The sequence below is a fragment of the Prunus avium genome, chromosome 6 (genome assembly GCF_965620075.1).
Source record: "Prunus avium chromosome 6, drPruAviu1.hap1.1, whole genome shotgun sequence".
NCBI classification, from domain to species: domain Eukaryota; kingdom Viridiplantae; phylum Streptophyta; class Magnoliopsida; order Rosales; family Rosaceae; genus Prunus; species Prunus avium.
This window is the reverse complement of record NC_142289.1, coordinates 36,226,964-36,344,270: the sequence shown is the minus strand read 5'-3', so window position 1 is coordinate 36,344,270 and position 117,307 is coordinate 36,226,964. Positions and strand designations below refer to the sequence as shown.

Sequence of the window (117,307 nt, the reverse complement as noted above, 5' to 3'; positions counted from 1 at the left end):
ACGACTGGTCACATTGCACCTTGCGACCAGTTGCTTTACATAGTTTCTCTAAGTTTCTCCTCGGCTTTAAGCAACTAGTTTTCTAGCCACACAGACCGGTCGTTTCCAACAGTCTTCGCGAATTTCCTTCTCGACACAAAGCGACCGGTCGACACTTAACTAAGACCAGTTGACACTTAACTTGCGACATGTCATTTCTCACTGCTCCACGACTCTAATACTACATCAACGGCGAGCCAACTTCAACATTACTTACCATAAAACCTTGACTATTGTTGAATATGTGTAGCTAACACTGGTGAATCATGAATCACTGCGGCTATATTCACCAGTTATTGTGGTGTCAAAAAAGGCTTCCAAAGGGTGTCAATGTTTGGACGACGATGGCGACACTACACACCGTTCCAGAAATATGGGGTCCAGATGCCTACAAGTTCAACCCAGATAGGTTTGCAATTGGGAACAAGTGCTTCCTAGCTTCCACACTTGTACATCCCATTTGGGGTTGAGCCAAAAGTTTATCTTGTTAATGTTGGCTTACCTAAGATGCGGAAGGAATAAAGGAAGCAATCAGTCAAAGAGCTGCAGAAGAGTTGATTAGGTTTTGGAGCTCGAGCAGAAGCTGCAGGCGCTTGAGCGGTAGAACAGTGCTTTTTCACCCAGACACTGGCGCTTGAGCGGCAGAGCGAGAATTCATGCTCCAACCCAGGTGCTCGAGCGGTCGCAAGGCTCTCGAGAGGACGACGCGAATCCTTGGCATTTTAGGATAGTTTTTCCTAGGGTTTTGTGGAGTTTTATATTTCCTATTCCTTGTATGATTATACTTAAGTCCTATGGTCTATAATTAGGCACTTTAGTGTTAGGTTTTGATAACATGAGAATCAAAGGGCATCAAATTGGGTTTGAGCCAAGGGTGAGAGAAAAGAGAGCTAGGGTTTGTGAGAGAGCAAGATGGTTCTTCATTGTAACCAAAGTGGTTATTTCATACCAGTGAATTTTTCAGGGATCACCGGAGAGGACGCAGGTACACTGCCGAACCTCTATAAATTCTTGTATTTTTTGTGTGTGCTTACTTTTCAATTCATGTGTGTGATTTATCTTTGTATGGCTTATGTGTGATAGTTGCGTAGTCCATCAACGATAAGGTCTTGGAGTGTTTGAACACAACAAGTGGTATCAGAACCAGGTTGCGGTGGGTATTGGTTTATGCCTAAGTGCTCTTATAACTTTAAGAGCAGCAATGTGTTGAAGATGGCCAGTGATAAGGAGAAAGGAGATAGCTCCCAGACAAAATCACCACATGTATCGAGTACGAAGGTCCAGTTGAAGCCATTCACTGGCAACGAGAACTTCACTCTTTGGCAAAATAGGATGAAGCACGTCCTTAAGACGAAGTGTTGTGTAATGCGATAGAAGATACCGTGAAAAAGACATGGGATAAACTAGAAGAGATGTTTGCGTCAAAATTATTGTCCAACAAGCTTTTTTTCAAGGAAGAGCGTCACTGTTTAAATATGGAGAAGGGCACAAGCATGATGGAGCACATGAGGGCCTTTAATAGGTGTATTGCGAACTTGCAAAAAATGGATGAGATTTATGAATTGGAAGACAAGGTTGTGATGATGTTGACATCTTTGCCTCTGTCCTATAAACACTTTCACACGAAGCTTATGTTCGGCAATGAAACTTTGATGTATGAAGAAGTGATGAAAGACATCCTGACACATCACAGAATGGTTCAACATTCTGGAGATAGCTCCTAATGTGAAGGTCTTATGGTGAAGGCCGGAAGCAAGAAGAGCAATAGGGGAAGATCAAAATCCAAGGTGAAAGATGGTTGATTTGAGTGTAGGTCAAAAGATCATTGGAAGAAGAATTGTCATACATGGAGAAAGAAGAGAAACAAAGGGAAGAAGCCATAGTCACAAAGGATAGCGATGGTGATGGTGAGCTTGTATTTACTGATAGCATTGTTACTACTGATGCACTTGCTATCTCTTTGAGGGTTTCATCTTCTAATTGGATTTTGGATTCTGGATGCTCATATCATGTGTGTTCAAATAATTCTTGGTTTGAGACGTATGAGGTGGATAATGGCGACGAAATTTTGATGGGGGACGGCTTGGTTTATAGAGTCGAAGGAACATGTACAATTAAGGTGAATATGCATGACGTCGTGGTTAGGACATTGGGTATGGTTAGGTACATACCAAAGTTGAAGAAGAATCTCATCTCCCTCGGTACTTTCGACAAGAATGGCTATTCCTACACAGCCATAGGAGGGAAGCTCATAATCTCAAAAGGTTCACTTGTGGTTATGAAGGGAGAGATTCAACTTAACTGCCTATATTGAGTATGTGGTACAACAGTGACTGGTGAAGCAACTATATCTACCAAGAATGACTCAGAGGATGATACTCAGCTTTGGCATTTAAGGTTAAGGCGTATGAGTGAGCGAGCCATGCAATAGTTGCACAAACGGAAGCTTCTAAAGGGAGTGCTGTCACGCCCCAACCCACGGATTTACGTAACCTTGGATTAAGACGTGATTCACACCTTAATTATAGAATTTAATAAAAACTATAACTAAAATGTGAAGAAACATTTAAATAAATAAAGTAAATATTTCACATAGAATATTCGAAACAACAACATCTGAAATCTTGAAACAGTTACATTATTTTACAATCCAAAACCACTAAAGAGTTTACTAAAAGGGTAACTCATTATTTATCCACAAGCTATGTACACAGTACACTTTTATAAATATGCCAAAATCATCACAAGCTTTAGATTTCAGGTTCGGTACCTGCAAAATCTATTAGAGGGTGAGCGAAACCACAGCTCAGTAGGGACATAAACCTTTTTACATGAAATTGATATAATTAAATTAGGTGACAAATAATCACACATCCAAATAGCACATTATTAATAATAATAATGCATGAATGCACTTCAACTAATCCCGTTAATTCATATAACTGGACAAGCAGACCTGCACATCCCATACCATGCTTATACCACTTGGTCCCGAATGCCCATTTATATGAACTAACACCCATTTCAACCATCCCATAATTCCCCTTTTGTTAGTCATCTTGCCTAACTCCCTTTCGCCAGTCCCGAATCACCCAATAAAAACCATGTGCACAGTGGGATCCTTGAGACCTGGTACATGCCAAGAGTTAGACTCAACTACACAAAAGACTATATCCATTACCCTCTTTTCCATCATTATTATCTCCAACCAACATCTCCAACTAATTTCCATGACATGATATAATTATGCATTTCACATATCCATATATCCCACAACAATGTAGCTATTCAAAATATCACCAATGTACCAACATTGTTCTACCAATCAAGAACACAAAAATATTCCAAGAATAACATTCAATTATAACAAGAATATTAATCAAATAATCATACCACGCATAATATATTGTTCACAAAATTTAATTAAATCAATCTCTGCAAAAGGCCCCCAAGAAACCCTACCTCGTTTCCAAAGCTAACTCCAAGTTAAGAAAACACACAAGCTATGACCTCTAATTCCTCCTGAGATTTTGATCACCACTTGCTTTCTCTTGTTTTCTTTCCTCTCTTCTATCTCACTCTCTTCGTTTCAATTTATTTTCTTTTGTCAAGCACAACTATGTCTGAAAACAAATAGTTATGACCCTATTTATACTAAGGAGATGGCGGCAACTCTCCTAAGCTTTCATTGGCTGCATGTTGGCTTGCTTGAACTATAGATAACTATCTCTACAATTACAACAGCTCATGGATATCTATTTCTACAATTACAACAGCTCAAGGTAAAGTTTGCTTAGTCTCAAAGACACTTGTGAGCCTTAGTGTGCTGCAAGTAAGTGTAAATATCTTAAGTTAATTCTTTAATATGCAAGGAAAAGTAAAGTTGCCAACTACAATTGAACATATATATGCAACCATTTATAATTATTCAAGGAAACGTTATAGCAAACTATTTATAGTAAACCAAATGAACATATATTTACTAAATATAAATAATTATTAGAATAGTATTGTAAACGTAAAATAATTCATATATATATATATATATATATATATATATATATATATATACTAAGTACAATTATTTATTTAGAGTAGTATTGTAAAAACAATATATATATATATATATATATATATATATATATATTTAATGTTTAATCTTCTTTAAAAACTTTTTAAGAATATAGATTCTCACAAGTGCAAAGTTGCAAACTTGAGTTCTGTAAATATTGTACCATGGGGAAGCAGTCGAATATGGCATTCAATCAACAAGACAAAGAGAATAGGAGCATGGGAGTGCTTGATTTTATTCACTCAGATATGTGGGGCCCCACACCGGTTAAATCATTGGGTGGAGTTCGCTACTACATCGCATTCTTGGATACTTTTTATAGAAAGGTTTGGGTCCATTTCATGAAGGAGAAATTTGAGGTCGTCACCAAATTCAAGGAGTGGAAGGTAGAAATAGAGAATCTTACAAGAAGGAAGATCAAGATCCTAAGAATTGACAATGAAGAAAAATATAAAGATAGCAAATTTTTGGAGTTTTGCAAGAGCGAGGGTGTCAAGAGACATTTTACAATGAAGAAGACTTCCTAGCAAAACAAAGCTATGGAGAGGATGAATAGAACTCTCATGGAGTGTGAGAGGTGCATACGGATTCATGTTAGCTTGCCCAAGACGTTTTGGGCGGAGGCAGTTAATTTGGTTAATTGGTCGCTATCGAAGTATTTTGATTTCAAGTGTGCGGAAGAGGTATGGTCTAATAAATATGTGGATTTTTATATTTTAAAAGTATTTGGATGCAATGCCTATGCTCTCATACCTAGTGATGAGAGAACTAAGTTGAAACTGAAGTTTCTTGAGTGCATATTCCTCCGCTTTGATAGCGGTGTGAAGACTTTCAAGCCTTGGGATCCAGTGAACCTGAAGAAAATACTCAGTAGAGATGTACTGTTTGATGAGAAGACCATACATATGATCAAAGTCAAGAAACCGGAGGTGGAGGAGAATATTGTAGGAGTGAAGACAACCGTTAGTATTTCGCCAATGAGAGTGTTCGGGGATACTCTAAGAATGCAGCCAATTGAAGATGTTTATGAGTTGGTGGACTCCGACACTGAGGTGGAGGAACTTAGACAACAACAACAAACTCAAGATGAAAAAGAAGAAGCTCAAGATCATGTGGAGCCACCATCTATAGCTACGTCCAGGCCTAAAAGAGCCATCAAACCTCCACAACAGTTTGGATGGGAGACGAACGATGTTCACTATGATCTAAACATGAGTGAAGGAGATTGAACCATGTTCCAAGAAACAGTTAAGAGTTCGAAGTGGGAAAGCTGGTGCTATGATGGATGAGATAGAATCTTTACATCGAAACTTCGTTTGGGAGTTGGTTCCTAAACCTAAAGATCGGAAGGTGATCGGCTGCAAGTGGGTGTATAGAAAGAAGGAATGGATACATGAGAAAGAGCCAACTAAATTCAAAGCTCATCTAGTGGCCAAGGGGTACCTACAAAAGGAATGAGTTGATTATGATGAGATCTTTTCCCCGTTTGTAAATCATACTTCTATACAGTTGTTGCTCTCCATAGTGGCACAATGGGACATGGAGGTGGAGCAAATGGATATGAAGATCGCGTTCCTCCATGGAGACCTAGAGGAAGACATCTACATGAGTCAACCTCAAGGGTTCGTTGAAGCAAAGAAAGGAAATCTGGTTTGTAGATTGAAAAAGTCATTGTATGGGCTTGAGCATCTCTATGACCATGGTACAAGCGCTTTGAGACCTATATGCTGCGGATTTGGTATAAAAGATGTGAATCGGATTGTTGTCTGTACTCTCATCTGTTCAAAGATGGGAAGATCATCTTGTTGCTACTATATGTGGATGATATGCTAATTGCATGTCAAGATATGTCAAATGTTTGAGAGTTGAAGATTTTACTTGGGAAGGAGTTTGACATGAAGGATCTTGAGAGATAAGGAGATAAGGAGAGACCGAGATGTCGGCAAGTTGTGTGACTATAACAAGGCAAGTACATATATGTGGTACTTGAGAGATTCAACATGTTGGATTGCAAGCCCATGTCCACTCCTTTGGTAAAGCACTTTAGATTAAGTGCCCAGAAGAGTCTTTCCAGTGACAAAGAGAATGATGAAATGAGTAAGGTTCCGTATGCAAGCGCTTTAGGGTGTCTCATGTACGCAATGGTTTGCACACGCCCCGACTTAGCTCAAGTTGTGAGTGTGGTTTCAAGATACATGGCAAATCCGGGTAAACAACACTGGAATGTGGTGAAGTGGAATTTCCAGTATTTGAAGGGCACTAAGAAGTTTTGGATCTTATTTGAAAGACAACAAGGAAAGGCATGTATGCCGGGTTATGTGGATTCAGATTATGCGGGAGACTTAGACAAGAAGAAATCTACTACGGGGTATGTTTTCACTTGTGGTGGAGGACCGATTAGTTGGATAGCAGTGTTATAATTAGTTTGTGCCTTGTCTACTACCGAAGCAGAGTATATGGTGTTAACGGAGGCTTCTAAGGAAGCAATATGGTTGAAAAGATTGGCGAAAGATTTCGGGATAACCCAAGACTTGATGGTGATTCAAAGTGACAATCAAAGTGCTATATGCTTAGTGAAGAATCAAGTGTTTCATGGAAGGTCTAAGCATATTGATGTATGGTACCACCAGATAAGGGATTGGGTGAACGATGGGGACATTGCAATAGAGAAGGTTTATACAGATGAGAACGCTTCAGATTACTTGACCAACCAGTCACAACTGAGAAGTTCAGACATTGTTTGAGCTTGCTCAATCTTGTTGCATGCTAAAGATTGAAGTGGAGCTCTTATAAAATTACTAGAATAGTTTCCAAGAGGTTTGAAGAGGTTCTAGGGGTTGATGATTTTCACAAGGTGTTTAAGGCTCGCCAAGGTGGAGATTGTTGATGTTGGCTCATTTAAAAGATGCGGAAGGAAAATAGAAAGCGATCAGTCAAAGAGCTACAGAAGAGTTGACTAGGTTCTGGAGCTCGAGCGGAAACTACAATCCCTTGAGCGGCAAAGCAAGAATTCATGCTCCGACTGTTGCATTCCTAAAAGGACACAAATTAATGTGCAAACAACCAATTAAAAATACCCGCAAGTGCACGAATCTATCGAAGTATAGATTGTGTAAGTACGGGGTCGATCCCACGAAGAACTTGTCGGTTACCTATAAGTTCTAATTCGAGTACAAAGAGAACACTTAACTAACACACCACAATGCACAAATGCAAATTTGAAACTAAAAGAAATGTAAAAGAAACGTAAAAGAAACAAACAAAACAAAAAAAGAAATGTGCTGTGAACAGTGAAAAGCGACCGGTCGTTAGTTAAGAGCGACCGGTCGTTTTTGGTCTGGCGACCGGTCGTTAGGTAAAAGCGACCGGTCGTTTTTGGGCAGAGTCGAAACTCAAATTTTGACGTGAAAAGTGACCGGTCGTCAGGTGAAAGCGACCGGTCGTTTTTGCACAGAGTCGAATTCTCTGTTTTTCAGTTCCGACCTCTGTCCAATGTTTTGCCTATAACTTTCCAACCGTACGTCCAAAATTCACGTTCTTTATACGGTTGGATTCAGCACAGAAAATGAAAGAACACAACGTGGACCAAAAGTCCAAAACAATTACGGAAACAGATAAAATTTAGTAACAAAGACACATAACGTGTCAAACACGCAACTCACACACACATTTTTGGGGGGGGGGGGGGGGTTTTGATTTGTTTGAAGTGACCTATTTCTATTGCATGAAAGTAAATGGACTTTGAAAATTAATGAGAATGGCAGAGATGAATTATCAAAGAGTGAAATCAAAATGTAACAAACACTAGGGTTTCGGAATCCACCCTAAACAATTCTACCTATGTTCATAAATACTCAAGTGATGAACTCTAAACGTGTTGATGAAGATGTTCACAATCAAGACCAGTACGAGTGACTCAAGACGCATTGATTCTCTCTAATGTACGTAAAGTGCAGTACGAGTGCTACAATACTTGTGCCTTCCCTATAATCGAATCTAGGTGTGCTTAGTACTTTGATTCAATTACAAGAAAAACCCATTAAGTTCAAAGAGAATATGAACATCACAAGAACCCTAATAGCATGGTGTTTACATTAGGTATTCAAGAAACCAATTTCACATGGATGATTCTTACTTCATCCATTTATTGCTTAGGATAACATGAAGATACACATAATCCCAACAATCTCAAGAAGCATGCTTTCAAAGATGGCCAACCAAGGAAAAACACACATCAAGAATAGATTAATTTGGTGAATTGGAATTCATCAACAATATCTAGAAATTCATACACTCAAGCATCAAAACAATAAGGTAATCATGTTTAGGGCTTCAACCTAAGCCCTAGCTATGGAGTTTAGTTGCTCATACTCATTCCAAATACAAACTCAAAATAAAATTAGAAAGAGTTTACAGATTTTGAGAAAATGATGAAAGCTTCAAGGTCATCAATGGTGGAAGCTTTCTTCTCCACTTAGCTTGGCTGCACCTTGGCCTTCTCCAAGCTCCAAGCTCTCCAAAATCTGCTCTCCTCTGTGTAATCTCTTTAATGACTTCCTTTCCCACGTTCAAAAGGCTCTCCAACTTCATATTGCAATTCCCTTTTGCTTCCCTCTCTCCTCCTTTCCAGCTTTTACTTTTAGTATTCTAATGCAAAGTCTTCACCCATTGTCTTCTTGTCCCCTTGCAAATGATGAAGCCTTGTCCTCACAAAGATGCCAAATACTTCAGAAAATATCTCATCTACTAAGTTAAATTCTTGTTACCAAGTGTTATGGTAACAAGAATAATCAAGATGACACAATGGGGGTAAAAGCTGGCCAATTCCGGATTTCCAGAGCTGTGGTAACATGCTGGATTGGTTGGATAGGCAATACTTGTCCAATGGAGCTCAAATTTGGATATGTTGTAGTTAACATCCATTGAAACAAGTCTCATGAAGATCATGACCTCATCCGAGCACCAGAGCATGTTGATCCCAGGCCAAGAAGTTGACCTACGAAAATGAACAAAAACAGAATTTATAACCAATAATGCACTTTTAGCTCATTTTCATTCTAACCAAGGTAAAATCTAAGAAAACGCAAAAAGGAAGTAAAAAGCTATAAAATGTCAAGAACTAACTCAAAATAGTGGGTGAATAACATGAAAAATCATGTGTAAAAATGAACCGAACACCGACCCAAGCGCTTGAGTGGACAGCGCGAATCCTTGGCATTTTAAGATAGTTTTTCTTAGGGTTTTGGGGAGTTTTATGTTTGTTATTCCTTGTATGATTGTACTAAAGTCCTATGGTCTATAAATAGGCACTTTAGCACTAGGTTTTGATAACGTGAGAATCAAAGGACATCAAATTGGGTTTGAACCAAGGGTGAGAGAAAAAAGAGCTAGGGTTTGTGAGAGAGGTAGGGGGTTCTTCATTGTAACCAAAGGGGTTCTTTCATTCTAGTGAATTTTTCGGGGATCACCGGAGAGGACGTAGGCACACCGCCGAACCTCTACAAATTCTTGTGTTTTTTGTGTGTGTTTACTTTTCGATTCATGTGTGCTTTATTTTTGCGAGGCTTGTGTGTGATAGTTGTGTAGTCCATCAATGACAAGGTCTTGGAGTGTTTATGCACAACATGTCTTGAATAGAACTTGGCCATGGTTGAGCTCAAGGTTCTCATAGCTCTCATAGTCTCCAACTTCTCTTTTTCACTTTCTCCCAATTATAACCATGGACCTACTCTTAGATTGGTTGTGGAGCCAGAGCATTGAGTCGATCTCCTAATGAGGAAGTTGTGAGCTGTTGTTCCCTTTGTATCATTTTCTGAAAAATAATAGATAGAGAGGTTATTTTTAGGTATTATTAACTTCTTGTGACAAATTGGTATTTTTAGTTTGTTCAACTTGTTTATGCATGTATTTTTTGCATTGCTTGTTCCAATTTGGCATGCTTAATTTGCAATCCTTGTAATTATCTATTGAAGTTGAATAATTCTTCTTTCTTTTCGGCATCTATTGCTATGTCACTTATATTAGAGAATAAAAAAACCTACAATACCCCTCAATTTCCTATCCTTGTGAACATTTCTAAGTTGCCTGCTTTGGGCATTACAATACCATTGAGTCAGAGGAATTGTAGATAATTTTATCAATAGTGGTGAGAGTATGACTGATAGGCTAGCATGTGGTCTAGCACAGTGCTGACTTTGAGATTAGGCTTATTATGTAGGCTAAATCTAGACCAATCAAAGAAATCAGCTTGCTATGGACAAGAAATCAGTTGGCTGCAAGAAGAAAGAACAGAGAGATGGAGCAGACAGAGAGAGAAGAAAGAAAAGAAGAAGAGAGGAAGAAGAAAAAAGAATAAAGAAAGAGAGAGAGAAGAGGAAAAAAGAATAATAAAAAATGGGAGGGAGAGATTAAACAAACAGAGAGAGAGAGAGAAGAGGAAATATAATAAAAAAAGAGACAGAGGGAGATATGTGTTGTCATGAGATGTGTTTTTATTTTATCGGGTGCACTGCCCAACAAAAGGTGATGTTTTTTTTTTTTTTTACTTCAATTCCTTCTAAATATTTGTTCTTTTTTTCTTTCTTTTTTGCCCTTTAATCCCTTCCAAATCTGTCAACCATATTATCAATAATTCCAAAAAAAATTATGTTTCAAATGTCGTATAATAACAAAAATTTCTAAATATGATGAAGAAAATATACTAAAAAAAGAGTGCTTATAAAAAAAAAATTATTTGTAACAAACAAGGGTAGTGGCGAAGCCTGAATTTCATGTGTGTGAGGGTCTCTCACAAAACATAAACAATAAAAACTTCAAACTCACAAGACATACCAAAACATCAAAAATCATATTATCTATTCATTACAATCATAATTGTCCTCTACGAGTTTTCATATTTTGAAATGGTTGCGTAACTACCTTATCATCTATATTATTAAAAATGTCTCTCTCAATACATACAACCAAGCAATCATTCATCCATAAATTGAAAGACCTATTAAAATCAATAGAACAAAAAAAAAAAATCAAATTTCACAAACTAAGAAAAACCATAGGTACAGAGAAAATAGTTATTAAAAAATAAGAGAACTATAAACCTTTTGGGAAAGGAAAGGAAAGTGGCGTAAGCCTCTTTCTTTTTTTCTTTTTTTTGGTTCTAAAAAAGTGGTGTAAGCTTGGAGGAAAGGAAAGCAAGATTTGGTTGGTGGGTAGGGCCCATGTGCTAAAATAAACACAGTAATTAATCTATATATATAGCAAAATGCAGAGAATGGTAAAACATTCAAAATACCATAAAATGTCACTGGTTAATGCAAGTATTAAGAATTGAAACTATTAATTAAATGAGGATAATATGGTAAATTCACACTTTTTTATATTTAAAAAATTAAAATCAAATAATGGATCCTATTTTTATGGAACACAACTACCCATTATTTTTTTTAATAAAAAAAAGCATCTCGCAAGCCAGAAGCGCGTGCGAAGATGTTAGTATATATTAAAGCGCGTGCAAAAATGCTAATATAGATTATAGCAATACATAGTACATTTTAAAAGAAAAAATAAAGGTCAACTATCCCCACATGCCTCCGGCTCCTGAACAAGGGTTTATAATTTATCCCAAAAAAAAAGGGAGTTGATTTTCCCACTCCCATTTTCTCCACTTACACTCCCTTTTGTTTTAAAATATTTTTTAATCAATTTTGTTTTTTTTAGTTTTTTCTCATTCCTATTATACCCTTACCTACATTAATTTATTTTTACTTCACTTTTATATTATTATTATCTTTTAAAACTTAATTTACTTACACCCCATTTTCAATGGATGGATGAATTCTTTAAAATTATTATTTTAAAAACAAACAAAATATTTTCCCCAGCAACAGCCCCCTCTCTCTCCCCCTCTCTTCGTCAACCCCCTACTCCTCCTCCCATCTCAACCCAACCCCACACAGCCACCCACCCACCGATAGCCATCGCTGCCCCAACGCACCCATAACCACAAACGACCTTACAGCCCCAAACGCCCGATAGCCAAGCCACACTCAAACCCCAAAACTCTTTTTAAAAAAACCCCGGATCTAGATTTGGTGGTTGAAGAAAGAGGGGGAAAGAGAGGGATAGAAAAGGTATAAAGATCTTAGCTATAGCTACCAGTATATAGATGATTGATGTTATTGGATTTTGGTTATGTTTCTGGAGGAGAAGCTAACAAAAAGTGAGGAAGGAAATAAAAAAGGTCCTTCGAACCTTTGCCATTGGAGCTTCTGTGTTGGCTTTTTAGACCTTCACGAATCACAGGGCAATAAACAGTTGATTTGCTGGGCTTGGTTTTTTTGGTCGAAGAAAGAGGGGAAACAGAGATGGGGAGAGAGAAGACGGAAGGGTGGGTGTGTAGGAGAGAAGATAACCAGAGGGTGGGTGGGTTTGGGATATATTTTTTTCGGTTTAAAAAAATTCTTTTTAAGGAATTCTTTATTATTATTTTTCACACATCAGCATCTCTCCAAAGTGCTCACTTGCCACGTCATCAAGGATAAAATAGGAAAGAGGAAGAACAAAAAAGAGCAAAATTAATTAAAAAGTATTAAAAAACAAAAGGGAGTGTAAGTGAAGAAAAAGGGAGTTGGAAAATCAGCTCCCAAAAAAAATTAGCCTATCTCTACAAATATTCCTGGTCCGCCATTGATGACTGATAATTTTATGTCATCATCACATGCAGTGGCGGATCCACATAGGGGGCAAGGGGGGTCAATTGACCCCCGCAAGCTCAGAATCCTCCATAGGAGCTGAAGAACTTGACCCTGCAAATGCCCAAAATGTGTTTGATGAAATGCCCCAAAGAGAGGAGCAGCCATAGCCAGGAGCTACGCAGCGCGCGCAAGGCCAGAACTTTTTTTTTTTTTTTGTTCCTGACATCAAAACGACGTCGTTCCACTTAAGTGGTTTTTTTTTTTTTTTTGGGTTTCTGTCGTCAAAACGACGTCGTTCCATTTAAGTGAATTTTTTTTTTTAAACCTGGCCAAAACGACGTCGTTTTGGCTCAGATTTAACGAAAAATAAAAATAAAAAACTTGCAGCAGCCCAGCAGATCGATAAAACAGATTGGGGAATGGGTTTTTCACTCATTCCTCTCATTCAAACCCTAAATCCCCAACCCCAACCCCTAATTCTACTCAACTTTCACTAAATCTGAAGGCCTCTCCACGTGAATCATCCTCCGGCGCCGGCGTTCCCCTCATCAAGTGGTGGCAGCAAACCCCAAATTCAATTAGCTTTGAAATTTGCTCTCAAAATTGAAAGTATGTTATCCTATTTCATAATCTTTTTATGCTTTGATAAGATTGATTAATATGTATATGTTGATTAGTTTGAATGAATTAGAGTTTTTAATTAATTATATGTTAGTTTGTATGATTTAATTAGTTTGTATGTTTTAATATGATGGATTTTATCCCTCAAATTGAAATTATGTTATCCTATTTTGTAATCTTTTATTATGCTTTAATTGATTAATAAAGATTATTGTACATTTTTGTTGTTGTTGATTGTATTTGTTAGAAGTTTTTTATTATTTTGGTTAGTTAGAAAAAATCTTGGCAATTTAGATTATTAATTAGTTTCTATATTTTTTGCATATAAAGTTATGGAACGATACTTTAAGAGAAAGTTCTCATCAACTACTTCTAGTTCGGATAATGTGGGTAGTTCGAACTCAAGAGATGTGGGTATTTCAAGAGATGTGGGTAGTTCAAAAGAAAGTGAGTTGCAAGATCTTATGAATAATCTTCCTGCAGATCCTGGACTTCGACCTCAAATGTTAGATTATGATCCTAACATTCGAGACGAAGTTCGAAGAGCATATCTACAAAAGGGTCCTTGTCAACCTAAGAATCACATATTTCCACAAATTGATCTTTCAGGGTATGATCGACGTTTTAATGTCAAGTGGTTTGATGAGTTTGGCTGGTTGGAGTACAGTATAAGTAAAGATGCTGCATTTTGCTTTTATTGTTATCTCTTCAAATCCAATTTCAAAATTGGTCAAGGGTGTAGCGATGCCTTCACAGAGATGGGTTTCAGAAATTGGAAGAAGAAAGAAAGAATTAGGAATCATATTGGAGGTGTTGGAAGTGTTCATAATCAATCTAGACAATATTGTATAGATCTTATGAATCAGAAGCAACACATCCAAACAGTTTTGGGCAAGCAATCAGACCAAGCTCGTATTGATTATCGTATTTGCTTGACAGCTTCTCTTGATTGTGTGAGATTTTTGTTGAAGCAAGGTCTTCCTTTTCGTGGCGATGATGAGAGTGACACTTCAAACAACAGGGGGAATTATTTGGAGCTCTTACAATTTCTTGCTGATCATGATGAGAAAGTTAAGGCGGTTGTGTTAGAAAATGCTCCAGGGAATCTCAAGCTAATAGCTCCAACAATTCAAAAAGATTTGGTGAATGCTTGTGCCACTGAAACTATTAAGAAAATCATTAAGGATATGGATGGTGCCTTCTTTTCTTTATTGGTTGATGAATCGCGTGATGTGTCAATAAAAGAACAAATGGCAGTGGTGTTTCGTTGTTGCCTTCTTTACTTGTTTATATTGAGAAAGATGTGTTTATTTGTATTGATAATGACTCTATAATGCAATGTTTTCAGAATATGAAAACCCGTCGTTGACAATTGTAATGTGGTTTTTTCTATTAATTAAGAATTATAATATTATTGTTTTATTTTATTTTTTTGTTCTATTTTGTATAGAATTTTTTAACCTTTTAGACGTTGACCCCTGCAAACAAAATTCCTAGATCCGCCACTGATCACATGGCTATTTTGTGTGAATCCCTTGGCTTCCTATCCCCATCTGACAACCTAGTGTTGTTTAAATTTCAACAGCCGCAGATTTTTTATGCAAAATATTAGTTAATAATGAAGCTTAAAGACATGTGAAAAGGACATAAGATATGTCCCTTACCAGAATTTGTCCAGCAAATTTGCAACAAGCGCGACAAGTCCAATTGTTGGTCATCTGAAATTTAGTCGCACCTTTGAGTATTGTATGAATAACGGTGAGAGTACGATTGGTAGAAGAAAAGGATGTTGCAGGGTGGTTTATTGTAGCACGGGGTTTGCCAATCTTGACCATTGTACTTAAATATAAAGCTAGAAACTATGTAAGTTGTTTGTAGCTCAAGCGGTTAAGAAAAGTTATCCTTACACCCGAATTTCTAAGTTTGACTCCCGTCTCTCAATATCGTTTGTATAAAAAAATTAATTAGCTAGAAACTATGCCGAACAGTAATTAGTATTGGTAGAAGAAAAGGATGTTGCAGGGTGGTTTATTGTAGCACGGGGTTTGCCAATCTTGACCATTGTACTAAAATATAAAGCTAGAAACTATGTAAGTTGTTTGTAGCTCAAGCGGTTAAGAAAAGTTATCCTTACACCCGAATTTCTAAGTTTGACTCCCGTCCCTCAATATCGTTTGTATAAAAAAATTAATTAGCTAGAAACTATGCCGAACAGTAATTAGTATTGGTAGAAGAAAAGGATGTTGCAGGGTGGTTTATTGTAGCACGGGGTTTGCCAATCTTGACCATTGTACTAAAATATAAAGCTAGAAACTATGTAAGTTGTTTGTAGCTCAAGCGGTTAAGAAAAGTTATCCTTACACCCGAATTTCTAAGTTTGACTCCCGTCCCTCAATATCGTTTGTATAAAAAAATTAATTAGCTAGAAACTATGCCGAACAGTAATTAGTATTGCTAAGTTGTACTTCCCACATATATGCCATCAGATTTACACAACTCCAATTTTCCAAGACAATGACATTTTTTACATACAAGAAACACGAAGTTGGTCTACTTTCTATTTCCCCACATCGGTTGCCGATCACTATGAGTGAGGGTGCAGTAACGACTGAATTTCTAGGGTTTTTTTTTTTTGGGGGAAGTCATGGTTTAAGTTGAATTTTTTTTGGCTGGATGATTTTGTTTTTGTTTTTGGAACAGTCCATATAATTAAAAAATATAAGATAGCAGATGACATGGGTTGTCATGCCATATGCCACATGTGTTGGTAAATAAGTTGTTACGCATAGCATTGTTGTTTTGGTATGTGTGTTGTAGGCCATTTTAAATTTTTTATATAAAAAAAATATTCACAAAAAAGTTAACTAAGGTTAACACTAGGATTTAAAACTGAAGTATGGCTGGCTGTGGTTGGTTGCTTTCTTGAGCGAGTGGCATATGCGGCCAGCAAATCAAAACAACTATGCACAGGTTTTGATGGACTGGCTGACGTAGTTTAGAGGACATGTAGAAAAGTCACTTGGCACAATTTCCCCTTGAAAAGATTTGTTTACTGATTAAAGTCCAACTAGTGCCAAAACAGAAACGCATATAATGTTAAGAAATTGAGAGGCGACACTAGAAGAAAAAATCCAAGGATAAAGACTGAAGATAACACCCGGCTTATGTCAGAAGAAAATGAAAGAGAGGACTATTCTTTGTGCATGCATGTACAGTAGTATTCAACAAAATTCTAACTAAATAAGAAATAATTAGGAAATAAATATCAAATTATAATATAACTATACATATATAAACGTGTAAGTAACTAAATAAAGACTCAACAACATATGATTCTTAAGCTCTCTCTAGTTCTCGGGAATTCATTGAAAATGAAAATTATAACTTACTAAGGTACTCAAACAGTGGAATAATATATTTTTATTTATTTATTACCATCTGATCTTTATTGTACATTTTCATATGGACTCTTGGATTTTGGTGAATACAGGAGAAAATGAAAGCCGACAGTGAGAAATACGAAAATAATTTGGAGAAGGCGGCGAAATTGAATGAGTGCGGCACTTTTATTTTTTGACTTTTCTTTTGTTCTGACGTGGTTGATAGAAAAAGAAAAAGGAGGTCGGAAGGAAAAAGATGAAATGAATGCACGTTTCTTCAATGAGTATGAGAGAGAACACTCAAAAAAATAATAAAGAAGATAACGTTCAATGCCATCTGCAAGAGGAGAATTTGCAGTAGTCAAACTTTTACTTCTCAAAGGAACACGTGGATAGCTCTAGAGGGCAACTTTGATCACAGTCGCCTTTCAGCTACTGTGAATAGTAAAACTCGTATATAAATATCCATGAAGAGTCTGCAAAATTTGAAAATCATCAACAACAAAAGCTGAACTCTCTCACTTTCAGAGGGTTTTTTTTTCCCTTCTTCCTTTCTTCCTTTCTAATGGAGCTTCTTCAAGTTGATGCGAAAATGTTGATGTCCCTTGTTCTGCTAGGGTTTATAGGATTGTTGGTGCGCTTGTACAATGGGCTTGTGTCGAAGCCGAAGAAGCTGAGGTCCCTGCTAACCAAGCAAGGCATTAGCGGACCCCCGGCTACTATTCTTCTGGGAAACATTATGGAGATAAAGAATTCTCGAGGCTCCAGCAATGTTTTCAAGGAGGGTGAAGCTCCCACCACGCATAATTGTGCTGCTCTGCTCTTTCCATTTTTTGAGAAGTGGAGGAAGCAATATGGTATATGCACATACCAATATTTATACATTTGGTTCCTCATCACATATATTGTTATTAATGTTCATTTTAATACTACGTATATGTTGTCTATTTATATCATTGTCTTGCAATAGTTGTGTTTATTATTTGTATCTTTTTAATATTTGCAAGAGCTCTTTGTGGGATTATGTTCTTGTATTGCACTTTCATTAATGAAATTGATGAATTGCTATTATTTTCAGTGAGTCTTGTAATTTACTTCTACTAAATAAATAAGTTACTTGCAGGTGAAGTGTTTGTGTTTGCACTTGGCAACACACAGATATTATATGCGAACCAACCAGACGCAGTGAGGGAGATTACAACATGCACGTCTTTAGACTTGGGAAAACCTACTTATCAATATAAAGAGCGCGGCCCTTTGCTTGGTCAAGGTATTTTGACCTCAAATGGCGCCTCATGGGCCCACCAACGCAAAGTCATTGCTCCTGAACTATACATGGAGAAAGTTAAGGTATGTATTTTGTATCGATATTGTGGATAGTATGTTTTAATATTGACATATTATGGATAATGATATTCACATCTTGATATCATATCGACAATCCGTTCTTGAATAAACAACGGATGTCATGTTTAGAGAAGATTTTATCTGTATATTACTATATAATTTATAGCAAATGGTGCCAAGAATTGTTGTGATTGCAACTATGGTAAATCTTGCAGGGAATGATCAACTTAATTACAGAGTCAACAACTACTCTGATAAATTCATGGAACAGTAGGATTGAGGCAGAGGGAGGAGTTGCCGACATAAAAATTGACAGCTACATAAGAAGTTTCTCTGGTGATGTAATCTCAAGAGCTTGTTTTGGAAGCAACTACTCCAAAGGGGAAGAGATATTTCAGAAACTAAGAAATCTCCAGGAGGCTATGTCCAAGAAAATCTTTTTGACTGGAGTTCCTGGAATGAGGTACTTTATACTCACAATTGGGGCTTAAGGTTTTCTTACATAAATTCACGACCAAACAGCTAAAATTGGAGAAAATTAGGGTAGAGACTTTGGCACTCTAATAGAGAAAGTGTAGGCAATGCAAACAACTAATTTTTTTCTTTCTCATTTTCCACTTGAAAGTGAAATATATGGTCAATAAATGTGTTACATATAGCTCCCTACAATCTTATAGTTAATTGCTATAATATATTGTTGCAGACACCTTCCCACGAAGAGCAACAGGGAAGCTTGGGCATTAGAAAAGGAGGCTAGCACTTTGATCCTGCAAGTAGTGAAGGAAAGACAAGCAGCAGGATATGAGAAAGACCTCTTGCAAATGATTCTTGAGGGTGCTCGAAACACTGATCTCAGCCCAGAAGCAACAGACCGCTTCATTGTTGATAATTGCAAGAACATTTACTTGGCCGGCTATGAAACCACAGCGGTTTCAGCCACTTGGTGCCTCATGTTGTTGGCTTCAAATCAAAAATGGCAAGAACGTGTCAGGGCAGAGGTCCTTCAAATTTGCCAAGGCCAAATTCCTGATAACGAAATGGTTCGCAAGATGAAACAGGTATACATTTTTACACCATTGAAGAATTTAAGATATAAGAGTAACTATCCTTCTATATATTGTTGTGAATTGGCATCGTCATTAGGTGTCGGGAGGGAAAACATGACAGAAAACAAGAAGTGTCCGTCAAAAGACACCATTAAAACACTTCTCATCTTCCTTCATGTTTTCACTCTCGAACTTCATCACAACATCCAATGATGAGCCAATTCACAACAAATATGTGGAAGATTATGTGATTTATGTTAAAAACTCCGAGTCCAAATGTCATAAATCTGGACTAGTAATATTCTTTTGTCAAATATATCAAACTACGAATATAGAGCAACTTACAATCTAACAACATGATATATTTAGTTTGCCGAACAGTCTAACAATGGTAGAAAATATCAGTTAATGAACATAAAAACTTGACTATTGTTGAATGTGTGCAGCTAACAATGGTGATTCAAGAATCACTGCGGCTATATCCACCAGTTACTGTGGTGTCAAGGGAGGCTTTCAAGGACATGAAATTTGGGGACATAAATGTTCCAAAGGGTTTCAATGTTTGGACCACAGTAGTGACACTGCACACTGATCCAGAAATATGGGGCCCAGATGCCTACGAATTCAACCCAGATAGGTTTGCAAATGGGATCACAGGTGCTTGCAAGCTTCCCCACTTGTACATGCCATTTGGGGTTGGACCAAGAGTGTGTCTTGGGCAGAACTTGGCCATGGTTGAGCTCAAGGTTCTCCTAGCCCTCATAGTCTCCAACTTCTCCTTCTCGCTTTCTCCCAAGTACAAATATGGACCGGCTCTTAGATTGGTTGTGGAGCCAGAGCATGGAGTTGATCTCCTAGTGACGAAGCTGTGAGCTGTTTTATTAGATTGGATCTTTTTCAACTATAAACTTTCTTGTAACAAAACAGAGTAAGGGTTAGCTTCCTGGCTGTCTGTAGTTTACAAGTATGTTCACTTATTTAAGCCTATAGTATATAAAGTTGCTTGTTCTAATAATGCATCTTTAATATTTCATCATTTTCACTCCTTGTATGGTTTATCGAAAGTGAATGATACCACCGATTAGTTCTTGATTGCTTTGGTAGTTTTTGTTTTTCCAAATGTCTGAATAAGTTTCAAGTTCAAATACTCATGAAAAAAATATATATATAAAAAGTAAATTCTTCTTTAATTTTTCACACATATCAGACATCTTCATTTTTAGTTCTTTGTGTATTATAGTCTTCAGTGACGAAGATAGAGTCTAAATATTAGGGGAGCCAATAGCTGAAAAAGATATGAAAATACATACAGATTTCAAGTTTTGTATAAAAACTTCAATGGAGTTCATGAGAATTGGGGGGGCCACAGCCACCTCTAGCCTGTGTGTGGCTCTGCTCTGATAGTTGTACTTAGGTAATTTGTAAAAATATTTTTATTTTCCGTACACTTCTCAATTATACGGAAAAATACAAGCTCTTGTGAAAGTAAACGTATTATTCGCCTACTTTAAACAAAATATTACACTTTTTTTTTTCTGAACAATTTGCAATAATGCATGTTTTATTAGTCTATTTTATCCGTATTTCTCACATACTACAAATTTTTATTATTTAAAAAAACTTAATAAATAATATAGAGTGGGCCAAGTTTTCAGCCCAATGATTATAGAAAGCAGGATGGCCTTTTCCATAGGGTGTGTCTGATTGGTTGGGCTTTGTTTCTCTTTTCAATGACGATTTGGTCTCTCTTGTTTCCAAGTACAGGCGCAACCTCCTCTTCCATCATTTTCATCTTCTAATTATACAAAAGAACAAAATCGTAAAAATAAATAAATATTAAATACAAAGCTAGAGAGCAAGGGCAGTCAAAAGCAGGGCCGGCCCTTGGCCAGGGCAACCAGGGCCACTGCCCGGGCCCACGATTGAGAAGGGCACAAAAAAAAAATTTATATTTGCTTATATATATATGTATATGATCAGACAAAAAAATTTATATGTATATGCAAAATAAAATTATAAGTGCTCATAAAAAAATAAAATAACTAAAAGTAATGGGTATGGCTAAATTATATTGCCCATTTGTTCAACTGGTGTACAGATTACCTTATTTCCATTTTTAACATTGAAGTAAATGTCTTTGTCCTTTTCCTTTTATTTATTTTTATATTACTCCATTTACTTAAGTTTACAATGTAAATAAGGAAGTACCCCCCATTTGGATTCAAATAAAAATACTAGAAAATCAAATTCCCACCAAATAAAAATATGAAAAATCGGTTTTAGTGCAAAATACGATTTATGCTAAAAATGATGGCTCATTAAGTCAATATATACTTCATACTAAAATCCCATAAAATCAAGTTTTCTTATTTGATGTGTAAGGAATAAAAGCCGCCAAAAATTATCTTGAGAAAATGATTATTCCGAAAAACCATTTTTCATACTTAGTCAATATTGCACCTCCGCTAAAAAAATTCAGGGTCCACCAATGGTGGTAGGCATAAGAATTCTCTCTCTCTCTCTCTCTCTCTCTCTCTCTCTCTCTCTCTCTCTCTCTCTCACCCAAAGCACGCATCTCCTCCCTGGGTTTCTCTAAACAATTATTTGCTTATTAGGCTTTTGGTTTTTGTCTCAAATGGTGAGGAAGGCCATTTCAATCGATTCTCATACTTGCAAATTGCAATACACTAGTTAATGAGTTTTGTCAAATTGGGTCGGTAATTATTTAGAATGGGTTATGGTTAATTTGGTTTGATGGGGATTAGGTGTCTTGAGAGCTAGCTGGGCGGGTGGGTGTTGTTGGGCTTGTGATAGATGGTGATTGCTAGGTGGCTGGTGGTGTTTGGGTGGTGGCTTGTTTGGTGCGGCCTGGGAAGGAAGTGATGAAGTTTTTAATATTTTTTTAATATTCTTAAATAATTTTTTAAAATTGTTAACATCCACGCTGGATTTACACTTAAGATGAGTTACATAAATCCTTATAAGTTATTTTACAAAAAGATAAACTTGTCTTTAAAATTTTAAAGATATGGTGGGTGGGAAAATATGACAAGATGATGGAAATAGCAGCACTCAATTAATTATTTGATTAAAAAAATAATAATTTATGAATAAAGGGCACACTCTTAGAGTTTTGCCCTGGGCTTTCAATCACCCAGGGCCGGCCCTGGTCAAAAGGCAGTCAAAAGTAGGGAGATTCTCCAATAAGGGGGTTACTTCTAATCTCGATTATTAAATTGCATCTAAGAGACTACCAACAAATTTAATGAATGTAATCAAATGGTCAAGATTAGAAGTGTGTAACCAATCCTTAACATAAAATACTTATTCGAGAATCTCTCATCCAATAAGTATTTTATGTTAAAAGTATTGGTTACATACTTCTAATATTGACCGTTGGATTCCATTCATTAAATGTGTTGGCAGTATCTTAGATGCAATTCAACGGCTGAGATTAAAAGTATGTAACCAATCTTAAGACGGACATAAACTTTAACGCTACGCTAGCTTCTTCTTCAACCCCTCCAAATTCAACTGAGTCTCCTCTTGTCTGCCGTTGTTTTCTGAAACTTTTAGTTCATAAAAGCTTTAGATATAAACAAAAATGGCAAACAAATCTTTGCAAAAATGGAGAAGCGTTGTTGCCAGGCTTGGAGAAGAGTCAAAAGAAAGAGACGAACATGGAGAAGTGACTTTGAAGTTTGAAGGAGAGAGAAAACAATGGGGTACATGAAATGAAACGTGGGAAAGTGTAGGAATCCGAGCTACCATGGAAGTCCATGTGAGTTTCTTCTCTGGAAATTGCTTGCAAAATTATCAACTGTGGTTATTCTTTTAGACTTGCAGTTGACCTGGAGATGATCCTGGTACTAATTTTCAACATCATATATTCAGTGTCCAATGAATTTCTAGAATTTATTTATCATTTATTACTGGGGGTACAAAACCCCAAAAATAATGAACAAGAAAAAACGTTGTCCAAACATTTTTTTCTTTCTATTTTATCTTTTTTGTATAAAATTAAGATTATGCACATGGTGTTGGAAAAATTGGCTCACTTAAAAGAGATGCATGTTTTGGAGGACACGCAACCTGTTGCCGGGTAGGCTCGACCAGTTGTTTCGAAGTAGAGTGGAAGACTTGAAAAACACCAGAAAGCGACCGGTCGCCCTCGTTTTCAAGCCTAAATGCACACCAGTGAACCTGCTTCAAAGTGATCGGTTGCACCTTCCCAGCGACCGGTCGCTTCAGTCGTGCAATTTTCATTTTCCACGCATTTTAAAGACTCTTTTTCATGTGCTATGTTCTCTACCAAATTGCAAGGACCACCTAAGTCATTTATGAGTTCTAGGGAGGTTGGCAATCTGCTGGGAGAGCTGGGATAGCACTTATGGTTGTTTGTTGACTTGTTTTAAAGGCTTCCTACTCTTTGGTTCTAGAAAAGGTGGTTGAAATTAAGTGGGGTGTAGCCTTTGCCGTCTATGTAGGGTGGCTGAAGGTTGAATGTGCAGCAAGAGGAAGCTTCCTCCTACGTTCAAAGGCATATATATATCTATACCAACACTCGCTTAGCCTTACCTCTTGTTGCTTTTCATGTTCAATTAATTTTAATTACTAGAAAAGAATGGTTAGAGGATATTGAATACTACTCTTTTAGAACATTAAAAAAAAAAAAAGATTGATTTTGGTTAGTATGAAGGATGCATTTTTTTCTTTTCTATTTTTTCTTTTTTGTATAAAAGATTATGCACATGGCTTCCTAAGCAGGGACATATCCAGAATTTTAAAATGAGGTGGGCTAAATTTAGGTACTAAGTAAATAGAAAACTCAACAATACCATATGATTTCATTGATAACAAAAAAAAACATACAGGAAGAACAATAAAATCTTACAAATCCTATTTGATAATTCATAACTCATAAACTGAAACTGATGCCCCAATTACAAATCTTAATTGATAATTCATAAGTTTCAATTGCAAATCCTAATTGATACTTCATAAACTCCAAAAAAATCCTAAAATTAAAGCATCAAGAAATTGAGAAAAGCTTACATGACGAATATAGGAACTTGGTTCACTTGAATTAAGTCTTGAAGGTGAGTGCAGCAGCAACAAGAGCGTTTTTTTTTTCTCTACATGCAAGGGTAAGGGGGTGCTCCTTCTTTTTTTTCTTTTTTTCTTTTTTCTACGTGCTGTGTGTGAGTTATTTTCTCTTTTTTTTTCTTTTGCTGTTCTGTGTGTGAGTTTTCCTCCCCACCCTACATGCTGTGTGAGGATAACTAGATGAGGTTTGGTTATTTAAATTGGGTGAGCTAGGATTTTAATTTTTTGGCTGGAAAAGAGAAGCCACCTGGGCTATAGCCCAGGTTTGCCAAACTAAAGGTCCGTCCCTGCCTAAGTCCTAGGACTGGCTTCCACGACCTGCTCACTATATAAATTAACTCTCCTTGATATTTCTTGTTCAGGTTGAAGACCAGGAACAAGAAAAATAAGCACTAGAGGGATTGAACTAGTCTAACTTTGAAGCACTGAGAATCAATGGAGATCCTCCAAGTGTTGATGTCTCTTGCGTTGCTTGGGTTTATAGGGTTGTTTGTACGTCTGTACAATGGCCTTGTGGTGAAGCCAAAGAGGCTCCGATCACTGCTAACCAAGCAAGGCATCAGCGGACCCCCGCCTACTCTTCTTCTGGGAAATATTTTAGAGATAAGGAAGGCTCGAGGCTCCAGCAACATTGCCAAGGCTCCCACCAGTGAACCCCCAACCATCCACAACTATGCTGCTGTTGTCTTGCCATTTTTTGATAAGTGGAGGAAGCAATACGGTATATTATTACATTTATCATCCTCATCCTTTATATCATCATATATAGGTGTTAATGTTTTCTGTGAAATATTCCGCATTGTTATGGATATTAAAAAATGTCACTTGGGGAGGAAATACAATTGGGCAAAGCCCTTGGCCTGCAAAAGATTGAATTACTTTTTTCCTTTTCTGTGACTTCAATTTGTTTCTACTAAAATGTAGTGGGAATTATCTGCAGGTGACGTATTTGTGTTTGCACTTGGCAACACACAAATATTATATGTGAACCAACCAGACGCAGTGCGGGACATCGCAACATGCACGTCCTTGGACTTGGGGAAGCCTACTTCTCAACATGAAGAGCTCGGCCCTTTGCTTGGTCAAGGTATTTTAACCTCAAATGGTGCCTCATGGGCCCATCAGCACCAAGTCATTGCTCCTGAACTATACATGGAAAAAGTTAAGGTATTCATATATCAAATATTCTTCGTGGAGGACGTCCGTTATTGTTAAAAGGAGGAATTTGTTGTATCATATTGTTGATAGTGTATTAATAACATATTGGTACGTTTTGATACTGACATGTTACCAGTAATGATATTGATATCTTACCATATGGGCAATCCATTCTTTAATAAAGAATGTAGGTCCTGTCCTGTCCAAAGAAATCTGATTTATATTTCATAGCAAATAGCACCAAAAGTTGTTGCCTTTGTTTTGATTGCAACTGTGGTAAATCCTGCAGGGAATGATCAACTTAATTACAGATTCTACAAGTACTCTGATAAATTCGTGGAACGGTAGAATTGAGGCAGAGGGAGGAGTTGCTGACATAAAAATTGACAGCTACATGAGACGTTTCTCTGGTGATGTTATCTCAAGAGCTTGTTTTGGAAGCAACTATTCCAAAGGGGAAGAGATATTTCAGAAACTTAGATATCTCCAGGAGGCTATGTCAACGCCTATTTGACTGGAGTTCCTGGACTGAGGTACCATATACTCACAATTGGAGCTCAAGGTTTTCTTACGTAAATTCATGTCCAAGCAACTAAAATTGGATAAAACTAGGATAGCGACATTGACACACTCTAATGGGAGCTCCAAAAGTTAAATTGGGAGTATTAAAATTACTATCCTGAAACTATTTGTATCAGAATCATGTTCATTGCGGCGGATCAGATCTTGTCCGCCAGGAAAACTTACATGAAACCATCGTATACACTTTCTCCCTCTGTATCTCTCATCGTGTTGTTGAGAGAGGGAGAGAGAGAGAGAGAGAGAGAGAGAGAAGGTAGACAACGAGAATAACAAACACAACGAGAATAACAAAGTTTTTTCTCCTTTTCCACCTGTACAAGTATATAAATGAGCACATGTAATTCCGCAGAATCCCAGTTAATTTCTATGGTTATATTGTTGCAAACACCTTCCCACAAAGAGCAATAGGGAAGCTTGGGCATTAGAAAAGGAGGTTAGCACTTTGATCCTGCAAGTAGTGCAGGAAAGGCAGGCAGCAGGATATGAGAAAGACCTCTTGCAAATGATTCTTGAGGGTGCTCAAAACAGTGACCTCAGCCCAGAAGCAAGAGACCGTTTCATTGTTGATAATTGCAAGAACATTTACTTGGCCGGCAACGAAACCACAGCAACTTCAGCCACTTGGTGCCTCATGCTGTTGGCTTCAAATCAAGAATGGCAAGAACGTGTCAGAGCAGAGGCCCTTCAAATTTGCGAAGGCCGCATTCCTGATGCCGAAATGGTTCACAAGATGAAACAGGTACAGATTTTTACAGCAATGAAAAATTTAAGATGTAGGTTTGAAGAGTAACTACTTGACTATCTATTGTCCATATTGTTCTGAATTCTCTTGTCATTGAGTGTCTGGATGAAGAAGTGTTTTGACAACACAGTCAAAAGTTGCTCAAGTACATGTTCAGAGCTATTAACAGTGTCTTTTGACAGTGCTGTCAAGACACTTTTTTCTCGTTTTCCTTCCTGTTTTTTCCCCCAAAATTCATCAGTGTAGAGAAATAACTAGGGTTTAGAGAAGAATAAGAAGTAGAATAGAAAGAACACCCCACGATGAGTATTCTGGTTGTATTGGATTTCTTTTATATGCTATACAGTTGACTTTGTACATGAGTATAAACAGAGTAAATTATACAAACGGTAAAACATAAAATAGGCAGTTCCAAGATTATAGGGATTGATTGAGATAATGAAGCAATCACACTTGAATGGCTACAGACTGCCGTGACTTGTGGGGAGTGCCTTGCATATTCATTGGCTGATGGGTAGGATGCTCTTCACGCTCCCTCAAGCGAAAGGGAACAAAGTGGAGGTTGAGCTTGGTAGCAAGTTGAGTAAACCGTTCGCGAGACAAGCTTTTGGTGAAGAGATCGGCAAGTTGAGAAGCAGAGGGAACATAGTGCGTCTGAAGAACACCTTGGGAAATTAACTCGCGAACAAAATGATAGTCGATTTCAATATGGCGGGTACGAGCATGGAAGACAGGATTCGCTGCCATGTGGAGAGCAGATATGTTGTCGACGAAGATACATGGAGGCGAACGTAGAGGAATACCCAACTCACGAAACAAGTAGCCAAACCAACGAAGCTCAGCTGCAGTGGTAGCAAGTGCGCGATACTCGGCTTCAGAGCTTGAGCGGGATACGGTAGATTGTTTCTTAGCGGTCCAAGTGAGGAGATTAGGACCAAGGAAAACACATGCCCCTGTAGTAGAGCGGCGGTCATCAATGGAGCCGGCCCAATCAGAGTCGGAGAAGGCTCGCAAAGTGAGGTCAGCAGAAGCACGAAAGAGAAGGCCATGCTCAAGAGTGCCCTTAATGTAGCGATAGATCCTTTTAACAGCTTGGAGGTGAGTGGAACATGGATGATGCATGAATTGGCACACTTGATTCACGGCAAAAACGATATCGGGACGAGATAGAGTGAGGTACTGGAGGCCCCCAACCATGCTACGATACAGTGTGGGGTCAGAGATCGGATCACCATCATTTGCAGAGAGTCTGGTGGAGGAGAGCAGTGGTGTGGGACTTGGTTTACATGCTGCCATATTAAATTTGGTGAGAAGGTCAGATGCATAGCGAGCTTGAGAGATTGATAGAGAGCCATTGGTGCGACAAACTTCCATGCCAAGAAAAAAATTGAGCTCGCCCAGCCTGCGACTATCAAAGGTTGAACATAAATCATCAATGAATTTGTTAACTGCAGGAAGAGTACTACCTGTTACAATTAAGTCATCAACATACACAAGGACATAAAGAGTATGAGAGGTTGTATGACGAATAAAAAGTGAAGCATCAGATTGACTATGGAAGAATCCTTGATGAATTAAAAAAGAATGAAGTCGATGAAACCATGCACGGGGGGCCTGTTTAAGGCCATAGAGTGCCTTGTGGAGTTTGCAGACATATTTGGAGCGAAGAGGGTCAGCAAAACCTGGGGGCTGCTTCATATAAACCTCCTCCTGTAAGATGCCATTCAGAAAGGCATTACGAACATCAAGTTGTTGCAAGGGCCAATTCCTGGAAAGAGCAATAGTTAAGATAGTGCGAATAGTAGCTGGCTTGACAACAGGACTAAATGTTTCATCATAGTCAAGGCCCTCCATTTGATTAAAGCCCTTGGCAACTAAGCGTGCCTTGTGTCTTTCAATAGTGCCATCGGCTTTTCGCTTGACTTTGAAAACCCATTTACAGCCCACGACGTTCATGGTTGGTGTAGGAGGAACGAGGGACCAAGTTTGGTTCTTCATAAGGGCTGTATATTCTTCGTGCATCGCTGCCTGCCAGTGAGGGAATTTAGAGGCTTGAGTATAACTTGTAGGCTCAATTGAGAGAGGATCCGTAAGAGTTGCAGTTAAGGCATGGGGAAGAGGATGGCGTGTGGAGTTGTAGACAAGATTATGAAGGCTGCGGAACCCACGTGGTGGTGGTGTAGTGGCTGGAGTTGTCGGAGATGACTCGATTTCTATTGAAGGAGGGGAAGTGCTTGCAGATTGATGAAGAGGATGGTCGGATGGAGATGAAGACAGAGTAGAGAGCGGAAGAGGTGTTGCTGGTGGTGAGAGCTGGTTGTCCGTAGCAAGGTTAGAAGGAGGTGGAGTAGTTGGGGGAGCTGGAGATAAAGGAACATGAGGAGGCTCCAATAACGTGGGTGCAAGAGGTATTGACCTGGAATCATGAGAGGACTTGGATAGAATATTAGTGTAAGAAAAATCAGATTCATCAAAAGTAACATTCCTTGAAATATACACTCGCCTAGAGATTGGTTCAAAGCACTTGTACCCCTTGTAGTGATTGTCATACCCGAGAAAAATACACTTAATAGACTTGGAGGAAAGTTTATGCTTGTTGTATGGCACTAAGTGTGGAAAACATGTACAACCAAAAGACTTGAGAAACCGGTAGTCAGGTGGGCGTTGGAACAACTTCTCATAGGGTGAAACTTGACCAAGTTGTGTAGTTGGTAACCTGTTGATAAGAAAGACAGCAGTGGAAAAAGCTTCGAGCCAAAAACTCGAAGGTAAGTGTGATTGGGACAACAGGCAAAGTCCCATTTCAACAATATGTCTATGCTTACGCTCAACAATTCCATTTTGTTCTGGTGTGTAAGGGCATGAAATGTGATGTGTGATGCCGTGTTCATGAAGAAAATTAAGGAATAAACGATTAGTGAATTCCCCACCACCATCAATTTGTATGGTTTTAATAGAATGGTTGTGTTGTTTTTCCACCAATCTTTTAAAGAAGACAAACGTTGTAAGCACATCGGATTTCTTTGCTAAAGGATAAAACCACACAAATCGAGTGTATTCATCAACAATAGATAAATAATAACGATAACCAAAATTTGAGGAGACTGGGGCTGGTCCCCATAAATCTAGATGAAGTACTGCAAGGGGTTCATGAGCATAAAAAGTACGATTGGAAAAGGGAAGTCTACATGATTTTCCCAAAGGGCAAATATGACAAGCCTTATGAGAATCAACCTTACCACTAACAGGCAAGTGAAATTTATTAAGTAAAATACGAAAAACATCATGAGACGGATGGCCAAGTCTTGTATGCCAAATATCTTGGGTAGTCCTTTCACCATAAAAGACTAGCTTCCCTGAGATTGTAGGATCTGCTTGAATATGGTACAAGTCGCCAGAGCTACTGCCAGTGAGTAATGTCCTCCCCGTCATATTGTCCTTTACATGAAAACCATTAGCATGCATCTCAAAATAGCAATTATTATCCTTAGAAAAACGGTGTATAGACAATAGATTCTTTCGGATAGCGGGAACACATAGAACATTAGTAAGTTTCAAAGGACCAATATTAGTTTGACCAATATGACTTATTGAGAGACGAGTGCCATTACCTACAATAATGGAATCATTACCTGTATATGGCTTCACAAAGGGGAGTTGAGAAGGACTGGACACCATATGATGGGTTGCCCCGGAGTCAACACACCAACTTGTGTTAGTAGGAACAGATGGTGAAGGGATATTGGAGGTGTTGGACTCTGCCATGTAGGCGTAATTACCACGATCAGGACATACACGTGAAGTGTGGCCTTGCCGGTTGCACATCTGACAGGTTTCTTGAAACTGAAAAGGAGGTTGATATGGTGGTGTTGGGAGCAGTGGTGGACGTCCATCATGTGAAGGCATTGATGATCTAGTATCTGTTAGAAATTGAGGACGACGGTGATCACGACTATTTTGCCAGCCGTTGTCGCGAGTGAAGGTCCCGCCATTATGGTAGTTGGAATTCCAGTTAGGAGAACGACCTGAATTTCTTCCATTATGCCAACCGCGACCTCGACCTCGTCCTCTTCCAAAGTTTTGAGACCGGGTTTGAGAATGGGTGTGGTGAGTGGTGCCTTGGGCTCGGTTCTGAGTGGCCTGATCATTGGTACTGCGATCAGAGGTGAGTGCTACACTTTGTGATAAGGAGAGGGAAGACATCCTCTTCAGCAACTGTTCTTCCTGTATTAACAAATCATAAAATTCATCAAAGGTTAGAGAGGGTCGAAGATGAAGGGAGGTAGTAAATTCTTTGTATTCATGGCCTAGGCCATCGAGTATATAATCAATAAGTTCGCCATCAGAAATTAAGGTGCCAGCCGCAGTGACAGAATCAAAGAGAGACTTGGCGTGGATCAAATAATCAGCAACTGACTTTTCTGGATCCTTTTTGAGGGTGCATATCTGATCTCGCAGGGTACGAATATAAGTTTTGGACAGGGGTGACAGTCGTTTCTCAAGCAGCGTCCATGCCTCATATGCTGTAGAACATGGAATCAGAAGGGTCTTAATAGAAGATGAAGCCGTGGCCTTGATCCAACTTAAGACTAGTTTGTCTTTTGAATAGGCTGGATTGAGAGAACCATCGGGAAGTTTCTTCTGAGGATGGGTTTCTGTCTTAATCACATCTTCCAGATCATGTAATTCTAGTACATCTTCAAACTGAGATTTCCAACAGAGAAAATTATTACGATCCATTGGTGTTGTAAACAAGTGAGCGATATTGAAAGAAGTTGGAATAGAAGATGGTGTGGTGGTCATGGTATTTTGAAAAGTAGTCTGAGAGACAGAAGAAGAGTTTATAGGAGAGAGAGAGTTTGTCATTAGGATCGAAAAGGGGTTGCTAGCCTCTGCGAGGCTCTGATACCATGTAGAGAAATAACTAGGGTTTAGAGAAGAATAAGAAGTAGAATAGAAAGAACACCCCACGATGAGTATTCTGGTTGTATTGGATTTCTTTTATATGCTATACAGTTGACTTTGTACATGAGTATAAACAGAGTAAATTATACAAACGGTAAAACATAAAATAGGCAGTTCCAAGATTATAGGGATTGATTGAGATAATGAAGCAATCACACTTGAATGGCTACAGACTGCCGTGACTTGTGGGGAGTGCCTTGCATATTCATTGGCTGATGGGTAGGATGCTCTTCAATCAGGACACCCAATGGCGAGCCAATTCACAACAAATATGTGGAAGATTATGTGATGATATAGCATTTTTCATGTTTAGAAGTACTTTCATACGTATTAATATCAGTTAATTACCACAAAAACTTAACTAGTGTTGACTGTGTGTAGCTAACAATGGTGATTCAAGAATCAATGCTGCTATATTCACCAGTTGCTATTGTGACAAGGGAGGCTTACAAGGACATGAAATTTGGGGACATAAATGTTCCTAAGGGGTGTGAATATTTGGACGACGTTGGTGACACTGCACACTGATCCAGAAATATGGGGTCCAGATGCCTACAAGTTCAACCCAGATAGGTTTGCAAATGGGGTCAAAGGTGCTTGCAAGCTTCCCCACTTGTACATGCCATTTGGGGTTGGGCCAAGAGTGTGTCTTGGACAGAACTTGGCCATGGTTGAGCTCAAGGTTCTCCTAGCCCTCATAGTCTCCAACTTCTCCTTCTCACTTTCTCCCAATTACAAATATGGACCTGCTCTTAGATTGGTTGTGGAGCCAGAGAATGGAGTTGATCTCCTAGTGAGGAAGCTGTGAGCTGTTTTATTAGATTGGATCTTTTTTAACTATAAACTTTCTTGTAACAAAACAGAGTAAGGGTTAGCTTCCTGGCTGTCTGTAGTTTACAAGTTTGTTAACTTGTTTAAGCCTATAGCATATAAAGTTACTTGTTCTAATAATGCATCTTTAATATTTCATCATTTTCACTCCTTGTATGGTTTATTGAAAGTGAATGATATCAGCAATTAGTTCTTGATTTGTTGGGTGGTTTTTGTTTTTCCAAATGTGTGAATGTGTTTCAAGTTTGAATACTCATAAACAGATAAAATAACAATAATATTGAATTCATACTTCTTTAGTTTTTTTCGGTCAGTTTACAACATAAGAAATTGGACATGTGCATGAGTTTGCAACCCTTAGTAATTCGAGTATACACATAATGATGGATCCAGGAATCTTACCTCATATGGTTATAGTGTAAAAATTCCAAAAAAAATTTAAGATGAAAATAACATTGGAGAAGATAGGGGTTAAAGGTTTGGGGGGGGAGATTGGGGATTTAGAGTTTTTTTTTTTTGGTCGAAAATATCTTCATTCCAAAACGGAGGGGGAAGAAAACTCTAATACAAGCAAGCGGAATAAAAGGCGAGATAGCCAACACCAAGGCACATGCCAGCTTGGTGAAACAGGCTACACTTGGAAACATAAAACAACTCAAAGAAACTAACAAAAGCTTGAAGGTCTAAGAGAAAAGAATTGGGGTTTTGGAATGGCTGGGAACGGGTGGGAGGGATTTTAGAGTGGCTATTGATTGTATTTTTTTTTTTTTCAAGATCTGGACCAAAACAGCGTCGTTTTGGCCAAGTCATTTTAAAAAAATTCTCTTGGTGAAAATGACATCGCTTTGCACAGGGTGGTTAAATAATTTTTTTTTTAAAATAACCACATTGCGCTTCTTTTTCTTCCTTGCGCAACTCCCTTCCTTGAGGGCAACAATCATGTAGTTGGAGGGCGTTTCATGGGGTCGCATAGTCAACTCAAGTGGACCTCCAAGCTTAATTCCATGGAGTTCATAGGGTCATTTGACCCCAATGACCCCACTATGGGGTCCATCCCTGTATATACATACATAGGTATTTTTTGGTGAGATAGAGCATCCTTTTTAATAATGATGTGGCCTCTCTACTTTCAAATTACAACACCAACCTCTTCTTTTAAAAATTAGAGTGAGAAGGGTATTTTAGTCATTTAGGCAGAAATTTTTACATCACATGTGTGGCATGTGACTTGATTTAATGGAAATGTTTAACGGAATTAGACGTAGGTGGTAAATCTCAACACTTTACATAGTTTAAATTAAAATTTTAGGGGTAATCTCGCACATGCCTAAAAGTTTATGTGATATTTATGCAAATTTTCCCTTTTTTTACCCCAAAACCAAAATTTTAACGGACTTGTAAAATTTAAACGACCTGTCGCATTTTCCCTCGAGACGATTCAATCAGACAGCAAAAACGTGAGAACTGAGGACGACATTGGACCGGCATGTCGTTTGAAAAATTGAACGCCGGACATTCTATATTGTGTTGTCGTCTCCGTACCCTCTGCTCTTCTCCCTCCCAAATTCCCAACCCAGTTTCCATTTTCAGCCAATTCCGAAGGTTCATCGATGAAATTAATTAATTAATTAATACTAAATTAAGAGAGAGAGAGAGAGAGAGAGAGAGATATATATATATATATATATATATATGGAAGCGGTGGCGGAAGGGCTGTGGGGGCTGGCGGACTACCAGGAGCAGAGAGGCGAGATCGGGAAGGCGGTGAAGTGCTTGGAAGCCATATGCCAGAGCGACGTGTCGTTTTTCCCCATCGTCGAAGTCAAGACTCGTCTTCGCATCGCCACTCTGCTTCTCAAGCACTCGCACAACGTCAACCACGCCAAGTCTCACCTGGAGCGCGCTCAGCTGCTCCTCAAATCCATCCCTTCCTGCTTCGACTTGAAGTGCAGAGCCTACAGTCTCCTCAGCCAGTGCTACCACCTCGTCGGCGCCATCCCTCCTCAGAAGCAGGTCCTCCACAAAGCCCTCGAGCTCTCTGCTTCTGCTGGCCACGAGTATGTAGTAGCTGTATTTTTCTACAATTTGCCTGCAATTTATGCTTAATGTTCATTTCTTCTTGTTGTTGCTGTCGTTCGAGTTTTTTCAGCTTCAAATCTCATGTTGCCGTTGTGATTTTCGTTGTTTTTGTTGAAGAATTACAGTCAAGTTATGGTCTTGCAACTTCAATTCTCAGCTTGCCAATGCTCTGATCATTGAAGGAGATTACCGGAGTTCCATCTCCGCCTTGGAGGCCGGTTTTGCTTGCGCAACTGAAATCTGTTATCCTGAGTTACAGGTAGTTAACTTACCTGGATTTGGCAAGATAACATAACTTGTAGGCTCATTTCGTAGCTTAATTTACTCGTTTTGTTTTAGATGTTCTTTGCAACTTGTATGCTACATGTGCATTTAATGCAATGGGATGATGAGAATACTGTTCAGCTAGCTGTTACCAAATGCGATGAGGTCTGGGAGTCATTAGACCCACAGAAAGTATGTATGCTTCTTCATTAGTTTTCAACATCGATTCTTCTAAGTTTTAGTTTTCAGCGATACTAAATTTTTCTTTTTTTGGTTTTACTTTTACCCTGTTCTTGCTTTCTCCCATATAGAGACAACAATGCCTTGGTTTACTCTTCTATAATGAACTGCTGCACATATTTTATCGACTCCGGATCTGTGACTACAAGAATGCTACACCTCATGTGGAAAGATTGGATGCTGCTATGAAGGCTGATTTGCAGCAAATGCAGCATGTACAGCAGCTGGCAAAGGAACTTGATGCCATAAATCAGAGTCTCTCCCGGTCTGATCTGCATCACAGGGAGGTGTCAGCCTTGTCTGAAAAACAAGCTCGGCTTCAACACCAGCTGTCTAGTCTTTCTACATGGAGTTCAACTGCGAAGGGATCTCTGGAACCAGCTTATTTTGGAAATATGAAACGAACGTACGGAGATAAGCTTGAGCTAGCACCACCTCCTATTGATGGGGAATGGCTACCAAAAAGTGCTGTCTATGCTCTTGTTGATCTGATGATGGTTGCGTCAGGTCGTCCAAAAGGAAATTTTAAGGAGTGTGCGAAGCGAATTCAATCTGGAATGCTTACCATCCAAGGTTGATTTTCATTCTGAATTTTTCCTTATTGGCCAGAGTGGGGGATGATTAAGTTGTGTCATGTCATGCTTTGGATCAATCCTGGATTGTTATGGTTTTTAATCTCTTTGTTTCTTTTCAGAGGAGCTTGTGAAGCTTGGAATAACTGATGGTGTGAGAGGTGAGTTCAATTTTTGAGATGCCTATAATAACATGGTTTCACTGGCTTTATTGTTGGCCATACCATTATTAATGCAACCTTTCTTAAATTTTTTTCAAGCAGAAGTGAATTTGCAGCACTCCGCAATCTGGATGGCTGGTGTGTATTTAATGCTACTTATGCAGTTCCTTGAAAACAAAGTGGCAATGGAGTTGACACGATCTGAATTTGTAGAAGCACAAGAGGTAGGTGGCATGTCTCAGTATGGTGCATTTCTAGGTTCTTGTATAATGATATATATATATATATATATATATATATATCAGATCTGTTAAAGATGGCAGTCTTATATGCCCTATGGTAGGTATACTTAAGTTTATTTTTAACTCAAGTTGACTACATGTAATGAGTATACTCAAATCAATATACTTGTGTGTTGCAGGCATTGGTACAGATGAAAAATTGGTTTATGCGCTTCCCAACAATTTTACAGACATGTGAGAGCATCATCGAAATGCTCAGGGGGCAGTATGCTCATTCTGTTGGCTGTTATAATGAGGCAGCTTTCCATTATGTTGAAGCTGCAAAGGTAAACTTTTCTTGAATTGCATTATCCATTTAGAAGAGATGCTATATGAGCCAAAAAAAATTGAAGGTTCATGATGAGGGAGCAATGAGCTAATTAATTTGTGTACACCACCTTGTATATGAGATTTTATTCTGTTTAGCAAAGGGTAAAATAAAAATGAAGGCATATGGATATAATTTCCCATGGCATCTAAACTAAGTGTTACTTTTTTTTAATAAGCAGCTCACAGAGAGCAAATCCATGCAAGCTATTTACCAAATTTATGCAGCTGTCTCCTACATCTGCATTGGGGATTCTGAATCATCTACACAGGTAAAGGTTTCCTGTAATTACAATTCTGTTGAGTTTATATGTGATTGTAATTTAGTATTTGATTGCACACGTACTTTTATTTGTTTTTCCATTGGATTATTTCCCATCACTGAATAGAAGTTTGGATGCAGGCACTTGACTTGATTGGACCAGTTTACAGAATGATGGACTCATTTGTTGGAGTTAGAGAGAAAACCACTGCCCTTTTTGCCTATGGTCTTTTATTGATGAAGCAACAAGATCTACAGGAAGCAAGGTAGATGCTCAAGTCCCTTATCATCTGCTGCGTTGGTAGTATATATTTATGATTGTTGTTTCAAAGTCAAAGAAATTTTGGCATTGTACTGCAGTATGGAGATAAATTTATCTATTGTGTTTTCTTAGTCATTTAGAACGAGTCCATTTCAATTTTCTTTCCTTTTTAATAATGGATAATATTTGCGAGTGACGTATCAAATTTTTCTCAAGCTCTGTACATAGAAAATTAATTTACTCTTTGAAATGCCATGGATGAAAAGTGCACTAACTCTCCTTATAACATGACCTTTGAAAATCCTTTAAATTGTTAAGTGATTAATTTTGGTTGCCTTATTGTACTTTCACATTTGTTTGCCCTACATATTCATCCATCTGCACAATGACAAGAGCACAAACTAATAAGATTGATACTGAGGTATCCAGGCTCTGCTTCTTCATTAATTTTGTTTCAGTCTTGGAGGTATGCTGGGAAGAACCTGTAAATAAACTTATACCTGATCATGTCAGTTGATATAGTACCAGCATATTTTCCATTATGAATTCTCTCTCTCTCTCTCTCTCTCTCTCTCTCTCTCTCTCTCTCTCTCTCTCTTTCCTAATATCTCGGTTTGGTGTAGAAATCGACTCGCCAAAGGTTTGCAATTGACGCATACTTATTTGGGGAACCTTCAGCTTGTTTCCCAGTATTTGACAATCCTTGGGAGTTTGGCACTAGCTCTTCATGACCCCGGACAGGCCAGAGAGATCTTGAGATCATCCTTAACATTGGCAAAGAAGCTTTCTGATATCCCAGCACAGATATGGGTGCTCTCTGTTATGACAGGTATGTATATATTCCTTTTGGGTTCTGCTCAGTATCTAGAACTGGCAATCTGGTTTCTCTGTAAGTGGAACAGAGAGCCCTACCACACTGTCGGTTGAGACATGCACTAACTGGGACTGATAAAATCTATGCTTCTTTTGGACAAGCACTGTTATAACTTATAGGATGTTTTCTAATATTTAAACTTTTCACTTCTTGATACTTGTACATATTATAAAACATGGCAGTCCCATGATCGCATTCTGCATTTATGTTTACCTGAGTTTAGGAACAAATTTTGTTGTTGGAATCACCAAATTTTTTTTTTAAAATTTACATTTCAAGTATCATTTTAGGTCATCCCTCTGCATGTTAGTAAAGTATGTTGGATTTCATCATTTAACTGACTCGATTGAGTAGATTTTAACTGGAATCTTCATTCCATTGGATTTATTCTGCTGATATGTGCTATGTTTCTGGTAGCTTTGTATAAAGAGTTAGGCGAAAGGGGACATGAATTGGAGAATCTTGAGTTTCAGAAGAGAAGGGAGGATGATCTGCAAAAGAGACTTGTAGATGCACATTCATCCATTCACCATATTGAACTAGTGAGGGCAACACATCTCTTTGTTTTAGCATTGTGATAAAATATAATAAAATAAAATAAATTGCTTGACATACCTAAACAATGATAAGTGTTTTGATATGAGGCACTCACTGATTATTTTTCTTGTACGTGTAACTTGCAGATTGACAAAGTAAAGGTTGAAGTCCAGCAATTTCATGAGGTCGACATCAATCGTGCAACCATGGGCCCATCCATGAGTGCCAATCTTGACATACCAGAATCAGTTGGTCTGTCTGCCCAGTTACCTGCTCCTTCATCATCAAGGCTAGTAGATTTAGACATGGGAAGACGTGGGAAGAGGAAAGTTTAGATTCTGACTTGTACAGTTCCGCATCCCTCTGTATTTCCTCTTTTAGGAAAAATGAGAGACTATAGCTTAGAGGAGATTGAAGTTGAGCTTTTCATATCTATGTACAGTGTACTGTGATGTAGGTTAACTCCAGCAAGAAAGGGTATCTTTAGCATTGGTACGAGGGATGTTGTATAATTTTTTGAATATAATTTATCAAGCAAACTTTACCATATTTACATGCCATAGTGAAATGCAACACAGATGCTTGTTTGGTTCTGGACATATTGGTCGTATGTCATGCAATTGATTTGATTACATGGTCAAAATTGTCAGTAGCATGAAAGTGGATAGATTACAATTTTTAGATGAAATTATTATGTACTTCGACATGTGATCAGGAAAACAATGGTGATAGCGAAAACTGTAGAGTATTTCTTGCTCCATGGATTTGCTTCCACAGTGAAATAAAGCTCAAATGTCTTCAAATTCAGGATGAGAGTAACTTGAACTCATCTGCTGTGTCTTTGCTACTGTTCTCATCCCTCATTAGCAGTTAATCCCGAAATTTCTTTGAGTGGCTTCCATACAAATTTCCTCCTGAAAATACATTGGTTTTCCGACATTATTGCAAGTATGATCTCTGCTATACAAATGTAGGCATGAAGAAACAGGATTGAAAGTTTCCTGGCTACCTAAAAATCCAGGAAAAGAAAAAGACATTTGAAAATACCAGTTTCCGCATTCGGCAATGACCCTGACCTTGGGCCGGAGTGTGGGAAGCAGAGCAAGAAACTGCAGCTCTGCCTTTGAAAGAACCTGTGCACAAAAGTACATGGGGCAACATTGGTTTGATTTAAATTCCTATTTTGCTTCCTCTTTGATCGTACGGGTCTCAAAGAATAAATAAATTTAAGTGTATAGTTTACTTCAGCACCTTGGCTTCAATAATCCAGACCACAAGGCCTTTGGCCTTTGGAGGCAGGGCAGCAAGCCTGTAATCAACCTCTGGTGGAAAGTACCATCTTGATATGGGCTGCTTCCCTAGATGAGGCTACTTTCCAACAATACATTTGAGTAAGAAGAACACAACAAAATGGAAAATTTCCTCTACAATTTTGGGTGTAGATGGACAATACGATAACATGTCAGATATATCTCAACTCACCGGGCAAACGGGATGGACCTTGGTGAGGGTGGTCTCAGGATCACCGAGGCCTCGGGCACTAAGGTCCAGGAAATAGTAACCCTGGTATCTCAGGCGGTTAAGATAGCGGCCCTCGTAGCCTCCCTCATGGGGAGAGTAGATAGCCAGGGCCTTGTGCTCCTCCACGTCCGAAAGCCAACGGCCGAGATCAAATCTCACCAAGTCTCCTCCTATGAAGTCCTCTATACTTCTCCCACTGCACCTTATCATCCCAACACGCTTGGATACTTTACCATGTCTTCCACTCAAACCCATCATAAGCATCATGTTTCTGTTTCCCTTGAGCTCATTGTTTATGGTGCAGCTGTTTCTTGGCGGTGGCTGCTTATGCTGGAGATTGGCCGAGACTGGTAGAATTGTTCCATGCTTGAAGCAGTTTGCAGCTGCCATTCTGTTTGTTGCCTTTTATGTTGCAGGTTTCTTTCTAACTTGAAAGAAAGATAGTGAGGGTGGGAGATGATGCCATTAGCGGGAACGAAATGGGAAATTAGATAGAGGTTGTGAAAAAGCAATGCCAATACAAAATATGCTGGGAGTTGTATGGTGGACAAACAAGATAAGAAATCTGAAAACTCTTTCTCCAACTAAAATGTATGGTGCTTTTATTTGCGGAAAACAACAAAGTTCTTAACACATCTTAATAACTATAGCCTTGTTTTGATACCTTTTTTTATTTTTATTTAAAAAGTTTCTTAGTTTTAAGAACAAAATGAAAACTTTTAATATCTATTTTGGAAATATGATGTGTGTGTTGAGTAAAATTTTCATTTTCAAAGTAAAATATGTATATAGAGAATAAGAAAAATGCTAAGCACAATCGTTTATATGCGCTACACACAGAGAAAATTAGTTAATGTAAACAGATAATTTTATAAATCTCATATATCCATTTTATTGATGCTTTTTTTTTTGGTTTCTCAAGGTAAACCAAGGCATGGCCCAAGCTTAATCCTCTGAGGTACTATCGGGCGCACATGCAGGGACCTCTCCCAAGTAAGTTTTCTGCATCCACAAGGGCTCAAACCCGAGACCACTTGCTTAAGCGATCAGAGCCCCTTCCACTCTTACCAACCTTCATTGGTATTTTATTTAGGGTTCAGGGTTATTTACGCTTTTCAAATTCCTATATACCCTTGATTCATTGAATAAGGTCAACTAAGGCAAGCACTATTTGAAAAGCAATTGAAATGTGTTGAACAAGAAATTTGAGGGCAAATAAATTGAACATATATAACATAATGAATTGTAACACGAACGGGGTTTGTACCCCAAAACTTGAACCCTCCCAAACATAACTTCAAGCGAGCAAGGCAAATGCTAGTACTATACTCTCTGTTCTGAAATTATGAAATAATATTTAACACAGATCGACTTTTCGCCCCCTTTCCCTTCCCTCTGTCCTCGTACATCCTTCCCTCCCAGTATAAAACCCACAAAATTTGAAGTTGCTGAATTAGGGTTTTCAGTCTTCGTATGAACTAGTTCATTGGGCCGAAGAAGAAGAAGAAGAAAGAAGAATGCTGGGTCCTACCGCATCGAAGTGGTACAGAGCCAGCGGGCTTCTCTTCCAACTTAGACCCCATCGCAGCTTCAAAGCAAATTCCTTTAGCACCAGAACCGCCTTCCATGGAAACCCAATTCTCCTTCCAAAAACTTTGACTTCGAACAGCGTGCTTCCAACATTAAGACTCCCTTTCCATGTCAACGCTTTCCTCTCCGATGCCTCATCAGCTCCTGCCCCGCCAGATGGCCGCTCGTGGTTCTCTACATCGCCGGACCTGAGAAATCCAACTCCTCCAGTTTCTAAGGGAACTTCCGTCGAACAGATTACGAACGTTAAGATCTTCCGAACTCTCGCAAGTTACTTGTGGATGAAAGATAACTATGAATTCCGTATCAGGGTCATTGCGGCCTTGGGCTTCTTGGTTGGGGCTAAGGTTCTCAATGTTCAAGTGCCTTTCCTCTTCAAGCTTGCTGTGGATTGGTTGAGCTCAGCTACTGGCAATGCTACCGCACTTGCTTCTTTCACTGCCGCCAATTCAACCCAGTTGGCTCTTTTTGCAACTCCTGTTTCGGTTTTAATTGGATATGGGCTTGCACGCACGGGTGCTTCTGCTTTCAACGGTACTACGCATGAAGTAATTGCTTGCTCATACCATTCCTTTGGATATTCATGCTTCAATAACATGTTCATGTATTGAAATTCGGAATTGGGTTCTTGCCCATTTCTAAAGTTCTTCAAAATTGTATTGTGCAGAATTACGGACTGCTGTGTTTTCTAAAGTAGCACTGCGAACAATCCGATCAGTGTCTAGGAAGGTATGGCACTCCCAAAATGTCTTTTATCGAATATCCAAGCCGCATAAACACCTTAACCATGTTCTAAGTCATATTGCAAATTCTTCTTGGTTTCATATTGAACATGCTTGTTAATCTCTAAGAAAAAAAGATGCCTTATGTCCTAAAATCTTCTTTGTGACATATGCAATTTAAACTTTTGCAGGTCTTCTCTCATTTGCATGACCTTGATCTTCGGTATCATCTTAGGTATTCATATATATTCCTTTCCATGTTTGTTTAGAATGTATTTATTAGTTGCAGACGACGTGCCAGTATGTTGTGGCTTCTTAACATGCTTGAATACATGATTTTGTTGTCATTTGGGGAGATATTAGTTTACAATAAAAGCCTTTTCAATATAGTTGATTTTGAGCTATTAGTTGCACTCTAACTTTTGCATTATCATGTGGCTAATGTAATTTCAGTCGAGAAACCGGCGCACTAAATAGGATAATTGACCGTGGTAGCCGTGCAATAAATTTTATTCTGTCGTCTATGGTGTTCAATGTTGTGCCCACCATTTTAGAGGTATGGATCTGTACCTTAGATTATTGTTGAGCTATTTTGATGTGTGTAAAGACACTGGCTGGACTTAGTAATGTAGTGCGAAGCAAGGTCGAGGGTTCCATCTTGCTTTTGTTTCTTGTTACTAAACAAATTTAACAGATTTGACATGTGCCTTTCCAGATATCTATGGTTTCAGGTATACTGGCTTACAAATTTGGAGCACCTTTTGCATGGATCACTTCACTATCAGTTGCTGCATATGTGGCATTTACATTGACTGTCACACAGGTATCGTGTCTCTTGCCAATTCTTTGTTTATAGTTTCTTAGGAATGACTTGTTAAAAAAAATAAAGGTGTCTGAATCATACTAGTTAATCATTTTGATCCATTTCAATTTTTTTTAGCTATATATTTACCCGTTTATTAAGCTGCTGATAGTTTTTGTGTTGCGAATTTTGAATTAATGATTTCCTTGTCTTAACAGTGGAGGACTAAGTTTAGGAAGGCCATGAATAAGGCTGATAATGATGCTAGTACAAGGGCAATTGATTCACTTATTAATTACGAGGTAAGGTGATGTACTTTGTATATCTTCTACTCACTTTATGCAAAATTTGATGCCTTCCATCTCCATTATTCAAATTATTTTTCTCTCGTTTCATCATCTGATGCTGTTGTATTTATACAGACTGTAAAATATTTCAATAACGAAGCTTATGAAGCCAGTAAATATGATGAGTACTTAAAGAGTAAGTTGTTTTGGTCTTATCACAGTTTATAGTTTGTTAATCCTGAACTAATACATTGTTCTGGAAACTAATATGAATTAAACCCACTAGTTCGTGATACACAAACTTGTAAAAGCTTCTATTATCTTGCTGATAAATTATCATGCCACGTTTGGTGCTCGCATGTGCATACTCTATAGTGCTGAAACATGTATTTCCGGGACATTTGGATCAAGACCAATTTCCAATTTAGGTTGGGTTGTGTTTCAGATGATTTTACATGTGCATATGTATGTATCTGTCATATAACATCCACGCCAAATGCACGTTCGGGTCATTCAGGTCAAATGCACGTTCGGGTCATTCAGGTCAAATGCACGTTCGGGTCATTCGGGTCAATGCACGTTCTGGTCATTTGGGTCAAATGCATACAGCATGTATTTGTGTGTGTTGAGAGAGAGGAAGGAGAGGTCAGACCTTCATATCATACAAAATGTTCATTGTGGGGCTTTACTCTCTGTCTTCCAGTGAAATTGTTCAAGACTATGAATTAACTTCAATTATTTTGAAGTTAAAAAAAAATTTATTGTGTTCTTTGCTTAATAATTTAGAATGGCTTTTCTTGCCATATGTGGTCAAAGAAATAGGTGATAATTACTTTAGTTTTTTTCATTGTTTTGAAAATTAATGATCATTGGGCACAAAAAAAAAGGGGTCTTATACTTCAGCTAGAGGAGTGACTGGTTGGTTCACCGAACAAGAACTGAATTTGACTTGTGCACAAGCTATTTTGAAACTTTTCATTCTAATTTTTTAAAATTATTTTACTTTTTTTATTTATCATAGCATGATTGAAAACATTATTTTCAATTGTATAAATATGTATTTATATGCAATGATACTAGAGACAACAATTGATGTGGCAACTTCTTATTTGCGGTGAATAATTAAGTTCCAAGGTGGACCCAGATAGAAAACAAATGAAATACTGCTACGTCAGTTAGTGTTCAAAAGTTGGTGTCTTTGGTATCAGTCAGCCTTAATTCTCCCTTCTGTTTCATGCATTTATGAGTTTGCATGGTAACCTCAGGTGGCCTTCCACCAAACCAACTTTTATTTTACTTTATGGAATGTCCTGTGTGTGGTAGTTCTTCGTGTGGTATTGGATTTGTATGTTTCTCCTTGAAATATTTTTTTGTTAGTTTGACATTGATAATTGTGGTTTTTACATCAGAAGGTTATTTTCATTGTTTCTTAATGGTGCTTCTGTTGCTTGTGATTATTCTATCTTTCAGGGTATGAAGATGCTGCCTTAAAAACACAACGCAGTCTTGCTTTTCTGAACTTCGGCCAAAATATTATATTTAGCACGGCTCTATCAACTGCTATGGTGCTGTGTTCAAATGGTATTATGAGTGGCAATATGACAGTTGGTGATTTGGTAATTTGCCTTGGGATTCTCATGTTTTGAAGTCTTTTTGAAAAAATCCTGTTTGCAAAGTGACTCACTGATAGTCATACAAATTATGGTTGAACCCAATATACAGGTCATGGTGAATGGGCTTCTATTCCAGCTATCGCTTCCACTCAATTTCCTCGGTAGTGTTTATCGTGAGACTATACAGAGTCTTGTTGACATGAAATCTCTGTTTCAGTTACTGGAGGTAAATATAGGAACTTCACAGTTTTCTTGCAATCTGGTTTTCAGTGATGTGTGCGTCTTGTTATATTTATTTTCAAATTACACTGACCTCTTTTACATGGCTTGAATCAAGGGACTAATATTGGACCACGCGATAATTCTATTCACTTTTTCACTGTCACAAAATCTATGCTTTTTTGTTGTAATGGACAAAATCTATTATCTATTTATTTTTGAACCTCTTTAATGAAGAAACAAGGACATACGCACTCTACTCTTAATTTATTTACATTTTGGTTTGTAGTTATAAAACTTTTAAGGTTGATATAGTTTTGTCATGCAAGCTATTTTGATGGTGGTTTTTCATAATACATTGTTGAATTGGCCTTTTCTTTATCTGCTTTTACTTTATTTGTTGTTATTTATCATAGGAAAGGGCCGAAATTGGTGACAAAGATGATGCAAAGCATCTGAAATTAAGTGGGGGGAGCATTCAATATGACAACGTACATTTCAGGTGGTTGATGCTTCTCTTGCTGTCCTTATAGTGTTAATGGAGCATTTCAAGACCATTGATTTTTTATATAAAAAGCTCTTAATTTTCTGAAATCAAATGCTATTTTGTGTCAATAGCATGGGAGAGGCTGAGAGTCAGAAGACTTGTTTCTTTTGCTATTTAGGGTCTTTAAGGAAAAAAAACCTCGCTGAAGAAGAAGACTTAAATTTGGCGGGCCAAGGTGAAGGCTTTGCTTGCCTCCCCTTCTGAGGCGGCCTTCCTCTCTCTGGCTGTTCTATCATTAATATATCATCTAGTACTTTTATAGTAGTCTGTAGCTAGCATGATGTTAAAAAAACGTTTTTTTGGACTATAGATGTGATCCATATGTGGCAAATTTAAATTAACATTTATCAAATGTGATATTATTTTTACTGTGTAATTTATGTAATCCATTGCTGATGCACTACATCCGTTTTCTGTTTGTACAGTTATCTGACAGAAAGAAAGATTCTTGATGGGATATCATTTGTTGTACCTGCTGGGAAGAGTGTGGCTATTGTTGGAACCAGCGGAAGTGGTAAGGCTTGTCAGGATTTCCTCTTTGTGTCTTGGCGTCTTCCCTTGATTCAAAATTCCTTTCCTTTTTAAATTCATTTATTGTTTGACATGAAATACCAGATATTAATGTTTTTTGGGCGCTGTTGTGGAGACATGGTTCTACCACAGTTCTGGTGTTTTTGCTTAATGTTAGTCTGGAAGTTATTAGGATAAGCAAGTGATGCCCATGCATATCTAATTGTTTTTATTTTTTGTATTAATTATTATTAGTATTGCATGATGCAGCATATCTGTTCTTTATTCAATATTCTTGGATCATCATGAATATATTGAATTGGCATCTGTTTGCAGGCAAGTCAACCATTCTCAGATTGCTCTTCAGGTTTTTTGACACACATTCTGGAAGTGTAAGACAACTGATCCTGTTTTTTGTAATTATCTATTGGTACAATACGGGCTTAATTTATAAAGCATGTAGCTATCTTAGCGTTGGAGTCTAATCTTGATGGTTCTAGTCATGAGTGGTAATCACCTAACAGGTTTTGCCTTGCTTATTGCATCATTGCTGAAAATCTTTGTGCTGGTTGCAATTTCTAATCAGTTAGACAAACTTTATGATGGTGAAAGTATAATAGGTGACTTTCTGTCGATCTACTCATCAGCTTAAAACATGTCTGAAGTTAATATAAATTTTAATCTGCAATATTCCTGAAAAATAATGAGGGCAAGCGAGTTGACCGTTGAGAAGAAAAAGTTGTTATGCCCCATTCAACCTCCTCTAGGATGCAATTTCATAATGCGGGCATAATAATTAGTTTGTTAACTCCAATTTTCTTGTTTTTCTTAATATACTTAATTGTTATGAACCGAAAATCAGTCTGTATTCCCAGCACCACCACCAGGAACAATTTAATAAAAACCCATAGCTTACCATTATATTATGTTTGTAGTTTACACTTCACATGGACATTCTTCCTATTGAAGATCATAATTTTTGTCATTCACAGATAAAGATAGATGGTCAAGATATTCGGGATCTGACACTTGAGAGTGTACGGAAGTCTATTGGCGTTGTGCCCCAAGATACAGTAAGTTTAAGTAAATTTTGTTTTGTTTCTCGTTTTAGTTGGTGCTACTGCAAACTGAGAGGTTGCCTTTTGGGATCTTGTTGGTCGTAAATAGTAACATCTTGATAAGGAAATAACTTGTGCTTCATTGGCAGGTACTTTTCAATGACACAATATTTCATAACATTCATTATGGTCGTCTTTCAGCAACAAAAGAAGAGGTATGCGATAGACTAGTATTGCGCACTGTTGATTCTACTATGCTATTTTCTTGGCCTAATGGTTATTCTGTTTAGGTGTATGATGCTGCTCGTCGTGCAGCAATACATGACACTATCATGAAATTCCCTGACAGGTATTCTACTGTTGTGGGGGAACGAGGGCTCAAGGTGAGAAGACTGAATATGCTATTTACTAAGTAATTTGTTTGCTTTAATAGTGGGCTAAACATCCCTCTTTAAGAGCTAGGCTGGGTTGGGGTACTGCATGTATTAAATTGTTGCACATCTACCTCCTGCAAAGTCAGTTCTTTGTACTGTCTTTTTTAAATTATTTGTAATGATCAACCGTGTAACATGCTGACCGAAGAAAAAGGGGAAAAAAGGAATTGCAACTGTTTGTCAATTTTCTTCGGTGGACTATTGAATTCTGAAGAGTATGATGATAATTCTGTGCAGTTAAGTGGTGGTGAGAAACAGCGCGTGGCACTGGCTCGTGCATTCTTGAAAGCACCTCCAATTCTGTAACCGTTCTCATCTTTCCTCCGTCATTTTTTTTCTATTTGTTCATGCTGTCTGCGATTTTGTATCTGTGGATAATTTCAAAGTTATCCTTGACTTGCTAATGAATTAAATCTTTTAGGAGAAAGTAGGCCACAGCAATCGAATATATCCTGAGCATTTTATGATTATTATTTTTTATTTGACACCCACAGGTTATGTGATGAAGCTACAAGTGCACTAGATAGCACCACGGAAGCGGAAATATTAAATGCATTGAAGTCCTTGGCAACTAATCGAACTTCAATTTTCATTGCCCATAGGCTAACCACTGCAATGCAGTGCGATGAGGTAACATTCTTCCACCCCTGTGTTTCTTCTCCTTCATTTTTTAATGTTTTTCTATGTCAACTTACCACCTCTGTTTTTTACCTGAACATCTATTGCTTTCTAATTCATTCTTTGGCTCAGTTTATGCACAAAGAGTGTTGTATGAGTTTCTATTTGGTGAAATCAACAAACTCTCTTCTACCATATACATACCTTTTCATTCGTAGATACCAAATGCATTGAGAGAGCAATTTCTGCCATCTATTGAACTCTGAGTTATTAAATCTCTTGTAGTATTGACTAACCCTTATCAAAGCCTTTGATGTTCTACCCATATCCTACTATTCCTTTATCTTTTCCTATTCCTTTTATTATGTTGCAATATCTTACTCTGTGTCTTGCCAAATCAATTCTCAGATAATAGTTCTGGAGAACGGGAAAGTAGTTGAGCAGGGGCCCCATGATGTTCTCTTGTCTAAGGCGGGGAGATATGCACAGCTCTGGGGACAGCAAAATAACACAATTGATGCACTTGATTCCAGCGTCAAATTGGGGGCGTGAATGTTGTTCCCATTCCTCCATCACTCTCTCCCTCCAAAAATAAGAAAGAGTGGCTTAAGAAGTTGCTTTTCTGTCTGCCTTCCGGTATTCTATTAGCCACCTTGGATATTGAATTATACGTTTATCAATGCACTTTGGAGTAAGCAATGTTCTCAGTTGCGCTTGAAAGATTGATAAATGGCATGTGTTTTTTGCCATAAGATCCTTGTATGATCCTCACTTGACTAATCTCAGTTCCCTTTCATATGTCTTTAAGTTCCAAGGACGTGCTTCTGTGATGAGGTAGGTACTGGTTGATTACTCAAACAAGAATGTGATGCTTGTAGGCCAGTTTGGTACTGGCTGTACCTTCTGATAAATTGTACAGAAGCCACCTTAGCTTTGAGAAGCATGCTCTTTGTTACTGGGGCAGCCTACAAACAGCGGAAGCAATTGTGTAAAGTAGCTTACTGATAGCAGAAGCAGCTTCTTAACTATCTGCTGCTGCATAGGATTGAATGCAATTCTTCCCTTTTATGCATCAATGTAGGAAGGATTGAAGAAACTTTTTTGTTCTATGTTTTAGTCAAGCAGGACATCTTCTCAATTGTATCACTTATGCACTATTTGTATCCAATGCAATTGGTTTTGTGCTTTCAGTTCCATTTATTCATGCACAATTTGTAAATCAGAGAGTTTTGGTAATTTATGTTTATAAACTTCTACCTTTCTGCGCAAACTGTGCCGAGCATTGTGTGTATTTATTGTTCTTTATTGTGGTTATGGAGTAGAATGTAATTTAGCTTACATGTACTTTTATCGTATCGAAAACGACATTGCCATGCATTAGCATCGTGCCAAATCTGGCGTAACAAATGCATGTTGAACAAATTGGGAAGTTACTGGCACTTATAAATGGAGAATTTGATCACCGTACAGTTGTCACAATGCTCGTTGCATGTAACGCTAACCCGAGCACCTAACCCGGTCACCGACAAGAGTACCTGGCTTATAAATTTATCTGTGGAAAGACTCTTGATCCCTTGACTCTGAGAGTGTGCCTTGAATGTATGTTAGTACTTGATGAAGACCCTTGAAATGGAGATGTTATGAGGATTTTGCCAGTTTTGAAAGAGTTGTAGGGTATTGAGCTGCTTTCAATTTTCCCTTTTTGACAAGAGGAAGTGTTCATTTGGTATTTTACTGTACTCTCTCATTTGCTTCTACCAGAAGTGCTGCTTTATCTGCTTATTAGACATCTATTCTTTGCTCAAATCTACCTTCCATATAGGATCTGTGTCCATAACTGCAATTTTACTATGTTTTTGAACAATTTTCTTTCGAGTTTCTAAGGTCCCTCTGGCAAGCTTTCCTGTCCATGTCATTCTTTTATTTTAATTACAGTGATTTTTGTTTTTCATGGAACACCCAAAAAATAGAACTCAAAATACAAAAATTACGTCTGCCATCAAACGGAAAAGGGGGGAACTAACGGAGATTTTGCAATCCTAATAGTGGCACGCTTCTGCAAACACAACGTGTTAGATCAATTCAAAGTCTCTTGTGAATTGACAGAATATGACCGATCCCTACCATATGGTCTACGTAGGCTTATCATAGTCATTACCCTTCTGCATGTGGTGTTAACATAAAATGGAAATGTGGTTTGGCCCATTTTTGCTTGATGGAAAAGATAGAAATATGGTCACCTTGCAAATCTTCTTTCTTGCCTTCTTTTTGTGGTAATTCTAGCAAAGTAAGTAAGAGGCATCAGAGATGAGCTGTAAATTTGCTGGTGCTGATGTGGGTGCAGCCGTTACAATGTATTTGCAGAATTACCAAAATTGAGTCTTTTGTTTTCCGCCCCATCCCCCCAAAGGGTCAAAACAATGGTCAATAGTAAGTCCTGTATGATGTCCTTATTTTATTTCTACTCAATTAGACGTTTATAAGCAGAGTGGTTTTAGTTCTAACTTCACTTCAGGTAAGCTATTTTTCTCGTGTTCTTTCTTTCTTTCTTTTCTATGGAGTAATTTTTAATGGCAGTAACATGGAAAGTAAAACTTGCTACAAAAGCTGATATGGTAATAGTAGCAGAAAATTATAAACATGGGTTGATATTACAGGGGTGTATAAAATGTGGGAGGGAAGTGAAGTAGTTGGAGGGAGAAGGAAGAGTGCCCGAATATCGGCATTGAATGAGGTGAAGAGGAACAATGAATTCTCCAAATCCGGTGACAACGTCGTTGGAGAGAATGGTCAGAATCAGGCTCATGTTACAGCAAGAGCAGCAGCTTCTGCTGCCAAGAGAGGCCGCAAGCGCAAAAGACTTAAAGATGTTGGCCTATCATCTCAACAGGTCCCTCTGTCCCTGCCTTGCTCTTACATGTATATATGTGTGTGTGCACGTGCATATATAAATTGGACCTCTAGTTTATCTTGGGATGCTGATTTGAGCTTCAGGGTTCTTACCATAACTTGCAGCTTCAGTGTTTGATGCTTTTTTTTTTCATTTTGAATTGCATGCAGGATGGTGAAGACCAAGAACAAGAAGACAATTCGATCATGAACGGTGAGCCTGTTCTTGTTATATAACATAGATGTTAACTGAAGTCAAGTGATTTTAACACCCTAATCATTTAGATTTCTGAATGTGGTAACTTAGTTATTGTTCATATTAATTAGATGAAGCAGAAAATCTGTCATCTGATGAGCAAGTGCCACAAAAACGCATATTTGAGTTCATCCTTGATACGCTGCAAAGGTTTGAGTGCGTTTTTCTTTTCATTTTTCCTTTAATCATAAGTTAATCAATTTCATTGTCTGAATTACTAGCTAGAAAATTATTTTAAGGACGTGTATTATTTACGTGATATATGGTTTTTTATCCTAATCATTCTGCTTTACATAGGAGAGACGTATTTGGTATATTTGCACAGCCTGTTGACCCTCAACAGGTTAGTTCTATATTCTGGTTTCTAATCTTTTTTTGTTACAGATGTTCTGCTTCCTTTCTGATTAAAAAACAATGATCTGTTTCTTGCTTTCTAAGGTGAGGTCCTATTACTCAATTATCAAAGAGCCAATGGATTTTGGCACCATGAGGGCAAAACTACATGAAGGAATGTACAACAACTTGGAAGAATTTGAGGTTCACTCCCATATAAACACTTTTCCTCCTTGCTCTCTTATTCTTTCTTCTTCTTGTTATTGCATTCAGGAGAAGGAAAAAATTATCATCTCTTTTGTGTTTAAATTGCACCAAGTTTTATTTGTAAGTGGTGAAACTATGTGCAGGCAGATATGTTAATGAGAGAAGTGAGGAAGGACAGAAAATTTATTGAAATTTTGATATTATGTTGTAGAACATTTTATGAAGTATTAACTGATTTTTCATTCCTTTGAATTAACAGCATGATGCGATTCTGGTATCCAAAAATGCAAAGCACTTCAACTCATCAGCTACCGTATATCACTTCCAGGTGGGCTCATTTATTTGACATGATGATACAAGAGTACATGCATATCAATTGTTATCTATCTTAGTTTTCTTTGTGAATGCTAACATAATGCTTTCCAGGCTCAGCGCTTACAAGAACTAGCTGACGAGCTTTTCAGGGATCTGAAAACAGATCCTGAACGTTTTCTGTTAGAAAACTCGCTGAAAAGAAGATGCCCTGATAGGAAGCCCCAGAGTGAAGCCAGAGGTTTATGCAGAAAGCATGCTACGCCAGGCAGTGTCAAAAGAAGAAAAACAGATTCGAACCCTGGTAAAGGGGAAAAAACACACTAAGTTGCAACATTGTTCTTCTGAAGGCTTACCTCTTCTTGCCATAGATGTTATCATTGAACTTACTGCTATAGTTTATCAACTCTTGATTGGATGATAACTAGAACAGCATACTTGGAAGATATTTGGAAGAGTTTCCATCATCAGCCATGCATGGATTGAAAAGGAAGCTAACTTGGTTCATTTTCCCTTGCTTTGCACAGGATTGAGAGATAGTAGGAATTCAAATTTAGTCGAAACTCAGCAGCGTCAAACTTATTGGAGGCCTTCCAATGACGATGAATCTTTATTCTCAACTGTCTACAATGCCCCCAAATCACTTTTTCATGTAAGTTACCATACATCCTGCTTACACGAGAACTTGGTCTAACAGATGTTAAATACCATGATATAACCTCACCTGCATAAGGATGCACAGCATGTTAGTTGCTCACCAACAAAGATTTTGTGTAACTTATTCACTGATATGTTTCATATGCAAAGAAAAACAGACTTTTACTTGGCCTGCACTTTGTTCCATAACCGGAAGAGTGTGGCAGCTTGTTCTGTATCCTACCTCTTTCTCTGCTTGTGTTAACTGTTATGGAAGGTGCTTTTGCTGCCAATCTTATATACATCAAATCAGGGATAGCATTTATTAAATGGTTATGGAACTTTATAAAAGTGTTTGAAAATCAAAATTGGCCCACCAATCTGAGTATAGTATGCTTGAACTTTGAGATTATTTACTTCTGAAGTTTATGAGAAGGAGGTTATGTATGATAGGTTCAAACAATAATTTTTGCCAAACTTGTGTATAAGTTGAGATATATAACTAGATTGCTTCTTGACATTGTAGATTGATGCTGGTTTTGGATATAGAGAAAGTCTCATGCGGTTTATTAAAGATTTGGGGCCAACAGCTCAAATGGTTGCCCAGAGGAAGTTAGAAAGTCTTATTGAAGCTCCAAATTGCCAGTCTCAGACAACCCCTCCAGTCCAGACCCCATATTATCCGGCTTCCACCCTATCTGCCCCAGGGGTACCTGGTCATCCTGCTGTTGTTAATACCAGCCAAACGACTCAAATGCAACATAATTCCCTATATAACTTCCCAAGGGATGCTAATGTTTCATATTTTCATGGTGATGCTTCTGCACGAAGATATGCCCCGGCCAGAGCTGGCATATGTATCAATGAGGGTGCTTACAAGGGAAATATGATTGTTCCTGGCACATCCAGATTAGGCACGGAGAGCAATCTCAATGACCCAAAAGGGAAAATGATTCTTCAGGTAGCCGAGGGAAAAGACACTTATAACAAAGCTTTGCATGAACAGATGGCCATTGATATTAACAAAAACATGAACATCCCTGGTCTTACCACTGGCATAGGACTTCAGGGAAGTAACATGGAAGGCAGAGCTCCTCAAAATCAAAACAGCAAGGTTCGGTTAGAATCGCATATTCGTGTCGTTAGAGATTTGAGTAGTCCTGGGACCTCAAACAACAGCATAAAGTTTAGGACTGTGGATATGTTAGCCAAACCTAACAACCTAGGAATCCAGCTGCTTCAGCAAGCTCAGTTGTCTATAACTGCATATCACTCCAATCAGTCAAGGCTGCTAGAGATAATGTCTAGAAGCAACACCTATTTGAGGCCATCATCTTACATGCCTTCACCAGCTCCAAAGTTGTCAAGTTTGAGTCAGGCACAAACTTCCTTTAATGATTTTGGCTCAAAACTGAATAACAATTATGCAGCTAGCTCAGCACAGGCAGGTCATCTTTCTCAACTAAATAACTATGCAGCAAGCTCAGCACAGGCAGGTCAGCTATCTTCACTGAATAACTATGTAGCTAACTCTGCACAGGCAGGTCAGCTGGCTCAATGGAACCATCCCGGTACAGCGCGAAGTATGCAAGAAATCGGTAGTTTTCCAAGTATGAAAGTGAAGCTTGGTGAGGATCACGGGCCATTGGCAAATGGTATGTTTATGAGGAAAGAACAAGAGCTTGTGTCATCAGCTCAGGGAATAATGAAGCCCCCATTGTACAATGAAATTGGCACCCATGAAAGAGCTACAACTCATCAATGGTACCAAAAGGAGCCTACTTCTCCATCTTTTATATCTTTGCTGGAGGACTCTCAGCAGCCTAACTTGGCTCTGCAGCTGTGAGTTGAACTTAGAGAAGTGGACTGGTTCTGTGTGTTCTCTTTTTTTACATGTCTGTGCTTCTATGTTATTATCTGCCCTTGTACCAGTTGAGAGACAATTTTAATTATGTTTTCATGTTAATGTACTATGTCTTCATTTCTGTTCATCTATGTATGCTCCCTTTTGGACTTCATTTAAAAACCAAGGAAAATAAAGAAAAAGAGAAAAAAAAAATTCAGAAAAGGGTTGTAGGGTTTTACTTTTATTCTTTTTTGGTTGGAGCATTTGGTTATGAGTTTTCATAATGCAGCAGCAGCAGCAGCAGCATCAAAAGACTCATCAGTTGTTAAAAGAGGGCAAGTGAAAAGCAGACAAAAAGCACTTATTCCTAGTGAAAGCCACTTCTCGCCTGAAGATGACTGGCTCCTTCCCTCAATCTTATACATAATAATTTTATATCAAGGGTCGTGTACTGTTCTAAGCAGATACTTAACCGTCCAATGACAAAAACCAAGTGCACACATTAATGATTAAACAACACAAGCCCAAGGTATCTGAGATTCCTCAAGTGCATTCAAATTTTAGGTTAACTTATTCAACTGGTGGTACTTTTCTCCACAGATCTAGATAACATGTCAACATGATATGATATGGCAAACTCACAGCCACCTCTTTAGTGGGGGAATTTCATTGTAGAGGAGGGACCAGTGTGCCATATATCTATCATTTTCACTCACCAGGGGTTTATAACTTTTGAGGGCAGGACCACCTCCATCTTAATTCACATGTCAATGACTCAATATCTTAATTCTCTCTCTCTCTCTCTCTCTCTCTCTCTCTCTCTCATCTACAAGCTCTTGGGAGATATTATAAGAAATATAAAACAAAAAAGTATATAAACATTTGTACACTTGCAGCGTGGTGCGCTAAGGGTTGGAATTGTTTGTCCTTGACATACATTGGCGCTTCATTTCTTTACACTTTAATCTTTCGGAGTCGATACGAGTTTAAGCTTTCGGGTCCAATAGCAGTCATCAAGCATAAAATCATGCATCGTTTCAGTTCTCATAAAATATACGAGCTTACCCAGATAAAACCCTGGACTAATTAATTCCATTAACATAACAAATGCAAGGGTTCTTCTCTTGCAGATTTGAGGCAGCATCATTCTATTGAACTTGACCTTTTTTTTTATTGGTAATGTGGCATATTCCCTCCTTGCCTATCTTGTAAATGAACTAGGTAGATGTGGGCAGTTGGACTTCCAAAGAAGCCCTAATAAGCCCTAATAAGAAAAGCAAAATAAGACCAGTTGTCGTCTAGTAGGGTTTTCACCCATTACAGCATTAGCAATTACACAGATTTCTTAGAATGACATCAACGCAAAATAAAATAGAGAGGATCAGACAACATGGCAACACCCCCCCATATGGAAGAAGAATATTAATTAACCTCACCTTAATAAAGTAATCAAACACCATAACACAGGCTCATTACTCGACAAATACAATTAAAAATCTACTTCAAGCGTACTTCCAATATCTTTTTTTGTGTACTTCCATTATCGACACCCAATGAACTGCTTATTTTAATTCACTTCAGATCTTCATACACACACGTACAGATCATATAACCATACCAAAAAAAAAAAACCAAGTGGGGGGTTTTGAGCTCCATAAAATAGAAGCAAATAACTTCTCATAATCTTTTAAAGAATCAGATCTTTTTATCTCAAATACAAGTGATAATCTAAACAATGAAGAAGAGGATTCGAACATTGGTGCAAGAGGATAATCCCACTGCCCTAATGCCCTAACCAACTAATCTCACCTCTTGCCTAACTCATATTGAAAGAGAATCAGATTTTTGCTGAGACATTATGCCACAAAAGTAAAAAGGAGAGACTGTGGGGTTGTTTAAGTAATTATACGGTGTGTGATACATATGATGTATGTAGAGGGTTCACGAATGCCAAGGAAGCATGAAGGGTGGGTAGAAATAGACATGGCATGTATAGTCTATATATAGATAGATAGGTAGCTCCAAGTTCCAACCTCTGGTTCTGAGAGACCGAGACTGATCTGAGACTGCGTTTTTAGCCCCACTTGAGTACACAGACGTAGACATGAGGCCAAAACGCACGGGCTACTTAATTATCAATGCATGCCACAAAATCTGCTTCTAATTATATCCACTTCCCAAACATGGCCAAACCAATAAAGACAACCAACCACAGCCTCCATGTTTCTCACTCAATTTTCCCCAACCATAAACATAAAAGCACTTTCACTTTATTGTTTTTCTAGTGCGACCTCACTTTGTACGTTCTCTTTTAATTCTCTAGTTTTTACTAAAATTAACAATCTCTAAAACCCCACACCAGAAAAACTTGTATGATTACAGTCTGCCATGTGGAAAATTTATCACGCGTGACATACCGTGATAAGTCGAGGATAGCATAATAGTGTTATCCCTATTTCATGTAAGTGTCTCTCCCTCTCCTAAAACACAGATCACAATCATTTTGCTCAGTGAAGGAAATAATTGTTCCCTCTCCAGCTAATTTCATGAGCTCATCATCATCTTTTCCCTTCCCCTTTATTTCCTGGTACCGGCCAAAATAGATATATATACACAATAAAAATGGTACAGTTTGTTGCCAAACTTCAACTAAAATCCAGTTTGGTGCCCTGCAAAGAAATTAATATATAAAAAAGCAACCCAAATAGATGTTTTAAGGTAGATTCAAAACAATCAAAACGATGGTTCAACTTCGACCCTTCAGTCAGCAACAATAGAAAAGGCAGCACAATCTACTTCACTCATTAATGTATAAGAAACAAAAGATGACTCGGGGAAAATACATATTACTCACGAAAACATAATTAATAGAAATAGCAAGGTATTTAATGGCAAATATAACAAAGAAGACAATAAAAGGGAGCTCCCTTCAGTCCAAGCACAGAGAAGAAAAGGATGAAATTTATCTCCCGCATCATTCACACATTCGCAGTAGAAACATCAACCCCCTTTTCTACTGTGTTTGAATGAATGAGTCGGCAGCTAATCCAAACCCTTTGCCCTTCCATGAGTGGACTGAAGAAAGCTCACTTAAATCATCTCTAAGAATACATAATAAACGTTATTCTATTCTAATGATATCGATGCTCCATCGGCATCAAACCATAATTCAATGAAGAATTGGAACTAAACATCGCATATGCTAATTCAGAAGGGGGAAACAACAAAGGCCAAAATATCATTAAGGTTTCCTTTACTCAATTTGATGTCTAAAGAAAATGATAAAAAGCAAAGGACAAATAAAATACTGTGATCATATGGTATTGATTAGTGCTTGCTTGGTTTGAATTTATGTTCAAACATATTAAATTGAAAATTATTACTGAAATTTTATAGCATTATTCTTGAAAGCAGAAATACTCAAATCGATCTAAAATTCTAAATAGATTATAGCATATTCAAGGGAAATTTTGAAAATGGATGCCAAAATAAAATGTAGCCTATATATTATTGACATAATCATGAATTAATAACTTTACTCTATAGAGTCCTGATATACAGCTCCCTTAATCCATCTGATCTTACCGCCGGTAATAACATATGTACTAATGGGGACATTCTGATACGTACTCCCATAAAGGTGTAGAAATTTTACAAATTACCAGAAATTTGCATCAATTCCGATTGTCCATGACTTGTAAGTCCAAGACTCCAAGACTGGAATTCTCTCCTTCTCTTTTGTTTCCACTTACACATAAGAACCAAACCACAGATAATTTATAAAAGTGAGAAACTCCTTTCCTTTCTATTCATTTCGCCATCGGTAATTAAAGTAACACTTGTTATTTTTCTTTTATAGCCAAAGGAACATATATTATACATAGCGTTAGAAAACCATGATCTCAAAGTAAATTATAATTTATTGCATGAACCCTAACCCTAAGTAAAAGAAAACCCATTACAAACCACAGACTCAGAACCACCCAAGAACATCACATCATCATATATTCATCCCCTATGAATTACTCTTCCTGACCCCAAAAAAAAAAAACTATAAATAAAGATGGTCTAATAGCTTGCATAAAAATGTCGAAGCCGCTACCATCACAATTCAAAATTAGTAAAAGATGGTAGGTTTTAAGCAGCCATCATAAGTGTTTGGCTGTCAAAGGCCTCAAATTAGGGACCTTTTTTAGAGATTGCAGAGGGAACAAGGTGATAATGGCACATGTGACAAAGGACCAACTTCTGAAAAAACGAAGCAAATTAACACATATATCATGTGGGCATGGAATGAGAGACAGTCTAAAAGACTTTGAGACTTACTAATAATAGAACCTCCATCGAAACGTCCTTACAACTTCAGGGAAAAGTAAATCCGTGCTTCAACCATGATCAGCAGCCGCACTGTGAAGTTTGTGATTATGTATTAAAAGAAAGAAACCAAAAATATAGACAAAACCCAGAAAGAATTAAATAAGATTTATAAAAATAATGAAATAAAATTAAGAGAAATGAAAGAGTGATGCAAAAATCAAGAAGGGTTTGTGTTAAAAGGAGTAGGAGAGAAAAAAGGGGGAGAAGGGAGAGGAAGTGTCGCTGTCTTTCGTGAGAATCAGAGAAGGGAAAGCGATATATTGAAGGATCTCTCTATCTCTGATCTCTCTACACAAATCTGGCAAAGCACTGGTGTTTGTTGTTACTATATACCAAAAGAAAGCAATAAAGTTTCAAAAATAAAAAAAGAAATGGGCTTTTCTTTTCTTTTCTTTTCTTTTTCAGGATAGCTTTTGATACTTATGACCATAATGAATGTGTATTTACTATTTAGTATTTACTCATTCAACATGGACAAACTACAATACAAGGCTAAGGCTCTCTCTCTCTCTCTCTCTCTCTCTCTCCCTCCATCTCCAGCTATATCATCAGAGACAGAGAGACTCAGAGAGAGATGCTTATGCCACTGATATGTACAGCTCACCCTCTCCACTACTGTTTAGAGAAGAAATAGGTGGTGGGGTTTCTTTGACCATAGTTTTGCTTCTCTCTCACTCACTCACTCTCTATCTCTCTATCTCTCTATCTCTCTACTGTGCTGCACTAGTATCTAGGTCTATATCTTCTGAGTATTTGTAGGGAGATGTACGCTATATATAGGGTTTGAGGTCACAGATGAGTCTGGCGGAGAAAGTCAGGGTCTCATACTCATTGAGTCGTTCCGAATATTGAATGACATAACTACCCCTAACCCCCTAACCCCCTAATCCCCTAACCCTTTACACTTTGCATACGATGTAGGCCCAAGAAGCAGAAATTGAACAATTCAATATTTTGTTACCAAAAAAAAAAACAATTCAATATTTGCTTTTATGCAACCATAGACTGTTTGTTACACCAATGGCATAAATATTTAGCTTCTGATCTTGTCATCTGTGGGATCATGGTTTGTTTTTCTTTCAATAAATTATTGGTGGTTGATATGTTCTTTTTCAGGCTTACTGTTTGTACATCATCCAATTAATAATTATATTTTATGTACAAAGAATGAGACATATTACTGTTGTAATGAATCAAATTCATTCAGCTCTATTTTTTGGTTCACTTGATCTATAACAAGACTCAAATTTGTTTAAACTGGATCAATGGAGCTCAAGCAACCATAAGCTACCAAAACAAATGCTTCGCTATGTATTGATTCTTTCGAGCTTTATCTGTTTTTTATTGTTATGAATTTGCAATTTTAATTGGGATGCCCATGTCAGAAAGTTTCTTCAATCTCACGTGATCGTTAGTGAAGGAGCACAAGATTGTCTTAATTTTGATGTTAGATTTTTCTATAATTATAATGGCCATTTTATGGCTAGTTTGTATTAGTCATTTGTGACTAGTGACTTTTTTGGCAAAATTATGAATTCAATCCTAAAATTTATCAACAAAAGAAAACACAAATGCTTGGCCAACTTGGTTGGTTTATATACCATCAATTTCATCAAGACAATATAGCGAAAACGGTTGTAGAGGGTTTTTTGGGAGAGAAGAGGCTAGGGTTTGTGATGGTGTCTCGGGTGTTTGATCTTTGCTCTTCAAAACATTTAATTTTACTTTGGAAAAACAAGACATATCTTGAAAATGTTAAAAAACATGCATTGTTATTTTCGGATAATAAATACATAGACAATTTTTTGTATTTTCGTTCTTTTCCATAACAGTTCATTAATTGAATTGAAGAGTTTGTTGGGGTATAAATTATTAAAGTAGCAAATAAAACTTTTCAAATTGTCATATAGGTCAACAAAATTTAATTTGAAGTGTTTAGTTTGCTACTACTATTGGAGACTCATGAGCAACATTGCTTAGATATGATATTTCACTAAGAAGGTGTTGCTCATAATTATTATAACGCAATATCATACTAATTTTGTGCAAAAAATCAATAACAAATGTAATGTTAAAAGTTGGAAGATGTCCAAGTTCGAATCTCTAACAAGTATGATTGTTACACCGAACTAAATTTCTACTTTAGAGTGAGTCGAGAGCTCAATTATATTAAATTTCATTAAGAGCACTTATCAACATTTCTTTGATACTTCAGAATAATGTATTTCAGACTTAAAAGCATACAATTAGAATAGTGAAATTTTGCTATATTCGCTGGAGAATAATTTCCAAGGCAAACAAGTAAGCATAATCATGTGTGGTTATGTCTTGACGTGCATGAGTATACCAACACAATGTTTCAAAGTTTGAACAACCATTGATTCCCAATTGCTTCTTTTCTTGTAGTTTACACCAAAATAATGGAGCTTGCCACCGCCGTCAGAGCCACCCCATGTTTGTTTGTCTAGCAAAAGGGTGGCCAACTCAGCCTCTCTCTACCTACCATTTTCAAATTTCATTCACACCCTTCCAACACAGAGCCGTGCATATTCAAAGTACTCATAATTATTATTGCAATTTTCCCTTTATTTCAATTTTCAAAGCTTATATTATTATGTACAATGACCATTATATAACGCACATGCAATATTTTAAATATTTGAAAATTGAACCTTTTTTTGTACATGTAACATATTCCTCGACAATAATATTGATTGGCCTGATTTTGCTTTTAAATGTTCCCTTCCCTCAATTCTCAGCAGAAGAAAACGTGTATAGCCTTTCTCTTAAACTTCAATTAGTCACTAAATTTATTTAAAGGATATTATTTGTCTCTTTACCAATAAGGAGGTACTCTTCCTTCCTGCGAATTACAGATTGACACATATTCAAAAATAATTCATTCAAAATACACACACAAAAATTATGCACACATGTCACACTACTATTGGTAGAAATGTAAGAGCTACTACTTACCTGGTAAGGAGGGAAGTATTTTCCTTATTTAAATACTAAAGCAAAAGCAAACCAAAAAAAAAATAAAGTGGATTTCAAAACCATGAAAATGAGTGTTTGCCAAGTCTAGTGTTAGCATTGATTCGTAGAAAATTAAAGGAAAAAAGCTAATTTTCATGGGTATATTTATGTGCTAAGTACATAGGCAGTATTCATCATTGGATGGGCTTTAAAAGCATTGAGTGATTGGAGTATCCACCAATCCAACACGATGAATACTGCCTATATACTTAGTACAATAGTGTACCCAAGAAAATAGGAAAAAAGGGTTACATTTGGCAAATTCCTTATTTAACGTGGAGCCCAACTCCTTTTTAACTGGATCAAGATTTCTATAGTGAGAGCCTTATATATGGCTCTTAGGTGAGACTCTATCTCTTAGCCGTCAGATCAAATTGGTTAGCCGTTGGATCAAATTGGTTAGCCTAAACCAACGGTTAAAAGATAAGACCTCACCTAAGGGTAGGGTTGACAATTTTCCCACAGGTAAGGGTCTTCATAGAGATTCGACCCTAATGCCGGGTATGAAGGATAAAAAAATAGTTATGAGGACGGGTTAGGGGAATTTTTCGAGTATGGTATTCGGGGAAGGGCGGGGATGATTTTTTAATCCCAAACCTGAACCCTCCCCGTTTAGAATATATACATATATGTAATTTATTTTAACATATAATTATATTATTAAGATGTATGATGGTGGTGCTACTTCTATACTGATGATCATGTCTTGAACATGTAGTTATGACATGTATTAATTTTTTTTAACTGGTCTAGATTTTTAGTTAATAAAAATGAAATTAATACATATCTTGTGCTAATAATGTTTTTTTTCCTCTCGTTTAACAAAGTAGCTTTTTATTTTTACTTTTTCATAATGGAGCGAGTCGGGGAACCTGTTCCCCAATGAAGGCGGGGATGGGGAATCCCCGATTTGAAGATTGCAGATATGAAGGCAAGGATTGGGAAAAAATGCGTAATGAGGATGGTGATGGCATACCCACCCTTGATTTGACCCATTGTCATCCCTATCTAAGAGCCATATATAAGGCCCTCGCTATAGAATGACTCTTAAGTATGATGGAAGAGCTTAATTTATTGGGCATGTTGGGCTTATCTGCTCTTGCTCTATGGGGTTGATGTCCAAAATTGGAGTAATTTTTGAGTGTTCCGGGTACACCACGTGGCTGGTGTACCATCCAATAGACGGAGGACATATGGAATATTTCCAATACAGCCCGCCACATGTCATAAAAAGAAATGCAATAAGTTGGACAATAATTCCACATGTCCTATGTTTATTGGATGGTACACCATTCACGTGGTGTACCCGGAACATATAAAAATTTCTCCCAAAACTGTTCTCTAATAATGATGATAATCAACATGAAAATGGATATGTAGTCCCCCTAACCACTCTCAAAACATCATTGGATACAAATGGGTGTATTGAGTAAAATATAAGGTTGATGGCTCTCTTGATCGTTTCATGTCACGTCTTGTGGTAAGAGGTATTCCATCAACAATCCAGAATCGATTAATCTAAAACCTTTAGCCCCGTTGTAAAATCCATCACCATTAGAATCATCTTATCACTTGTTGTCTAATATGATTGGTCCATCACTCAATTAGATGTCTCCAATATCTTCTTCCATGGCACCATCCGCGAAGAAGTCTACATGCCCCAACCTCCCGATTTCATTGATTCCTCAAAACTTCTTTCTGTGTAAACTTCAAAAAAACCTTATCGTCTCAAACAAGTTCTAGAGGCTTGTTACGAGGAATTGTATCACCGTCTCATTAGGTCTAATTTTTTTTTTTTTTTTTTGGTCAAGAGGTCTAATTAGTCTTTCACCTTCTCTAGTCTCCCACATATTGTCAAAATTTAATCCAACCAACTGGGGGCAAAATTTGCCATAAAAAACATTGACAATGGGATAAAATTTTGGTGTTGAGTCTGAAAAAAGGATTGTTGGATTTCAATAAAAATGTTAATTTGGAAAAGGAAATGTGGTTTTTGTCAATTCTACTACAAAGAAAGCCCAAACCCAAAAAGCTTGGCAGAAGAAGCTCTAGGCCCAAATCAAAAGAGCAATCTTATTTTTAGTAAGAAAAACAGTAACTCTGCATCAAAGGAAAGTGGGCGTTGACGACGCGGAGACACAAGAACACAAGCCAAGCAAAGCCAGAAGGCGAATTCAGAAGAAGGGCTGATTCGGTTGAAGGTGTGAGGATCTTCTTCTCTGTGACTGCACCAGGGTTTGCCAATTTAGGGCTTTCCTCGTCGGGGCTCTTCAATTTTCCTTCTGTGCAGTCGCAGAGACTCTGTTTGTGAAAACAAAATACAAAAAACAAAAAACAAGAAAGAGGGCAAAAAGATCGAATTTTGAATGAGAGCGAGTGCCATAAATTCTTGTGGGTATTAGGGTTTTTCAATTCAATTTAGCAGAGAAAAGAGGAGATTGTTGGAAATGGCTTACAGGAGGAGGCAGCAGGTGCCATCATCTTCGTCATCAACATCAAGCCCAAGCTTTCGATTTGAAGAAGAAGAAGAAGAAAAATCTCGGTACCCACTGCCTCCGCCGCAGTCCGATGATTCGCTTGCGGCCAAAGCTATTCGAGCCTCTTCGGCACACCGCGACTCTTCTCTCTCCTCTGCTTATGCCGCTCGCGGTGCTCAGCCTGCTGTCAACTCCTCGTCACCTTCCCGATTTTCCAACCCCCCCACCACCACAACCACTGCGTCGTCTTCTCCCTCACAGGTCTAGGAATTCACATGCTTTATGCTGTTTTCATTCGTGAATTGGCTTCTGTGTTGCATCTGATGTGGTTTGATTCTACCCATTTCTTGCTTTCGCTGCTACTTGCAAGCTCCAATGCCTTTTTATCTGTTGTGTTTTGTAGCCACATCAGTATACATCAATAAAAAACTTGAATGAATCCAAACATGGGTTTTGGGGTGTACTTGCTAGAAAAGCCAAAGCCATTCTCGACGACGACGAGGATAATGCAGCTGAAAATTATGATTCTCCTGGAAGAACAAGGGTGGACATGCCTTCTACACCAACAAGGGGTAAGGTGAGATAATCTTCTTCATCATATCTTATAGTAGCTTGGCATTTTCCAAAGACGTGCAGTTGCTGCTTTATTGTTAATTCATCATTTAGTTGTGTATCTGCGGACTTTTAGTATCTAATGACTAAGTTGTATATCTACCAACTATTTGCAGCAGTATCGTGATCCAAACCAACATGTTGAGAGCCGTGGAAGGACAGACAATCCGACGTTACAGAAGGGGTTGGGTGCATTCACATCATCCCTTAGTTATATTAGTGGAACCATTGGGACTGCGTTGGAGGTAGGCATTGCACAAGCTATATTAAAGTGAATTTTGAGCTTTAAATGGTTTTCCCAGGCTGTGAAAAGTAATCCCACTATTTTGCCTACTGTTTCATTCTATTTTCTGAAACATAGTAACTTGTCCGTGTGTAATACATAAGGCTAATATGAATGGAACAATTACTCTGTGTGTGTGTGTTTGTTTCTGCACAAATTCATTGACTTTATGTTTAGCTGTATCCTTACTCTCGAATCAATTCAATAAATTGGTACTTACTATTTGATCATTTATGCACTGTTTGTGTTTCACCTTGACAGGAAGGTCGTACGATTGTTGAGAACCGGACTGCAGACATCATTCAAGAAACTCGTAAGCATATCAAGAAAAAGGCCAGTGGTTCTGCACAGAATCAGGCCCAAAAACCTCAGACGCAAGCTGACCTCGAACTTCAATTGAAGGCATCTCGCGACGTAAGGTGGCAACTTTTGTGTCACTGGTTGATATAATAGAAGTTATATGCTTGCAGCTGGAATATGAATAATGTTGAGATGTTGGAATATTTTAATTAATTTCCTCCTTATCATGCATGAAATCTGTTGAGTCTGGTATAGCCCTCTTTGTACAAATAATTAACACTTAATAGAATGAAAAGTTTTGGATGACTTTGATGCTCCATAATCTATAACCTTGCTATTGGGTTCACGTGTAGCATAATTGTTTGATGCTTACAGTTCACTTGTATAGTAAGATGCATGATTTGCCTTTTGTTTGCACTACAGGTTGCAATGGCAATGGCTGCCAAAGCAAAACTTCTTCTTCGGGAGTTGAAGACTGTCAAAGCAGATTTTGCTTTTGCAAAGGAGCGATGTGCTCAGCTGGAGGAAGAAAACAAAATCCTTCGAGAGAATCGTGAAAGGGGAGACAGCCCTGAAGATGATGATTTGGTATCAGTTTTTTTCTTTCTTCATTAGTAGTGTTTTTTGGTTTATTATCTTTCACATTGGCTTCTTCTTTTGAGACTTGAAATTATGTTTGGTTTACAATTTACCAACTTCCTTTCCCATGTTATATATTTAAAGACCTTATGAATAGTTTGAGCAGGACAAGAACCTCCTTGATACATTTCAATGCTTATGTGTAATGTCCTTTTCTATATGCATAATGACATTAGGTGCAATGTCTCTGATGCGAATATTTCCCTTTCAGATACGGCTGCAATTGGAAACACTTTTGGCAGAAAAAGCAAGATTGGCCCATGAAAATTCAGTTTACGCACGTGAAAATCGCTTCCTAAGGGAGGTTGTCGAATATCACCAGCTTACCATGCAGGATGTTGTATACTTGGATGAGGGAACTGAAGAAGTCACTGAAGTTTATCCCATTAAGGTACCTTCTAGTTTCTAGTTGAACTCCTGTCTCCATTACACTAACTATATCCGCTGTCATCTGCACTGCTTTTAGGCCGACTTTGACATAACTGTTCATTGACTCAGGTCATCCCTTCTTATTCTTCACCAGCATCAGAAGTCCAGGGAGTTTCCCAAAATTCTTCCCAATGAAGCTCTTCTATCCCCCTTTTGATGGCAACTGGAGATGTTTCTCTTTGATTGGCAAGGGGATATAATCTATACTTTCAACAAAGGCTTGAAGTTGTAGCAATATTATTTGTTGTTTGTAATATACTTTTTGCCATTTATTATCAGTCCTTCCAATTTGCTTGGCTGATATGTGTAGTTCATGTCCCATGAGCTTTAAAAAGCTTGTTAACCTACAATGATAATTTATTTTGTGCTTGGGATTCAAAAATTTTAAAAAAAAAAATTATGCATTTTGATAAATTGGCTTGTGGGTTCACACATGACACATGAAACATGGATGTTGGCAGTTTTTGTGTATTTGTAGACCAAAGCCTATTGAGAAGGGCAACTTATTCCAACAGGCTTGAATTCGAACGGAATTGAACAGACAGCCTGATCCCCCTTCTCATGTTTTATATTGCCTAAAAATTGAATGCTCTTTTGAACTCTGAGTTTCATCACATGAAATGTAAGGCTTTGGTCCTTTTGGTTTTGGACTAACAAGCCAAATGCTATCTATGATGTATTAAACACTACTGCCTGCTCTTGTGACATTTTACCGAAGCATTAATATCCACCAGAATCTAAAGCATGGCCGCCATATATGTCATTTTCAAGTTTTATTCATAACCTTGGTTATTGGTTATTACCCTGATGGTATGCCTTCAAACCACCTGTCCATAATCATCCAACGGATATGCTAAGCTAATGTCACATGTCCAGGTACGACTAACGTTAGCATAATTCTTTCGCTTTTAACATGCATAATCCAAATTTTCCTTTTTCCCGTATGATGTTTTTGTACATTTTGTTGTTAAGCTGTCAATTTAAACACATTCAAATATGAGAGTTTATAATTTCAGTAGTTAAGACAAAGACTTGAATCTACCACCTATTTTATTTTTTATAATCATAATCTAATATCACTTTAGTTTAAACTCATGGACATTCCCACCATCAATGATTCAGAATGAGATTGATAGTTAGGAAGGAAGCATAGCAAATTGTTTAAAAATAGAATATTTCCATATATAGTTAATACCTTCCTAATGCCAATTAAGCAACAACTTAAAGACAGATGTAATGTCCAAAGCTTGTGGACAGCTCCTAGCTAGCCATACATAGAAAATTTCATTCGGCGGCCTTCTTATGCATCCAAATAATTAATATATTAATTAACATAACCACAATTTTTTATTTTCCAAAAACACATTGATTATTTATTTAAAATTTTCTTCTTAAAAATACATGGTTGAAAATGAAGCATAGGATTCCTCTAAGGTCTAAGGTGTGTGCTAGAAAAAGTACATGGCACAGCACGTTTAGCCGGAGACAACAATGTGGGGATCAAAACAGACCATGTCACCCTTTGGGAGCCTCCATAAATTATTAAAATCATGCCCATCTTGCAATGCAAAACCCTTTGCTCCATTTCTAATATTTTATTTATTAATTATTATGTAACTATACAAAGTTTATTTGTCTTTGTGTATTAGTTAGTTATACCAAACACAGCTCATTATACCATTCACAATCAGTATACGAACTATATGGTTATTTTCGACCGTTGATGCATGAGAAATGTATAAAAAAGATTATGTATCAACGTTGCGTTGCGTGTAAGATTGTATTTGATATTTATTAATATTAATATTTGTACTCCATGAATGAGAAAAGGAATTTCGCCATTGTGTAGAGCCTTGGTCAAACTAGTTGCCATCAAAATCACATAGTATGACCTCAAGTTTCCAAATACCAAGTTGTGGTTTAAACAGAAACCGACCTTATATTCCGAGAAGATGAAGACAACTTAACACTCCCATCCTCAGATTAAGACTATATTGGAATGTCATTATAACTCATAAGGGACCTAATTCAAATAAATAAATAAAAATCAAATTGTTCTTTATCGTCACTTACATGTAGTCGATTGAGAACCGAAAATAAATACTCTTAACCGTTTGAGCTACAAATTCTTTACAATAATTGATAGATAATTACCGATTATGAAAAATTAAATTTCAACTCTTAATTTTTAAAGAAATAGTAAAAGAAAATTTTTAAATTAAAAAATTGAAAGTTAAATTAGATGTAGGGGTGTTTAGACTAAATGATGCGAATATTCAAAGAATGAAGAGGAGAGAGAGCCCCACACCCTGAAAGAGCGTGGTCTCATTTCACAACTCACATGCTGGATCCGGGCCCACCCTGCGGCCACTGGGTCCCATGTCCGATGACATCTCCACAGCATCTGATTGGAGCACCACTCCACGCGCTCACTCAGCGTGTGTCGTCATTCGCGGTGCTCCTCCTGTCAGTCTCGGTGTGAGGTGTCAATCTTAAAATCTTACAGCAACGACAGAGAAGGAAAGAGCGAGAGAGAGGAGAGAGAGAGGGTCTCAAAATCTGAATGGAATGGCGTCCGCATCGCCTCTCTCTCTAGCTACAGCAGCAAGCAAAGGCAAAGCAAGACGCCATTAAAACCCTCTCAATTCTAAACCCCACCACCTCTGCCCACCATTACTTTTGCTCCTACCCAGCACAGTTCAAGCCTCACCACATCCCATTTACTAGTTTCTTTACCCTTTTGAGCTCTTTCCTCAGAGACCTCCATTGGAATTCAATGTCAGGTTCTTATGCTCAGAATTTCTCACCGGCAAGAGCGCTCTCTCCACACCTAAGAACCCCGCCCGATGTGGATAGCCAGTACTTGACTGAGCTGTTGGCCGAGCACCAAAAGCTTGGACCTTTCGCGCAGGTCGTCCCCATATGTGGCCGACTCTTGAATCAAGGTTTCTCTTTTGCCCATGTTTGTTTTTGGACCAAGTCCTTTTTTCTGTGTTATGATTGTGATTTGGATTTGCTTTTGGGTGTTTTTAGGGCCCAAAGTTAAAATCTTTCTGCTTTTTTCTATGAACCCAATTGAGAATTCTGCATCTTAATAGCTGTCTGCTGTTCATTTCTGTATATGGGTGTTGGGTAATTGATGAATTATGAAAGCCATGGAAAGAAAGATCAGAATTTGTTGATACAGGAGAAAAGAATGTAGATTTCTCTGCCTTGCTTTGCTAGGATGTTTATTTGGTCCTTGAATTACTTATTATGAGCATGCTCTGCCCACCTTTGGTGGTTCAAAGTAGTCTTTCACACAACCTCCTCATCAAGGAGTGGGATGGAGATTAATGCTTTTGGATAAAATGGAACTTCTTTTTCCTCACAATATTGGAGTTGACTTGCATGTTCTATGTGTTTTGTTCTTTTTCATCTGCTTTCATCACTAATCTCTCCATTTCATCTGTGTTCTACTTGTCATATTGATTTCTTAAACTTTGCCAAGAAACTGATTCAATGCTCTATATTCTTGTTTCATTATATGATATATTGAGGAAGGGAAATGCTAAAGTTTGATTCTCTTCTATTTTTTGATAGAGATAATACGGGTTTCTGGAATGATGCCCAACCAAGGGTTTAGTGACTTTGACAGAATGCAACGTGGAAGCCCTAGCCCCATTGGTTCAGACATAATGCCAAACTATAGAGGGTCAGGCCTGGGTGGCTGGAACGGCCGACCTCACGATGTAAGTACTTGAAATCATGTTCTCTCTTATGTAACACCCTTAGTTTGCATCTCCGGTCTTCCATTTTTCATTATCTATAGCACAGTAGTGTATTGATTATTTTTCTTGCTGTCCCTTTTCTAATTTGTTTAAACTGTGTATGCCTAAATGAATTTCCCGCTAGATTTGTTGTATCTTGTATGTATGTATGTGCCTACCTGCTTAATTGGTATGCAAAGCATGGACGTCTGAAAAACTAGTTTAAATAATTGTACATGGCAATGTGGAACTGAACAAGAGGAAAGCATAATCAGGTCCTGAGAGATACTGACTAGTATTCTACTGACGTGGAAGACTTGGATCTTGCCTGAAGTGGGGTCAGAATGTGTAATGCAGTATTGGGAGTTTGGAAGTTGATTATGGTGGTCTTCTATCCACAGGTTGAGAGACAGTATTGCTTACTTTTTGTGGACTTGAAGACTGCCAAAACACTCTTATGTATCAGCCTACGACATGGTTTCTTTCTGGGTCAGTTATCCACTGACTTTTTCCAAATTCATCTATTTCCATTAGGTGGCTTTCTCAACTGTGAATTCATTTTGATCCAGGACATAGTCAAAGTGTGATTAAGGCAGGGGTGTCCGTAAATCCACTGGCTTCATATACCCTTAAATCCATTATTATATGGTAAATAGTGGAAGTTTCAGCTTTATAATATGGTTGAAGTTTATTAATTGATTTTATATACTTCGAAGCTATTTTATGTTAGTTGACAAGCTTGGATACCCCACTACGTTGAATGTTGTGTATTTTGATCTTTTTCTACGTTTATTTTATGTGGAATAGGCTACAGTTCCCCTATCTCTTTCTCAGTTTATCTTTTTATCATTATGTTTATGCTCCATTAATTCATTTTTTTCCACTTGGTATAGTTTCAATAGTTTGCCTTTGGTTGCATAATTGTAACAGAGATTAGGTGGTCCACAAGGGATGAATATGGAGTGGCAAGTCGCACCATCAAGCCCAAGTTCCTACATTGTGAAGAGGATATTGCGCTTGGATATTCCAGTAGATAGCTTTCCAAATGTAAGCCATGCATATCACTTGAGAGTGCGTTATGTGAGATTGCTATCGTAAATTCTAACTTTTAGATTTAATGATTAAAAAGAACCAAGTGTTAGTGTGCAGAGGCACACACACACAGTTATTCTTTAATAAGGTTCTTAAAATAAGTACATGTGCCTCAATGCATCTGATTTCAGCCTTCACATATGATCTAACGAACAACTGAGAAATAAGTCCTTATTAAAGGATCTCTCTCTGTCTCTTTCTCTCTCTCTCTGTCTCTTTCTCTCTCTCTCTCTCTCTCTCGCACTTTTTGTGATACTAAAGCTTCTATTTTTGTAGTTCAATTTTGTGGGCCGGCTTCTGGGTCCTAGAGGCAATTCACTAAAGAGGGTGGAAGCTTCTACAGGTTGTCGAGTATACATAAGAGGAAAATGTTCAATAAGAGATATTGACAAGGTAGAATTATTCTCAGTGTGTTGTGTGCTTTAAATAAGAAGTTTTCATGATTTTAAATCAAGTTCTTTTTTCTTGTTCTGTTTTCATTTATACTGTATGTTTTATGTCTCTTGACATATATTTCTTGCTTTCCCGCTCTCAAGGAGGAATCTTTGAGAGGAAGACCAGGTTATGAACATCTGAATGATCCACTGCACATTATAATTGAGGCTGAATTACCTGCTAATATTGTTGATATGCGGTTGAGACAGGCAAAACAAATCATAGAAGAACTTCTCAAACCTATGGTATATTTTCTGATTCATCCCTTTGGATTTTCAATACAAATATTGTTGCCTTTCCACTACAATGTATCATTATTCACAAGTACATATCACATGAATAATGAAACTGATTTTACCTTCCCTCAACATACAATATTTACTGGTTCAAAATAAATAGTATTGTATGAGGTTGCCCTTGATTCACATAAATAATGAATCTTGATTTTCATTTCAGGACGAGTCACAAGACCACTACAAGAGGGAACAGTTGAGAGAACTAGCTATGCTAAAATCCAATCTAAGAGAAGAGAGTCCTCAACCATATGGTAGTGTCTCTCCTTTCACTTCAAGTGGGATGAAGCGTGCCAAAACTGGTCTGTAACGGTTCATTTGACTCGTCTTCTCATTGGTTCTTCCTCCTGTACAACGCTTGAACTTTTTTGCCATCGAATGCTTCTCGGTGTATTTCAATCCTGTCTGCAAAGGAGGACGCGTTATGGACCTGTTTGGTGAGATCAATGCAGGGTTTTCTTCCATGACATTAAGATATACAGATGAACGGAGATATTCTTTTGTTATAGTTTTTTGTGGTTGTAGTTGATTGTGATTGTAGAAGTAGAAAAATTATGGCATATAAGTTATTCTTTATTTTGCTGAACAAGTATCCTGCTATTAACTTGACATTGTCTAAAACTCTGAAGTGGGAATATGCATCGATTGTTTAATATGTTTTACATTTGTGGGTGAATTCAGTTCTTTAAATGAGCTGTTTATCATGCTCCTTGGTAAACATTAACCCGTCTTGCAATAGACACCGTTTCTATGTCCACATAGGTGAATGAAATTTGACTTTGGAGTTGGGGATGGTAGAGAGGGAACCAATCAGTTGGAAATGTGATAAAAACGTTGCAAACATTTTCTTCGATAAGTAAACAAACACGGTGAATATTCACATGGGAAAAACCAACCTAGAGTTGTAGCTAAAGGTAAACCAACATTTTTCTTTTATGACAAGTGAACCAATAAGTAAACCAACATTTTTCTTTTATGACAATCAAAAAATTCTTCTAAAAGAGTTCGGCAAAAAAAAAAAAAAAAAAAAAAATCTTAAAAGTGCTTTTGGCTTTGGGACATAAAAACTTTTTATAGCACATATCAGGTGTTTTTTGAAATAAGCGGCGTTGTCGAAAGGGAGTAAGAATTAAATGCCCAAGTCAACTACCGGCTCCATACATTTTTTTGTCCATCTTTTAACAGGCATTTTCGAGGACTAGCCCGCTTCCATAGAAGAATTCCTTGCACACTTTCAATATACTTATAATAAAGTACTTATGAGCAAAAGTGTTTTTTATAAAGTGTTTATTAGATTAAAGTAGTTTAGAATATCGCTTTGTAAAACAAACAAAAAAATAGAGTTCAAAACTATTATGTCTCTGTGCACCCGGAGTTCTTTGTTTATTTTCCTCACCTCGCCTATATAAAAAGTCATGGAGCTTTGAGAGATGCGTGTATGACTGGGTTTGGAGAGCGAACCGAAACCATGGGTTTAACTAAATAAATGGGCTTGAAAACGGTCTTAGGCCCAAATTTGGAGAAAATAGAGTTATTTGGGTGTGGCCCAGTGGGCTTTGATATATAAGAATTATATTGCATAAGGTAAGTATTTCATTTGCTCATTTCAACTAATAAGCTGAGACCAAAAACCAAAGGGAAGTTGAGAAGTTTCTGGAGAAGGGAAAAATGGGGAAGCAGCCGGTGAGGATGAAGGCAGTGGTGTACGCGCTGTCGCCGTTTCAGCAGAAAGTGATGCCTGGTCTCTGGAAAGATCTGCCGACGAAGATCCACCACAAGATCTCCGAGAACTGGATCAGCGCCACCCTCCTCCTCGGCCCACTCGTCGGCGTCTACTCGTAAGCTCTCCTTCTTCTTCTTCGAATCTTCCTTTTTTTCGTTGATTTTTATATTCATATGAGGTAATTGATCGAATTTGCTGGATTTACAGTAAAAACTAAATTTGAAAGCTTTTTCTTTTTGCCACAAAAAATTGTCAATCCCCATTTCACCAATCGCATTCTCTCTCTAAGTTTTCCCAAGATATGATATTAGGGTTCAAGGGCTTCACTTTCACAGCCATACCGAAATAATTATTTGTTTAGATTGTAGCTGAGGAATTCGGACGAAAAACTGGGAAAAAGAAGGTGGCAGCTTTTGATTTTTAATTATTTTTTTTCACCGATGCATGCAGTCTGTATTTTTATTGGATTTTATTACAAGTCGTCGAGTACATATTTTTTGTTCTTGGTTTTTCATAATCAGTTGATTGTGTGTGTGTGTGTGTGTGTGTGGCCTAAAATCTTTTCACACTATTTCATCAAATTCTAGCAAACATTAGCATATGATGTAAATAAATGAACTTAGCTAAGTTGTGTATAAGGCACAAATAAATGGGATTCTTTGTTTTGATTAGGCATCTTGTTCGTCAGTAATATATTTGTTTCAACATTGCAATGTCAGACCAATCTGTAATTGCCCTCTTCTTCGTTTCTGTCATCATCGATTTTACTTATTATTTGCTGTCTAAGTCCCCTTTCCTATTCTTCTTCCCTATGCCCCCAAAAATGTTTTGATTAAATAGACCATATTTTTTTGTTCTTGTGCTCAATTCTGAAATGCATGCAGGTATGTTCAGAACTACCAGGAAAAGGAGAAGTTGGAGCACAGGTACTGAAGCTATGCATTCAGTCAATAGCTGTTGAAATTGCCAGAAGAACTGTAGTTTTTCTTGTTTCTCATGCAAATAAGTTTGAGTATTTTTTTTGGTTATTGGTTAAACTTGTACTTCAATGTTGAGCTTTGCTACTGGGAATTCCAGTGTATGTCTTGACTTGTACTCGTTAAATTGACAATTTTTTGGGGGTATTTCTAGATTTTGGTGCCAAATTAATAGAATAATGCTTATGGCTTATGTGCCTGCAACACAATACATATCTAATGAGAATTGAGATGTTGACATTATTGTTTGCCATTTCTTTGTTACACTCTCGATTGTGAATTCGCTTTTCATTCCTCCTTTGGTTGGTTATTGCTTTTGCTTTTCCATTCCTTTAGGCCTTCTTGTCTTTGCGCTTGCTCCCCCCCGCCTGTACAGGTTAGGCCCCCCACCCCCCTCTTGGGCTTGCTCTGCCTTTGGGCTTTTATGAAGTACTCTCCCTGACCCAAAAAAAGAAAGAAAAAAGAAAGCCATTGACCATTGTGATGCAATATGGATGAAGCTGTGATCTAACTATGGCTATTTACGAAAAATCTAGAATTTGCCAAAATCAGGGTTGGTAAGTACTCCAACTACAAGGCCTTATAGCTTAAGTAGTTAAGAACATTTACCCATGCATTCTAGATTTTTAGTTCAATTTCCATTCTTCTAATATCGTTTGCATTTTTTAAAAAAATTTAAAAAAATTGTGGTCTACTGAAGGCTGAAGCAAAGCTTCTTACTCACTTCCTCATCGAAGAAAAAGTGTCGAGATAAATTCTAAATACGTAATCATTTGTAAATCACGCAGAAGACCAGAAGACAAATCCAAATTAGATTTGGGTTTGGGCTTCATTTTATGGTTGGGGCCGAAGTAAGAACAAAAGTAAAATAAAAAAAGGAGAGAAGAAAGGTAACAAACAATTAATCAAAACGACGTCGTCAGCCATAGTTAATTTGAAATTCAAACGGCGCACTTTCTTACCTTGTTCAATGCACACCAGGGTTCAACTTCATACTGCTCACCTTGTCCGTTAGGCTGCGCAATAACTCAACACCTCACTCTCTCTGGTTTTCTGAAACGGCGACGTTCTCACTCGATCAATCGGATCTTGCTTTTTCGTTGTTGGGTCAATCCGATTCCAAGCGAAAAATGGTAGCTGCTGTCGACTCATTCACCGCCAACACTTACGAAGAGGCTCGCAACCAACGCCTTGAAGAAAACAAAAGGAAGTTCCAGGTCTGTGTCTGCAATCCCATTCATATCTTCTTCTTCTTCATTTCCAAAAATCAAAAAACTTTTCTTCCTTGAACTCTCATTTGCTGCATAATTTTGGCTGATGAAGGATTTGGGAATTTCAAACATTTCGAAGACTTTGACCCACTTGACTGCTTCTCCGAACAAGTCCCAGGTTAAAGAAAAATCTAGACTTGTTTCCATCTTCTCATTTTCCTATATTGTTGTGGGTTTTCATTTCAATACTTGAAAAAATTTAGAAAGTTCGTATCTTTATGGTGGTACCGTGCTACAGCAACGTGTTTCAAGACCCAAGGCAAAAAATACCTGTTTTGATTTAGAGCCAAGACGGTCTTCCCGTCAACGCAACCCAATCCAATCGTATCGTGATGATGTAAGTGATGCACTCACAACTGGTCTATGTGTGATAAGCAAGTTTTGATTTTGAACCATCAACATCAATTTATGGGAAAAAGAATGAATGGATTTTTGCTTCCCATTGCAGGTTGACATAGGCCTGCCAACTTTGAGGAAAGGGTCAAGGAAAACTTCATCTTCATGGGGAAGGTAGGATAGCTTTTTGGCTGTTGAATTCATGTTGCTTTATTGCATCAATTATTTAGCTGTTTTGGTAGTAATTTTGTGAAACTTTCAGCTACCTTGCAAGGCCTATAGAGGAAGTCAGAGCTGCTTCTTATGAAGAAAGGAGTGCTGCTTTTAAAGCTGCAGAGAAGCTTCAAGAGAATCTACAGACTGAGAATCCATCTTTTGTCAAATCGATGGTTCGGTCTCATGTTTATAGCTGTTTCTGGTTGGTAAGTTGCAACAAAAAAACTTTGTTTTTAAGTACTGTCGTCATTACTTATTAGTGGTTTCGTTTCAATTTCAAGGGGCTTCCTTCAAAATTTTGCGAGGATCATCTCTCAAAAACGGGGTCGGAAATGGTACTAGAGGATGAAGATGGCAATGAGTATGATGCTGTCTACATTGGCAAGAGAGCTGGGCTTAGTGGGGGCTGGAGAGGGTTTGCTTTGGAACACAAGTTGGATGATGGTGATGCGCTTGTGTTTGAACTGACTGAACCCGCAAGATTTAAGGTACGCTTAAATATATATTAAACAAAATTGATCTTGCAAGAGCTTGCCCTCTTATTAAAATCAACTGATTTCTACATATAAACTACCGCTCGATCGATGTAAGCATATCTAAATCTAGGAATGAAACATTTGAGGAATTAGACACTTCAAATATGTTCTTAGGTAGTTCATGCATAGTACCATTCCATTATATGTTGAGGCTTAGGCTTGAACTGTGTAGTAATTAGACACTTCAAAACATATTCTTATCACAGTTTTCTTTTCTTTTTTGGACAAAATTCTTATCACAGTTTAATCATAAACTTTCAAGCTCTGATGATTAGATTATCGTTTATTTATTTTTTCAGTTTATGCCCGTTTTAAGTCATCAAATGCATCATTATCTGATGGGGCTTAGGCTTGATTTGAGAATGTATGCTTTCTATATACTTATCTGGACTTCTTTGAAAGGCCAAATATTGAACTAGTAGTTGTCACGACGGCAGATCTACATAGTTAAGGCATACCCCATGCCGAGTCTAGAAAGTTTCAAAAACAATGTGGACAAAGAAGAGATTACCAGTGCTGAAAAGACATCAAAGGCAGCCATGAAGACTGAACCAGAATCAAATCAGAAACGAAGGTCAAAGAGAGGTATTGTGCCTGAGATGGATGAGTCTCAAACTTCCCCAGAGTCAGAACCAAATCAGAAACGAAGGTCGAAGAGAGGTACTGTGCCTGCAATGGTTGACACAAAAACTTCCCCAGACTCGGAATCGATTCAGAAACGAAGGTCAGAGAGAGGTGTTGTGCTCGTGATGGAAAACTCAAAAACTTCCCCAGTCTTGGAACCAAATCAGAGACGAAGGTCAAAGAGAGGTATGGTGCCTGAGATGGATGACACAAAAACTTCCCCAGACTCAGAACCAAATCAGAAACGAAGGTCAAAGAGAGGTACTGTGCCTACAATGGTTGACACAAAAACTTCCCCAGACTCGGAATCAATTCAGAAACGAAGGTCAGAGAGAGTTGTTGTGCCTATGATGGAAGACTCAAAAACTACCCCTGTCTTGGAACTAAATCAGAGACGAAGGTCAAAGAGAGGTATGGTGCCTGTAATGGATGACACAAAAGCTTCCCCAGACTCAGAATTGAAACAGAAACAAAAGTCAAAGAGAGGTATCGTGCCCGAAATGGATGACACAAAAACTTCTCCAAAGGTTCTGCCAGATAGCCCCAAAGGTCAAGAAATCGAACAGGAAGTCAGCCCGATGAAGAAGAATGAAGTTGCTCCTAAACAAATTAGAAAGAAAGCTAAAGCAAACAGAGTTCGTAGCACAGAAAATCCAGAAGGTTGTGAAGTACAGGAAGCAAGCACAGAAAGTCCAGAAGGTTGTCTAGTCAAACAGGAAGCAAGCACAGCTGAGACGGATAGTAGAGTTGTTAAAGATGAGAAGGAATGCGTAGCTAGGAAACCCAGAAAGAAAGTTGTAAAGGAAAGGCTTTTCCGAAAGAGAGCATAGCGGTAGAAGGCTTCATAACTTGTTTGACATCCCAGCCTTCGGTTTACGAAACAATGACGGACTTCAAAATCTGTTCGCAGTGTACTTACTCCATTTCTTCATGTTTTTAACTTTTTAACTTTTTGAAATAGCCTTGACAAAACTTGAGAATTAATACGGAATGCAAGGAGGCAATCCATGACGGTTCAATTAAATTGTTCAATTTCAAAGTGAAAACACCAGCACTATGGTCTAGGGGGAATATTTCTGTTACATGTGTTACGAGTGGTTACCGGTTGTTAAATCGGAAACCTAGATTTACTGTTAACACCATTAAAACTATAACATTAAAAACTCTATCCAGCAAAAGATCTGTACCCAGTTATTCAAGTACTTCCATTGCATGAGAAGCTATAAATTTATTGTTGATATACATATATCATTTTACCAGATATGAACATCAATAGAGACTCACAACATAATAAGCCAATTCATGCAAAGTAACAGCATTCTGATAACATTAACGATAACCAAAAACTTTAATAAAAATATCGAATACACAACTCCAACAGAAGTTTGCCCAAAATTCTAAAATCTTAAACAAAAGCTTTCAGGAAACATTTCCAAAAACGTACATAATCTAGTCAACAGAAATCAAAACAGAAATGTAGTATGGATTTCGCTAACACAATTTCTAATGGAAGTTGTGTAACATGAATCAGTTCACAGCAGCATCAATGAATGCTCCTCCAGGACGGCGCAAAGCCAAAGATCCATGGCATCCCAAAAGCTGCAAGAACCAACATAAATCATTAGTTCTTGGCATTGTCAAATGAAATCAAATTAAGGAACTAAAAATTATAATAAAAATAATAATTTGTTAGAAATAAACAAACCTTGGCATTGACACCATCAGGAACAATACGATGCTCTGCCTTCAACCTGACATAGTCAGCTCGGCTGAACTTGGTAAAGCCCCTGAAAAAGTAACACATCCACAAAGTTTCAGTATAATATGGATTAATTTTAATTCTACTTATGACAAAAAGTTTCTTCAACAGAACCCATGATATACAACAAAAATGCAATCAAAATCAAAAATTCGATTTTGGGTTTCAAGTCAGAGAGTGCAAAACCCATAACCCATAAGCATAAAATAAGAAACAAACTCAGAAATGAAAAGAGTTCGAACATACCATTTCCTGCTCTCAATGATCTTTTGACGACCAGGGAACTTGAACTTGGCACGGCGGAGAGCTTCATGAGCATGGTTCTTGTTGCTGTCTTTGCAACGAACAGAGAGAAGCACCTGACCAATATCAACCCTAGCGCAAGTACCCAAGGGCTTCCCAAAAGCACCTCTCATACCAGTCTGAAGCCTATCGGCTCCGGCACAAGAAAGCATCTTGTTGATCCTGAGAACATGGAAGGGGTGAACCCTAACTCGCAAATGAAAGGTGTCCTTTCCGGCGAACTTGGCCATGTACTTGTTGCAGGCGATACGAGCGGCCTCGAGAGCTTCACTCGAAACGTTTTCTTTCTCCCAAGAAACGAGGTGGATGCAGAAGGGAAATTCATCCACGCCCTTCTTCTTCATACCCACATCATAGATTCGGATCTTAGGGTCCGGAACACCACGGCAGAAACGGGATTTCGGGTAGGGTTTGTTCTTGATCTGGCGATAGCACCTGGCTGGCCTTCGTCCCATGGCGACTGATTTCGGCTGCCCAAACCCCAATTCTCGAAATGAAGAGGGTAGGAGATTGAGGGGAGGCGTTTGTGATTTATATATATAGTCCGATTTTCTGAAGCCCTAAGGCGATTGTCATCTGTCGGCTTCTGCGTATGGGCTTACGTCATGTGCCCATGGGTCGGCTGGTCCATGGACTTGGCCCAAATCAGTGTTTTGGGTTGCTTCTTGGACCCGACTCATGTTATCTAGGACTTCAATTTAACCCAAAAATAATGCATAGGTTTCGGGTCAAACTGTACCATCATCCAATTTGTCATGGTGGGCCATACCTTCTATGCACCACAAAAATGCCATAGATTGTAAAGGGTTTATAATTCAAGTGGTTAAGAGCAGTTATCTATGCACATGACACGAAATCTTATGTTCGAATCCTCCTCTTCTATATTTTTAAAATATTATATTTAGAGAGTATAGACATGAGGCTATACCTTTAAAATATTCCATTTTTGGAGTATAGCCGAGTGGCTTTTAAAATATTCTATTTATAGAGGCTATACTCTTTAAATATATGCCCCAATAATAAAAATATGGATTTCACTATAGGCTTATCTTTTGAGGTGCCCTTTATGAAAATAACACATCAAAAATCCACACTCCTAGATATTTATAAACAAAGCACTATAATGGTTTGGTAAGTAAGTATGGTTAACATTTGAGAGTTGGGATAATATGCATGGCTATAGGCTCGGCTTTGAACTTGGATTTGATTCATTGGGAGTGGTCTAATATGGCAACGTTTGCTGGGATATATATCACCAGACCAAATTTCATTGGGAGAGGTTTAAAAAAAAAAAATTAATATGAACTAAGTATGTTTAGGTTAATTAATTTTTTAAAATTTTATTTTTAGTAATTAAATAATATCTTTGCCTTATTTAATTAGTTAAATTAGTAATTATTTTTTAATTATTTTTTCTTTAGTAAATAATTAGAATTAAATATTTTAAATTTACTTCATGAATTATATTACTTAAATAGTAGTTAAATTTTTCTATTTTTTTGTTTAATATAATATTTAAATAATTATTATTCACTAAGGGTCTGTTTGGTACACCTCCTTGGATTGGACTGGATTGGACTAGCTTAAATAACACCCTTAACCCACGTTTGGTGCAGCGCTTCTTTAAATTAAATGAGACTATACAATCCGGGCAACCGAAAAACGCTTCGTTCGTTTGCACAAAATAGAGAGCTCCGTGGAGGTGCCGCTAAATAACGAAGTCATTGTTTTAGACGATCGAGTCTGCCATTATCCAATGTTGCTCTACTCTTCTCTTTTCTCTTCAACACTGCTCTGTCTCTCCTCTCTGGTTCTCCTCTTCCGTTTTGCAACATGGGGATTTTGGGCGTTTCAACCGAGAGAACGGCAGGAGGGACGACACAGGTAGAGGGACACAACGAAGAGGAAAATGAAAGAGATATCAAATGAGAGCAATAAATAGGGTTTTTGGACCTCGATTTTTGAATTGTGTGAGAGAGAGAGAGAGAGCGAGAGAGAGAGAGAGAGAGAGAGAGAGAGAGAGAGAGAGAGAGAGAGAACGACGACGACTACGACGAGGGAGATCGACTCAGAGAAATTGAGAGAGCAACACAGAGAAAGAGTTTGAAAGGAGAGAAATGGAGAGGGCAGAGAAAGACGAGAGGGGGAGTTCGAGAGAAATGTATCAATTATGATCAAAGAAAATAGGAGAAGGTATTGAGAGGAACAAGAGGGAGTCTGAAAAAAGAAAAAAAAGAAAAAAAGTGAGGGAGCGTGAAAAAATTGGGAGGGAGCGTGAAAAAGTTGAACAGCTGTTTAGGAAGGAGAGAGGAGAGAGAACACGTTGAGGGACTCATTCTAGTACAACCGTTTCAATTACAATTGCTTTTCACGAAGTCGTTGGATTATATCCAACGGTGTTCTCATATAAGGTTCTCATATAGCTGTTCTCACTAGATCCTGACCCATTGGCATCTGTCAGCTTCTGCGGATGGGCTTACGTCATGTGCCCTTGGGTCGGCTGGTCCATGGACTTGGCCCAAATCAGTGTTTTGGGTTGCTTCTTGGACCCGACTCATATTATCTAGGGCTTATTTAACCCAAAAACAATGCATAGGTTTCGGGTCAAACTTTACCGTCTTCCAATTCATCATGGTGGGCCATACCTTTTATGCACCACAAAAATGTCATCAAACAAGCCTTGTAAAGGATTTGTAGCTCAAGTGATTAAAAACAGTTATCCATGCACATGACACGAAGTCTTGTGTTCCAATCCTCTTCTTCTAATATCACTTGTATCAAACAAAGAAAAAACGAGTCTTATGTTTAAATATGGCTACGTGCATAAATCGTCCATGTGTGATACAGTAAAAATTTCTCACTTTTACAACATAGTATCAATAGATATCCACTAATATTATAACATATAGGAGTCATACAATGTGACCATAATTCAGTACCACCCTATAACTCTCGCGGGACTAGGGAAGGAGATAAAAGAAAAAGTATATAAGAAAGTTTTGAGAGGATTGAAAAGGAAAAAACATTACCTGTATTGCTGGGATTTTGAACAAAGTAAATATTTTCAGTTTATACTTGAGAAAATGCATAATTCTCCACTAAATTTTCTTCTACTCTATAAGAAAGAAATTTCAATTTCTAAAATGAACTGCTCACTTATTGCTGGGATCTAGAATAAATTCATTCATGGACTTTTCCAGTACAAAATGTTTGCCATGGAATGATTGAAGGGCTAAGAAAAGCACCAAAGTGCAAATCAAATCAACAAAAGCAAAGAAGACGGAGAGTTATTTTGGCCTGAGTCCTTGATTGTTTTGATTGTTAAAGTTTACTAGTTTTACAACAAAAGGATCAAAACAACATGTACTCCTAAGACTCCTCTACCCCTCCCTCATCTTTACAAAATCAGCTGTAATAAGAAAGGCTGTACAAATACAAAAATGTCAATTGAATTTTGAATTTTCCAGAATAATATAACAACTCCGGGAGGCTATAGTTCTCCCTAGGGTTCCTATCTTGGCGTGATTGTCGGCACAACCCCGCTAACAAGGTCACTGCCGGAGACATCTGAAGAGACATAAGGATGCTTTACTGCGTTGGATGAGGATGGTGGAGTCATTACCTTTCCACCACTATTACTCATCACTGATTCTGTTGTTCTGCTGTCTGACTCTGGCATCATAAACCATATATTTTCAAGTTCTCGAACAACCTCTGCCATCGACGGTCTCGCATCTGTCTCGTCTTGGCAACACTTGAGAGCCAAACTCAGAAACTTTTCCACACACTCGGAAGGATAAGAGCCCATTCTTCCATCAATTACTGAGAAGATCATACCAGATTGGAATGCAATATTTACCTGAAGTGCAAGAAAACTTGTAACTTTAAAATGAACATCAAAATCGGTGTAGCTAGTCTATTAAATGGATCAAATAACGTGAACTACAAGTTAAAGTGGTCTAAAGTGATTAAAAAGGAATCTATGTTGTTACATACAAAGCACAGAATTATGGTAGACATATATGCTTATTCAAAACACACCCCCGTAAGGTTCGAGGAGTTACCTCTCGAACAATGTTTTTGCCGTGTGAGATTGGCTGCATCCCTGTTAAGAGCTCCAGAAACACAACACCAAGGCTATAAACATCACTCTTGTCTGTTAGTTTATGAGTTAAGAAGTACTCTGGATCAAGGTAACCCTGCAAAATCAATTCAAAGAATAAGAGCAGTCTATCACCTTCCCTATCATCCTCAGCAGTGACTAATTTGCATTGCTTGAAATTAGGTAAGTAGAATCTTTCTGAGTCTTACCGGTGTCCCCTTCACTACTGTGGATATATGAGCAGGCACAGCCCCTTCAAGATCTGGAACTGGAGCAAGTCGGGAAAGTCCAAAATCAGCAACCTTTGCAATAAACTTCGAGTCCAACAGTATATTGCTTGCCTTGATGTCTCGATGAAATATCGGAGGGTTGGCTTCAGTATGGAGGTACAGGATGCCCTTGGATGATCCCAGGGCAATTCTCAATCTCATTTCAAAACCCAGCGGTTCTTTAGACCTAACTGTGACACAAGTATTAATTATATGTTATAGCTTGTCGAATGGCATGTTCAATTTAGAATTCCTTATCTTGTTAAAATCAAAACCAAAATCCCTATTGTAAATTCTTAGCCAAACATTTACGAATATTAAATTACTGCCCGGTAAGAGATGAAGTAAGAACCAAAGACAGTGAAGAGAAGAATATTAGGTTTACCAGAAAGGTGATCCCTTAGAGTGCCATTGGACATGAACTCATAAACCAACATCTGCATGCACAAAAAAAATACACGTCAAGCTTTTCCCAAATGAAAATTGATGGTTCCTACATAACAAAAAGGAGCAAGAAGAGGAACTAACGTGCCGAATAATTCTCATGTGAAATGAAATATTTTTTTTAAAAACAAAGATGCATGTAAAGTTTTTGGCGCATTTTGAAAATGAATAGAGCCTTAACTTGAGGAGTAAACTGATCAAGAGTAAAGAAAAACAATATATGCTCCTCCATCATCAAGTGCCTCCATCTCGTATGTTCTGCTTCTTGATTGACTTTGATTTCTTTCTTCTTTTTTCCATTATTGAACAAGTACTATACATGGTATGATTTTATGGATTTCATTTTCCTGGCTCTTCTATAGCTTTCCAAAATATTTTGTTTACATAGCATCCATTTCCTATGTAAAAGGAAATTACTTCCTGATGCAGTTTATTATTGATCAAGTTATGGATGAAATTTGAGAGACAAACAAACACGCAGATAATTTATGCTTTTTTTCATTTGGCGGAAGAAATCTTCTGAAGAAAATGTAGCAGAATTACATTCAGAAAGGATAAGCAAAAGTACCTGTTCTCCTTCTTCATCACAATACCCAACTAAGGATACTAGGTTCCTGTGATGTAAGGGTGATAATAATTCTATTTCTGTTAGGAACTCCTTCTCACCCTGTAATGATCCCTCTTGTGCACGTTTTATGGCCACAACAGTGCCATCAGCCAGGATGCCTTTATAAACCTTTCCATAACCTCCTTGGCCAACTTGTGCAGAGCTGTTAAAATTGTTTGTAGCCGTGGCCATTTCTCCATAAGAGAAAGACTTGACACCATCAATTTTTACGGAGCTCTTGGATGCTGCATATAAATAGAGGCACAATGTTAAAAATTAAATTAAATAGAGAAAGACTACCCAATCTTGTTACAATTTAATGAAATAAAGATCCTTATTTGGGTTCATACTTCCAATTTTTTACGGATTTGAGTAAAATTCTAGGAGACGAGAACGATATCAACTAAACATAAGAAAAAATTTACGCATGTCCTTTCCTATAGACATTCAGGTGTGGCATCTAAAGATTCAAAAATCATAGATTAGTCCAGCCACTGGAACCAAATGACAGAATTGAGGTATCAATCAGCGGTCAGCTTCAAAGTGGCTTCTCTCAAGAATTTCATGGGGCACTTGGGGCTTCTCAGGATTCCTAAATCTTGGGAGAAGCATTATGGCAATGATCATTTATATAAGTAACCTTTCTCCTTATGTTAGTAAGATACTCACTATGACGTCTTCTTGAAATTGTGTGGTGGTCCCTCAGATGCTTTCTCAATATAAGAAGAGAAACAATTGCAGATAATGTAACGGCGCCAGCAATAGTCCCTAATATTATGCCAGCCAAAGCACCCTTGCTTAGACCAGACTTTGAAGAGGTTGCAACCACTGTGACATCAATAAGAGCAATGAGATCAACAAATCAAAATTATCAATCAATTTCATATCATAGATACATGAATGAAAAGAGGTATATTGACTGGTGATAGTAGGCCTCCTAGAACCATGTTTTTATAAATCAGAAGTAAAGCACTCAAATTGTTCAACCAGCTAAAGGATATATACATATTAATTGATCTGCAGTTTAATAAGCATTAACACTGACAAAGCTGTACAGGAAAAAAAATGACATAAATAATAAGGTTTATGAGACAAACCATTCTTATAAGGATCCAGTAGAATGAAGTTGATAAGTTCATAAGGTCCAAATACAGTACTGTCAGGAATATTCCATGCTGTGAACATGCCCATGATTCTTTGAACTTCACTTTTATTGAAAGTATGGGAACTATTGTCATTAACATATACAGGAAAAAGCTTCAGATACATTCTCAGTCGAGGTCCCTTTTCCCATACAAATGAAGTAAGGTCCAGCTGATCAAGAGATAAGTTCAGACCAGTAGTAATATACTCCTCAAATGTACTTTTGTATGGACGAAAATCTGAGAATCCAGGACTTTTCAACCGATATTCAACAGGTAGAGGAACAGCGCAGAAACAAACTACAGGAAGATATTCGTAAGGGGGTGGACATGCTTGACTCATACAGCTAGCGGTGGAGTTAGTTGAATCCTGACTGCTATTTTTGTCATCACTTTCGGATCCACAGAACTTATTAAGGTTGGCACTTGAGCAAACCGGATTTCCCCGAAGCCTGAACAATAATAGTCAAGAGTGAAAGTTCGATGAAGCATTTCATAACTTGCACTTATGTATTTAAAATAGAAACAAAGTTCAGAAGCAAACCAGACAGTGACATTTAGCGGAACTTCAGTACTGCCAGATATATTTGTAAGGTGATTGTTCTGCAACTCCCTACAATATCAGAAGCCACGCTCCACCTCTTAACAAATTTTCAAAAGATGCTATAAAACTTAAATTCAAGCAAGGGCAAGGTTAAAGTACACTCTTTGACCACCAAAGGAAATGGAATCAATCTTTATAAACACAAACTAGTTAATTCTAGAGAGTGTAAATTCACACGTGCAACATGCACACACACACACACACACATTCACTCTTAACCAACAGAAATAAAAAATTTCTCACTCCAGTTCTTACAAGATCAGTCTCCCTGTTGCGTTGAGTGTCCTATTTTGCCAAAGGGTTGCTGGAACAGAACCATCTAGTGAATTGTTCGCTATAGACCTGCCATGAGGAATAAATTCTCACTTTATTTCATAACATAGTTTTTATTATTGGCACTGCTATAACATTTAATAGCATCATAAGTAAAATAACTTAAGATTCTTACTATTGACAAAATAAGATAGATGGAAGCTCGAATTTTAGCTAAATATCGATTAGTCAACAATGTCACTGAATCATCAAAATGAAGCAAAACAAGGAAAGAGCAGTTTAAAATTGCTCACAATTTTTGAAGATGAGGAAGACCCGAAAAGTTGGCAGGAATTGTTCCAGTAAGATTGTTGTTGGATAAATTGCTGCAGAAATGGTTCATATTAAATATTAAAAATCCATATAATCCTTTAAGAATTTAGTATATGATTCTCCAAAGCTCAACAAAGCTTTCTAGAGGAAAATTTATAAAATGATACTAAATGCCAAAAAAGAATGCATATGGCATATCATTTGCAAGATAGAGTCTTACATAGTCGTGATTTCATCAGAAAGTTTACCCGAAGGTAAGGATCCATTTAGCTGATTTGAACTTAGGTCTCTGAAAATTTGTATGAATAAGATAATAAATTAATTAAGATACTGTCCAAATATAGTGCATATTATATTCTACTGATGATTAAAAGAGGCAGCAAATCACTACAAGAAATGGGGTATGAAGTGAAACCCCTTGAATGAACTTACATATAACCAAGGTTTGGTATCCTACTCAAATCAGGGATAGGCCCTTGTAAGCTGCAGTTCCTCAGACTCCTGAAAGAAACAACCAAAACACAAAGATACTCAATATTGACATGATTCATCATGCTAAATAGTTAGAGCATATTTCTTGATTGTCATTCCAAACAACCAGGGTAGATCACCTAATGTGATATAAACATCAGACAACAACAGGACAATCATTTAGATTCCTTAATTTATGAAAAATACTAATTGACTCTATGTTCCTATAACTCAGTCATGCCACCCAATAGGTCGAGCAACTTTATGTCCGCTTTTACTACTGGTCATACTTATGTTCCCTGTGCAAAGGTTGGAAATTTGGGTTTCCCAAGAAAACTACAATTATCTCTGTTTCTTACTATTCCTACACTAATATATTTAAAGGAAAGTAATCCCAAATCTTTCAGGGATTACATCTGAATCTGATGTATAAATAAACAGAGATGCAAGCACTTAGGTACACACTTTTACCTTTAAACCTACTTACAGACATAGGATCAGAAGGAGCACTTACAACTTCAACAGTTTAGACATCTTGCTATAAGAATCTGGAATCGTAGTCCCGTCAAAGTTGTTGTTGTCAAGTTGACTGCAAAACATAGAAGATGATAGGGATAAGAAACTTGGCATGGGATTATATCCCTAATATTATGTTGTAGAAAGGAAATTCTAGAGAATTATTCACCAACAATACAGAAATTCAAGAAAGGAAAGGAACATATCAAAAAATTAAAGGTAAGGATAGACTATAGAAACACAATTAAAGCAAGGACTATGTCCCAAAATTACAAGTAAGAGAGCATACAGTATTAATAAGTTTGGCAGCTCGGAGAACTCCGGCGGAAGATACCCAGATAAGTTGTTGTTGTCAAGCAGGCTGCATAGAGTCAGATGCATTTATTTAACAAAGGATGGCCATACAGAAACACAATTGAAGAAGGTAAAATGATACTGATGGACCAATATGAATATTCTGATTGGACTCATTCTGTGCAAATAAAGGCCACAAAAAAGGAAAGAATATAGCCAGTATCCTACTTACAAGTGGACAAGACTCGGTAATCTTGAAAGCTCATGTGGAATTTGCCCACTAATTGAATTGTTGTTCATGTGACTGCTCAAAAGGGAAAAAAGAAAACATAAGAAAGTGAGAAGTATAACAAACACAAGATAATATTACACTTTTTAAGCTAAAGCAGCACAAGAAAGACCCTCACAAGTGCTTTGTCTTGTTTAAATATGCAAATGATTTAGGTAATGATCCTGAAATATGGTTCTGGTCAATTTGTATTCTGTCCAAGTTCGGAAGATAACCAAGCTCATCAGGCAAGGGACCTGATAATTGGTTTCCATTCAGGAGCCTGTAAACACAAAATATTAGATGTAGAATGAAAAGTTAAGCCATTTAGCAATAACAAGTTATCTAAAATTGAGGAATTAATACTTTGATTAATTTATTCAAATTTGGGAGTACCTCACAACGTGCAAAACTTATATAATAGTTGAAGTCTAAAACTAATGCGTGCTTTCCAATGGTATTAACATAAAACATTACCATGGGATGACAATGTAGACTCAGTGATCCAATCTACCCAAATATTGCCAAAAAGTCAAAACAGCTTAACTTACAAGAGTTCCAAGGATGTAATGTTGCCTATCTCCTTTGGTATACTTCCAGTTATATCATTCCACATAAAATCCCTATAGCAGAATGGATGGAATATGCGTCAGAGGAAAGAGAAATCATTCACCATCACATTAGGCAAGAGAGTAACAGATTTTCCAGAGTATTGAGTGAAGATTGTCCAAGAATTTAAAATCAGACTATAGATTCTTTTCCCTTTTATTAGTGTAAAGCTTCTTTCAAGGTAAATTGCGCCTTACAATATTTTCATAAAAGAAAAGCGGCCAAGCTCTGGTGATAAACTTCCTGACAGATTCATATTTAGTAGTTGCCTGCAGTAAAGAAGGAAAACATGTCATTATAGACCAGTTTACTCGAAGTTTAAAAGTTTAACATGTTTTGAGTGATAACAACACATACTTTTCATGTAATGCAAGACATTCAGCACTACTTAATTCTGTAAACCTTAGATGGCTAGTGATTGATTTTCCGAACGAAAGAAAGATAAAATTGACAGCTTTTTTTTTAATTTCGTTAAGATATGTCTACGAAGTTCATAATTGGATAACCCATGTCCCATGACTTCTTCCATAGTAAAAGGCTAAAAGGACCATGACCCCATCTCGTAAATAGTAAACTGAAAAAACGCACTTGGAACCTGAGAGATGGAAATAAAATCTCTCCACAAACGGGGGAAAGAAGGAAACAAGAAAACCAAAAGAAAGAGGATATCTCCATTCAGTCACTGATGCTACAAGGTACAGACAAGAATCAGAAAGATTGAATCATACAATTCTTGAACATGAAGATAGCCATCAGGTAATGATGTGTTGTAGCACAAAACTCCTGTCCAGTTGGCAGTACATGGGTCTCCTCGATTCCAATTGCTCAGATTCTTGTTGGGATCAACCAAACTTCCCTTGATGGCCTGCAACGCCGTCACTGTAAATTAACACAAACGATAATCATTACTTGATTAACACAACCAAATAAATTAAAATTAAAAAAGACCAACTATAAGGATATACAAATCATAAACAAGGCAATGTCAAAAATCATTCTATATATCACAAATGAGTCAAAATCACAAAATCATTCTTGGAGTGCATGTATTTACTGGAACTGGACATAGACATCAATCCCTCTAGAAGAAAGAAAACTTGAAACAGGTCACTTCATTTGTCAATTGAAGTTACTGTGTAAGCACATAAGGCAACTCAGACTCCTGATTGGAAAAAATTATACAACGCACTCACACCATAATAACTGTACTCAAGCATTCCCTATAATAGAATTTCTGAAGAAATCTGCTGGGGAGCTTAGAAATTCAAAGCTTCACAAAACATAAGCAAAATCACCTTCCGCAGGGTGAGTAATATCAGAGTTTTGTGCTAAGGCTCGTAGCGAAAACCAGCACAAGCACGTGGCGAAAACAGCTGCATATGTCCAAACTCTTGACTGATACATCCCGAGACTGTAAAAATCACTAGAATTCTTATTCACCCTTTATAGCACAAGGGTAGAAATTCATGCAGAATTCGAATAGTCCTCCTGGTAGCACCAAGCACAAAGTTTGAAAATTGAATTAGAGGGCAAACCCAAAAGATGGAAATGGTGTGTTTAACGAAGGAAACAAAGGGAAAGCACAGCTTCAACACTATAAATGAACAGAATTTTCAAGTCCTCAAACAAATCAATACCAAAGCAACAAGCTCCAACCACTTCAAACCAAAATATGAAAATTCATATGGCAGACAGCTTGAGATGAAATAAAGAAACCCAATTGCCAGCAACTCATACAAGAATAAGTTGACTAAGAACAAAGAAATTAGGAGATATTCATACTTTGGACAAATTGAAATCTTGAAACTTAAAAAGAATGATGCAAAAAAAAGAGATAAGCTTGGGTTGAAACTTGAATTTGAATATACCAACTATGAGAAGATTTATAACAAGAAAGATTAAAAAAAATGGACCTTGCGCTTGGGTTTGGTATTTTTCTGACCAGGTCGCCATAACTAATGCTGCATAGATGACTGATGTTGATGATGATTTCACCCATCCTTTTCTTTTGCTCTGTTTTTAATTTTACAATTTGGAATTAAATTTGTATATAAAAATATATAACCGAAAAGGAGTTCTGGTGTTGGGTTTGGCTGTATTGACTTTTAGTCTTCGAGGGTAGGCTGTTGTTGAGAGAGTTTGTAATTGTTGAGCGGAGGCATTCACCAAGACAATAAACTGATGACGTTTGAGCGGGAGAGAGAGAGGTTTTGTGTCCATTTAATATTTTTCTGATAGAGCTGAATTAAAAGCATTACTTTTTTCTTTTTCTTTTTCTTTTTTTTATGTCGGTGGTTCCAGGTTGTTTTCATAAACACATTGAATTTTAAATTGTGATGAAGTATTTCCTTCATTTTCCGCTACAATGGAAGAGAATCGAACTCTTTCAAAAAAATACTTATAAAATACAGTATTTATTTACAAACTTGTATTTCATACATAATTTGTCCACATCGCAATGAGTGTTACCGGTTATAGCCGATCAACCGGCAGTCACATTCTTAGTCGTCGGGCAATTTTGATTCCGTATTGGACACGCGTATTTGAAGGAGAAGGAGAAGGAGAAAGAAATGAGAAATGGGAAATGAGAGATGAGAGAGAAAGGAATACAAAATATAATATGTTTTCAAATACAACTACAAAATTAAACTGTTATTTAATTTACTAAAGATATTGGTTAAACACTTGGACTTTAATTACTAATAGTGCAAGCATCAATCAAATATATGGCGGCAAGTGGGAACACGTATTATCCGTCAACCAGCATGCTTCGTCATGCCATGTGTATTGAATTCAAACGCCAGAACCGAAAGCGAAGGCCAGGGGTACAGGAAGTCAAATACATAATTTCAGGGCCAATTATATAATTATGGATGACATGAATTTAAATTTGTACCCATCAAGTTTGGTTGTATTGTAATTTTGGCCAACACCATCAGCATTTTCAATAACTACATCAATGAACTGAAAGATATAAAATTACAAACAAAAGCATCAAAGCTGAGCAGAGCACTGTTCAATTTAATAGATTTGGATTTTGGACTTCAACTTACAGATAATTACAAGGAGATAGAGTTAAATGGAACTCTCCTAGCTTTAAACAAGGAATATTAACATCTGATTCTCAATGTTTACCTAATCATTTGACTGTTGTGCAACTTGTTGAATGCAAACAAGCAAACCATAAATGCATATACTCATGTTTTTTCTTGCAAGCGATAGTTTAAATTACCCTATAAGGAGGATGATTCAAACTTTCGTGCAAAGAAACGACCTGATAAATTTGTCTAACACGCATCTGCTATTTTCCCCAGTTTTTGTTTATAGTTTCAACCACTACCTTCTTCTTAATAATTACTTTATCCTCTAAGGTCACCCTTGAATCGAGTTTAAATTTCAACCTTATGTGATTAGGTGTAGCTATCAAATTATTATTATTATTTTGACTTCCGTGGCCGGCTTTTACATATGAGAAGAAGAGAATGACTTGGATTTGGAGCCACAAAATATAGCCTGTCAATTTGGGGTTAAGCTCATTGGGCTGGTTCGATTATTTGGGTGGGCTGGGCTGACCCATATGCATGGTGGGTAAGGCTCATTTTACAACTTTTTTTCTTTTTTTTTTTGGCTGGTAAAATTCTTTATTATAAGAGTATACATAGGATAGGACGAAAACATCCAAAAATCAACGTGAAAATCAGAAACAATAGCTCGGCATAATCTTAAAAAAATGTTACGGCCTGAACTAATCACGAGAAAACTAAAGAAAAAGATAAAAGAAGACTATTGCATGCCCAAAACTGTACAACTATTTAAACATTTATTAGGTTGCTAAAACTAATTGGGAGGCTGGCAAATTGCACTTTTAGCACCAAGGACCTACCTTTCTAATAATAGACATGGTGACTATGATATTTTGTTTCTTTTTGGAAAAATTAAATAAATAAATAAAAACTAGAAAAGTAGGTTTAAATAGTCCACAAATTTGGTTCAGCAATATGCATCACCAAGAAAGGAGGGACCAACCTCTCTCTTGGTTTTGCCACCACAAGTTGCAGCTAATTAATTTTTTTTGGGTGAAAACCAAGGTATCCCCCGCGCGATTGCGGGGACTAACCTTCGAGGTACTGTCGGGCGCAAAGCGGGGACCTCTCCCAACAAAGTCTGCTATATTCGCAAGCGCCTGGGATCGAACCCAGGACCTCTTGTTTAAAGGATCCAAGCCCCTTCCACTTGGACCAACTCCTGTTGGTAGCTAATTAATTTGCAAATCCCACAACACATGCCAAACCAAACCATCATCTTCAATAGTCACTTCAATTTTTGGAGTATCCGTCCATATGCATTGTTTGCTCACCCGGCAAAAGCTCCTTTGCATACTCATTCATACGATGCGCTTTTTAAAGTTTTTAGATATCATTCATAGTATCTATCTTTTTGGGATAAACAAGAAAATCTTCACTAGAATCACTTTCACATGTACAAGATTTTATGATACACTTTGAATCCATTATGTAACAACAAAAGCATAGGTATGTATGAAGTGAATAATGAGTGTTTTAATGCTCACGAGTGTTTGATTGAACACGTAATGTACGTTTATTATGCAATTTTTCTTTCATTTTTTTGTCAATCGTTGGGAGGGGGAGGGGGTAATATACATAGGGTGGGATTTTGAAAGATACCGTCTCATGTGGCTCGAACTCAGGTGACAATTACAGGTACGGGGGAAAGTTGCTGCCCAACCACTACGGTTAAACCCCATTGTCGTCTACTATGCAATTTTTCATTGAGTACAAAATTTCAAGGTGAACCTGAATTTATCTCACCATGTGCAAACTTTAAGATAATCTTTAACTTTCATGTACATGCATGCAATCACTCACAAAGTCACATGTATCAAGCAAAATAAAATATCTTTACATCTAATATTCGGAAGGGTTATTCGTAGCAATGGTCCCTCAACTATACTCGAAGTTACATTTTGGTCACTCAACTCAAATATTAGTTGCATAGATCACTCAATTGGGTGTTGTGTTGCACTATTAGTCCCAACCGTCAAGTCTGTGACTTTTTCTGTTTAAAATGATGACGTGACAAGCATCTCTTAGATTATTGATGGGCAAATGTGACTTTTTAGTTAGGATTATTTGTAGCAATGATCCCTCAACTATAATCGGAGTTACATTTTGGTCACTCAACTCCAAAAATAGTTACAGAGGTCACTCAATTAGGTGTTATGTTGCACTATTAGTCTCTGCAGTTAGAGAGACTTGACGATATGGACTAACAGTGCAACACAACACCCAATTGAGTGACATCTGCAACTAATATTTGAGTTGAGTGACCAAAATGTAACTCCGAGTATAGTTTAGGGACCATTGCTACAAATAACCCTATTCGAAACAAAATGTATGAACCTAAAGAGCTCACACTTCTATAAGGGGTCGTTTGATTTGGCGAACTGTTATGGACTGGACTAAATCCTGGGATTGGCTTGGATTGGCTTAAGCTGAATTAAGTACTGACTTACGTTTGGTGCTACATCGGACTAAAAAGCTGAATTGTAAAAATAGTGAAGACCTATGTTTGGTGTTGTGTTGGACTAACAAAAAATAATTCTAATATTTAAATTTAATTAGGGATTCTGACATTTTTTAAAGGCTAAAATTCTAATATTTTTTTTAAAACAATAATATGTGAGCTATTTTCAAGTGCATTTTTGCTATTTATGTTCTAAAAATAATTAAAACAATAATTAAATTATAATGTAAAAAACATAGATAATAACATCTTAGTAGATATATACAATTAATAAATAAAATTTAAGCTAAAATAATAAAATATTTGAAATTAAAAAATTAAAGACAACCACAAATATCTTCTCTCCCTTCATCTCTCCGTCACCTTACCAATGATCCTCTTCAAACCCATTTTCCTAACCCCCCCAAACCCATTTGCCGAATTCCCCAAACCACACAGCTCAGGCCATGTTTTCCATAAACACAATCATGACTCTTCTCTCCCTATCACCCCACTTTGCCCCTAATTAAAGCCATCGGATTCTGACCCACATCAACAAAACAAACAAGATGGGGATGATGGTGATGATGATGGGGTCCTATTGGATTGCCCACAGTTGGATGAGGCAATGAAAGAGGGAAATCCAACATCCAATAATTGGGGAAGAAACATTTCCAAAGGTGACTGACCCACCATTAATCCTCTTTTATTTTCAAGAATCCAAATTCTTCATCCCTTGAATTTTTCCCAAACTATGTCACTCTCTCAAAAATGTCAACACCCAAAGGTGCAATTGGAGATTTGAGAGATTGAGAGTGTGCTGCTTTGGATGGTTGATTGAGAAATTGAAGTTGGATGAGAATTTGAGTTTGGGTGTTTTGTTTTTCCGACTAAAGACGGCCAAGGCACCACCTGTACATGTGTGTGTTTTGTTTTTCCGACTAATAGATAGTATCTTGTTACAAGTAAAATTAAAAGAAACATTAACGTATATAACATTGATAAGTATTCTTTTTTTCCTAATGTGAAGATTTCGAAATTTGTTTATTAATGTGTATAACATTGCTTGTAAAAATCAGCAAACGTATGCTTTTCTCATCTCCCACTGCTTTAGGATGAAAGCAGTCAAATTTTTTGTTAAAGAAAAAAAAAATAGCACTTTAGTGTAGGTGTTTCATATGGTTCTATCAAAAACCGAAGGGAATGCCACGTGTTTATCTAGCATTGGTAGTTATAGTTCTTGTGGGAGCCCAACTCGTTATCCTGCCTGTCCTACTCACGCCCAACATGTCAGCTGTCCAGCGTGTAGGGGCTCGGTTGTACAAATTAGACTGCATGATGACGTGGCGCCAAGCAGACCAGTGCTTTAGTGAACCCGAAAGCTGGACGAGTCCTAGGCACCACTAGTTTGAGTGGTAGAGACATCCCCTGAGCCCGGACCATTACTTCCGGTCCCCAAATCCAATTTTACGTCCCATCCTATCATAATACTATTCAAACGTTGTCGTTGACGACTTGAACTGACATACGGAAGCCCGTTTGAGATTGTTTTTACAGACGCGTTCTCTAATAAGTATTTAAATTAATGATTAGTTATAAAATTATAATACCGATTATTGAATTGCATCTAAGAGACTTATAATATAATATTTCTTTTTTCTTTGTTTTTTAATAACGCGGTTTAATTTATTCTCCTATATGTAATGGGGTCAAGCATTTATCTACATAATATATACGAGGATGTTGAATTCGTACGTGCAACTATTTATTGTATTCTTAATTAATTATATTATACGTACGTGGAATGCAACTAGCCATGCAAAGTGCAAAATGATCATATAAATGTTGTTCAAATTTTAAGCACGTTATGATTGCACATTAACTTTTGTGTATGGAAGTTTTCTATCGTTCTATAATCTGGATTTATCCTTAATTAGATGAATAAATAAAATGCCAACTGCATGGACAAGCATCAAATTTCCAAAACTAAAGAGGCTTAACAGCTTGACAAGCTGGAAACTAAGGGTGTTCAAGATCCAATAATTCAGGTTTAATTGATTCAATTGGGTTTCTAATTTCTAAAATCAACATGATTTAGATCAGATGATAGATTTACTTGTGAGAATTCAATCGAAACGAATTTAGTCAGTTTCATACTTTTTTTTAATGTTATAATTAATAAGTATTTAAAATTGAAAATCCATCAAATGTGTATTTGCTAAATTTTATAGATTTAGAACCGACCAACACATGAACATGAACATAAAATTGAGGGAACAACTTTTCACGGAAAAGACCAAAGAAATAGCTTGATACTTATGATAAGCTCCTATTGTGAAAATTGTGATAGAATAGAAGGGTCCAAATGGAGCCAAATGAAAGTAACGTAGAAAGGGGAAACTATACCCTAAAAAGAAAAAAAGGCCAGGCTTAGTCGTTGTATAACAAAAGATAAGACTCAACTCATGCATCAATATTTGATTATATCCCACTCGCTCGATCTTATCTAGAAATCATGGTAAATAAAGCTCTTATATAACACAGACGTGACACTATTTCTTATTTATAAGACACCTTATATTTCTTCCTTATAAACTCTCTCTACAGCAACACCAAGCTCTCCCTCATCCCCCTCCCATGGCTTCCTCTCTCAAGGGTAACAGCAGACTCTCCACTGCCATGGAGCGCACTGGCCAATGGTACAACAACAAATCAACACTCTATATGAACATAATTAACAAATCTCTCATCATCATTATGTGTTTAATACTTTCTTTTTGTATAGGATTTTCTCTCAAGATATCCCTTCAGATGTTCTGGTTGAAGTTGGAGAAGCCAATTTCTCTCTACACAAGGTACTAATTTCTAGAGTGAATTCAAATTTCTCTGCTCAAACTTCTTCGTCTATGTTTTCTGTGTTGATATTGTGGTTTTACGCTATTTTCGCTCAATTTCGTGTGCATGCATGATTATGATTAATTAATTATACGAAACTCACGTTATCTCTGTTGCAGTTCATGCTTGTGGCGAAGAGCAACCACATAAGGAAGCTGGTTTTAGAGTCAACAGAGCCAGACCTGACGAGAATCAACCTCTCCGACATTCCGGGAGGCCCCGAGACGTTCGAGAAGGCGGCCAAGTTCTGTTACGGCGTCAACTTCGAAATCACAGTCCAAAATGTCGCCGCTTTGCGCTGCGCCGCAGAGTACCTGGATATGACCGATAACTACTGCGACAACAACCTCACTGGCCGCACCGAAGATTTCTTGACTCAGGTCGCTCTGTCAAGCCTCTCCGGTGCCATTGTCGTGCTCAAGTCGTGCGAAGAGCTTCTCCCCATAGCCGAGGACCTCAAGATCGTTAAGAGATGCGTGGATGTTGCTACTTCCAAGGTGCTTAATTGTGCTTAAATCACTCATCATCACTTGCTTCAATTCTCGAGATAATTCGGTTAATTATGTGATTAATTGTTCATTATAGGCCTCAATTGAAGCGAATTTTCCAAGTCGAACGCCAACGAATTGGTGGACACAGGAATTGGCCATTTTGGACATTGAATTCTTCGGCAGATTCATCACTGCGATGAAGCTGCGCGGAGCGAAATCGTTAATCGTAGCCAGCGCGATCATAACGTACGCCGAGAAATGGCTCCGAGATCTCGTCCGAGACCACTCCGGTACCGGCGCGAACTCGGCCATTTCGGACGACTCTGATCTCCGAATCCGGCAACGCGAGCTTCTGGAAGCGATCGTTTCTCTCTTGTCGTCCGAGAAAGCGGCGCTGCCGATAAACTTCCTCTGCTGCCTTCTCAGATCTGCTACCTTCATCAAGGCCTCCAGCGCGTGCAAGACCGAGCTGGAGAAGCGGATCTCGGTGATATTGGAGCACGTGACCGTCGACGACCTCCTGGTGCTGTCGTTCACCTACGACGGCGAGAGGCTCTTCGATCTCGAGAGCGTGAGGAAGATCATCTCCGGGTTCGTGGAGAAGGAGAAGAGCGTCGCTGTCTTCAACGCCGGCGATTTCAGAGAGGTTTGCTCGGCGGCCATGGTCAGAGTCGCGAAGACTGTCGACGCGTATCTCGGCGAGATCGCCACGTGTGTTGATCTCAGCATCTCCAAGTTCAACGGCATCGCCAACCTCGTCCCTAAAGGCGCCCGTAAAGTGGACGACGATCTCTATCGCGCCGTTGATATTTACTTGAAGGTAGTTCACTAATTACGAATTAATTCACTTTTAATCGCGTTAATTAAATAAAATCCAAAAAGTGTTGAATTAACTGTGATTAATTAATTAATGATGTTGCAGGCTCATCCGAACCTTGACGAGATAGAGAGGGAGAAGGTGTGCAGTGTAATGGACGCCTTGAAGTTGTCGTACGACGCGAGAGTGCACGCTTCGCAGAACAAACGACTTCCCGTGCAAATCGTACTGCATGCGTTGTATTACGATCAGCTGAAGCTGAGGAGCGGGGTGGACGAAAGCGACATGATGCAGGACGCCGTAACGACGAGGAGTCAGGTGCAGCAGGACGTGTCGTTGGCGAGGGAGAACGAGTCGTTGAGAACGGAGCTGTTGAGGATGAAGATGTACATTTCGGACATGCAGAAAAGTGGGCCTGCTGCAAAAGGTGGTTTAGGCGCCGCGACGACGTCGTCTGGGAAAGGAGGTGGTGGGCCCAGGAAGGCCACGTTCTTTTCGTCGGTGTCGAAGAAATTGGGGAAGTTGAATCCGTTTAAGCAAGGGTCCAAGGACACATCGAATATTATTATGGATGAGGGTGTGGACATTACCAAGCCTAGAAGGAGAAGGTTTTCAATCTCTTAATTAATTAGGGTTTTGCTGTTGTCTTTGGACTTTTGTGTTGGTGTTAATTATTGTTTTCTTCTTAATTTTGGACCCTTGCTCGAATTGTAATGTTCATGTATATATATTATATGATTGGAAGAATTGCTTGAATTATATTTCTAGTCAACAGAAGTTGTACCAAGTTATTAGTGCTGGTGTGTAATTAAATTATTATTTTGATTTTGATGAGGGAAATGTGTAAGTGCATGGATGAATGTGAAGTATGCATGTTCATGAATGGAAAGGAAAAACAATTGATACCAATAACGAATTTATCCATTGAAAGGGTCATCATGTTAATATGGATAAAACAAGAAGTTAGTCAATGACCACTAAGCATGGATTTTATGTGGGTGGGGATCTCTTATAAATTATAAATAATAAAAAATTCAAACTCATAATACATACAAAAAATAGTATCACATATATCAAGAATTATATTACTTATTGGTTGCAATCATAATTGTCCTCGACAAATGAATAGACAAATACATACTAAGCAGGGAAAATTGCAAGAAATAGACAAATACATACTTGGAGTTGAGTAGCGATTTAGCAAATATCTTTAAAGCTTTTCCCCCATTAAACTCAATAGAAACAAAAACAAAAGCAAAAATTCACAAATTAAGGACCCATTTGATAACCATTTTAATTTTAGTTTTTCATTTTCATTTTTTGTGCTAAAGTACATAGGAAAAAAGAGGGAGAATGAAAGTGAGAGTGAGAGTGAAGATGGAATTGAGAGGGAAGAATGGGAGGGAGGGAGTAACAAAAGTGAAAATAAAAACTAAAAACTAAAATCTATTTGAAATTGTTTTCACTTTTGTTACTTTTCCCTCCCATCCTCCTCTCTCATCCTCTCTCTCAATCTCATCTTCACTCTCATCCTCACTCTCATTTTGTTCTATACTCTAGAAACTAAAATTGAAATTGTTATGAAACGGACCCTAAGAAAAACCATAAATAAAGAGTAATATAATATGAAGTTTAGAGAAAAACTCAAAAACCTAGTTCTAAGAGGAGTGGTAATTTCTATTGCATACACCAAGAAAAGAGGGGTGAAAAAGACTAATTTTAAGGTTTGTGTAAAAAAGGTAATGTAATTTTAATAGTTACATTAAACTTTTTGGTAATGGGCTTGCAAGTCTTGGAGGAGAACGTGGGTTTTCACTAGGGGGCCACATGTGGGTACAATATAAAAATACCATATTCATATTGGTTATCCAATTGATGTTGGGAGAATGTGAAACGTAAAGTATTTGAAATAGTATACATATAAAAATACATAATAGTATAGTACTTTTAAAATAATAAAAAAGCACTGGGCCAGACAGTCTCTCTCTTCGTTGGCTTCATCGACTGAGAGCTGCCAATTTCGGTGGCTTCTCAGCCATTTTGGCTGCTCTTCGTGCTAATCTAAACCATGGCTGAAGGATCTCCTGGGGTTTTCATAAAACATCCTCGCTTCTCTAAGCGGATACGATCGTCGGAGGAGCTTAGCTCGGAATGCGAAGTCGAGCCTATTCCGATGGTTGATTCATCCCCCGAAACTGTCCCACTAGCACCTGTGCCCCTGTTTGTGGGATCTGGGAGCTTCCGTGACAAACTCATGAATCAAGTAAATTTGGCCAAGAATATGGGTATTGCTGTGGACTCCTTGGATGCAGATTATGAGGAGCTTACGGATAATGATGATGTGGTGACGTCACGTGGGGATCGAGGACCAAGCATCCAATTTTCTGAACGTGCGATGAATAGACTCTGCCAACCATGGAAAAACGCTCTAATCATCAAGCTTTTGGGTAGGTCTCATACCTATAATTATCTTCGTGACCGGTTGCAACAAAAGTGGAGTCTCAAGGGTGGTTGGAAATTGATTGATTTAGTGAATGACTATTTTGTGGTCAAATTTGATTTGGAAGACGATCTGAACTTTGTGCTTACTGAGGGTCCTTGGATTATTGCTGGACAGTACTTGACTCTCCAGAAATGGCGACCTGGTTTCTGCCCTGCAACAGCTCATATAACCCGTATGGCTGTGTGGATTCGAGTGTCTGCAATTCAACTGGAGTGCTTTGATGTATGGGCTCTTAAAAGAATTGGAAATCTGCTGGGTAAGCTTCTTAAGATTGATGCTCTCACTACTAGTCAAAATAGGGGTAAATTTGCTAGATTGTGTGTGGAGCTTGATTTGACTAAGCCTCTGGATGCTTTTGTCCAGATTAATCAAACTTGGTATAATGTTGAATATGAAGGGTTGCCAGATATCTGTTATCTCTGTGGGCTTTATGGACACAAACGTGAGAACTGTACTTTGAATGTGAAGCATTCTACAGAGGGGAATGGGAAAGCTTGTACTGGCTCTCAGTTGGAACAAACGGATTCGGTTGCTGTTATGGAAAAGGAAAATGTTGATAATGATGTGGAGCATTTACGGGGCCCGTGGATGAACGTCCCTTCTAGGAGGAAGCCTAAAATTGGGTCTAAAGGGCTGAATGGGCAGGGTAATGGTTTGAACCCTCAAGCATCTCGGTTTGATGCTCTGAGAAAGGTTGGAGATGATTTTGGGCATGACGTTGTGGAAGGTGGTGGTGTCTTTTTGCCTCGAGCTCAGGTTGGTGCTCATGATACTACTGGGCCAAGTGGGAAGGTGTGGACTAAGTCGAAAAATTCTAAAGTTGGGGCTAGACCTGTTTTACAAGATATCTCAAATATGAGAGTAAATTTGAGCTCTTCAGGGGCAACTGTTAAGCCAAGCATGTTGGGTGATAAGGGTGATAATTTGGTTGGGCCTTTGAATAAAGGCAAAGGGGTGTTTGATGAAAGGAGGGACTCTCACGGGGAATCTATGAATGATCAATTGGTTGATTGGCTAGGGGGTCAAATTTTGCCAAAGGATAAAGGTGTGTATATATTTGGACACCAACCACCAAATATTACAACTGAGAATGGTAAGCAAGCAGATGAGCGGGAGCCTGATGTGGATAATGCCTCTATGGACTCTGCTATGACAAATGGTTTCTGCCCTGTGGAAGGAATGGACCTTTCTGAAGATCAAGCTCACGCTGAGGGTGAGATAGATGCTAATCATACCTCCAAGTCTGCTGGAGGTAAGACCGTTGACTCTTGATTTCTAGGGTGAGCCTCTGGGTGAACCATCTCCTTTATATTTTTTATGGATATTCTATGTTGGAATGTTCGTGGTGCAGCCTGCACAAAGTTCAAATTTAATATGATGGAATTAATTAAGCTGCATCATATGGATCTTCTTTTTGTCTGTGAGCCTAGGATTGGTGGGAGCAAGGCTCTTAATATAATCAAATCCTTAGGGTTTTCTGGTTGTGAGGTGGTGGATCCTATTGGTTTTTCTGGTGGTATGTGGCTGCTCTGGAATGAAAATAGAATTCGGGTGGAGATTATTGGTACTTCTGATCAAACCATATCTGCTTGCGTCTCCTGGCATGGTCAACAGCCTTGGTTGTTTTCTGGTGTTTATGCTAACCCTTGTTATGCTAAAAGGGAGAAGTTGTGGGAATACCTGGATTTTATGGCTAGCTGTCACAAGATGCCTTGGCTCCTTGCTGGTGATTTTAATGAAATGCTCAATGTAGATGACAAGGTTGGAGGATCTCATTTATGTAGACTCAAAGGGTTCAAGAAGTGGTTTGATGATCATAGTATGGTTGATTTAGGCTATTCGGGGCCTAAATTTACTTGGAGCAATAAAAGAATCTTTGAAAGACTGGATAGAGCTGTGTGTAATACTCAATGGAGGCAAACCTTTGCTGATGCTTTTGTTCAGCATCTGCCAAGGACCAAGTCTGATCATTGCCCCATTAAAATTAGTCTCAAATCTCGAATGGTTTCCTGTCCTAACAGTAGACCTTTTAGATTTGAGGCCATGTGGTTGAAGCATGAGCAATTTCAAAATTTTGTGATTCCAAAGTGGGAACAAGGGGCTGGGTCGGCTCTGCATAAATCTTGGGATTTGGTGGAACCTCTTAAGCAGTGGAATGTGGCTGTTTTTGGGCATTTAAAGCAAAGAAAAGTGAAGCTTCTAGCTCGGCTCAATGGTATTCAAAAGGTGCTGCATCACAGGTCTAATAGATCTCTCAGTCAGTTGGAAGAATCTCTTGTTACAGAGTATAATGCCGTTCTTGAGCAGGAGGCCTTATTTTGGCAACAGAAATCAAGGATAAAATGGCTTCAAGAAGGTGACCGTAATACTAAGTTCTTTCATCTAACCACCATTGTTAGAAGAAGGAAAAATAGGATTGAAAAGCTGAAAAATGATAATGATTTGTGGGTAGAGGAGGCTGAAGGTTTAAAAGAGCTTGCTGTGAATTATTTTCTAGGCCTCTTCTCTATGACTCCCAGGGATCACAGTGGGCTATCCATGCCTAATCTGTTTCCCAGTATCAATGATGTTGATTTGAATGGTCTGGTGGCTCGTGTTGATATTAGTGAAGTCAAGGAAAGTCTCTTCAATATAGGTGGTCTCAAAGCCCCTGGAGTGGATGGGTTTCCTGCTTGCTTCTACCAAAATCAGTGGAATATGTGTGGTAATGACATTTATGACCTGGTTTCTCAAGCTTTCAGGGAGCGTCACATTCTCAAAGGTTTGAATGCTACTCTCATCACTCTAGTTCCTAAATTGGCTAACCCTGTTTCTATGATGCACTTTCGCCCTATTAGCCTTTGCTGCACTCTTTATAAAGTGATTTCTAAAGTGATTGTTGCTAGGCTGAGGCCTATTCTGCCTAAGCTAATCAGTCCCCATCAGGTGAGTTTTGTTCCCGGTAGACATATTACAGATAATATCCTCATTGCCCAAGAGATTATGTTTAAATTTCGGAGTACTAAGGGGAAAAAAAAGTTTATGGCTTGGAAGATTGATTTATCTAAAGCCTATGATCGGTTCAGTTGGAATTTTATCGAGGTAGTTCTTCATGAAATAGGTTTGCCTACTACCTTGATTCAGTTGATCATGCAGTGTGTTTCTTCTGTCACCTATCAAGTCTGTGTGAATGGGGAGCTCACTTCGACTTTTACTCCGTCCAATGGTATTAGACAGGGTGACCCACTCTCACCTTATCTTTTTGTTCTTTGCATTGAAAAGCTCTCACACCTCATTGTGGAGGCTGTGGGAAAGAATATATGGAAACCGGTGAAAGCTTCCCAAGCTGGGCCTGCTGTATCCCACTTATTTTTTGCTGATGACCTAATTCTCTTTGCTGAAGCTAGTACTCACCAAGCAAGAATAATGAAGAATTGCTTGGACCTCTTCTGTAAAGCTTCTGGTCAGATTGTCAACTTTGAAAAGTCTGCAATATACTGCTCCCCTAATATTAGCAAAGAAATGGCTGCTAATATTAGTAGTATATGTGGTTCTCCTCTCACTTCGAACCTAGGCAATTACTTGGGGATGCCTATGTTACACTCTAGGGTAACTAAGGCTACTTATAGCAATCTTGTGGACAAAATGCATGCCAGGCTGGCTTCTTGGAAAAGTAAGGTTCTCTCTACAGCTGGAAGGGCTACTCTAATTCAAGCTGTCACTTCAGCTATACCAATTTATGCAATGCAAACCTCTAAACTCCCTATGAGCACTTGTGAGGATTTGGATAAAGTGAATCGCAATTTTTTTTGGGGAGGCAGTGCGAAGAAGCATAAGATCCACTTGTGCCAGTGGGACCTTGTTTGTAAACCCAAAAGTAAGGGAGGGTTGGGTTTGAAGAAAACTCATGATATGAATCAAGCTCTACTAGCTAAAGTTGGCTGGAGGTTATTGAGGAAGGATGAGGGGTTATGGGCCCAAATTTTTGAAAAGAAGTATTTTAAGAGCCATTCCTTTTGTGAGCCTAATTTGGCCCCAAAACAAAATTGTTCTCCTACTTGGAAGGGGATTATGTTTGGTGCTCAACTGCTTGACAAAGGATTATCTTGGAGACTCGGGAAAGGCGACAAGGTTAAGTTTTGGAGAGATAAATGGATCAGTGATATACCTTTGATGCAGACAGTGGACCTTGCTCCTGATCTCAATTTGAATTCCCTTGTTTCTGATTTTTTTGTGAATGGTTGGTGGGATGTGGAGAAGTTGAGGAGTGTTCTCCCTGAGGAATGGGTCGAAAAAGTTACTGGTTGTTCAGCTGATTTTCAGGGATTATTGGAGGATTGCCGGATCTGGAAACCTACTTCTAATGGGTTATTCTCTGTCAAGTCTGCTTACAGCTTGCTTTTTCAGGAGGCAGATTGGCTAAACCCTTGGTGGAGAGTTCTATGGAAGCTTCGAATCCCTCCCAAACTCCAAGTTTTCTTGTGGCTGGTTTTTCAGGGGAAAATTCTCTCCAATGAGCAGCGAGTTCGAAGGCATCTCACTGGAAACGGTGCCTGCGATTACTGTAAGTGGCCTATTGAATCTACCTTGCACATCTTAAGAGATTGTTCTAGAGCAAGAAAGGTATGGAATCTATTTATGAACTCTACGCATGCTAGACCTTTTTTCCAATCTGATTTTCACCCTTGGCTATTAAGCAATTTGTGTTCCAAGGCTCACTTTGCTCAGATTCCATGGAGAATTATGTTTATTTTCATTTGCTGGTATATTTGGAAATGGAGAAATGACTTTATTTTTAAAGATAATACTGACTTGCCTTTCAATCCCAAAGATTTTATCTTTACTGCTGCAAAGGATTGGTTTCAAGCCATTGCTGGTAATAATAGGGGAGCTAATAAGGTGCAAGTGTTGTTGGCTTGGGTTCCTCCTGAAATTGGTGTGATCAAGTTAAATGTCGATGGATCTCGCATGAACAGTACTGGTGCCATTGGTGCTGGAGGTGTCTTGAGGGATCATTTGGGTCAGTGGATTGGTGGATTTGCTGTCAACTCAGGCCAGGGAGAAGTTCTTGAAGCTGAGTTGTGGGGGCTATTTTTTGGGATGAACTTGGCTGTTGAGAAAAAAGTAGAGGATATTGTTATTGAGATGGATTCTGAGACTGCGGTGCTTCTTGTTCAGAGTAAGATTTTGAATGCTTGTCATCCTAATGCAGGGCTGATTAGTAGCTGTAAAAGACTTATGAACTTGTTTCGAAGGATCAAGCTTCAACATATCTATAGAGAGATGAATGATGTAGCTGACGGGTTGGCTACTTGGAGTCACAATTTGGATCTAGGCTGTTACTATCTTGAGGAGAGCCCTGCTTGGCTTGATTTTTTATTGCTTAATGATTCTTTGGGAACTGTTAAGTCCCGCCTGATTAGTTCTAGTTAGTTGCTGTGTTGGTGCTTGGGGTTTCCCCCCTTTTTCTTCATAAAAAAAAAAAAATAAAAATAAAAAAACTTGATTAGAGACCCGAGACCACATTGGTCCTAATGTGGCTCTATGCCTAATGTGAATGCGTGAGTCCTGAAAAGTGTACATCATAATGGAATTTTTCATGAACGAGTACGAATCTATTGTCTTCACATCTCATTATGTATTTGTTTGACATGTATCCTTCATTTTGGGGTTATTTTTTTAATTATTATTCTTCATTTTCAAATGTAGACCCCCTGAGGTTTGATATAATTACAGTCAGAGCTCAAATGTTTCATTTTACCATCACACCCCCTATTTTTAACATATGGTAGGATTAGTGAACAGTCATGGGGCAAGACCGTCTTTTCACCAACACCTATGGCATCAACTCGCCCACCCCCTCCTTGTCTCGTCATAATTTGTTTAACTAATTAGGGGTGGACATTGAGACCAGAAAATTGAAACAAACTGGATTAGAAAAACTAGTAAAAAACTGGGCTTATAAAAAAGTCAACAAATTTTTTTTTATAAAAAGGGGATCGGACCAGTTTTGCATCTCCAAAAACCTAAATCAGATCAGTTGTGTTTCTATCTATATATATAAAGCAAAAGGCAGAGAATGGTGAAACATTCAAAATACCAGAAAATGCCCTTAGTTAATGCAAACATTAAGAATTGAAATTATTAATTAAATGAGGATAATATGGTAAATTCACACTTTTTCATATTAAAAAAATTTAAAATTAAAAGAAAAATCAGATAATGGATCCTATTTTTATAGAATACAACTACCGATTATCTTTTTTAATTCTAAAATAAATTTAAAATTTTCTAAAAAAAACTATCTCACAAGCGCGTGCGAAGATGCTAGTATATATAATAATAATTTTATTTAAACATCTCATACAACACAATTTCAAAGCCCACACACCTTTTTTTTATTTACTTTTTACTCTCTTTCTTTATATTTCCCATTTTCTTCTCTACTTCTCCTCTCCTCCCTCTCCAACTTCTTTTATTTTATTTTATTTCATTTCTATCTTCTATGTGTTTTATTATTATTTATAAATAACATAAATAAAATAAAACCGGTTTAAAACCAGAAATTGGTGCGGTTACTACACCACTGGTTTTTCATTTTGGCTAAAACCGAACCGCACCGTAAAATAATTCTAGTTCTAGGGAGAAACCGCACCGCGCCCACCGACATAGCCAACTCCCCTCCCCTCCAACCACAACTGCCACCAACTCCTCCTCCTCCCCCCACCATCACCACCAACTCTCTCTCTTCCCCCACCCTTGGTCATCAACCCCAAGCATCATCATAAAGCCAGATGCATTGCTTCCAAACAACATTCTGTGACTATGATAAGATGGGCTTTCAATTTTATATTTAAAGAGGTGTTTAAAAGGTTTTTAACAAATGGGCCAGGCCACAAGGAACTTGATGTGTCCATATCTTAAAACAATTTGGGTTCGTTTAAGAGCCCAATTTTTTGCATTTCAAATCACTCTCTGATTTGGATTTGGATTTCCTTGCCCAAATTTAAGTGAAGGGGGCAGTGACGCAACAAAAGCAGCACGACGTCGTTTTCGTAAAACTGGCAGCTACGGTATAAATAACCACAACCATATTAGCCGAGTCGGAATTGAACTTTCGTAAGCCCCACTCTATCTCTCCTCGCTCGTCTTCTCCACCTGAGCGAACGAAAAAGAATCGAAGCAAAGCGACCTAACTCTCAGAACCACAATGGCAGGCTCCGCCATGGTGTTGGACCCGAAACCCTTACCGGAGCCACCGGCTTCGTTCCCCTCCATTAGATCGGACCTCCAGGCTTCGTCGGAGCAGCACCAGGCCTCCGACGAGGACGATCTCTACAGCCGCCTCAAATCCCTTCAGCGGCAACTCGAGTTCATCGACATCCAGGAGGAGTATGTCAAGGACGAGCAGAAGAACCTGAAGCGCGAGCTCCTTCGTGCCCAAGAAGAGGTCAAGAGGATCCAGTCGGTGCCTCTCGTCATCGGCCAGTTTATGGAGATGGTCGATCAGAACAATGGGATTGTGGGCTCCACCACTGGCTCCAATTACTATGTTAGGATTCTCAGCACCATTAATCGGGAGCTTCTCAAGCCTTCTGCTTCGGTCGCCTTGCATCGCCACTCCAATGCCCTTGTCGACGTTCTGCCTCCGGAGGCCGACTCCAGCATTTCGCTCCTCAGCCAGTCTGAGAAGCCCGACGTCACCTATTCTGTAAGTTACGCTCAATTAATTTGATTAGGGTTATGAAATTTAGGGTTTTTCATGTGTTTCGCTATCTTTCAAGAAACGGTCAATTGGAGTCAATAGACTGCTGTTAGGGTTTTGGGTTTGAGGAATTTAACGGTGTTGAGTGCCATGTGCTTCTTGAGGAGAAGCGTGGCTATAAATTGAACCATTCTGAAAAACTTGTCTTACTGGAGTCATATGATTGTTTTGAGAGTTAATTATCTTTGTTCAATGGTCTTGATGTTAGGAGAAATGGAGTTTAGCCCAAAATTTTACCCGTTGCTCAAGTTTTAAGATTGAGAGCTAACTAAATGTATGGACATTATGCTCAACTACTATTGCCTTTACATCCCTAATTATGGATATTTAGGATTTAGAGAGTGTTTTAAAGTAAAATTCGATAGTGGTTCTTTTCCTCACTTGTGAATTTCTGATTTCTAGGTTTCTTATATTGAGCTGGACTGCATATTATATGAATGATCCTATTTGACGGTTATCAAGCTTCTAACTAGGAAACACGTTTATTTTTCTGTTCTAATTTATTGTTCCTTTATTGGAAAGCAGTGGTAATTATTGTTGTCTAAGCTAGTTAGAGCTACAGCTTGTTTCTCAGGATCAACCAATTTGGTTTTGCTCTTGGTTTTAGGGGTTTGTTAGTCAATCCAACCCAACCGGAATGCTATGAAATGTAATATGCATAGATTTTTAAACGAATTTTATGTAATTTTATCATTGGGACATGTAACTTCAAGTATTGGCCCAACCCCACCCTGATTTCGATGTTTAATGGTTGATGTATATTGCCTGTTACAACTATTTTCTTAAATTCACAATTGGGCATCCAATAATCGAATTTACCCAAGAACAACACTAATATAATAGTTTGAAGAGCATGGTCGTCAGACTGGCACATCACACATTTATGTTACTTATATTGTATTTGATAGTCACACCTACATTAGTATTTGATCAAAAGAGAATTATGTAGAAAAGGAAAAAGAATCAAAGAAATGCAGTACTGAGCTGGAATAATGTGGGTTGGCTTGGTTCATATAATCAAGTAGTAGACTAGTACTATGGTTGGGTTGAGGTCCCAATTGACTAAGAACGAACTAAACCAATCTAAGTTGTCTCCATGTAATAGAAGCAGCTTTCTGTACCAAATGCAGAGTCAAGTTGGCTGTTTGGTGAAGTTTTTATACATTTGACTAATCTGTTTGGCATTGCACTACTCTGAGCTAAAAAGCCATAGGTAGATTGGATCTTTTCATCATATAATAATGTCAATGCCTTATTTCTTTAATTTGTGTTGGTGTGTTAGGATATTGGAGGATGCGATATTCAGAAGCAAGAAATCCGTGAAGCAGTAGAACTGCCACTTACTCACCATGAGTTATACAAACAGATTGGAATAGACCCTCCACGTGGTGTATTGCTCTATGGTCCACCTGGAACTGGTAAAACCATGTTAGCAAAGGCTGTTGCTAATCATACAACTGCTGCCTTCATTAGAGTTGTTGGTTCAGAATTTGTTCAGAAGTATTTGGGTGAGGTAAGATTTTCAGTTAGATTCATTTCTTTTATTTTTTGTACATAATTTTATTTTTTACATTCCACATATCCTATTATTTTTCGGAATAACAAATTCGGTCAGGCTAGTGTTGCAAGTGGATTGCAAGTACTTATTTTTTCCGGTTTTGGTGGTTTCCTGTTGCCTGACTCTCTGGGTTTGGATTTATTGACTGACTTTAGAAACATTATGATCACTTATTCTTATTTTTGTTTTGTATATCTAGGGTCCACGAATGGTTCGTGATGTTTTCCGTCTTGCCAAGGAGAATGCACCTGCAATCATTTTTATTGACGAGGTGGATGCTATTGCTACTGCTAGGTTTGATGCTCAAACTGGAGCTGACAGAGAAGTACAGAGAATCCTTATGGAGCTCCTCAATCAGGTAGGAATGCATATTTTGATCTTATTGGGTGAACTAAAATCGTAGTTCAACCAGAACTCAGACCTGCAATGCATCGATTTAGGGTTGGAGAAGATATTTCTGTAAATGAAAAAAGATAAACCCTGCAATACATTCCTTTATTTGTTGCCAATTATCTTAGTTGATTTGGGATTCATGTTTTTTGCAGATGGATGGTTTTGACCAGACAGTAAATGTTAAGGTCATAATGGCGACTAATCGAGCAGACACATTGGATCCTGCACTTCTGCGTCCTGGAAGGCTTGATCGGAAGATTGAATTTCCTTTGCCTGATAGGAGGCAGAAAAGACTTGTTTTTCAGGTAAGTAACATTCAGAAAGCATCTTTCAATGAATCATTTATTTTTTGTAAAATGTTATTTGTAAGCTGTGAGGTATTCCTTCATTCTCGTCATCATAAGATTTGTAACTTCCTCTGTCCATGCCATGTCATCCGTGTTAATGGATTTGTTACTTCCCTGTATGCTCCTTGTTGACAAAACCTGCCATCAGCTCCTTATATCTTCAGTTGTGGACAGCACAGGGGTTGGGCACCCCAAAGCACACTCTATCTGAGTTTATCCTGTGCATCCTGTGTCTACCTCCTAGAGTGTTAAGTTATTATATGTTTTTTACATGAGCTTTGTTATTATCTTTTCTCTTGTAATCATGATGTCTTACTCTTGTCCACTTTTAGCGAGCTGTTACAAGTAATTTAATGTCAACTTCCCTGCTTGTACTGCAGGTTTGCACTGCTAAAATGAACCTGGGTGATGAGGTGGACTTGGAAGATTATGTCTCTCGGCCAGATAAAATCAGTGCTGCTGAGGTGAGACATGAATTTTGTTTCAGTTCTGCTACCAGAAGCTAAATCTTTTTGCTGTTATGTTTACATCTTCTCTATGCTTTAATTTAAATGTTTAATTTATTTTTGGGGGGTGGGGGGCTTAAGTGTTAAAATATCTTTACAAATGCAAATCCAGTGCTTTTTCGTCTTTGTCTGAAGTTCTTGGTGAATCATGACATCTTATTTAGAACATTCATGGCATTAGGCTGATAGGTGTTTTATATGGGATGAATCCATATGCCAGGATTGGAGATGGTTGTCAATTGGTTGGATTTAGAAACTATTTATGTTTGCTAACTGGGAACGGATAGGGGATGTAAATAATGCCTTCATCTATAGTATCATATATTTTCTGTCTGCAGCTGTAAAGATGCTGAGGCTTTGCTGGTGGGTCTCATATTTTAATTTTTTTATATTAAAATTGATCATATACTAACAGTTACAACTGGATGGGTACGTACAGATTTCAGCTATATGTCAAGAAGCAGGAATGCATGCAGTTCGCAAGAACCGGTACGTCATACTCCCGAAGGACTTTGAGAAGGGTTACCAAATCAATGTGAAGAAGCCCGACACTGACTTTGAATTCTACAAATGATCGGTGCTTGAAGCTCATATGATAATACCGTTGCTCAGGTTGCTGAAGGTCATTATCACGAAAGCCGCATCTGGAGATATGGTTTCTTTGAACAATTATGTAGCTCAATGGAGGGGTTGTCTGTTAGGACATTCCAAGTTAATGCGGTGATGTATGATGCTGAGCCATGAAATGGTTTTATTTTCTAAAGATATCTTTCTTCTTGTCTTTTAAATTTCTGGATGCGTTTTAGTTGGAGACTTGTTTAGGGAAAATGTAACAAAGTATACTGAAATTACTTTTCATTGTTACTGTTTGTAGTGATGCACAATTTGCTCGCTTGTTCCTTCCTATTGTGTTTCCCGCTTTCTCAGAGCAGTTGCTTTACATATAAAGTTTGCCACATTCTCAAGTTTTCTGTCCATGACCTCTGGCCCATTGGGCCATTATCGTGGACACCAATTTGAAGCACGACTGAATTCATAAAACAAAAGAAGGGATTTAATTAAGGCTTTGTTGTTTCGTCTTCCATATTGATGAAAGTGATTTTCTGATCTATATTGATTCAGATCGTATTATCCTTATAGGTCCATCCAATTCCATCATTTGTGTGTTTATGTCTCCCTTCTCGTACTTTGAAATTATTATTAATACGTATGATGTAACTGTAACAAGTCATTGATAAGAATTTCCAAGTTCGGGAAGGGTGACATAAACACGCATATGATGGAATTGGATGGACGTATAGGTTAATACTCTCTTGTAAAATCGTAATTGATCTGAACCATCCATTAAACGGATTAATATTCTCTAATTCCGAATTACAAATGTGCACAAACACACATATTACGTATCAATACTCTCTTCTTTTCCGATTAGTGCTAGCTAGCACAGTCTTCTATTGTTAGGAGGGAAGACTAAAAAGGAAGGAGACAGGATGTCAAACAGCTTCAAAAAAAAGCAGTTAGTGTTTTCCTTCACCACCTTTGTTAGGTCATGATCAGTTCATTACCCATGGCCCATGGGGACCCATCTTACCCATCTGTTTGTTCAATATAGATAAGAAAATCTTGACCCAAAAATAGAAAGAGAAAAAAAAAAAAAAAAAAAAAGGAGATCAGAAAATAAAATAAGAAATAACTGAGTTGCCAATGAGTATTTGCAAGTCCTATGCAACCCATTGTTCTGTTTTTTCTTTTTGGAAATAAAATAACTAGCCATTATCATTTCTTCATCCTTGTAAGTTTCATGCTACCAACCAATGCTCCTCATACAAATATAAACAAAGCCAAAAGGTCCTACACTACCTAATTTATGGATCATGTCCTTGATTAGCATAATGATGCTGTAAAGTGGAAACAAAGATCTCATATTTATATTAAATTACAAGGGCCCCTCCATGTTGTTTCAGAAAAATCAGAATTACAACCAGCAATTAGAAATACTTAATTAATTTCATGGTTTTCTTCACTTGCATAATTTCTTTTCTATTTTGGTAAAATTCAAATCCACTATCTTATTATATTATATTGAATGAATCTCCCAATACCCTTTTCTTTCTCTTTCTCTCTTTCAAATGTTGGGTATGTATGTATGTGTAAAGTTGTATATTCTATATCAAATGTTTGGGGCCACATGTTGCCAATTGTCACAACCCACTCATTAGTAAGCAAGCTCTCACTCTCTCAGTCATGGGCCTCCTGAGAATTACAGTATTTGCCACTACTGTGTGTCATGGCATGGCATCTTTTGAGATCCGGGAGCTTCTCATTGATTGCATGCTCAACAACTCTCACCTCTCCCTCTCTGCCTCAATAAACACTTGTGTGCAACAAGAATTGCAATGTTTCGCTATTTTCGGTCAATTATGACACGCGTAATAATGTTTCCACTTAATATAGCGTGATTGGTCAGGAATAACAAAACAATGTTATTCTCGTTTCATATAAGTTTTTCTGCTTGGGCTCTCTCCCAGGATCAATCATTTTCCTAAGTTGAGAGCTTCAAGATAATATATATGATTTACATTTATTGTACATGATTAGCTCTTAGAATATTAATGGGTTCTCTGCCAAGCTGGGAGAGAATGAGACTAAAGACCAGTTGATAATTTAAAACAATGTTTTTGATCTGATGAACAAATTAATATTAAACTAAAGATTCATATGGCCTTGTCTATTCTGTTGTGTTTTAGTACATTATAAAACACCCTTGAATATTCCATGTAAAACCAACTTGCACCAGCATAATAAATACAAATTGGAGCATATATCAATTTCAGGGTCAAACTATTTAATGTAGCTTTCCAAAGTGATGCTGTTTTTCCCTATTTACTAACAGAAGTAGTTGTTGTAGACAATATTTTAGGAGATCCATCTAGAAAACTCTTCTTCCTCAGCTAACCCATGAGTGACATGGATGTTTAATCATGAAACTTTTGAGAAAAGCTCCTACTGAGGCATCATGATGAGAATAATGGTTAAAACTTCTCATTCATGGATTTCTTAGTTTGGGATCATCTAGTAGTTGTAGGGTTAGCTTGCCTTGGAGGATTTAAGCCATGCAGGTACAATTTAATCATGGTTTTTTGAATATAATCCATTTGAAGTTTGGACTGACCAAAAGTGAAGAGAACAAAGGACCAAAAAGATAAAAAAAAACTTCAGAATATATACAATGTGATCACAATATAAACTGAGAATATAAGTTATTTGCTTACTCTTATTTAAGTTCCAATTTTGAGAAGGTAAAGTGCCCTTTTTCATGTGAGATCAATAATTTTTTGGAATTTTTATACTTGGCATGGGATCTAGATGAGCATGCAGATGATGCAGCAGATCTAAATCTAATAATGGTAGGTTGAGGGTGGTTGGCAATAAAATAAAAAAGGTGGAGGAGTGGTTGGATCAAGCTCTCTCTCTCTCTCTCTCTCTCTCTCTCCAGTCCAACTCTTCCATCAAAATTGTACACTCTACACAGCCAGTACCCACAGCTCATGAGTATATTATTGAAGGGGGTGGAAGGGATCCTCTGTCTCATTAGCTTGAGCATTTGGTCATTGCTTATCTTAGCTGAGCCTCATCATCCTCAATAACCTCAGAATGACATTAATACATACCCCACCAGATACCAATATGGTTAGGCTCATTAAAAGTTCCCAAAGATGAATCGAAATTGGTTACTTGGGTAGGTTTCAATTTCCAATCTTTTGAAAGTAAACATAAATGGCATTGATGTGTGAATGCGGAGAAAAACTTGTATGTATGTGGGATGCACAGATTGTATCCCAAATTAATCATGCATTGTCATATTGAAAATTTAAAACACGTAACAGTGTGTGTGATTGACTTGAGATACCGTGAGTTGCGATCCCAACGTTAATGTGGTTAAAATTTTGAAAACCCCTTCTGAGTCTGCAGCAGGAAACTTCATTGACTAAAAAGCACCCGTTCCCACAGGGCCATGATGAAGCAAAAGAAGGGAGCTGCTGCTGCTTGCTGCCACTGGCAATGGAGAGCTGCAGGTTTAGCCTACTAATATGGGAATTTGAAAATTGAAAGTTGAAATGAAACACCAACTACTTTTTCGGCCACAATGAGCCATACTGATACCCTGAGGGACAATTAAATGATTGAAGCCCAGTCAAGGGTCCCCAACTAAAGTGAGCTTCTCCTTTAACAAGCTTGTGTTGACAGCCACACAGCAAGAACGTATATCTTTTAGTCTTCTGCTACATGAAAACCAAGAAAATGTGTTTT

At 37.9% G+C, this 117,307-nt stretch overlaps 15 protein-coding genes and 1 pseudogene across 17 annotated transcripts; 13 read left to right on the top strand and 3 right to left on the bottom strand.

Moving 5' to 3' along the window:
• Positions 1-13,757: 13,757 nt before the first annotated feature.
• Positions 13,758-14,794, top strand: LOC110750808 (uncharacterized). The gene is made up of 2 exons (XM_021951175.2): positions 13,758-14,684; positions 14,774-14,794. Exons 1-2 carry the CDS (start codon positions 13,758-13,760, stop codon positions 14,792-14,794), a joined length of 948 nt encoding a protein of 315 aa, XP_021806867.2.
• A 2,497-nt stretch (positions 14,795-17,291) lies between these two features.
• LOC110750834 (cytochrome P450 714C2-like) lies at positions 17,292-20,288 on the top strand. The gene is made up of 5 exons (XM_021951206.2): positions 17,292-17,662; positions 17,929-18,155; positions 18,368-18,615; positions 18,856-19,210; positions 19,645-20,288. The coding sequence occupies exons 1-5, from the start codon at positions 17,371-17,373 to the stop codon at positions 20,068-20,070; spliced, it is 1,548 nt and encodes a 515-aa protein (XP_021806898.1). The 5' UTR covers positions 17,292-17,370; the 3' UTR covers positions 20,071-20,288.
• Positions 20,289-24,678: 4,390 nt separating this feature from the next.
• Positions 24,679-32,783, top strand: LOC110750796 (cytochrome P450 714C2-like; annotated as a pseudogene). The gene is made up of 5 exons (XR_015836716.1): positions 24,679-25,025; positions 25,245-25,471; positions 25,752-25,997; positions 26,431-26,783; positions 32,133-32,783. The product of XR_015836716.1 is annotated as a cytochrome P450 714C2-like (transcript).
• Positions 32,784-34,120: 1,337 nt separating this feature from the next.
• On the top strand, positions 34,121-38,990 carry LOC110750818 (Tetratricopeptide repeat (TPR)-like superfamily protein). Its single transcript, XM_021951186.2, has 12 exons — positions 34,121-34,639; positions 34,779-34,920; positions 35,001-35,117; positions 35,237-35,738; positions 35,860-35,898; positions 36,001-36,122; positions 36,320-36,466; positions 36,689-36,778; positions 36,910-37,034; positions 37,654-37,859; positions 38,322-38,446; positions 38,588-38,990. Exons 1-12 carry the CDS (start codon positions 34,275-34,277, stop codon positions 38,774-38,776), a joined length of 2,169 nt encoding a protein of 722 aa, XP_021806878.2. The 5' UTR covers positions 34,121-34,274; the 3' UTR covers positions 38,777-38,990.
• A 33-nt stretch (positions 38,991-39,023) lies between these two features.
• NDHN (NADH dehydrogenase-like complex N) lies at positions 39,024-40,537 on the bottom strand. The gene is made up of 4 exons (XM_021951187.2): positions 39,924-40,537; positions 39,693-39,809; positions 39,489-39,574; positions 39,024-39,355 (listed from the first exon to the last, which is right to left on the bottom strand). The coding sequence occupies exons 1-4, from the start codon at positions 40,350-40,352 to the stop codon at positions 39,295-39,297; spliced, it is 693 nt and encodes a 230-aa protein (XP_021806879.1). The 5' UTR covers positions 40,353-40,537; the 3' UTR covers positions 39,024-39,294.
• Positions 40,538-41,212: 675 nt separating this feature from the next.
• Positions 41,213-49,556, top strand: ABCB25 (ABC transporter of the mitochondrion 3). The gene is made up of 18 exons (XM_088255244.1): positions 41,213-42,086; positions 42,220-42,281; positions 42,466-42,509; positions 42,728-42,830; positions 42,990-43,097; positions 43,295-43,378; positions 43,499-43,559; positions 44,834-44,979; positions 45,086-45,202; positions 45,612-45,697; positions 46,168-46,256; positions 46,589-46,644; positions 47,245-47,325; positions 47,460-47,525; positions 47,601-47,693; positions 47,982-48,046; positions 48,239-48,374; positions 48,771-49,556. Exons 1-18 carry the CDS (start codon positions 41,480-41,482, stop codon positions 48,912-48,914), a joined length of 2,148 nt encoding a protein of 715 aa, XP_088111370.1. The 5' UTR covers positions 41,213-41,479; the 3' UTR covers positions 48,915-49,556.
• A 375-nt stretch (positions 49,557-49,931) lies between these two features.
• On the top strand, positions 49,932-54,986 carry LOC110750774 (uncharacterized). Its single transcript, XM_088254308.1, has 10 exons — positions 49,932-50,088; positions 51,020-51,252; positions 51,423-51,465; positions 51,579-51,657; positions 51,805-51,850; positions 51,946-52,044; positions 52,307-52,375; positions 52,474-52,663; positions 52,887-53,011; positions 53,522-54,986. The coding sequence occupies exons 2-10, from the start codon at positions 51,031-51,033 to the stop codon at positions 54,839-54,841; spliced, it is 2,193 nt and encodes a 730-aa protein (XP_088110434.1). The 5' UTR covers positions 49,932-50,088; positions 51,020-51,030; the 3' UTR covers positions 54,842-54,986.
• Positions 54,987-64,352: 9,366 nt separating this feature from the next.
• Positions 64,353-67,408, top strand: LOC110750822 (zinc finger CCCH domain protein). Of its 2 annotated transcripts, none has more exons than XM_021951190.2 (7): positions 64,353-64,992; positions 65,135-65,308; positions 65,463-65,588; positions 65,888-66,040; positions 66,350-66,514; positions 66,777-66,956; positions 67,064-67,408. In XM_021951190.2, the coding sequence occupies exons 1-7, from the start codon at positions 64,702-64,704 to the stop codon at positions 67,127-67,129; spliced, it is 1,155 nt and encodes a 384-aa protein (XP_021806882.1). In that variant the 5' UTR covers positions 64,353-64,701; the 3' UTR covers positions 67,130-67,408. The 2 variants fall into 2 exon arrangements, with proteins under 2 accessions (XP_021806882.1, XP_021806881.1); XM_021951189.2 differs by having other exon boundaries at positions 65,460-65,588.
• A 2,096-nt stretch (positions 67,409-69,504) lies between these two features.
• Positions 69,505-73,227, top strand: LOC110750823 (KH domain-containing protein At3g08620). Its single transcript, XM_021951192.2, has 6 exons — positions 69,505-69,939; positions 70,577-70,725; positions 71,674-71,790; positions 72,112-72,228; positions 72,372-72,515; positions 72,727-73,227. Exons 1-6 carry the CDS (start codon positions 69,771-69,773, stop codon positions 72,871-72,873), a joined length of 843 nt encoding a protein of 280 aa, XP_021806884.1. The 5' UTR covers positions 69,505-69,770; the 3' UTR covers positions 72,874-73,227.
• Positions 73,228-74,152: 925 nt separating this feature from the next.
• LOC110750824 (cytochrome b-c1 complex subunit 8) lies at positions 74,153-75,516 on the top strand. The gene is made up of 2 exons (XM_021951193.2): positions 74,153-74,401; positions 75,171-75,516. Exons 1-2 carry the CDS (start codon positions 74,232-74,234, stop codon positions 75,217-75,219), a joined length of 219 nt encoding a protein of 72 aa, XP_021806885.1. The 5' UTR covers positions 74,153-74,231; the 3' UTR covers positions 75,220-75,516.
• A 708-nt stretch (positions 75,517-76,224) lies between these two features.
• Positions 76,225-79,270, top strand: LOC110750825 (AP2/B3-like transcriptional factor family protein). Its single transcript, XM_021951194.2, has 7 exons — positions 76,225-76,480; positions 76,587-76,652; positions 76,773-76,871; positions 76,983-77,044; positions 77,133-77,292; positions 77,368-77,574; positions 78,060-79,270. The coding sequence occupies exons 1-7, from the start codon at positions 76,394-76,396 to the stop codon at positions 79,074-79,076; spliced, it is 1,698 nt and encodes a 565-aa protein (XP_021806886.2). The 5' UTR covers positions 76,225-76,393; the 3' UTR covers positions 79,077-79,270.
• A 279-nt stretch (positions 79,271-79,549) lies between these two features.
• On the bottom strand, positions 79,550-80,832 carry LOC110750826 (large ribosomal subunit protein uL16). The gene is made up of 3 exons (XM_021951195.2): positions 80,252-80,832; positions 79,952-80,033; positions 79,550-79,845 (listed from the first exon to the last, which is right to left on the bottom strand). The coding sequence occupies exons 1-3, from the start codon at positions 80,761-80,763 to the stop codon at positions 79,774-79,776; spliced, it is 666 nt and encodes a 221-aa protein (XP_021806887.1). The 5' UTR covers positions 80,764-80,832; the 3' UTR covers positions 79,550-79,773.
• A 2,763-nt stretch (positions 80,833-83,595) lies between these two features.
• On the bottom strand, positions 83,596-92,415 carry LOC110750827 (Leucine-rich repeat protein kinase family protein). Its single transcript, XM_021951196.2, has 21 exons — positions 92,133-92,415; positions 91,515-91,707; positions 90,948-91,098; positions 90,417-90,488; positions 90,162-90,233; positions 89,750-89,893; positions 89,575-89,646; positions 89,338-89,409; positions 89,047-89,121; positions 88,494-88,562; positions 88,282-88,350; positions 88,043-88,114; positions 87,732-87,818; positions 87,417-87,485; positions 86,828-87,324; positions 86,400-86,558; positions 85,692-85,975; positions 85,065-85,116; positions 84,620-84,870; positions 84,373-84,507; positions 83,596-84,167 (listed from the first exon to the last, which is right to left on the bottom strand). Exons 2-21 carry the CDS (start codon positions 91,621-91,623, stop codon positions 83,820-83,822), a joined length of 2,859 nt encoding a protein of 952 aa, XP_021806888.1. The 5' UTR covers positions 91,624-91,707; positions 92,133-92,415; the 3' UTR covers positions 83,596-83,819.
• A 5,868-nt stretch (positions 92,416-98,283) lies between these two features.
• On the top strand, positions 98,284-100,779 carry RPT2 (Phototropic-responsive NPH3 family protein). The gene is made up of 5 exons (XM_021951198.2): positions 98,284-98,441; positions 98,528-98,597; positions 98,757-99,134; positions 99,223-99,948; positions 100,051-100,779. The coding sequence occupies exons 1-5, from the start codon at positions 98,380-98,382 to the stop codon at positions 100,567-100,569; spliced, it is 1,755 nt and encodes a 584-aa protein (XP_021806890.1). The 5' UTR covers positions 98,284-98,379; the 3' UTR covers positions 100,570-100,779.
• Positions 100,780-102,013: 1,234 nt separating this feature from the next.
• LOC148294126 (uncharacterized) lies at positions 102,014-107,860 on the top strand. The gene is made up of 2 exons (XM_088254733.1): positions 102,014-103,700; positions 103,800-107,860. The coding sequence occupies exons 1-2, from the start codon at positions 102,014-102,016 to the stop codon at positions 107,858-107,860; spliced, it is 5,748 nt and encodes a 1,915-aa protein (XP_088110859.1).
• A 1,669-nt stretch (positions 107,861-109,529) lies between these two features.
• Positions 109,530-113,900, top strand: RPT3 (regulatory particle triple-A ATPase 3). Its single transcript, XM_021951138.2, has 6 exons — positions 109,530-110,138; positions 111,475-111,705; positions 111,950-112,108; positions 112,296-112,448; positions 112,871-112,954; positions 113,436-113,900. The coding sequence occupies exons 1-6, from the start codon at positions 109,638-109,640 to the stop codon at positions 113,568-113,570; spliced, it is 1,263 nt and encodes a 420-aa protein (XP_021806830.1). The 5' UTR covers positions 109,530-109,637; the 3' UTR covers positions 113,571-113,900.
• The last annotated feature ends 3,407 nt before the right edge of the window (positions 113,901-117,307 follow it).

Excerpts from the sequence above, each read along its gene's own strand:
- NDHN (XM_021951187.2), bottom strand. The coding sequence starts at position 40,352 with ATGGCAGCTGCAAACTGCTTCAAGCATGGAACAATTCTACCAGTCTCG. Across the intron at positions 39,810-39,923 it reads AGGTCCATCCCGTTTGCCCG|CCTCATCTAGGGAAGCAGCC; the intron begins GTGAGTTGAGAT and ends GTTGGAAAGTAG. Across the intron at positions 39,356-39,488 it reads ATTGCCGAATGCGGAAACTG|GAGGAAATTTGTATGGAAGC; the intron begins GTATTTTCAAAT and ends ATGTATTTTCAG.
- LOC110750774 (XM_088254308.1), top strand. The coding sequence starts at position 51,031 with ATGTGGGAGGGAAGTGAAGTAGTTGGAGGGAGAAGGAAGAGTGCCCGA. Across the intron at positions 51,466-51,578 it reads AGACAATTCGATCATGAACG|ATGAAGCAGAAAATCTGTCA; the intron begins GTGAGCCTGTTC and ends CATATTAATTAG. Across the intron at positions 51,851-51,945 it reads AGCCTGTTGACCCTCAACAG|GTGAGGTCCTATTACTCAAT; the intron begins GTTAGTTCTATA and ends TTGCTTTCTAAG.
- LOC110750826 (XM_021951195.2), bottom strand. The coding sequence starts at position 80,763 with ATGGGACGAAGGCCAGCCAGGTGCTATCGCCAGATCAAGAACAAACCC. Across the intron at positions 80,034-80,251 it reads ATCATTGAGAGCAGGAAATG|GGGCTTTACCAAGTTCAGCC; the intron begins GTATGTTCGAAC and ends TTACTTTTTCAG. Across the intron at positions 79,846-79,951 it reads CTGATGGTGTCAATGCCAAG|CTTTTGGGATGCCATGGATC; the intron begins GTTTGTTTATTT and ends TGGTTCTTGCAG.
- LOC110750822 (XM_021951189.2), top strand. The coding sequence starts at position 64,702 with ATGGCTTACAGGAGGAGGCAGCAGGTGCCATCATCTTCGTCATCAACA. Across the intron at positions 65,589-65,887 it reads CCATTGGGACTGCGTTGGAG|GAAGGTCGTACGATTGTTGA; the intron begins GTAGGCATTGCA and ends TCACCTTGACAG. Across the intron at positions 66,957-67,063 it reads CTGAAGTTTATCCCATTAAG|GTCATCCCTTCTTATTCTTC; the intron begins GTACCTTCTAGT and ends TCATTGACTCAG.
- LOC110750808 (XM_021951175.2), top strand. The coding sequence starts at position 13,758 with ATGGAACGATACTTTAAGAGAAAGTTCTCATCAACTACTTCTAGTTCG. Across the intron at positions 14,685-14,773 it reads TAAAAGAACAAATGGCAGTG|AATATGAAAACCCGTCGTTG; the intron begins GTGTTTCGTTGT and ends CAATGTTTTCAG.
- LOC110750825 (XM_021951194.2), top strand. The coding sequence starts at position 76,394 with ATGGTAGCTGCTGTCGACTCATTCACCGCCAACACTTACGAAGAGGCT. Across the intron at positions 76,481-76,586 it reads AAAACAAAAGGAAGTTCCAG|GATTTGGGAATTTCAAACAT; the intron begins GTCTGTGTCTGC and ends TGGCTGATGAAG. Across the intron at positions 76,872-76,982 it reads TCCAATCGTATCGTGATGAT|GTTGACATAGGCCTGCCAAC; the intron begins GTAAGTGATGCA and ends TTCCCATTGCAG.
- LOC110750827 (XM_021951196.2), bottom strand. The coding sequence starts at position 91,623 with ATGTATCAGTCAAGAGTTTGGACATATGCAGCTGTTTTCGCCACGTGC. Across the intron at positions 91,099-91,514 it reads TATTACTCACCCTGCGGAAG|TGACGGCGTTGCAGGCCATC; the intron begins GTGATTTTGCTT and ends GTTAATTTACAG. Across the intron at positions 84,508-84,619 it reads CAGTAGTGAAGGGGACACCG|GGTTACCTTGATCCAGAGTA; the intron begins GTAAGACTCAGA and ends TTGATTTTGCAG.
- LOC110750818 (XM_021951186.2), top strand. The coding sequence starts at position 34,275 with ATGGAAGCGGTGGCGGAAGGGCTGTGGGGGCTGGCGGACTACCAGGAG. Across the intron at positions 36,467-36,688 it reads ATTATGTTGAAGCTGCAAAG|CTCACAGAGAGCAAATCCAT; the intron begins GTAAACTTTTCT and ends TTTAATAAGCAG. Across the intron at positions 37,860-38,321 it reads GGTGCTCTCTGTTATGACAG|CTTTGTATAAAGAGTTAGGC; the intron begins GTATGTATATAT and ends TGTTTCTGGTAG.
- ABCB25 (XM_088255244.1), top strand. The coding sequence starts at position 41,480 with ATGCTGGGTCCTACCGCATCGAAGTGGTACAGAGCCAGCGGGCTTCTC. Across the intron at positions 43,379-43,498 it reads ATTCACTTATTAATTACGAG|ACTGTAAAATATTTCAATAA; the intron begins GTAAGGTGATGT and ends GTATTTATACAG. Across the intron at positions 44,980-45,085 it reads ATATGACAGTTGGTGATTTG|GTCATGGTGAATGGGCTTCT; the intron begins GTAATTTGCCTT and ends CCCAATATACAG.
- LOC110750823 (XM_021951192.2), top strand. The coding sequence starts at position 69,771 with ATGTCAGGTTCTTATGCTCAGAATTTCTCACCGGCAAGAGCGCTCTCT. Across the intron at positions 70,726-71,673 it reads GGAACGGCCGACCTCACGAT|AGATTAGGTGGTCCACAAGG; the intron begins GTAAGTACTTGA and ends TAATTGTAACAG. Across the intron at positions 72,516-72,726 it reads AAGAACTTCTCAAACCTATG|GACGAGTCACAAGACCACTA; the intron begins GTATATTTTCTG and ends TTTTCATTTCAG.
- LOC110750834 (XM_021951206.2), top strand. The coding sequence starts at position 17,371 with ATGGAGCTTCTTCAAGTTGATGCGAAAATGTTGATGTCCCTTGTTCTG. Across the intron at positions 18,156-18,367 it reads TATACATGGAGAAAGTTAAG|GGAATGATCAACTTAATTAC; the intron begins GTATGTATTTTG and ends TAAATCTTGCAG. Across the intron at positions 19,211-19,644 it reads TGGTTCGCAAGATGAAACAG|CTAACAATGGTGATTCAAGA; the intron begins GTATACATTTTT and ends GAATGTGTGCAG.
- RPT3 (XM_021951138.2), top strand. The coding sequence starts at position 109,638 with ATGGCAGGCTCCGCCATGGTGTTGGACCCGAAACCCTTACCGGAGCCA. Across the intron at positions 112,449-112,870 it reads AGAAAAGACTTGTTTTTCAG|GTTTGCACTGCTAAAATGAA; the intron begins GTAAGTAACATT and ends CTTGTACTGCAG. Across the intron at positions 112,955-113,435 it reads ATAAAATCAGTGCTGCTGAG|ATTTCAGCTATATGTCAAGA; the intron begins GTGAGACATGAA and ends GGGTACGTACAG.
- RPT2 (XM_021951198.2), top strand. The coding sequence starts at position 98,380 with ATGGCTTCCTCTCTCAAGGGTAACAGCAGACTCTCCACTGCCATGGAG. Across the intron at positions 99,135-99,222 it reads TGGATGTTGCTACTTCCAAG|GCCTCAATTGAAGCGAATTT; the intron begins GTGCTTAATTGT and ends TGTTCATTATAG. Across the intron at positions 99,949-100,050 it reads CCGTTGATATTTACTTGAAG|GCTCATCCGAACCTTGACGA; the intron begins GTAGTTCACTAA and ends ATGATGTTGCAG.
- LOC110750824 (XM_021951193.2), top strand. The coding sequence starts at position 74,232 with ATGGGGAAGCAGCCGGTGAGGATGAAGGCAGTGGTGTACGCGCTGTCG. Across the intron at positions 74,402-75,170 it reads CCACTCGTCGGCGTCTACTC|GTATGTTCAGAACTACCAGG; the intron begins GTAAGCTCTCCT and ends AAATGCATGCAG.
- LOC148294126 (XM_088254733.1), top strand. The coding sequence starts at position 102,014 with ATGGCTGAAGGATCTCCTGGGGTTTTCATAAAACATCCTCGCTTCTCT. Across the intron at positions 103,701-103,799 it reads TACCTCCAAGTCTGCTGGAG|CCTGCACAAAGTTCAAATTT; the intron begins GTAAGACCGTTG and ends TTCGTGGTGCAG.